We start from the raw sequence: 130833 nt of genomic DNA on the forward strand, positions 1-130833 counted from the left end.
GTTAAAACAGACTCGGGTTCACTGACCTGTGACTTGACAGAGCTCTAAATGTGAAGTCGTCGTTTTTTCCCTCCCGCATAAGCATGCTGCAGGCTTCCTCAAAGAATTAAAAAAAAACTAGTAAAGATGACACCTTGGCGTTAGGTAATCATCATCATCAACGGTCGCACACTCTCTCAGAACGTTTTCGTCTTCGACGACCAATTATTCATTCTACGCCCTGCTCGAGGAGCGCGAGCATCGCGCGAGCATCGCGAGAGCACCAGCGCTGTCCACGCGCAGCAGTCTGCCAGCGCTGCGCGAACGAACGGCTTTGTTCTTTCGTGGCGGCGACTCGACGCAAGAAGGTGAGCCCGTCGTTTCCGTTCTTTGTCTTTCGCAGAGCTTCGCTGCCTATTCCGAGGGCGAACAACTTTGACTGTAGAGGTTGAGGCTACGCACTCACCGCGGGCGATGCTCTCTTGGCGAAGTAGGCAGGACAGTGCTATCCGTCTGTTCAGCGCGACGAAGCGCAGTTGAGGGGAGCTTGCTCTCGTAACGCCCGAGAAAGGAACGGTTTACTCGGCACTGGCTTCGAATGAAGGTGCAAGTTCGCGTCAGCCTCTAATTAGCAATCGAAGGCGGTTCGAAGCTGCCGAGACTGCTTGAGCCTCATAGCTGCATGGAACGCGTGCTCAGCTAGAAATCGTCTTTTTGCACCAGCGTTATGGCACCCCTCTAGTTCAGGCTTACCTCAGAATTCAGTGAGGCTTCTCGATCGCAGCAGCCATGCGGTTCAAACTGAGTCTATCTCTGCCAGCGCAAATTATCTCTGCCAGCGCAAAACTAGAGATTTTGTTTTAGAACCTGATGCCCATTGGCGTAAGCGAAAGTTCCATCTTTTGGAGGAAAAATTTCCGTTTGGGGACTTTATTCGCTGCACCAGCTTGAAAACTCCGTCAGTTTGAAAAATTGAGACGATTTAAGTTCTTACATTTGCTGACCTTGCGCAAAAATCCCCAAATGGAACATGACTGTTCAGAACGAGCGTTGCTGGTCGCGCCTCTCCTACAGCGCCTATTGTGTTAGAGCCATTGGTAATTTCATGACGTTCCGCCTCCCCAAGCGCACAGACCTATCACCCACACTGCACAACAGGATATATTAACATTTAGGCTTCCCCCAAAGCCACTGATGCAGGGCTTTGGCAGCCCCTCTGTAATACCCCTGGATCTGCTGTGGCTTGTCACTCAATCGCACAGGAGCGTGATTTATAGTCACGACCACACACGTTATATACCCCAGTTCTACCACGTTACATCCCAAGTCTGCTAAGGCAGATGCTCAACTGCCTCATATGCCAGTAAAGTGACTAACTCGTGCGGGAACTCTCAGCATCTTTGGTGGTCGCCCGGAATTATTTTGCGTTTGGCTCTACTATAGATTGAGTTCAGTGTAATCGATATTTAATGTAGGGCAGTCATTTTGTGAGCTCTAGAACGCGTCACCGAATAGGTTTCCACCGCGACTGATTACACTAGTCGGCATGGACGCTAATCATTTTCGGTATTTTATTAACTGGGGATGACGCCCTGACTTTATACCCCTGCGGGTGTTGGGAGACGGTGTGGTTATTAGCAAAGGTTTTTGGGCCAGAACTAATAACTCCTTTTTACCGGACGCTGCAGTTGTCAAGCCACAGAGAACGCCTGGTCCTCGAGGCACGCTAGTACCTAGCAGATTCACCATCGCCGCCGAGAACCACTCGCAGGTACCCGAGCACCCGCCCGGTAGCCACCGTGCAATGAGCCGGACTCCGAAAGCCGCTGCCGGCCCCAACCAGCTGAGGGAGGAGCTGAGGCAGCAGTTGCTGACCACGTTTGCAGCGAACAAGAGGGAACCAGCAATGGGAGATGGCCCCCAGGCCACGGAGGATTCCTCTCCCGCGGCGTCCGGAGAGCCGCCGAAAAAGCAGCCCGTGTCAGTAGTGTCCGCAACTAGCTGCGGCTGCCACAAGTACGATGACATGCACGTGCACGTCACTGTGCTGTGTCCGTGCTCTCGGCCGACCACTACCGACAGAGCGACGCAGGTATTTAAAGCGTGCCACTGCGATATCCATAACATGTCACTGAAATTTTATGCATTTTTAAAACTGTTGCACACGTGTCACATACGCAACTAAATTTTTTACTTGGTTCGCAGTCGTGTTTAGGAAGGCCCCCAGCCAGTTTTTCAAAAATATTCTTTCTCAGTTATAAACCTCAGTTTCGCGGCATAGTAATATCTCTTTTGGTGGACATCAGAAAAGAGGCAAGGTATGTTACTATTAAGCTGCTAAGTAATTCCTCATAGTGAACTTTCTAACTTTTAAACATTTCGCAGATTGCTCGTACTGGCGATATCAGTTTTATAATTGCTATAACGCTGTTACCCTCGCCACTGTGGCTCATTTGGCCCCCGAAAGAAGCGTGCTTTTCAAATGCACTTGTCTTTGGCAAGCACAAAGCAACGCCCCCCCCCCCCCCCCCCCCCCCGAGCACGTCACTCGAGGCGCAGCACCTGGACCTCCTTTCTCCCGTGTGGGTGTCGAGGGCGGGGTAGAGAAGGTCACATGACACGTGTGACCCGTGTACGAGGAGTCGGAGAATCGGAAAGTAATCATCGAGGGTAATTGCAAATGCTTTCGCAAAATTCTTGCATAAGATGTCTGATCGTCCTGTGAAGTTTTTCTTAGTAGCTCTTTGCGCCTCATGTGCCTTTCCGTCTCTGCGCAGACTGACATGGCGCGCACAGACGAACAGCAGATGAGCACACCGCGAGGAGTTGGGATCAGCGTCGACCACCTCCAGACGTCGAACGAAAGGGTGTTTTCCCAGACATGTTCACACGAGCTTGGAGCCAGCGTTCCTAGCGGAACTCCCGTCACTCTCAGCCTCCAAGGGACTCCGAACAGCGCTGACATTTCTGGTGAGTAGCAGAATAAGCTTCATGGTATTAGACGTGGCCTAGCTTGCGATATCGTGTGCGCACATTAAATTTATGTTCCCAATAGGGACAGTCCATATTGGTGTATCGGAGTGCATAGATAGCCGGAACACTGACATGTGTTAAAGGAGTATAGGCACCTAATTTTGGTGACACGTTTTTTTCTCTACAATGATGGGCAAGACATTACTACGCATGAATCACCATGTGGTATTTACCTACGGTCACTACAAAATTTATTATCATATTTTCCCGGTCATGCTGTTTCGGTATCGGTTTCAACAGCCGAATGATGGCTGTGACGTCAATGAGTGGTTTTATAATCACTGCTTCATCGTTTTAATTCAACACAGTGCTTCCAAGGCAGCCTTCCTCAAGAGCAGGAATGACAACTAATGTGGAAGCAGCGATTATATTGCAGTTTTTTCATGCCTCACATGACAAAACCACTCTTTGACGTCACAGTCCTCATTCGGCTGTTGAAACCGAAACAGCACGGGAAAGAAATGCGATTATAAATTATTTAGCGTTGGTAGGAGAGTACCGGATGTGGATCCATGTATATCAATGCCTTGCCCATCATTACAAGCAAGAAAACGCGCACCCAAAAGTTACGTGCCTATACACTTTTAATGAGGACACGTTGAATTTTGCTCAGCATCTGCCTTCTCCGAGCCAGAACTATGTCTTAATGCGAAAGTGCTGCCACCATGTTTCGCGGCCTCTGTCAGGATTCCTTGCCTTGGCGAACAGAAATGTTGTTGATGCAATGAATTCTTCCCACTACATGAAACCTTGCGGCTTCAACGAGGTCGTTTGAGTAGCGATAGTAATAGTGTTTGTGTTACTCTGTATGAAAGCAGCACGAGAAGCTGTCCGAAAAGTCGTTCAAGAATGTCGGCCCAATTGAGAAAGGGTGCCGCGGAAATCGTGTGCCAAGCTGGTGTTTTTGGAATGGCAATTGCACTTTAGAACTGCCTGGTTGTAGCCAGGGGTGGAACTCAAGGCAGTTCCTGTGTTCCTGGCAGCAGCAGGTGATCTCTGCCTCCAGCCACAGCTTCATCATTCCGTGGAATTACCACCTGCAAACAGTTCAGACGAACTCGAGAAGCTCATAAAACGCAATTATTGAGGTAATGCAATTCCTTTGAGGACATCTTTGAGAACTTTCGTGTTACAAAGACATTGCAGAAAGGTACCACCCGTATGTTAACGCTTGCTACAGTATAAGTGCAATCAAAGCATGCAGGAGAATGATTCCAGTAAAGGAAGGAAAACGGTTAATCAACTTTAGTGATATTTAAGTGTTTTGTTACGTTGCACTTATGAGTACTTTGCAAGAATGCAACAACGACATAGAGGGAGAGAATCTATATATTGTGGTAGGCACTCGGAATGCCTGTATCACCGGAGACACGCCGCTGTTCTTTTTTTTTACAATCGTTGCCTGTTTACGTGGCTACTAACCGCCTCGGGCACTATCAGTGGCTTCAACGTGGCCAGCGGCCAGCAGCAGGTTGAGAGCGACCGTGTGTGTCGAGCTCATCGCGAGCAGCTTTGGTCTATTGCTACTGGGGTGCCCATGATGCTGGTTAATGGCTTAGTACGATTCCTAGGCAGGCAATTTTCCTGTTACGACACACGTTGTCTCATGCGTCATCAACGAAGTTTTCGCACCAATGTCTAATTGCAGTATTATCAGGTTTCGTGGCATCGTTTTTTCTAGTTTTTGCTGTAGTGGTGCATAGTAACGCAAACGCAGCGAACTGCAAAGATTGCAGCTGTGCATACTTGATATTGTTGATAAATACAGTGCGGCAAGGTGCTCGTCTTTTTCTGAGGTGAAACTCTGGAAGAACAGGCACCTTTGTATGAATTTGCACCCCTTGAACCAGCAAGACGCAAGTAGAGAATGGTTTTTTTTTTTGGAAGCAGGTTCACAGCACTGAGATAAAGAGCTTTAAATAGGAAAAAATATATTCCCGAACCTTTAACTACGGCTTCTTCCGATGGCCATCTGTTGTTTTATGACATTAAACACTATAAGTCATGCCTCTATGCGCCTTGAAGCCTTAAAAAGAACGATGTATCAAACAGGTGCAAGCCGCATTTTTAGACCGAGAGGACCCTGCTTCATTCAACTCTGTTAGAAGTTTCGCGTTCCGGATGTAACGAGTGAAATCGAATAACGCCGCTAGCAGGCCTCAAAATCGTGCTCATCTATAGTAGGATACAAATTAAAAAAAAAACAGCAGTTGCTAACACTGGGCCATGGTGCGCGGCGTACTGTATTACTCCGCTGGCTCATTGTAATAGTAAACGAAATAAGCTTTTTAACGTTTGACTACATTAAACAAGCGATGTATCAACATTCTAGCTCCTCTAATTTTTTTCTTGTGATCAGTTTTTGTTTAGGAAACAAGAAGAGTTTTAACAACGGGCAATACTTTATTGTCGTGGAGGAAATCTATGAAGCGGTCGTGAGCTTCACTGCAGACTTAAATTGTATCCGACTATACTAACATTGCCTCTTCTGGTGCCGCTTAATGCTCGCGCCGACTTAACTTTTCGATAGCCTAATATAATTAAAAGCATCGATTCTAATTATAATAACCCGCCGCGGTGGCTCAGTGGTTATGGCGCTTGGCTGCTGACCCGAAAGACGCGGGTTCGATCGCGGCCGCGGCGGTCGAATTTCGATGGAGGCGAAATTCGAGAGCCCCGTGTACTGTGCGATGTCAGTGCACGTTAAAGAACCCTCGGTGGTCGAAATTTTCAGCAGACCTTCACTACGGCGGCCCTCATAACCTGAGTCGCTTTGGGACATTAAGCTCCCATAACCCAACTCTCTAATTATAATGGTTTAGTGGTTACATTGCCCGCTGAAAATTGGAACGATGCTGCGAGCAATGTGAGGAACCTGTTCTTTCGTTCGGAGATGAGCAATGAAGTGCAGAGTATTATATTGTATATATGCTGCTCATCCCTGATACTATTTTTGTGAAGTGATTAACAACTTTTAACTTTCCTTTCCGCTATACCACGGGGCGAAAAAGAGACTACTGTTATAACGGTGCAAGGTGACAGCTACTAACATTTTACCTGGACACGCGTCCTTATACATCCGTCGTTTTAAGATGTGCTTTTGGAGCTCGACCCATGCAGAAATTTGAGTGAATTGAGTGACCGACTCCTTCTATCGCATTTTCATTGCTTCAATGATTCATAATACTTTACTCATTCATTGTCCGCAGTGCAAGCTTTCGAAGATGAAGGAAACGTCAGCATAGAGGACGGCAGCAAGTAAGTTTCCAAAGGCTTAATTTTTTAAAAGCATGCCAGTCATTCCAATGCAAGGCGTAAAATTTTATTTTATTCAAAACCAGTGTTAACTGTTATTGCTTTTGAATGCGTTTTTAAAACTTGCGCGACTTCGAACTGTGCATTCATATTAATTGCGAAAACAGAATTGTGCAGTCAGGGATCGCTTTGACTACACGCTGTTCTAAGGTAAAAGAAAACGCCGAAAGCACCTCTGCACATTGTAGTCACTTGACGTTGTTTCCGCTCTCTTTCTTTCCACCGTAGCCATGCTCACAGTAACGCAGCGGGAACTGTACGCTGGCACCATTAACTGCAGACTGCATGTAATACACGGTACTCCTGAGCAGACAAAGGAATGGAAATGAGGGGATTGTTATGACACATTTGAAGGAAGCCAACAGTCTACAGCACCAAGAAGCATAGGGGAATGTACATAATTGTTTTAATAGCGGTGTTGATCAGAAAGGGAATAACAGTGTGCATATTTTATCTCTGAAAGATAATGATAATTGGTTCGAAAGCCGAAGAATAAACATGCTGCCGGCTGAATCTGAACCCACAATCTCCTAGTTTGGCGACCGCTGGCTTCTTTCACGCGGTACCGTTTTTAATTACATCGAAACCATGCTCTGGTCTTTATTCTGCATTCAGAAATTGAGTAAATGGTTCGCTTTTGAAGCCTGTGTAACTTACTCCTGGCTCAAAACTGGCGTACAGAAGTGGCGGCTACAACTGGCACCCGCCGATTCCGTGCCGAATTTTTAAAACGTCATTGTATATGACGGTATATGACGTCACTCGAGCAATCACGCCAGACAGAGCGGGATGCTTTCATAGTTGGCCTCTGATTGGCTGGCTGAAGTTGTGGCTTCTGGAATTTTCTTAGCCGGTTCGTGCGTATTTGGTGGCTACAGACGTGACGAGGTAGATACAGCGCACTGTACTGACTGGAACTGACGCAGAATGGACTGCAGGAAAAGCGAAAGAAGAGAAGTCTGATTAAAATCTCCGGCCACGCGCTGGACTGGACATCACGACAAAAGCTCCCACAGAGGCGCCAGTTGAACTGAACGTTCACGCCCTGCGCTTACAATATGGACGGTCGATAAGAAAAAATGAGTTGAAGCCGCACGTACCCGCAACTGAACACTGATTTCGTGGCGTATGTGTTGTTATAGCGTTACGATAACTAAGTATGTGCTAGTGTCGCTCAGTGCATAACCACCATGATCATCATCAACCTGACTACCCCCCCCCTCCCTGCAGGGCAAAGGCCTCTCCCATGTCTCTCCAATTAACCCTGTCCTCTGCCAGCTGCGCCCACCCTATGCCTGCAAACTCACTAATCTCATCCGCCCACCTAACCTTCTGCCGCCTCATGCTACGCTTGCCTTCTCTTGGAATCCACTCCGTTACCCTTAAGGACCAGCGGTTACCTTACCTTCGCAGTACATGTCCTGTCCAAGCCCATTTCTTCCTTTTGATTTCGACTGGGATGTCATTAGGCTACCTTTGTTCTCTCACCCACTCTGCCCGCTTCCGGTATTTTAACGTTACACCTATCATTGTTCTTTCCATGGCTTGCTGCGTTGTCCTTAACTTAAGCTGAAGTCTTTCTCGTTAGCTTGCACGTTTCTGCCCCATAGGCGAGTACCGGTAAGATACAGCTATTGTATCTCGACCAAACTGTCCCGCTTCTAGTTCTTTATGCCAGAGCTACCGCTGTAGCCGAAAACGCAAGTTCGCCATCACACCGCGGTATCGGAAGAGCGCTTATGTACTTCACGTTATGTCAAATCAGTGCGGCCTCTCCAGTTTGGTATTCCCGCCATCAGCAAGAAATTTTTAATGAGCAATTTATTGAAGTATTATTTTTCGTGAAAAATGTAATTCATTGTACAAATGGAATCGTCCACTCGAAGCTCCTTGGATAGATTTTTTCGCATACAGCCGACTCTGGCTCTTTTGTCACTGTTCCTTTCACATGTCCGCTTAATTATATCTCTTAATGTGTATAACTTAAATCTAATCATGTGGTCATAATAGTGTTTTGTTTGTTTTTCTTTTAATGACACAGTTTCTGCACTCCTCTCTTTTCACCTGTTTCCTCCTCCTCCTGCGGTAGCACGACGGCATGTTAAGGTTGCACGACGGCAGGGTATAAGCATGCATCAATCGCTGCACTCTAATTAATGGGGTCTGCATCATCGCATAACAGATCTTTGGCACTGTACCACGCAGGGAAGAGGGGTACCCAGCACACCAAGTTTTCAGCGGCGCTGACACCTCGCGGATCTCGCCCGCCGACAGGAGGCGCAGCGTTCACGAGGCGCTGGCCCGCGTGCGGGACACGCTGTTCGAGGCGCTCCGGGACACGCCTCGCGCCATGGCTGCCACTTCCCAAGCCGCCATATTCGAGGGCGTCTTTCCCGCCATGCCAACCTCGCCGACTCCGTCACCACCCACAGCGCAGCCGCTCTCCTCGCTGCTTCGGGTACGTGCACATTAACTTAGCTGGCACAGTGAAGCTGCCGCGTCGGACGAGTTTGATGCATCATTTGTGATGGCACGCTTGTCGACGAACTTCTCTAGAGAGTTCGAGCGACATCTGCCGTTGGCCTCTCGGTTCGAGCGGAGTGTGGTCCGTTACCTTTTGTCGCCTTCCGTGGCCGGCTGTTGCTGCGCGCCTATTTCGCTGCCGGACGCACTATTTGTGAGTGGCTGCGCGCATCGTACATGACGCAGTGCTTTTTCGGCTGTTAGAAACTGAGGCCCCGGCAGCCGTAGTTTCTAAATACTACCTAGAGGGAAAGCTGGCGCCACCACCTATGCGTGTTTCTTAAACAGCACTTATTCCACCGCGGGAATGCCGGGAAGACGAGGTTTCGTTCTTGGCTTGGCTAGTGTCAGGCCGAAAGCGTGGATTCTACCTCAAAATTAGTAGTTGTAACGCCATTCTCACCTCTTTGCGCAAATTAAATTCATTCAATACTGCGTTTTTCGCTTCTTCAATAGATTTAACACAAGTGAAAGTTGTGTATTAGGGTAATAAGGAAGCTTTTACAGCATTTCTTCGAGGACTACTTCGAGAAGAGTCGTATTGTTACGGCTAAATCCACTTTTTATGCCCAAGATTAGCTAAGGCAAGTAAGAAACGTCATCTTCCCGGCATTCCTGCGCCTGTGCACATAGGATGAATTGTAGCGCCACCAGTTCTCCCTCTAGTTATAAAGCAACGCTATGCCGGCAACGAACAATGCGCAAAGCGAAAGGCGGCCTCTGATATCCGAGGCGTTAAATACCTTAATAAACACCGCATTTTCGCTTGCGTGTTTTCTTCTTTCCAAAGATACCTTAGAGATTTTTATTCATTGAGCACCCCGTAGTGTTCGCCTACGACCATTAAACACATTTTAATTGAAATTATCTTCACAATGGTTCGGTTTCATCAACCGAACTATGGCTGTGACGTGTAGTAGAACTTTACGTCACGTGCGGCACGGAAAAACGGCAATATAACAGCGAACTCGGCGTTCGTTGTATAGATCTTGAAGAGTTTTGCTTTAAATGCTTTAGGGTCTGAAAACTGCGGATCAGCATTAATATTGTAGTTTTTCCGCGCATCACTGATGCAGAATTGAACTACACGTCACAGCCATCGTTCGGCGGAAGAAACTGAAACCGAAAAACATGAGCCAAGAAATTGAATTATAAATTACCGCAGTGTCTAAAAAGGAATTACTCTGCCGCTCCACGCGTGCTTGAATTCCACCGCGTGGATTCAATCTTCCCTGCGGTTTAGCTCGCCGTGAGGACGTGGCGTTGAGGAGTATCCGGGTTTATGCTGATCTAACGCCTGTGGTCGGGTCCTCCTGGTCATGACAGACCCTGCTTCTGAACTGCCACTTCTGTTCTTTAACCCTCTCATGAGAAAGCAATATTTGCGCGATAAAAATATATATTTTGCGGTCGTAGCCGAATACCCCGTGGTGATCTTTGTGTTCTAATATCTAACGCATTATGTGAAAGCAGAAAACACGCGTTAAATTAGGTGCCTATGGCAGCACGCTCAGACAGGCTAATCGCGAACCCAGAGGCAAACTGTAGATATCGCTCAAGCACTGAAGAGCACGCTCCTCAAACATTCTAAACATGTGTGTACATCGGCTCAAAGGGAACAGAACATTGATCTTCAATACAAACACGTGCGCACTTTTTTGTGCACATTCTTGCGTCTATCAGTTCTGCAACAGTTTGAGTAAAGTTTTTCTGCGGAAGTTACGCACATGTTTTTTAACAGGAAAAGTTGACGCTTCGTTTCTTTATACTGTTTATAACTCCGGTAGACGAATGCCGTCTATGTTTTTGCCCAGAAGGCTATGAATTTCGGATACGAGGAGCTTTCATTAAAACAGGCCTCTTCGACTGCAAACCCAGTCGAAAAAAAACTATAGAATCGTGCCCGAAATTCGAAAAAAAAATATTTTCTTCTTTTCTCGCAGTGACTGACTTTCACTAGTATTGTAGATTTTGTAGTGGTTCTGTTGCTACTCTAAGGAACAACACAATACTACAGAAAATCTGCTCGTAAGTTCATGCACAGAAATTCTACAGAAATATGTTTTCACGGGCGGAAGTTTTCTCTTGTGTTCTTCGATAGGCAGCTTTTCTACTAAGTGATAGAATTAAAGCTGGTAACCTTCTTACTAAACTTAGAACTGCACTCAATACCTAGAGTATGCCACTTACACAGAACCTTCAGCAGTAGCGATGTACGCGTGCCGTCGGTTTGCTGGTGGTATTTTCACAGAATAAGATTGAACTATTTTCCTTCAATTTACCGCACGGACCCAACATTTTGAAGGCGTTATAGTGACGCTAAAACATGAATTTTCAACGGAAAACAAGACGTACAATAAACGTGCAGTTGTCGTATGACAACCTCGGTTGCTTACGCGCCAATGAACCCTGTAAAAAACAGCAGCCGCTTAAATCACCTCCAGCATAGGGTAATTAGTACTGTCCCCGCAGTTGACGCCGTAGACTGCCAGTCTCATTTTTTTGTGTCATGCAATGACTACTGGTCCTTTTGGTGAAAGTGAAACAATGTTGATGGTGCTTACTAAGCTTCTCTTCGAAAAGGAGGCGTTTCAAGGGAAAGTTTGAATCTTTTCAGGAGGACACAGGGGCGCAACAAAAACACACGGACATGGAAGTAGACAGGGACGAGCGCTCGTCCCTGTCTACTTCCATGTCCGTGTGTTTTTGTTGCGCCCCTGTGTCCTCCTGAAAAGGTATGAACCAACACGCCCAAATACAAGTACTTCTTTGAAAGTTTGAATGTTTCAAATCTAGCACCCAGCTTAGCGGTAACTACCTGCCATGACGTCTACATATGGCAAGCAGTCATCGCTGATCAGCATCATGAGAAGAATAAGAATGGGGCGGAACGCATATGGCACGTATGCTCACATCATGAAGAGCAGCTCGCCTATATCCCTCAAGAGAAAAATTAACATAACAGCTGCATCTTACCGGTATTCACCTATGGGGTAGAAGCATGCATGGAGGTTAACGAAAAGGGTTAAGAGACCGGAAGCTAGCAGAGTCTTGAGTAGGTGAGGGAACAAAAGCGGGTTAATGACACCCTAGTCGAAATCAAGAGGAAGAAATGGGCTTTGGCAGGGAAAGTAATGCGAAGGCAAGGTAACCGCTTGTCCTTAACGGTAACGGGGTGGATTCCAAGAGATGGCAAGCGTAACAGGGGGCAGCGGAAAGTTAGGTGGGCAGATGAAATTAAAGAACTTTGCGGGGATACGGTGGCAACAGACCGCTGGTCGTTAACGGTAATGGAGTGGATTCCAAGAGAAGGCAAACGTAGCAGGAGGTGGCAGAAAGTAAGATGGTTGGCTGAGATAATAAGTTTGCGGGAATAGTGGCCACAGATGGCAAAGGGCAGGTTTATTTGGAGAGACATGGAAGACGCTTTGCACTGCGGTGGGCGTAGTCATGCTGATAATGACGTTGATATCTTACCAAAAGAGCGTCATTATAAGCAGGTTTTACTTGGGTAAATTTGAATCAATAGATATTTAGATACGGAGTACAAGAGCAAAATCGCAGTATTACCAGGTGTTGAAATTGATTGTTATACGCGGTGTTCAGCGAACTTTACAGCCATATCGAAATATAAATCGGCTGCGTTTTTATGGAGGAAAAACGACAAGGCGCCCGTGTGCTGTGCGATGTCAGTGCACGTTAAAGATCACCAGGTGGTCGAAATTATTCCGGAGCCCTCCACTACGGCACCTCTTCTTCCTTTCTTCTTTCACTCCCTCCTTCATCCCTTCTATTACGGCGTGGTTCAGGCGTCCAACGATATATGAGGCAGATACTGCGCCATTTCCTTTACCCAAAAACCAATTATTATTATTAAATATAAATCGACTTCTAGCGACTTTGAAATCGGAAGGAAATATTTTCAAGAACAACCTTCAGCGGATGTAGTTTTGGAAAAACCATTGTAATTAGGTGGCTATTTAACCAAATTTTCTGTTGACTTTTAATTAACTGTCTGGTGGTTTGTGCCGAGGTCACTTCGAACCCATGAATAATAATTATAATAATTGGTTTTTTTGGGAAAGGAAATGGCGCAGTATCTGTCTCATATATCGTTGGACAACAAAAGGATAGTAATCGGCCACTATGTGTTCGCTACTTTTGAAAGTGACTAACCATGAGACTTTCTGACCGAACTAACCAGCTGATTGCTCTAATTAATTAGCTCTTTAGTGAGCTTCACTTGCTAAGATTAATTAGGTTATATGTAGAGGAAATAACGCCGGCCTCAGCGGACACTTTCGTCCTGAAAAGATTTTCTTTCCGTATCGAAACCCTTACTTTTAGGATTTCGTTATTCTTCGTTGAGACAGCTGGTGGCGTGTTACATAATCTGTCCATTTTCGATTTGTTCATTTCGTCCATTGTCATTGATCACTAAGATATACCCGCGGATTTCAAACTTCGGCTGCATGGAAGCGACGCGACCATTGAAAGTGGTTGGCGACCGGATCTCATCAATGGCTGCCATTGGCTGCGATATGCAACTACGTAGTGGTGAAGTCCGGTCACCAACCGCACAATGGTAGGTTCGCTTCCCCCAGACGCTTGAAAGAAGCGTATATAGTTCAGTAACCAATGACAGAGAACGAAATGGGGAACAAACAGTTATAGAATACAGTCCCGTGGTATATATATGCAGAAGCGGACAAGCAAGTTAAACCACTTCTACGTTGTGAACATAGAAGCGGAACTCTGCGAATGAACTGCTTACTTGGTGTAGTTTTGTTGAAGAAAAGCCGGAGCGAGGAAACACTGCGAGGAATTAACGTGTAGGTAGCACCATGCACAAATATTTTACTTTCGGCCTTACAGAATTTTACTGGCAGGTCAGCATGGCTTAAGAGCCAGGCAAGACTGTGCGTGCAGGTATTCGTCTTCGCAAAATCTGTTGTTGTCAGGAATGAAAAATTGTACAGTCAGCTCGTGAATATGCTTGGTTTTAGTTGGATTTATGGGCTTTTATGACGCCGCAGTGAAGGGCTCAGATTATTTCGGCTACCTGGGGTTCTTTAGCATGCACTGTCTTCGCACAGTACACGAGCATCTAGAATTTCGACTCGATCGAAATTCGACCACTTTGGCCGGGATCAAACCCGCGTCTTTCGGGTCAGCAGCCGAGTGCCATAACCACTGAGCCACCCCGCCGGATATGGTGGAGCCGCTTCCGCGAAGCGTCCAACGTTTCCATCATTTCTTTTCCTTAGTCTTCAAACGTTAAATGTACGTTCACCGAATGCTTCTTGTTCCATATATATTTCGCGTATTCAGATAATTCAAGAATTTTCCACAAGGCCAAGAGGATGAATATTCCAAGCTTTATGATGACGCTTATCTACACGACTCGGCAACGCAGTATATGTTCTCCCAACCGGCCTTAACTATATATAGCTGGCACCATTTGCATCTGGAGTTGGCATTACGAGAGCAATTACAGAAAATGACGCCGGAATGGAAAGCCGAGTGGCATTCCACTAACCGCTGTATATGGGAATTGACCTGGCATTGACCCCAGAGTAGGAAGCCTTAACGAAATCTTGCAGTTTTTTTGCAAATGTTTTTAAATGCACTGCAGGCACATGCTGGTGGCGATTCCCATGTCATCGTGAACAGCATCCTGGATCCTGTCGCCGAGGAGGAAGAGGGCATAGATGCACGCTCAGAGGCTCGTCGCATGATCATCAGCGAGGAGATGACTACCATCTTCGAGCACATCGAGTCGCGGTGGACAAAGGTGTGCGATCAGCTCCGTGTGGACCTGAACGGCAGGTGAGTACGCTCTATGAAGTACGTCTTTCGATAGAGTAAACGTTTGCTCCGTATTTCACCCCCCTTTTTTTACAGAATCGCCGCATTAACTTTGAAGTATGCCTTCGTTTTCTGGAATCCGCAATTTGAAAAATTTGACTGCTAAACTTCAACGTGTGCAGAATCTCGCTGGTATAGTCAGTGAGCAAAAGGTATAAATAAAAGGGGAGCATCACAGCCATTAACGCTTGAAGGGCCGGCGGCTTCCCATGAATAAAAAAAGTTGGTTTCTGTGACCATATTTTGTGTATTTTGTGGCTGGATTCAGTGTTGGATTCTGGTGGCTTCAGGGGCCAGGGCTACGGCGCTTCTATAGTTGAGGCAGCGGTTGGGCGGCCCTGGCATACCTGGTCAGCAGGCGAGGGCCCAGTGTTGCTGTAGTAATGGGGCCACGGCAGGTGTGCAGCTCCGATGCGGTGTGGCAGGTACCAGGGCGGCCTGGTTACAGCAGGGTGGCGACTGTAGGTCGCGGGAGAGGCGTAGCGTCGGGCCCTGGGCGCGGCGCGTTGCCGAAGCGTGATGGTGCCTTGTAGTTGCTAGTGATGAATGTTGTCGTTCTGATGTGCCCTTCTTTTCCATCTGTGCCGAAAAAGGTCAACACATGTATCCAACTCCCGCAGCGCGTGCTACGTCGCTGTTCGACCTTCACGAGAGTCATGAGGGTTAACGCAAGTCAGTCTTGCGTGACAGTGATTGGCATGAGCGGCCCTTACGTTCATGCACCTGACGAGACTGCCTGCCGGCTCGCGCCCTCGCTCTGGGCTGCGCAGGCAGATCTGCTTCTGCCTATAAGGCGCAACTTATACCGGGACGCGTGGTTCGCCGGCTGATCGCAGCGCTCATTATCCGACTGCGGCGCGGGTCGGGCTGTGTCCTGTAACCACTCATCTCGCTGCACGTAGCGTTTCAGGTCGCATACGTGCACCGGTCCACCTGTCGGTTTCGACCTCAAGTCCTCGAGCCTGTAAACGATCGAGGAAAGTTTCTCTCGCACGCGGAACGGCCCGATAAATATCGGCGCCAAGGAGGCCGCAAACTGTTTGCTAGCGTCGCTGAGAACGAGCTGGCGTCGAAGCACCAGGTCGCCCACTTCGTAGTGAACACCCCGGTGCGAGCGGTCGTACTGGGCTTTCTGCTGTGCCCTAGCGGTGCTCAGGTTGCGGCGAGCCTTGCGTAAGGGTTCCGTCATCTTAGCGCGCAGCTGCGTCGCGTATTCAGCTCGTGCGGATGAAGCGACTGGCGTCTTCCTGCTGTCCGATAGCATCCGGTCCATCGGATTTAGCAGCTCGTTTCCCAGATTGAGAGAAGACGGCGCATACCTAGTCGAGCTGTTAACTGTATATAACGCAAAGCAAACGTGATCTCCGGCAGATAGAAGTTCCAATCTTAGTGCCTCTCAGAGTACGCGACAAGCATGTGCTTAACGTTGCGATTGAATCGTTCCGTGGGGACCGACTGAGCATGATAGGTGGTCATTTTCTTGTGCTTAATGCCGAGTGCAGCGCACGAATCAACGAACACCTTGGCAGTGAAGTAGGACGCGTTGTCCGTTATCAACTGCTCTGGGAAACCGAACCTGGTGAATACGTCCATCAGCTTCTCCATGAACCCTCGTGCCGTCAGCTTTCTGAGGGGGAAAAGTTCCACACACTTGCTGAAGTGATCTGCGACCACTAGCAATAACTCGTTCCTATTCGGTGATACGCTCCCAGACACACATGGCACGAGCGGGCGTAGCGTATTACGTCCCTTTTCATACCTAGCCAGATAGCGAAGCGACACAACTTACTGTAAAGGGCGCTTCACATGCAAGCGATTGAGCGAACTGAGCGACCAGCGGCTCCGCGCGGCGATACTTTTCGCAAGGTTCCGTTTCACATGCGTCGCTTCAGAGCGTTTACTGCCACGGCGAATCCCAGTGTTGCTGGCAAAGAATACGAGCTCGCGGTTGGTTCCGGTGGTTTGTAACCATCAACATGAACAATGTTCATGCAATTTTTTTTCCATGATTGCGGAAATTTTGCTAAGAAATAAAGAATTCTTGTTTGTTAAATATTAACAACTTCTTATTTTCATGCCAATATCTTTTTTTTAAGTTCGTACTTGCGTGTCGGAAGTACGTGTAGTAAACAAACATTGTCTTTCCCGCACGAATCCTCTTCTTGTCACATGCCTTTTCCGCCGTGCAGTCATTGGTCAGAGGGCGGAGCTATCGCGCTGTCACTGCAAAAATTTACAACTTTTAGGAAACCCTACGCTCTGGCCGGCCGAGCCGCCGCGACGGGTCGAAACAGGTTTTTACTGCGCGGCGACAGGATTCGCTGGCATTTTCGCTTGCACGTGAAACACGCTTAACAGTGCTGCTCTCAACGCTCGCGGTATCACCACCTTGAACGCGTCATTTGTGTCGTTCTCGGAGGGGGTATACTTCAGCAGGACGCCGTCGGTATCCAGCAGATACGAATCCATCGCGCTCACAGCACTGCCAGCTGTTTCCAAGTGCTCCGCATCGACAGCAAAACCAGCTTTCACTGTGTGCGCGGCGGTCCTGCCGGCCGGCACCCGGAGCCCGTCGATCACCTTTCGACAAAACGGATCCTTCTGCTGAGCTTAGAGCAGCTCTTTTCTGCTGAATACGAACCCCACGGAACTCGCGTAGTCCACGTGGTTCACGCTCTCGCCCTGGATCAACGGTTGGTCCGCGCTCCTTACTTGCGCTACGGCTCGAGTCTGTCCCTCACTCTCTCCTGCTGTCGGGCGGTCGGTCGCGTGACCTTCCTTGCACTGGACAGGAGCTCGCGAGAGTGCGTCAGCCACAGCGTTGTTTTTCCCTTTGCGGTAGCGCATGGAGAAGTCGTAACGCTACAGCAACAGGGACCAATGCGTTAAGCGGCCGCTCGGCTCGCTGAGTCGTATCATCCAGGTGAGCGCATTGCCATCCGTCTCGATCACAAATGCCATCCCATCGACGTAGTAGTCAACTTTCGCAGAGCGAAAACTATCGCGAGACATTCCTTCCCTGTCACTGAGTAGTTTTCTCTCTGCCGGCGTCAACGAACGGCTCGCGAATGCTACCGGACGGAGAACGCCTTCATGCTCCTGAAGCAACACTGCTCCTAAGCCCAGGTCGCTTGCTTCGGTTTGAAACACAAACTTCTTGTTTAGGTCGGGTAGCTGCAACTCAGCCTTGTCAGCGAGCACTTTGGTGAGGCTGCGCAGTGCATCCTCTTGCTCGTGACCCCAGCTCCAGCGCTCGCCACTCTTCAAAAGCTTTGTCAAAGGCGCCTGCAGAGCTGCCCAATCTGGAATGAACTGGCGATAAAAGTTCGCCATTACCAGGAAGCGTTTGAGACCGACTAGATCTGTGGGCGGCGGAAACTTACCAGAGCCTCAAGCTTATCATCGCACGGCAGAATGCGGCCTGTGTCAATCGTGATCGAACCCCAACAGCGTTATTCGGGTAGCGGCGATCTGTGGCTTCTTCGGGTTCAAAATGATTCCCGCAGATCTCAGCCTCTCTACGACGTCCCTGAAGTGACGCAGGTGTTCTTCGAATGTTTTCGAGTACTCCGCGATGTCGTCCAGGTACGCGAGCGCATGTTGCCACTTCGCATCTCCTAGAACACGGTCCATTAGGCACTGATATGTAGCCGGTGCTCCTACCAAGCCAAAAGACATTCTCTTGAATTGGAAAAGGCCTCTGTGACAAGTGAAAGCCGTTTTCTCCTTATCACACCCATTCATTTCGACCTGACAGAATCGGCGGCTAGCAACGAGCGTTGTAAAGTACTTCGCGCCACCTAGGTTGCACACTAGGGAAGGAATGGTTGGTAGAGGGCACGCGTCTTTTATCGTAAACTCATTCAGTCTGCGGTTGTCCACGCAAAGCCGATAAGCATCGTCTTTCTTGGAGCTAAGACTACCGTGAAGCCCCAAGGGCTGTTAGACCTCTTAAGAGCACCATTGTCGATAAGTTCGTCTAAGACGCTGTCCAGTGCTTTTCTCTTAGCCAGGTTAATTGTTCTAGGATTTCCCTTCCAAGGCAGTGAGTCACCCGTGTCTATTCTGTGCCTGACTAGTGTAGTGAGGTCAAGGCGGTCAGTGAATGTCGCGTTGTATTCGTAGAGGAGGGATGACGACCATGCCTTCTCTCTTTCCGACATGCTGTTCACTTCCAACAGCAAGGCATGCGCTGACCTTCCCTGCACGGCAGAGCAGTTTTCTACCGCGGCAACCTTCTCTCTGGCCTCTCAGCGGCGATGGTCAGCTCGCCTCCTGGTTCTCGGGCTGGCGGGGTGAATTTTTCACGGTCTCACCCACCTCGCGCCACGTTCGGAATCTGAGTTGTCTGCGACGCCGCGGGCGCTTTCGCGAAAAGCTTCAAGCCCCGCCGCGGTGGCTCAGTGGTTAGGGGGCTCGACTACTGATCCGGAGTTCCCGGGTTCGAACCCGACCGCGGCGGCTGCGTTTTTATGGAGGAAAAACGCTAAGGCGCCCGTGTGCTGTGCGATGTCAGTGCACGTTAAAGATCCCCAGGTGGTCGAAATTATTGCGGAGCTCTCCACTACGGCACCTCTCCTTACTTTCTTCTTTCACTCCCTCCTTTATCCCTTTCCTTACGGCGCGGTTCAGGTGTCCAACTATATATGAGACAGATACTGCGCCATTTTCTTTCCCCAAAAAGCCAATTATTATTATTAAAAGCTTCAAGGCGCCTGACGTGCGCTCCCTGTAGCGTCCGCATCTTATGTCTTTCGCAATACCTGTCTAGGCGAGGAAGTCTCGCCCAAGTATTACAGGAACGGATAAACAGGGAAGATGAACGAGGCGTTGTCGCCGCACGCGTCTTTCCAAGCGAACCACTATTCCAACTGCACCTCCTGACTGCGTTGTGCCGCTCGCGAGGTGAAAAGTGGTATCGCACTCTCTCAACCGGATTTTGTTCTCCCGGAAATGGTTTAACTCCTCTTCACCGAACAAAGTCGCGCTTCCTCCTGTATCGAGTAACGCGGTGAATTATTTCGAGCTATCGTTAGCTCAATGAACGGCGCGGACAAGTCAACAGAACTTCCTACGCGACATGCTAAAGGCGCTAGCAAACTAGGGTTCTCTGTGTACGCCGCGCGGGATCGAAGGTCGATCACTGGCGGCTTTGGCCGTTTCCCGACAATGTTTGGTCACGAGCGGGTGGAGGGCCACATCCGCGGGTGCAGTGCCCCCGCTGGTTGCATGGGCAGCAACGGTTGCCCGGGCCCCGACTAGCTAGGCGCTGGTCGCCCCGTTCCGGTCGGTCGTCTCGAACTCGCTCTGCGGACGGTAGGGGCCACTCGCGCGGCCGCGTGTCGGCCTCGCTATCTCGCCTAGGTTCCTTCAGCTCTGCGGCAGTGTGTGCTGTTCGCAACGCGTGGCTGAATGGGTCGAAAGCGAGGTCAGACAACTCCCAACCTTTTGGGACACGCTCGTCAGCAAACTGTGCTGACGCTTCAGCTCTGGGTGGACTGCGCGCTGAGCTGCCATCACACGCGCAGCGCGGCTCAGGTGACAGCTGCTCGGGCGGTGGCGGCCGATACGCACGCGCAGAGAGGATGTCTCCCTGAATGCGCTTCGCCTAGGCAGCCAGCTCATCCAAATCTTCGAATCTGACTCCTCTCAGATAGGCCGTGAAAGTCGGGTGCGCTTGTCTCGTGACACGGTCCACATTCTCCGTGTTTCTGGCGCGAGGGTCAGCGAGGCGATAAAGTTCGTCCATCGCTCGGACGTACTCTAACAGAGACTCGTCGGTGTGCTGGGTGCGGAGCTCCAGCTCTCTCCTCAAACATCACTCGTAAAGGAATTCGTCGCGGAAGATTGTGCAGAACTCCTCCATTGTCCTCGCTCGGTTGCTGGATAGTCGGTACCAGCGAGCCGCTTGCTCCGTGAAAGAAACAGGCACAACACGCGCGAGCGTTTCTGCGTCTGCGATTCCTGTCTCTTGGTGATAATGCAGCATGCGGTCGAGGTACTCATTTGCTCCCGTACTGTCATGGTCCCCCGCGTAGGTAGGCAAGTCTATCCTAACACGTGGTGCCTGGGCCGGGGCTTGCAAACTGTTTTGCAACATACCCGCTAGACTCTGCATAACCTGCATTACGTTCTGCAAGAGCACCTCGGAAGACTGCAGACTAACGCCCTCGGAGTTGGGCGCAGCCGCTGATGGCGTCCAATGACGAGGCCTCTGTGCTTCATTGTCCGCGGAGCGGCGAGGGGCCCGATGTGGAGCCCCCCATACCAGGCCTCAGTCCTGCCAACGCGTCAGGGGATGTCCCTCGGCTATTCCGCGTGCAACGCCCAAGATTTGCAACACCAAAACCTTCCAAAGGCGCGTGAAGTAGGGAGCCCTGGTTCTGTGCCACTAGGTCAGACAGCATGAAGTAAGACTTAAAGTCGGGCCTATCAGCTGTCATTCTTTGTTAGGGCGACGGTAGTCGCTCGCTCAAACAAAGTTCACTGCTCAATTGCCTACTTCACCCCACGAGCCGCCACAGTGGCTAAGTGGTTATGGCGCTCGGCTGCTGGCCCGAAAGACGCGGGTTCGATCCCGGCCCCAGGCGGTCGAAATTTCCGGAGACCTTCACTACGGCGTCTCTCATAGCCTGTGTCGCTTTGTGACGTTGAACTACCGCAAACCAAGCCAAACCATCTTGTTTTCAGAACGCCTCTTTTCCGATGCCACAAGGCACACGGCTACTCTCCTACTTGTGTGAAAGGAGCATAAGTTTCCTTTTGGGAGTATGTGTGGATAGAGAGCTGACCTCAGATTGATTGCAGGAGATTTACTCTAGAGCGGCCACGAAAGAATGTGCAATGTTCAATGCGCATACTGTAGCATCGTTTATCACACCACGTCTATACACTGCTCGCCCTCTCCTCCGCTGCGTGACAGGTACAACCAGTTCCTCGAGGATTGCCGCACCTGCCTGAAGACCGAACAGGGCGGCTGCGAGCGCGACCAGCTGCGCCACGAAATGGCCGAAGCTCGGCGAGAGTTGATCGCCGACATGAAGGAGAACTTCCGCACCGCCTGCGAGGCGTTCGAAGACTGGCGCGAGCGGTACCTGCAGCGCGAGCTGCAGGCGTCCTGCACGCAGCTGCACCAGGGAGACCGGTTCCGGGTTCTGTCCGCGGTGCTCCGCCTGGAGATCCTGGACAGCCTGCCGGAGCTCGCCACGCGCACCCGGGAGCGCGCCGCCGCGCTGTGGAAGGAGCTGCTCGAGCTCTGGGGGCCCGACGTTGACGCGCTCTTCAACGAAGAGCTGTAGAGTTCGTCCGAAAAGAACGCTCTCCTCTCTGCAAACTCGTCTCGGCTGTTCCTTCTATTACCCGCCGCGGTGGCTCAGTGGTTACGGCGCTCGACTACTGATCCGAAGCTCCCGGGTTCGAACCCGACCGCGGCGGCTGCGTTTTTATGGAGGAAAAACGCTAAGGCGCCCGTGTGCTGTGCGATGTCAGTGCACGTTAAAGATCCTCAGGTGGTCGAAATTATTCCGGAGCCCTCCACTACGGCTCCTCTTTCTTCCTTTCCTCTTTCACGCTCTCCTTTATCCCTTCCCTTACGGCGTGGTTCAGGTGTCCAACGATATATGAGACAGATACTGCGCCATTTCCTCACCCCCTCAAAAAAAACCAATTATTATTCATTCTATGCCGCTGTGGTTACGTACAGCCCCAGCAAGAGTAGATAGCAGTGATGAAGAGTGACGCTCCCGTGCTCCCTACAGCAGCAGTTGTACTGGGTATACTTATGTGGTGCCTGTCGTTGATAAAGCAGTGTGACGTAGGCAGGCTACGGTTTGTAACTCACGACCAGTTGATCTAACCCAGAATAGCGGCTCGTTCAACAAGAATTCTGGCTAGTATTCCGTTCACCGTTCCTGCTTATGTGGGCATTAACCCAATAAGCATAACACGTCATGCCCTTATGGCTGAGCTTAACGTGTCTGCTCGAGTTGCAGTATGAGCACCTGCTTTCGCACGTCTACGGCAGCGCTAAACCCCTGCCAATATTTGTTAATATTTGTTACGATGCTGCTGTGAAGGTGGACTTGAGCATTGCAGCCTGAGCAGTAGGCCTCCTCTGGAAATGAAGGCGAGGAGCGGCGCGAACTTCATTCTCAATCTTTATATTATGGCCAGAACTTCGTGAGCCGGCCGGCCATGAAAAGTTTAAATTGTGAATATTTAAAAAGGAAATAGCAAGAACTGTATACGAAAACACAAGAGGATCACTAGGGTCGCAAGCAAAGCGGCGCTGAGGCTAGTACGAAGAACCGCTTACTATCCCAAAGGCGTGCAGACCCCCTTGTATTTACGGGAAATCCGTTCGCTGCACCTGGAACTTTCGATACCTAGCCGTCTATAGACCCATTGAAACTGTAGGGGCGGGGGGTCATCATTATTATCATGACTGCACCCAGTGCAGGGCGAAGGCTTCTCCCATGTCTCTCCAATTAACCCTGTCCTTTGCCTGCAAACTTCTTAATCTCATCCGCCCACCTAACCTAATGCCACCCCCTGCTACGGTTGCCTTACCTTCGAATCGACTCCGTTACCCTTATGGACCAGCGGTCATCTTTCCTTCGCATTACGTGCCCTGCCCAGGCCCACTTCTTCCTTTTGATTTCGACTAGAATGCAATTAACCCCTGTTTGTTTCCTCACCGACACTGCCCGCTTCCGGTCTCTTAACGTTACACCTATCATTTTTATTTACACACCTCTCTGCATTGTCCTTAACTTGAGCTGATCCCTTTTCGTTAGCCTCCACGTTTCTGCCCCGTAGGTGAGTGCCGGTAAGATACAGCTGTTGTATACTTTTCTCTTGAGGCATGTTGGTAAAGGCCATTCATTCATTTATTCATTTATTTACCCACAGCGCCACAGTGGCATTATGGTAAAGGGGGTAGGTTGTACAAAGCAGAAAAGAATTATTACAAGGGCAGTCACAATGTAAATGCAAACATTTCATTGTCAGTAATATTAACAAGAAATGAACACATTCATGACGTGAGAGAACCTGCCATATGCGCTCTACCCCATTCTTATTCTTCTAGTTATTTCCCTCACATGATTCGTATCAGCTGTCACTACCTGCTCTGAGTAGATGTACTCCTTTACCACTTCCAACACCTCGCTTCCAATTGTGAACCGTTGTTCCCTTGTTAGACTGTTTAACATTGCTTTCATGTTCTGCGTGCTAATTTTTAGATCCACCGTTCTGATCTGCCTGTCTAACTCATTGATCATGATTTGCAGTTCATCTCCTGAGTGACTCAGCAAGGCAATGTCATTAGCGAATCACAGATTATTTAGGTATTCTCCATTAACTCTTATTCCCGACTGTTCCCAATTCAGGCCTCGGAACATCTCCTGTTGACAGACGGTGAATAGCATTGGCGAGATGGTGTCTCCTTGCCTGACGCCCTTCCTTATTCGAACTTTATTGCTGACTTTATCGACGACTATGGTAGCTGTACGGCTGCTATATATATCTTCCAGTATTTTGGCTTGAGGCTTTTCTACACCTTGATTTCAGGGACATAAGTCGCGCTGAAAAGCCCGTCAGGCATGTCGAACACGTTGTGACGCTCATATTCCTCGACGTAGGCGCTGGTCCGCCAGTGCGAGAATAGCGCTAGGCGCGTCTATGCAAGTGTCACCATGGGCGCATCTACTGCCACCAGCTGGACGTCATCCCCCGCGGCTGTCGTTGCCAGAAGCAGCGACCAATGGCAGAGGTCCAAACGAAATGGAAAGGCAGCGAAACGTTAGAGTACGCGGCCTCTGCTTGGTTAAAGGGGGCCGGGAACGGCACTTAGTGGCAATCCATTCATTCTCAGTTTAATTTGGCCGTGACGTCAGTCGTAACGAAAGCAAACGAGGAAGCAAACGGCCGTCAGGGATGCGGCCGGCCTAGTTGCGTCAGAGCCGCTGGCCAGCCTACTGGTGTACTGCACAGACTTAAGCCGGGCCGGGCCGGGAAATGAGCTGTTTCGCCGGGCCTGAGTCGAGCCTGGGCCGGGCTCGGGCTTAAAGTTGCGGGCCTAAGTCTGGCTGGGGCCCTGCAAAAACAGCCGACTTTTCATTCACTATTGAAGAGTGAAGTACACAACTGCGGCGTTGAAGCAGCAACACGGATGAACAATGAGTAAAGGTACGCGCTTAGAAAAAAAGTTAAGCTTGATTGATTAACTTATTTATTGATTTCTCCGCCCCGGTGGCTTAGTAGTGAAGGCGCTTGATTACTAAACTGGGGAACCCGGGTTTTATCCTAAACTCGGCGGCCGCATTCCTGTTCAGGCGGAAAGTATGGCAGCCACGTGCTTTGAGGTGCCAGTGCTCGTTGAAGAGACTCAGGTGGTCGAAATGATCCGGAGATTTTTGCTTCGGCGTCCCGCATAACCTGACTACCTTTGGGCCTTTAAGCCCAAAAAACATAGCCTTTATTTTATAGCGGTATTTTTCTTACGTGAGAAAATTTACGAACAAACCTCTACATCACCAGTAAGAGTAAAATTCAACCGGTCTTATTTGGCCATTGATCGTTCGTCTTCCCGAAACATAAATGTACGCTATTAGAAATTAATTGGGGAAGAACGCATCCCTTTAGAACGCTTATAGTCTTCAAGCACACACCGCGAAATACTGTAAGTATAAGTACTAAGTATAATCATGAGCAATAAGTTTAAGCACTTACTTGCACAATGAAATAGTTTACTAGTTCTTTCTAAGAAACTCCAGATGTACCACAGTTTTGTGGGGCTGCTCTATTTAAATAAAATTAAATACTCTTTAATTTTTCTTCATGAATGTGCAGTTTTGGTAAAATATCTTCGTCCCTCAACGTCTATTTGAGCCGTATAATGGAGCAATCACTATTCAAGACCAAAGGCAAGGACAACCGTTATTTGCGCCTCAACTAAATATACAGCTTCACAGCTCCTCTGAATGATCCCCTAGAGGGCTAAAAGCACACGCTACGCCCTAAAGACTTTTGACGGGTGTGTAGGTTACAGGATTTTCTGGCCTAAACTTGCCACGGTGCCTGTACTTCCGCGACTTCGCGAGCTCATAGCGCCAACAAGCGGCATGCGGTTGAAGCGATTGACGTCGAGCGTGCTGAAAACTCATGGACACGTGGTGCAACCTTTCGGTCGACCTCCTAACTACTGCCCTTTGTTGGCGGGAGAAGCGTTTTGGACCGGTACACTCGCATTTCGGGAACTGTCTTGCTCGGAGCAGAATAACGTTTCATTCGTAAAAGCGCTCATGTAAGAAGCCGTAACTACAACCGAGCAAAGCCCTCGGCGTCGACATGACAAATAAACATGTTTCTGATTCTGTCTTCACACGTCACTGGAGTAGTCACGGATGAGCGGCTTATAGTGAACACGTTTTTTATATTCAGGCCTAGTGCAAGGCATAATAGAAACAGTTCAGTGCGCTGAGAAATTCTCTGTGTCTGTTGATATTTCACATGGAATCATGCGCAATTTCAGTCAAGGTTGTTTGCTAGTTAGAATTGTGGCTGAGCCTGAGCACTTCATGATAACTTCTGCAGCTTTAAGCTGCCATAGCACGGTGGTTATGTTAGTCGCGCGCTATATCTTCGCGCACATAATACATCCAAAAAGCTGCCTCTCTAAAAACTTTAGCTCCGCGACTTAACTTGCGATGGCATGAAACAAATGTCATGGGGCCGGTCATTACCGCGGTTCTACCACGCAATTCATCCACTTATAATCATTGAGAGCTTTATATAAGGGTGCAATATTCTTTCCTTGCATCAATACTTGCTCGTAGCGTGTTGCACGCTTAGATATACAGTGCTAATTTTTCTTTTTATTCAGTGCAGCCTTGAGAAACACCAAGGCAATATGTAACAGATTATTTCTACTGCAACAGCGTTTTCCTCAGGCTCCATCACAGCTGAAGAGTGATTGTTATTATTTGTAGAGCTTGCAATATGCCCCGCGGGGTTGGACATTTGGGGCTGCCAACCTCCATGCAAGGGAAAAGCACGGTGTCAGCATCCGACTAGCAATCAAGGGAGTAAATGTTTTGAATGACATAGGTTGGTCCCGAAAACTGTAACCCAATGCCCACAACGATGCCAGCGCAAAACTACTACTTTGTAACCGACATTACTTTCTGATTAATTATTGCTCACAGGTTTCTTCTCTTTTGAACATAATTTGGCGACTGGCACCTTAACTGCAGAATCACAGCTACTAGAGCCGGGCCAAACATTTTTTTTATTCAAGAAATGTGCCATGAGGCCTAAGTTGAGATAGGGTGAATGGAAGGCAGGAGATAGAAAGTTAGAAGATGGACATGATGGTGAATGAACTATCGACTTACGTCATTGTGAAAGGAAAAAAACTCTTTCAAATAGTAATTCACATTTCATCAAACCGCCATATAAGAGAGGTATACTATATTAAGCAAAGCTTTTTTTTCATTATCAGGACTTAAGGGCGCATTCCAGGCAACTTATTGGACAATGTGAAATTTGGGTTTCCTATTGTAGCATAGCTACAGTACGGTAGCATTTCGAGCCTTCAGCGTGGCGACGCCATGGCGGTGCCGGCGCTGCCATCCGGTGGCTGCGCCGCCATGCAGTCATGCGGTTGGTCACGTGGTGCGGAGCAGCTGCCGGCGGCATGGCGCCTTGGCTGATCACGTAGTTCGTCACGCGGTTGTTCACGTGACCAAGTTCCACCCGGCCAGCTGCAGCTATCGCGTCACTCCAGGTTTAACCAAAACTAAACCACTGCCATTTTTTTTGTACAAGAGATAGCACAGACACTGCAGGACGCACATCGCTTTAACCACTCATAAGCATACAACGATGCATGCCTCTAAAGACGATAACTGGCGTGTTAGCTGTGGGATGTTTGAGATTTATAAGTCTCCTGCCACCGCTCCGTTTATTGATCTGATCCTTGGAGATTAGAAATTATAGCTTTTGCTAAAACTAGCCATGTGCATATCACTGCAATCACTTTGTCAGTGAACAGGCTTAATATTGTCATAAATAGGTTGCAGAACCAAAGGGGGCAGGCACAGGCCTCAAGTAGCAGTGTTCCAGCTGCAAAAGCACGCGCGTCTCACTTCCTTGTCCTCAAGGCACCGCCCGGGGACACCTGGCAGCATAATTCCCCCTCCCCCCAACCCCCAAAAGAAAAAGAAGCAAAAACAGGGGCGCACATGGTGAGAACGGGATACTAAAATTCCTGATCCCTCCACACATCACATCAATTCGATTTCTTTGGGTTCCTGGGCACAGGGGTCTTCTATTAAATGAATCATCTGATGCTTTAGCGAAGGCAGCCCTGAGTGGACCGATTGTTGACCTGCTTCCAAAAACTGCTTACATAATAATAATAATAATAATAATTGGTTTTTGGGGAAAGGAAATGGCGCAGTATCTGTCTCATATATCTTTGGACACCTGAACCGCGCCGTAATGGAAGGGATAAAGGCGGCACGCTTTCGACGGTACACTGTAATGAACGAATTGGGCGCATCAGCGCTTACTTCCTTGGACGACTTCCAGCACCTACTGTTCCCTTGGAGAAGCTCAAGTCTGGCGATCGCGCAATCTTGAAGTTTCCTTCACGAGGCTTCGTTGCCGGGTGCCGCAACTAAATTTTTACCTCTACAGGCCTGGTCTGGCGATCTCCCCATTGTGTCCGTATTGTGCGGAGCCGGAAACAATAGAGCACTTTTTTTTTGCCGTCGCTACTCATCGATTAGGAGGCGACTATTAGAAGTTCCAATACAGAATATCAGTTTGCGCCTGTCTTCGGCGGTTTTTCTGTCTCTTGGCGCTTCTATGCTTGGCCATACCAATGGGAATGTTTGCTCTGCCGTTCAAAATTATCTCCTAGAATCAAAACGTCTACCATCATGAGCTTTCGTCCAGCCCATCCCATTATCAGCTTCTGTATTTCGGTTTTTACAACCACTTATAGTAATCCCTACCCCTTCTTTGCCTAAATTTTAGTTTGTATGACCCCCCTAACCTCCTGCAACCACCTCGGCTACGGAAACTGTGCGATAAAAATTTTGGTAGGTCATCTCATGCTTGCTACATGCAACTGGTCATTTAAATAGTCACCGCCTGGTTATGGCCAATCCCCCTTGTGGGTATGTGCCATTGTGTGAGATCAACAGCAACAACAACAACAAGAACGGGAGGAAGGAAAACAAGCGTTCACGGGCCGCCGAACGGCTGCGGGCAAAAATGAAACAAAAGAAAACGCAAAAGAGGCGCCCGTTAGTGCGTAAAGTAAGGCGTAATACACAGTACGTGCACGACCTCAGGCTGAGGTCGACAGCGCGAACTCTGCAGAGTGCCATCGGGGAGGACTCCATACGTCACATCCGTGATGCGGCGCAGCACTGTGTATGGTCCAAAGTAGCGGCTCAGGAGCTTCTCCGGCAGGCCGGGGCGACGTACTGGAGTTCATGCCCACACTTTGTCGTCGGGGTTGCACTCGACGTGGTGATGTCGTTGGTTGTAGCGTTGCGTATCTGTTGCCTGCTGCCGGCGAATGTGCATACGGGCCAGTTGGCGGGCTTCCTCTGCGTGCCGGGTAAATTCTTCGCCGTCTGGCGTGAGCGCCTGGTCGTCAGGGGGACACGGAAGCATGGCGTCTAGCATCGTTTGTACATCAGGCCCATATATGAGGCGAAACGGCGCAAAGCGAGTCGTTTCCTGAATCGCCGTGTTATAGGCAAACGTCACATATAGGGGGATGTCGTCCCAAGTCTTGTGCTGTACGTCGACGTACATTGCGAGCATGTCCGCTAAGGTTTTGTTGAGGCGCTCTGTGAGCCCGTTTGACTGCCGCTGGTATGCAGTAGTCTTGTGGTGGTTGCTGTGACTCTGCTGGAACACTTGTGCATGAGCTGCGCTGTAAACGCGGTGCCCCTATCGGTGTTGACGGAGGACGGGGCGCCATGGCGTTAAACAATGTGGTGTATGAAGAAGCGCGCTATTTCAGAGGATGTAGTGCGCGGCACCGCCGGGGATTCAGCATAGCGCGTCATATAATCAGTCGCAACTATAATCCACTTATTGCCAGGAGACGACACAGGAAATGGGTCCAGAAGATCAAAGCCGACATGGTCAAAAGGTGTGCGAAGTGGCGCAATGGGTTGGAGCAAACCTGCGGCCTTGAGCGGTGGTGACTTTCGACGCTGGTACTCACGGTAACCTTTGACGTAGGGGTGGATGGATGGAGCCAAAAAGCTGCGCCACCTAATGCGCGGTGTTAAAGAGCAGCTTTTCGTCGGCCTCGGGCGCAGCCTCCGAAGCACTGTTGCCAAGTTTCTAGCGGAGGCAGTCACGATGGAGCATGTCCTCCGGCAGCGTTCCACCCCGTACGACCGACCAGTCTTTGCTGCTTCTGTTACGGAGTCCCTCCCGGATTTCAACTGCAGTACCGACTTTTTCCGCGACATGATCCGCGCTGTTGTTTGTGACGAGCTAGAGAAGATTTGTGGTATATCGCAGCCAGCGGCTGGCTCCCTTATGAGCGTTATCCGCGAACAGGTGCAGCAAGCTATCAGGCCTCCGTTACTATACGCGCCGAACCACAGCCTACCCAGACAGACTACTGCCGTCCGACATACGCTGAAGCTCTGCGACGCCCTGCCCCAAATCCAGCGGCAGTTTCTCCCAGCCATCACGACGTCCTGCTACCCTCCGTGCAGCCAGGGCAGCACCGCATCCCGAGTGATCGACAATCTCTGAGCAGAGCGGACGTCTTGCGTGGCCCTGACCGCCGGCGTTTGTACTTCTGCTGTGGGGAGCCCGGTCACCTTTTCCGCCGGTGCCCATATCAAGAGCTTGGCCCGCAGGGTGTTTCCTCCGATGCGACAAGGCCACGGTTCGGCCAGCGGCCCCGTGAGATTGAAGAGTACGTAACCCAGCAACCTCTGCGGTCCATGGCGCGCCGTTAGTCCCGATCGCCGTCACCTCGCCGATCATTGTTTTCACCGAATGCGCAGAACGCCTCGCGAGCGACGGCGGACCGCTCGGCCAGTTCTCGCCGGGAAAACTGAGGACAGCGACCTCCGGGGGCGTGGTCGCTGGATATCGAAGCTGTAAAGACCCCCTGACGACGCAGACGACGCAGACAACCGATTGGACAGCTTTGACGACGTAGACAACAGCAACTGTACTAAAGGACCGTTTCTCCTTCAACATACCCGTGCTTCTTGATGGTCACAGCTTTACCGCGTTGGTGGACACAGGAGCGGAGTTTTCAATTATCAGCAGCAAATTGTCAGCGCTTCTGAAGAAAGTTACAACTCCTTGCTGTGGCTTGCAGATCCGGACGGCGGGGGGCCATATTATTACTCCGCTTGGACAGTGCACGGCTAGGGTCCAGATCAGTGACTCGACGTTCATAGTTAGCTGCCTGGTGCTCCGCGACTGTTCACGTGACCTGATTTTGGGCGTAGATTTTCTCCTTGAGAATGGTGCGGTTATTGACCTGAGTCACAGGACCGTTACGTTTTCGACAGCGGAAGCCGACGACACCTCCGACGTTCGGCAACGCAGCTCCGACCTTCGTATTTCCACTGAAAGTGTCTTGATCCCGCCGCGCTCCAGTGTTTTTTTTTTGCAAGAGTCGAATGCGATGCTGGGCTACGTGATGAACCTGCAGTCGCCGAGGGCAACCTTTTCTTGCTGCTGACAAATGGCATTTGCGCGGCCCGAAGTGTTGTCCACCTCCGTAACGGTCGGTCGGAAATTCTTATTACTCATTTTACGAACGAACCTCGTCACTTTTTCCGAGCTACTGCCGTCGCGTGGGCCGATCAATTGGCTGATGTTACTGAGTGCTTTGAGTCCGAGGCCATGGTATGTCCGGACACGTCCCTGCATCGCATCGATATCAGGTCCGGCCTCTCAGCGACTCAAGAGCACGACCTCCGTGCCCTACTGCTCCAGTACAAAACCTGCTTCGCATCCTCCTCGAAAGTGCGGCAAACGTCGGTCACGAAGCATCGGATCATCACTTACGATGACACTCGCCCCATGCGACAGCAGCCGTATCGCATTTCCCCGAAGGAACGCGACGCCATCCAAACGCAGGTGAAGGAGATGCTTACAGATGAAATTATTCAGCCCTATAAGAGCTCGTGGTCGTCGCCCGTCGTGCTTGTTAAGAAGAAGGATGGGGCACTGCGCTTTTGCGTTGATTACCGTAAGCTGAACTCCATAACGAAAAAGGACGTCTACACCCTGCAACGCATCGACGACTCGCTCGACAGACTTCTCCGCGCCAAGCATTTTTCGTCGATCGACCTAAAGAGCGGACATTGGCAGATTGAGGTTGATGAATGTGACCGCCAAAAAACTGCCTTCATTACACCGGACGGCCTATAAGAATTTAAGGTGTCCCTTCGGCCTTTGCTCTGTGCCGGCGACGTTTCAGCGCATGATAGATAGTGTCCTGGCTGGCTTCAAATGGCAAACTTGTTTAGTTTACCTAGATGACGTGGTGGTGTTTTCAGAAACCTTCGACCAACACCTTGAACGCCTGCGGACCATGTTGGATGCCCTGCGGTTGGGCGACTTGACACTTAAACCCGAGAAATGCCACTTTGGCTACAAAGAGCTCAAGTTTCTCGGCCATGTTGTGAGCGCCGATGGCATACGACCCGATCCCGAGAAAACTGCCGCCGCAGCCCAGTTTCCCCGTCCTACTACAAAGAAAAGGCTCCAGCGTTTCTTGGGTTTGTGCGCCTACTACCACAGTTTTATCGCCGACTTCTGCAAGGTCGCTGAACGCTCACCCGTTTAACACGTGACGATGCGCCGTTCGTCTGGACTGCCGAGCAACAAGTTGCTTTCACAGAGCTCCGCCAACGGCAGCACACTACCCCGGTGCAATACCGCCAGGTGTCCCCGGGCGGCGCCTTGAGGACACGGAAGTGAGACGCGCGTGCTCTTTCAGCTGGGACACTGCTGGACCGCTTGCGGCCTGTGCAATGCCCTTTTTGGTTCTGCAACCTATTTTTTTTAATTGGTTTTTGGGGAAAGGAAATCACGCAGTATCTGTCTCATATATCGTTGGACACCTGAACCGCGGGTAAAGGACGGAGTGAAAGAAGAAAGGAAGAAGAGGTGCCGTAGTGGAGGGCTCCGGGTTCTAGTGCATTGGGTTCTATTTGTGGTTTTCTCCACGATTACATAATTGCAACTGGTAGGTTGATGTGCTAATTCTTTTAAAGTTCTACGAGCTCTTCTTTTTCACCAAAATGCTGTCTGTTATTTAATTGTCAAAATTGTTCTCTTGTTTTTACTCATTGATTTTTCAAAATTCACGATTGGTGCTACATTTTTGTCATCATCTTCCATGCAAACTTCTTTGTTTATTCAACTACACCTTGGCCAATCCCCCCGCGTGGGTATGTGCCATATACCTGGGGTGAAGAAGAAGAAGAGGGCTCCGGCCTCTGGCGACACCATATTAAGAATAATGTTAATAAAGGGGAACGTGCACTGGGCCGTTTGACCCGAGTTGGCAATAAAAAGTTTGGCATGCGTCGTGACGCGCTACTGTTGCTCTATAAGGCTTATATGAGACCGATTCTGGAATTTGGTTGCCCCTTGTTCTCTGGTAGCGCGAACTACAAGCTGCAGCCATTAGCCTTACTGGAAAGACGTGCCCTGCGGCTATGCCTCGGGCTCCCAAAATCAGCTTCCAACGCTGTCCTTTATCTGGAAGCGGGTATCCCCAACCTCTATTCCCGCTTCCAACTTCTAACAGTGCGTACTTTCCTCAAGTCTTTTGACCCGGCCCCAGGCGTTAGTATTCCAATTTTTGTATCCCAACCACACCTTTTTTTGACTAATCACTGGCCACGTTATCAGCTTCCGCAAGTTAGGTTCACGCAGAATCTGTTAGCTCCGCTTCAGGTTGATCTGATCTCCTTGCAACGAGTTGCTGACACGCAGGCTGATCCCGTCTTCTATTACGACTTTATTTTCCCGTCCCATGCGAAGCATATGCCCGCACATACCCTAAATGGTCTTCTTTCTGAACACCTACAGAATTTTCCACATCATACTGTTCTCTCCACTGATGCCTCCGGCAGCTGTGAGAAGGCGGCGATTGGCATATATTCGCAGGATCTAGATTGGAGCTACTCCGTTCGTATCCCTGATTATACTCCTATATTCTTCGCAGAGTTTTTGGCCATTGGTTTGGCTCTTCTCAAAATTTCCAGACATGTCGCACGGGTTCTTATTCTCACAGACTGCCTTTCAGTTATTGTCTCTCTCCAAAATTCGGAAAAATCTTTCTTGACTCGTTCACTTAGGTTTTTTGTTCCGAGCACAGTGCGAGAGATCTGTTTGGTCTGGGTACCTGGGCATTCAGGCGTCTATTTTAACGAGGTGGCTGATTTATTGGCAAGGTTAGCTCTCAGCGCACCTGTAATATATCCCGTCCCTCACCTCATTCTGTTAGCAGATTCACGTTTCCAGCGGTTCCAACATATTTCAGCCACTTTGAGTGATCCGTTGCTGAATACCGTGGACTTTCAACACCTAAAGTACCCATGGAATATCCGGTGGTGTAAGTCAAGGCTTTGTGAAGTGTCCATGACGCTCCTGCGATGTAGAATCCCTCACTTAAACTTGTACTTATGCAGGTGCGGGTTCGCTGCGACAAACCTTTGTGTATCATGTGGGCAAGTTGAATCAATCGATCATTTTCTCCTCTCTTGCCGGCGGTTCGCGGTTCAGAGAAAGCAATATCTGGAGGTTCCTCTTTCGAGACTAGGACTGCCTCTGTCTCTTACAGTTCTTCTATCGTTCGGTGCGAGTGCCAAGGGATTCCCGTTAAGCAGTGTATGCGGCTACCTTCACGATTACATAAGTGCAACTAATCGATTATCTTGTTAGCTATACACAAAATTCTTTCGCATGTCCAAAAAAGGCTAGATTGATTCTATTCCGGATGACTCATACCTCTTGAATTCATTTTATTTTTCCCATTTTTTTTTATCTTGATTCAGTCTTCTGACGTTTCCTTCTCCGCGCAAATGCTTCATTGGCATTCTACCCTATACCTTGGCCAATCCCCCCCACGTGGGTATGTGCCATATTACTTGAGGAGAAGAAGAAGAAGAAGACACAGCAGCGGCCTCTGTCTTTGGAAGTGTTGGAAGTGTTGGACGGTGCTGACGTGTTCTTGCTGGTGCTTGGCTTCGAGCTCAACTGTGGTGTCCTGGTGGTGCCTACGTGGTCATCTCTGGTGAGGCCGTTCTGTGTGGGGGATTTGGCCAGGTCTCAGGTTAGGTCTGTAGGCCAGGTTAATGTGCATTTGAGGGTGCGTTTGGCTCAGGTATGTCGCTGACCTCCCCTGGTGGAGGGACGGCAACCTGGTTTGCCAGCTTGCCCACCCAAAGCTTGCCGCTAGAAAATTTTCGTAAAAATGGAATTGACATCATCCCTGTGGCTCTCGTGCCGATCGGTGAGGGAACGATCAAGATGAAAAGCCCCAAGGTCCTTCAGCAGGAGCTAAGATCTCTCACTACCCACTACCTCCAGATCTCTGAGGTGCGACCGTTCGGCCGGAGAGGCATTGTTTGCAGGTCCGCTGACATTGATTGTGTCACAGACCTGCTCCAGTGCAAAATATTTCAGTCCTTAGCGGTTAAAGCCTTCATCCCGGAACAGCTCGCATGTGCCAAAGGTATTGTTCGTGGCGTGGACCCAGCATCTTCCCCGCAGGATATACTGAAGGAGTTTCAGGATGCAGGTGTGGGGGTTCTTTCTGTCTACCGGTGCAGTAGAGAATTCAATGGTGTGTGTGTTGCGACAGAGTCAGTTATCACTACGTTTGCTGGTTCCTCCTGTCCTTCTGAACTCAAAGTTTGGCCGACAGTGTATCGTGTGGACCCTCTGCAGCCCCGTCCTCTTCAGTGCAACAACTGTTGGCGTTTCGGTCACAGTGGTAAAGCGTGTAAGTCGGCGACCCGCTGCCGGGTTTGTGGAGAAGGGCATTCAGATGACAGCTGCGCCTCTGATCAGCCCCAGTGTTGCCTATGCAAGGGCACCCACTCAGCTGATGATGTCAACTGCTCGAAACGAGCCGACGAACAAAGCCTGCTCGATATCATTCAAGCGAAACGATGTTCGAGAGCAGATGCTTATGCACTTCTGGATCGGAGGGATAATACATATGCCAGCCGTGCGCGAAGCTCTGTTGCTGATATACCGTCAAGTTTGACTACTTCAATAGTGTCCTCAGTAGAACAGGCTCTTTCTGTGGTGGTCGAGCGAATGCTGGGCAGTTTCACCGAGGCTCTATCTCAACTTGTTGCTGGCCAATCTCTGCCTACTGAATCACATGTTTCGGCGGCTACGCCGGCATCACTCCCGAGTGCTGCTAGTAAGAGTCATTCCATGTCGCCTCCTACCGTGCCCTAAGTACCGCCTGCCAACAGCGCTCCTGACAGTGTCGCTCATGTAGACACTTGTAGCCTGGACGTTGAAATGCTCACCACTTCCCAGAAGCATCGAGCTTCTTCCTCACCCTCGAAGTCAGCTGTTCCGCAAGTCAAAGCAAAGAAAGGACCCCCCAAATTAATTCCCCAGACTGATGTGCTGAAGGAGGCTGTTGATGCCTCTTTAACCAGTCGATAATCATGGCGGGTCTAAAAGTTATGCAGTGGAATTGTCGCTCCGTACTTTCTTCTTTACCGGATCTTGAATTACTTCTTCATAAACATAATCCAGATATTGTGATTTTACAAGAAACGTGGCTCTCTCCACTTAAATCATTCACATTTAAAACATTTCGTGTTTTCAGGGTAGATCTCGTTAATGGCAGGGGTGGTGGGTTAATAACTATGATCTCTACGAAAATATGTCACCGGGCATCAATCTCGCAGACAGTTATGCGCCCTGACTGTGAGTTGTTGGCGGTTGAAATCTCCCTTCCACAGTGCGCCAAAGTCACTATTGCTAACGTCTACTTCCCAATCGGTGTTCACAGGACAGACTGTTTGGACACCTTACTGAGCGGCGCAAACAGCACAGTCATCGCAGGAGATTTTAATTCGCACAACAGTGCCTGGGATAGTCGCTCTGACTCCTGCGGCCAGCTTCTGTGGTCCTGGATGTCAATGAATGCAGTGCGCTGCTGTAATTTCGGAGCAGTAACCTTGATGCGTGGAGGATCCCGTTCAATCATAGATTTAACATTAGCATCTCGTGGGGTTGGCGTATCTGCATGGTCAACTGAAGAATCAGGTACATCTAGTGACCACTTTCCAATAACCTTTTCTATTATATCCTCGCCTATCAGAAAAGGTGGTGCAACCATGAAATTTCTAAACCACATTATGTACAAAAAATTGATATCTGCCTCACTCCCCTCCATAGTTAGCTCAGGTCGAGCACAAAGAGCTCAGCGGACAATTACCTTTCTGCAAGATGCTGCTGAGAGTTCTGTATTCTCGGTGTGCACTACTGCTCCTGCCAGACAGCCGTCTCCTTGGTGGACGGAGGAGTGTGAGAAAGCTTATCGTCATAGAAAAGCAGCCTGGAAAAGCCTTTCCTATAATCAGAGCCCAGCTAATTGGATAAATTATAAGTTCTTCTCTGCATGTTTCAAAAGAACTGTTAAAAAGGCAAAGGAGGATTATAATCAAAATTTAAACACGTATCTCTCAAAACCCCAGAATAAGAAGGCTCTCTATAGATTCATGGCGCAGAATAACAGCTCTCCGGCCTCCAATTGCATAAGGTCAATGGTAATGTCTCCGCAGGAGGCTAAGCAAAACCTTGAATGCATCGCGCAGGGGCTGGCCTTACGTTTCCAGGTACAGAAAGCAGAACCTTTGCACACTCTCACCCCCAGCTCGGACTATCCTGAGGTGGACGTGTCGGAGCTCCTGCAAATTGTTTCCTCGATGCACTCTGCTGCTCCGGGATCTGACGGGATTACTGTGGGCATGTTAAAGATTTTAGCGCACGACTTTCCAACTCACCTTCTAGATATTGTAAATGCGTCATTGGAAACCTCTTGGATTCCTCACAGTTGGAAAATTGCGAAAATAATTTTACTTTTAAAAAATGGAGACAATGGATTTCAATTAGACAATATTCGGCCGATTGCTTTAACCTCAAATTTAGTAAAGCTAATAGAAAGAGTTGTACACAGTCGCCTCACAAAGCATGTTCATCATATTAACGGCCTCAGCCCCGCACAGATTGGCTTTCGTCGCGGTTGTTCCATATGGTCCACGCATGTGGATCTCGAGAGCCGAATACGACTCTCAATGCGCCAGAGAGAAGTTTCGGCCTTGGTGACGCTTGACGTTGCGAAGGCCTATGACAGCGTGGAGCACACAGTCCTCATTAACAAGCTTGCTCAACTACAACCACCGCATTACCTCTACGCCTGGATTTGTGAATTTCAAAAAGATATATATTTCTTCTGTACAGACGGATCTTTTTGTTCTAATACCTATGGTCAATCAAGAGGTGTGCCGCAAGGCTCTGTTCTTTCTCCGCTGCTTTTCAACATATTAGTTCGGGACATCCCCATTCATCCTAACGTTACAGTTTATGTATACGCAGATGATATCGCTTTTTTCGCATCAGCAAATGATATTCATGTGCTCTACGGGTATTTGCAGGCATATCTGAATGCTCTTGAAGTCTGGTTGGACCAAATCAATTTATCACTTAATGTCAGCAAATGCGGCGTGCTGGTATTTCCACCCGACGCTCCTATGTACATCTCGCTAGCCTACCGCTCCACTCCAATTCCGCAGGTGGAGTCGGTTAAATACCTAGGTGTTACTTATGACCAAAATTTGGACTGGCGACACCATATTAAGAATAATGTTATTAAAGGGGAACGTGCACTGGGCCGTTTGACCCGAGTTGGCAATAAAAAGTTTGGCATGCGTCGTGACACGCTACTGTTGCTCTATAAGGCTTATATGAGACCGATTCTGGAATTTGGTTGCCCCTTGTTCTCTGGTAGCGCGAACTACAAGCTGCAGCCATTAGCCTTACTGGAAAGACGTGCCCTACGGCTATGCCTCGGGCTCCCAAAATCAGCTTCCAACGCTGTCCTTTATCTGGAAGCGCGTATCCCCAACCTCTATTCCCGCTTCCAACTTCTAACAGTGCGTACTTTCCTCAAGTCTTTTGACCCGGCCCCAGGCGTTAGTATTCCAATTTTTGTATCCCAACCACACCTTTTTTTGACTAATCACTGGCCACGTTATCAGCTTCCGCAAGTTAGGTTCACGAAGAATCTGTTAGCTCCGCTTCAGGTTGATCTGATCTCCTTGCAACGAGTTGCTGACACGCAGGCTGATCCCGTCTTCTATTACGACTTTATTTTCCCGTCCCATGCGAAGCATATGCCCGCACATACCCTAAATGGTCTTCTTTCTGAACACCTACAGAATTTTCCACATCATACTGTTCTCTCAACTGATGCCTCCGGCAGCTGTGAGAAGGCGGCGATTGGCATATATTCGCAGGATCTAGATTGGAGCTACTCCGTTCGTATCCCTGATTATACACCTATATTCTTCGCAGAGTTTTTGGCCATTGGTTTGGCTCTTCTCAAAATTCCCAGACATGTCGCACGGGTTCTTATTCTCACAGACTGCCTTTCAGTTATTGTCTCTCTCCAAAATTCGGAAAAATCTTTCTTGACTCGTTCACTTAGGTTTTTTGTTCCGAGCACAGTGCGCGAGATCCGTTTGGTCTGGGTACCTAGGCATTCAGGCGTCTATTTTAACGAGGTGGCTGATTTATTGGCAAGGTCAGCTCTCAGCGCACCTGTAATATATCCCGTCCCTCACCTCATTCTGTTAGCAGCTTCACGTTTCCAGCGGTTCCAACATATTTCAGCCACTTTGAGTGATCCGTTGCTGAATACCGTGGACTTTCAACACCTAAAGTACCCATGGAATATCCGGTGGTGTAAGTCAAGGCTTTGTGAAGTGTCCATGACGCTCCTGCGATGTAGAATCCCTCACTTAAACTTGTACTTATGCAGGTGCGGGTTCGCTGCGACAAACCTTTGTGTATCATGTGGGCAAGTTGAATCAATCGATCATTTTCTCCTCTCTTGCCGGCGGTTCGCGGTTCAGAGAAAGCAATATCTGGAGGTTCCTCTTTCGAGACTAGGACTGCCTCTGTCTCTTACAGTTCTTCTATCGTTCGGTGCGAGTGCGAAGGGATTCCCGTTAAGCAGTGTATGCGGCTACCTTCACGATTACATAAGTGCTACTAATCGATTATCTTGTTAGCTATACACAAAATTCTTTCGCATGTCCAAAAAAGGCTAGATTGATTCTATTCCGGATGACTCATACCTCTTGAATTCATTTTATTTTTCCCAATTTTTTTTATCTTGATTCAGTCTTCTGACGTTTCCTTCCCCGCGCAAATGCTTCATTGGCATTGTACCCTATACCTTGGCCAATCCCCCCCACGTGGGTATGTGCCATATTACTTGGGGAGAAGAAGAAGAAGAAGAATAATAATTTCGACCACCTGGGGATCTTTAACGTGCACTGACATCGCACAGCACACGGGCGCCTTAGCGTTTTTCCTCCATAAAAACGCAGCCGCCGCGGTCGGGTTCGAACCCGGGAACTCCGGATCATAGGCGAGCGCCCTAACCACTGAGCCACCGCCAGTACGTTCAGCACACACATGTTTTTATTGGACACACCCCGCGCAGGGTTACAGAAAAGAGCTCTGTGCACACTCATATCCCAGCAGAAACGCGTATGCAATGGCGACGTACCCGCCGTGGTGGCTCAGTAGTTAGAGCGCTCGGCTTCAGATCCGGAGGTCCCGGGTTTCGAACACGACTGCAGCGGCGGCGTTTTGATGGAGGCGAAACGCGAAGGCGCCCCTGTGCTGTGCGATATCAGTGCACGATAAATATACCCAGGTGGCCGAAAATGTTGAGGTGAAAAGCTTCTCTTCGTTAGGTAAAGTAGTCGTCGCGTAGGCCGCAGAATGACCTTGAACGACCTTCAGCCCAACCACGTTGGCCGTGTATGACCATATGTGGTACAGTTATGGTGTGGAACCCATGACCTCTGACATTGACGCATGAGCTTTAGTTGATCTTTGACCTCCGACCTTGATTTGACCATTGACCTTTGATACTGGACGATTTCATTGACATTTGATACTGGATGATCCTTGGGTTAAATTGGAAGCTATTCTCGCCAGCCCGGACCCAGACGTTCAGTACCGGGCCACAGCAAGAGCGTAGCAGGTCGCCGACCGACAAACTGCCGGCCACCTAATTCGGCTGAAGAAACCCAAGAGCACCATCTTCTTACTGACAATAAAGTTTTCTCTGTTTCTCCCCTTACGGAGCGATTCACGTGTCCGCCGATATGTGAAACGTATACTGCGCAATTTGCTTTCCCCAACAACAAATTTTCCACCAGCGAACTCGAATGCTCCTACACAATATTCCGCGCTCAACCATGCAAATAGTCTGCTAATTTCGCAATGTTATATGTGTCGACATCATCAGACCTTACAATTCACATATTCGACACTGACCACAAGGCTCAGCGGTCGTATGAAACATCTGCGTCACGAACTGCTGTGGCATCTAATAATGAACATATAGCGATAACCACGTTATGTTCCGAAACAACTCAAGTTGTGCTGGTATTACAGCAAAGCCGCCGAAAGTGTACTCGTAAATCTTGAAATATGGCGCCTAAAACTTCCTCAACACTGTGCGCTGCTTGAGGAGATGAAAAGCTTAATACCACCGCTGAATAGACGAGTAGATTTTAAAGCAATACAAGATTTGTTCACAGTCGTGGGAATCACTTGTGCCACAAATTCCGCAAGATTCTGGAAATTTAGAAAATTGGTTTTTACGGAGAGCAAACGGCACAGTATCTCTCTCACATATCGGCGACACCTGAAGCGCGCCGAAAGGAAGGAAGAGGTGCCGTAGTGGAGGGCTCCGGAAAAATTTCGGCCACCTGGTGATCTTTAACGTGTACTGACATCGCCCAGCACACGGGCGATTTTGCGTTTCGCCTCCATCGAAACGCAGCTGCTGCGGTCGGGTTCGAACCCGGCAACTCCAGGTGTGACTGGCTCACGGTGTCAGTGGACACCTCAGTCGCGATTTGAGTAGGCGGTACCGTCCGCCTACACATTGAGGCAGTTATGCATCTCTTCTTTTCGCAAAACCAACGGAAGGCTTAGACTCCGTTGATTTTGAGGAAATCAAGGCTCATAACTGGCTCTTTGGGTGAGTGGACACCACAGTCGAGCTTAGGAGTAGTGACGGTGGTGCCCCCCCCTCCCTTCCCCCCCCCCTGCAAAGAGCCGTGCTAATGCACAATATATTGTGCCTAGTAATGCTAAACCGCCAGGCATTTCTTGTTTCGTGTAAACTGAAGTGAAATTCAAATAAAATGTGGCAAAGACGATGACAGTGAACCACTCATTCTTGACCCACCAAGCGGTTTTGTGAAGAGTGAAACAGAAGTTATGAATGGCGGCGTTTCCTCCAGATGACCTACCTTCAGATAGCAGATTAGCTGTTGTAGACGGCTTACAATGTGTCTCAGAATGATGGTGATACATCTGACAAAAAGAACTGAATGTCGCCTTTAGTTCAGTTTGTTTAATAAGTCTTTCTTGTCTTGTTAAGGGTTCATTGTTAAAACAGACTCGGGTTCACTGACCTGGGACTTGACAGAGCTCTAAATGTGAAGTCGTTGTTTTTTCCCTCCCGCATAAGCATGCTGCAGGCTTCCTCAAAGAATTAAAAAAAAACTAGTAAAGATGACACCTTGGCGTTAGGTAATCATCATCATCAACGGTCGCACACTCTCTCAGAACGTTTTCGTCTTCGCCGTCCAATTATTCGTTCTACGCCCTGCTCGAGGAGCGCGAGCAGCGCGCGAGCATCGCGAGAGCACCAGCGCTGTCCACGCGCAGCAGTCTGCCAGCGCTGTGCGACCGACCGGCTTTGTTCTTTCGTGGCGGCGACTCGACGCAATAAGGTGAGCCCGTCGTTTCCTTTCTTTGTCTTTCGCAGAGCTTCGCTGCCTATTCCGAGGGCGAACTAGTTTGACTGTTTGTGGAGGATGACGCTACGCACTCACCGCGGGCGATGCTCTCTAGGCGAAGTAGACAGGACAGTGCTATCCGTTTGTTCAGCGCGACGAAGTGCAGTTGCGGGGAGCTTGCTCTCGTAACCCCCGACAAAGGAACGGTTTACTCGGCACTGGCTTCGAATGAGGGTGCAAGTTCGCGTCAGCTCTAATTAGCAAGCGGAGGCGGTTCGAAGCTGCCGAGACTGCTTGAGCCTCATAGCTTATCAATGGAACGCGTGCTCAGCTAGAAATCGTCTTTTTGCACCAGCGTTATGGCACCACTCTAGTTCAGGCTTACCTCAGAATTCAGTGAGGCTTCTCGATCGCAGCAGCGATGCGGTTCAAACTGAGTCTATCACTGCCAGCGCAAATTATCTCTGCCAGCGCAAAACTAGAGATTTTGTTTTAGAACCTGATGCCCATTGGCGTAAGCGAAAGTTCCATCTTTTGGAGGAAAAATTTCCGTTTGGGGACTTTATTCGCTGCAACAGCTTGAAAACTCCGTCAGTTTGAAGAATTGAGACGATTTAAGTTCTTACATTTGCTGACCTTGCGCAAAAATCCCCAAATAGAACATGACTGTTCAGAACGAGCGTTGCTGGTCGCGCCTCTCCTACAGCGCCTATTGTGTTAGAGCCATTGGTAATTTCATGACGTTCCGCCTCCCCAAGCGCACAGACCTATCACCCACACTGCACAACAGGATATATTAACATTTAAGCCTCCCCCAAAGCCACTGATGCAGGGCTTTGGCAGCCCCTCTGTAATACCCCTGGATCTGCTGTGGCTTGTCACTCAATCGCACAGCAGCGTGATTTATAGTCACGACCACACACGTTATATAGCCCAGTTCTACCCTGTTACATCCCAAGTCTGCTAAGGCAGATGCTCAACTGCCTCATATGCCAGTAAAGTGACTAACTCGTGCGGGAACTCTCAGCATCTTTGGTGGTCCCCTGGAATTTTTTTTGGAACCAGGCTGACAGCACAGAGATAAAGAGCTTTAAATGGTAAAAAATATATTCTGGAACCCTTCACTACGCTTTATTCCGTTGCCCACCCGTTGTTTTATGACGTTCAACGCCATAAGTCATGCCTCTACGCACCTTAAGGCCTGTATCCATCAGGTGCAAGCCGCATTTTTGGACCGAGAGGACCCTGCTTCATTCAACTCTGTTACAAGTTTCGAATTCCGGATGTAGCGAGCGAAACCGAATAACGCCGATAGCAGGCCTCAAAATCCTGCTCATCTATAGTAGGATACAACTTAAAAAAAAAAACAGCAGTTGCTAACACTGGGCCACGGTCCGCGGCGTACTGTATTACTCCGCTGGCCCATTGTAATAGTAAACGAAATCAGCTTTTTAACGTTTGAATATATTAAAGAAGCGATGTATCAACATTCTAGCTTCAATAATTTTATTTTCCTTGTGATTAGTTTTTTGTTTAGGTTACAAGAAAAGTTTTAACAACGGGCTATACTTTTTTGTCGTGAAGGAAATCTGTGAGTCAGTCGTGAGCTTCACTGCAGACTTAAATTGTATCCGACTATACTAACATTGCCTCTTCTGGTGCCGCTTAATGCTCGCCCCGACTTACCTTTTCGATAGCCTAATATAATTCAAAGCATCGATTCTAATTATAATAACCCGCCGCGGTGGCTCAGTGGTTATGGCGCTTGGCTGCTGACCCGAAAGACGCGGGTTCGATCGCGGCCGCGGCGGTCGAATTTCGATGGAGGCGAAATTCGAGAGCCCCGTGTACTGTGCGATGTCAGTGCACGTTAAAAAACCCTCGGTGGTCGAAATTTTCAGCAGCCCTTCACTACGGCCTTCCTCATAGCCTGAGTCGCTTTGGGACGTTAAGCTCCCATAACCCAACCCTCTAATTATAATGGTTTAGTGGTTACGTTGCCCGTTGCAAATTGGAACGATGCTGCGAGCAATGTGAGGAACCTGTTCTTTCGTTCGGAGATGAGCAAGGAAGTGCAGAGTATTATATTGTATATATGCTGCTCATCCCTGATACTATTTTTGTGAAGTGATAAACAACTTTTAACTTTCCTTTCCGCTATACCACGGGGCGAAAAAGAGACTGCTGTTATAACGGTGCAAGGTGACAGCTACTAACATTTTACCTGGACACGGATCCTTATACATCCGTCGTTTTAAGATGTGCTTTTGGAGCTCGACCCATGCAGAAATTTGAGTGAATTGGGTGACCGACTCCTTCTATCGCATTTTCATTGCTTCAATGATTCATAATACTTTGCTCATTCATTGTCCGCAGTGCAGGCTTTCGAAGATGAAGGAAACGTCAGCATAGAGGACGGCAGCAAGTAAGTTTCCAAAGGCTTAATTTTTTAAAAGCATGCCAGGCATTCCAATGCAAGGCGTAAAATTTTATTTCATTCAAAACCAGTGTTAACTGTTATGTTTTTAAAACTTGCGCGACTTCGAACTGTGCATTCATATTAATTGCGTAAACAGAATTGTGCAGTCAGGGATCGCTTTGACTACACGCTGTTCTAAGGTAAAAGAAAACGCCGAAAGCACCTCTGCACATTGTAGTTACTTGACGTTGTTTCCGCGCTCTTTCTTTCCACCGTAGCCATGCTCACAGTTACGCAGCGGGAACTGCACGCTGGCACCATTAACTGCAGACTGCATGTAATACACGGTACTGCTGAGCAGACAAAGGAATGGAAATGAGGGAATTGTTATGACACATATGAAGGAAGCCAACAGTCTACAGCACCAAGAAGCATAGGGGAATGTACATAATTGTTTTAATAGCGGTGTTGATCAGTAAGGGAATAATAGTGTACATATTTTATCGCTGAAAGATAATTGGTTCGAAAGCAGAAGAATAAACATGCTGCCGGCTGAATCTGAACCCACAATCTCCTAGTTTGGCGACCGCTGGCTTCCTTCACGCGGTACCGTTTTTAATTACATCGAAACCATGCTCTGGTCTTTATTCTGCATTCAGAAATTGAGTAAATGGTTCGCTTTTGAAGCCTGTGTAACTTACTCCTGGCTCAAAACTGGCGTAAAGAAGTGGCGGCTTCAACTGGCACCCGCCGATTCCGTGCCGAATTTTTAAAACGTCATTGTATATGACGGTATATGACGGCACTCGAGCAATCACGCCAGACAGTGCGGGATGCTTTAATAGTTAGCCACTGATTGGCTGGCTGAAGCTGTGGCTTCTGGAATTTTCTTAGCCGGTTCGTGCGTATTTGGTGGCTACAGACGTGACGAGGTAGATACAGCGCACTGTACTGACTGGAACTGACGCAGAATGGACTGCAGGAAAAGCGAAAGAAGAGAAGTCTGATTAAAATTTCCGGCCATGCGCTGGACTGGACATCACGACAAAAGCTCCCACAGAGGCGCCAGTTGAACTGAACGTTCACGCCCTGCGCTTACAATATGGATGGTCGATAAGAAAAAATGAGTTGAAGCCGCACATACCCGCAACTGAACACTGATTTTGTGGCGTATGTGTTGTCATGGCGTCACGATAACTAAGTGTGTGCTAAAGTGTCGTTCAGTGCATAACCACCATGATCATCATCAACCTGACTACCCCCCTCCCCCCCCCCCCCCCCCTGCAGGGCAAAGGCCTCTCCCATGTCTCTCCAATTAACCCTGTCCTCTGCCAGCTGCGCCCACCCTATGCCTGCAAACTCACTAATCTCATCCGCCCACCTAACCTTCTGCCGCCTCATGCTACGCTTGCCTTCTCTTGGAATCCACTCCGTTACCCTTAAGGACCAGCGGTTACCTTACCTTCGCAGTATATGTCCTGTCCAAGCCCATTTCTTCCTTTTGATTTCGACTGGGATGTCATTAAGCTACCTTTGTTCTCTCACCCACTCTGCCCGCTTCCGGTATTTTAACGTTACACCTATCATTGTTCTTTCCATGGCTTGCTGCGTTGTCCTTAACTTAAGCTGAAGTCTTTCTCGTTAGCTTGCACGTTTCTGCCCCATACGCGAGTACCGGTAAGATACAGCTATTGTATCTCCACCAAACTGTTCCGCTTCTAGTTCTTTATGCCAGAGCTACCGCTGTAGCCGAAAACGCAAGTTCGCCATCACACAGCGGTATCGGAAGAGCGCTTATGTACTTCACGTTATGTCAAATGAGTGCGGCCTCTCCAGTTTGGTATTCCCGCCATCAGCAAGAAATTTTTAATGAGCAATTTATTGAAGTATTATTTTTCGTGAAAAATGTAATTCATTGTACAAATGGAACCGTCCACTCGAACCTCCTTGGATAGATTTTTCCGCATACAGCCGACTCTGGCTCTTTTGTCACTGTTCCTTTCACATGTCCGCTTAATTATATCTCTTAATGTGTATAACTTAAATCCAATCATGTGGTCATAATAGTGTTTTGTTTGTTTTCCTTTTAATGACAGAGTTTCTGCACTCCTCTCTTTTCACCTGTTTCCTCCTCCTCCTGCGGTAGCACGACGGCATGTTAAGGTTGCACGACGCAGGGTATAAGCATGCATCAATCGCTGTTCTCTAATTAATGGGGTCTGCATCATCGCATAACATATCTTTGGCACTGTACCACGCAGGGAAGAGGGGTACCCAGCACAGCAAGTTTTCAACGGCGCTGACACCTCGCGGATCTCGCCCGCCGACAGGAGGCGCAGCGTTCACGAGGCGCTGGCCCGCGTGCGGGACACGCTGTTCGAGGCGCTCCGGGACACGCCTCGCGCCATGGCTGCCACTTCCCGAGCCGCCATATTCGAGAGCGTCTTTCCCGCTATGCCAATCTCGCCGACTCCGTCACCACCCGCAGCGCAGCCGCTCTCCTCGCTGCTTCGTGTACGTGCACATTAACTTTGCTGGCACAGTGAAGCTGCCGCGTCGGACGAGTTTGATGCATCATTTGTGATGGCACGCTTGTCGACGAACTTCTCTAGAAAGTTCGAGCGACATCTGCCGTTGGCCTCTCGGTTCGAGCGGAGTGTGGTCCGTTACCTTTTGTCGCCTTCCGTGGCCGGCTGTTGCTGCGCGCCTATTTCGCTGCCGGACGCACTATTTGTGAGTGGCTGCGCGCATCGTATTTGACGCAGTGCTATTTCGGCTGTTAGAAGCTGAGGCCCCGGCAGCCGTAGTTTCTAAATACTACCTAGAGGGAAAGCTGGCGCCACCACCTATGCGTGTTTCTTAAACAGCACTTATTCCACCGCGGGAATGCCGGGAAGACGAGGTTTCGTTCTTGGCTTGGCTAGTGTCAGGCCGAAAGCGTGGATTCTACCTCAAAATTAGTAGTTGGAACGCGATTCTCACCTCTTTGCGCAAATTAAATTCATTCAATACTGCGTTTTTCGCTTCTTCAATAGATTTAACCCAAGTGAAAGTTGTGTATTAGGGTAATAAGGAAGCTTTTACACCATTTCTTCGAGGACTACTTCGAGAAGAGTCGTATTGTTACGGCTAAATCCACTTTTTATGCCCAAGATTAGCTAAGTCAAGTAGGAAACGTCATCTTCCCGGCATTCCTGCGCCTATGCACATAGGCTGAATTGTAGCGCCGCCAGCTCTCCCTCTAGTTATAAAGCAACGCTATGCCGGCAGCGAACAATGCGCAAAGCGAAAGGCGGCCTCTGAAATCCGAGGCGTTAAATAACTTTATAAACACCGCATTTTCGCTTGCGTGTTTTCTTCTTTCCAAAGATACCTTAGAGATTTTTATTCATTGAGCGCCCCGTAGTGTTCGCCTACGACCATTAAACACATTTCAATTGAAATTTTCTTCACAATGGTTCGGTTTCATCAACCGAACTATGGCTGTGACGTGTAGTAGAACTTTACGTCACGTGCGGCAGGGAAAAACGGCAATATAACAGCGAACTCGGCGTTCGTTGTATAGATCTTGAAGAGTTTTGCTTTAAAGGCTTTAGGGTCTGAAAACTACGGATCAGCATTAATATTGTAGTTTTTCCGCGCATCACTGATGTAGAATTGAACTACACGTCACAGCCATCGTTCGGCGGAAGAAACTGAAACCGAAAAACATGAGCAAAGAAATTGAATTATAAATTACCGCAGTGTCTAAAAAGGAATTACTCTGCCGCTCCACGCGTGCTTGAATTCCACCGCGTGGATTCAATCTTCCCTGCGGTTTAGCTCGCCGTGAGGACGTGGCGTTGAGGAGTATCCGGGTTTATGCTGCTCTAACGCCTGTGGTCGGGTCCTCCTGGACATGACAGACCCTGCTTCTGAACTGCCCCTTCTGTTCTTTAACCCTCTCATGCAGAAAGCAATATTTGCGCGATAAAAATATATATTTTGCGGTCGTAGGCGAATACCCCATGGTGATCTTTGTGTTCTAATATCTAACGCATTATGTGAAAGCAGAAAACACGCGTTAAATTAGGTGCCTATGGCAGCACGCTCAGCCAGGCTAATCGCGAACCCAGAGGCAAACTCCAGATATCGCTCAAGCACTGAAGAGCACGCTCCTCAAACATTCTAAACATGTGTGTACATCGGCTCAAAGGGAACAGAACATTGATCGTCACTACAAACACGTGCGCACTTTTTTGTGCACATCCTTGCGTCTATCAGTTCTTCAACAGTTTGAGTAAAGTTTTTCTGCGGAAGTTACGCACATGTTTTTTAACAGGAAAAGTTGACGCTTCGTTTCTTTATACTGTTTATAACTCCGGTAGACGAATGCCGTCCATGTTTTTGCCCAGAAGGCTATGAATTTCGGATACGAAGAGCTTTCATTAAAACAGGCCTCTTCGACTGCAAACCCAGTCGAAAAAAAAACTATAGAATCGTGCCCGAAATTCGAAAAAAAAAATATTTTCTTCTTTTCTCGCAGTGACTGACTTTCACTAGTATTGTAGATTTTGTAGTGGTTCTTTTGCTACTCTAAGGAACAACACAATACTGCAGAAAATCTGCTCTAAGTCCTTGCACAGAAATTCTACAGAAATATGTTTTCACGGGCGGAAGTTTTCTCTTGTGTTCTTCGATAGGCAGCTTTTTTAATAAGTGATAGAATTAAAGCTGGTAACCTTCTTACTAAACTTAGAACTGCACTCAATACCTAGAGTATGCCACTTACACAGAACCTTCAGCAGTGGCGATGTACGCGTGCCGTCGGTTTGCTGGTGGTATTTTCACAGAATAAGATTGAACTATTTTCCTTCAATTTACAGCACGGACCCAACATTTTGAAGGCGTTATAGTGACGCTGAAACATGAATTTTCAACGGAAAACAACACGTACAATAAACGTGCAGTTGTCTTAAGACAACCTCGGTTGCTTACGCGCCAATGAACCCTGTAAAAAACAGCAGCCGCTTAAATCACCTCCAGCATAGGGTAATTAGTACTGTCCCCGCAGTTGACGCCGTAGAGTGCCAGTCTCATTTTTTTGTGTCATGCAATGACTACTGGTCCTTTTGGTGAAAGTGAAACAATGTTGATGGTGCTTACAAAGCTTCTCTTCGAAAAGGAGGCGTTTCAAGGGAAAGTTTGAAACTTTCAAATCTGGCACCCAGCGTAGCGGTAACTACCTGCCATGACGTCTACATAAGGCAAGCAGTCATCGCTGATCCGCATCATGAGAAGAATAAGAATGGGGCGGAACGCATATGGCACGTATGCTCACATCATGAAGAGCAGCTCGCCTGTATTCCTCAAGAGAAAAATTAACATAACAGCTGCATCTTACCGGTATTCACCTATGGGGTAGAAGCATGCATGGAGGTTAACGAAAAGGGTTAAGAGACCGGAAGCTAGCAGAGTCTTGAGTAGGTGAGGGAACAAAAGCGGGTTAATGACACCCTAGTCGAAATCAAGAGGAAGAAATGGGCTTTGGCAGGGAAAGTAATGCGAAGGCAAGGTAACCGCTTCTCCTTAACGGTAACGGGGTGGATTCCAAGAGATGGCAAGCGTAACAGGGGGCAGCGGAAAGTTAGGTGGGCAGATGAAATTAAAAAACTTTGCGGGGATACGGTGGCAACAGACCGCTGGTCGTTAACGGTAATGGAGTGGATTCCAAGAGAAGGCAAACGTAGCAGGGGGTGGCAGAAAGTAAGATGGTTGGCTGAGATAATAAGTTGGCGGGAATACAGTGGCCACAGATGGCAAAGGGCAGGTTTATTTGGAGAGACATGGAAGACGCTTTGCACTGCGGTGGGCGTAGTCATGCTGATAATGACGTTGATATCTTACCAAAAGAGCGTCATTATAAGCAGGTTTTACTTGGCTAAATTTGAATGAATAGATATTTAGATACGGAGTACAAGAGCAAAATCGCAGTATTACCAGGTGTTGAAATTGATTGTTATACGCGGTGTTCAGCGAACTTTACCGCCATATCGAAATATAAATCGGCTGCGTTTTTATGGAGGAAAAACGACAAGGCGCCCGTGTGCTGTGCGATGTCAGTGCACGTTAAAGATCACCAGGTGGTCGAAATTATTCCGGAGACCTCCACTACGGCACCTCTTCTTCCTTTCTTCTTTCACTCCCTCCTTTATCCCTTCCATTACGGCGTGGTTCAGGCGTCCAACGATATATGAGGCAGATACTGCGCCATTTCCTTTACCCAAAAACCAATTATTATTATTAAAGATAAATCGACTTCCAGCGACTTTGAAATCGGAAGGAAATATTTTCAAGAACAACCTTCAGCAGATGTAGTTTTGGAAAAACCATTGTAATTAGGTGGCTATTTAACCAAATTTTCTGTTGACTTTTAATTAACTGTCTGGTGGTTTGTGCCTAGGTCACTTCGAATCCATGAATAATAATTATAATAATTGGTTTTTTTGGGAAAGGAAATGGCGCAGTATCTGTCTCATATATCGTTGGACACCTGAACCGCGCCGTAAGGGAAGGGATAAAGGAGTGAGTGAAAGAAGAAAGGAAGAAAGAGGTGCCGTAGTGGAGGGCTCCGGGATAATTTCGACCACCTGGGGATCTTTAACGTGCACTGACATCGCACAGCACACGGGCGCCTGAGCGTTTTTCCTCCATAAAAACGCAGCCCATGAACAAAATGATGCCAGATAAAATTTTGATAGGTAGTAAAACTAATTGGCTTCCGCTTTGCAGCGCAATGAAGCAGAGCCCTTTTTTTCCGCGCAGAGCCGTCATTAACTGCGCGCAGGAGCGAGCAGGAAGCTCGATGCAAACGCAACGTCCACTGATGACATGTTGCAGCGCTTACACTCTACACACAACGCCTATATGGGAGTAATGAAAGTCTAATGCACTCCCTTTTAATAAAGGGAGTCCACTAGAGGACAGCTTACTCCCGTTTAAAAACTCTCTGTTCAAGGTGTACGGCGCCCAATTAAAACACCCTGGCCCGTTGGAGCACATTGCGCGCATTCTTTTACTTCGTCACTTGGTGCAAGGAAAAGGATAGTAATCGGCCACTATGTGTTCGCTACTTTTGAAAGTGACTAACCATGAGACTTTCTGACCGAACTAACGAGCTGATTGCTCTAATTAATTAGCTCTTTAGTGAGCTTCACTTTCTAAGATAAATAATTAGGTTATATGTAGAGGAAATAACGCCGGCCGCAGCGGACACTTTCGTCCTGAAAAGATTTTCTTTCCGTATCGAAATCCTTACGTTTAGGAATTCGTTATTCTTCGTTGAGACAGCTGGTGGCGTGTTACATAATCTGTCCATTTTCGATTTGCTCATTTCGTCCTCTGTCATTGATCACTAAGATATACCCGCGGCTTTTAAACTTCGGTTGCATGGAAGCGACGCGACCATTGAAAGTGGTTGGCGACCGGATCTCATCAATGGCTGCCATTGGCTGCGATATGCAACTACGTAGTGGTGAAGTCCGGTCACCAACCGCCCAATGGTAGGTTCGCTTCCCCCAGACGCTTGAAAGAAGCGTATATAGTTCAGTAACCAATTACAGAGAACGAAATGGGGAACGAACAGTTATAGAATACAGTCCCGTGGTATATATATGCAGAAGCGAACAAGCAAGTTAAACCACTTCTACATTGTGAACATAGAAGCGGAACTCTGCGAATGAACTGCTTACTTGGTGTAGTTTTGTTGAAGAAAAGCCGGAGCGAGGAAACACTGCGAGGAATTAACGTGGAGGTAGCACCATGCACAAATATTTTACTTTCGGCCTTACAGGCTTTTATTGGCAGGTGAGCATGGCTTAAGAGCCAGGCAAGACCTTTATAGTTCAAGCTGTGCGTGCAGGTATTCGTTTTCGCAAAATCTGTTGTTGTCAGGAATCAACAATTGTACAGTCAGCTCGTGAATATGCTTGGTTTTAGTTGGATTTATGGGCTTTTATGACGCCGCAGTGAAGGGCTCAGATTATTTCGGCTACCTGGGGTTATTTAGCATGCACTGTCTTCGCACAGTACACGAGCATCTAGAATTTCGACTCGATCGAAATTCGACCACTTTGGCCGAGATCAAACCCGCGTCTTTCGGGTCAGCAACCGAGTGCCATAACCACTGAGCCACCCCGCCGGATATGGTGGAGCCGCTTCCGCGAAGCGTCCAACGTTTCCATCAATTCTTTTCCTTAGTCTTCAAAAGTTAAATGTACGTTCACCGAAAGCTTCTTTTTCCATATATATTTCGCGTATTCAGATAATTCACGCATTTTCCACAAGCCCAAGAGGATGAATATTCCAAGCTTTATGATGACGCTTATCTACACGACTCGGCAACGCAGTATATGTTCTCCCAACCGGCCTTAACTATATATAGCTGGCACCATTTGCATCTGGAGTTGGCATTACGAGAGCAATTACAGAAAATGACGCCGGAATGGAAAGCCGAGTGCAATTTCACTAACCGCTGTATTGGGGAATAGACCTGGCATTGACCCCGGAGTAGGAAGCCTTAACGAAATCTTGCAGTTTTTTTGCAAATGTTTTTAAATGCACTGCAGGCACATGCCGGTGGCGATTCCCATGCCATCCTGAACAGCATCCTGGATCCTATCGCCGAGGAGGAAGAGGGCACAGATGCACGCTCAGAGGCTCGTCGCATGATCATCAGCGAGGAGATGACTACCATCTTCGAGCACATCGAGTCGCGGTGGACAAAGGTGTGCGATCAGCTCCGTGTGGACCTGAACGGCAGGTGAGTACGCTCTATGAAGTACGTCTTTCGATAGAGTAAACGTTTGCTCCGTATTTCACCCCCCTTTTTTTACAGAATCGCCGCATTAACTTTGAAGTATGCCTTCGTTTTCTGGAATCCGCAATTTGAAAATTTTGATTGCTAAACTTAAACGTGTGCAGAATCTGGCTGGTATAGTCAGTGAGCAAAAGGTATAAATAAAAGGGGAGCATCACAGCCATTAACGCTTGAAGGGCCGGTGGCTTCTTATGAATAAAAAAAAGTTGGTTTCTGTGGCCATATTCTGTGGATTCTGTGGTTGGATTCAGTGTTGGATTCTGGTGGCTTCAGGGGCCAGGGCTGCGGCGCTTCTATAGTTGAGGCAGCGGTTGGGCGGCCCTGGCATACCTGGTCAGCAGGCGAGTGCCCAGGGTTGCGGTGGTGATGGGGCCACGGCAGGTGGGCAGCTCCGATGCGGTGTGGCAGGTAGCAGGGCGGCCTGGTTACAGCAGGGTGGCGACTGTAGGTCGCGGGAGGGGCGTAGCGTCGGGCCCTGTGCGCGGCGCGTTGCCGAAGCGTGATGGTGCCTTGTAGTTGCTAGTGATGAACGTTGTCGCTCTGATGTGCCCTTCTTTTCCATCTGTGCCGAAAAGGTCAACACATGTATCCAACTCCCGCAGCGCGTGCTACGTCGCTGTTCGACCTTCACGAGAGTCATGAGGGTTAACGCAAGTCAGTCTTGCGTGACAGTGATTGGCATGAGCGGCCCTTACGTTCATGCACCTGACGAGACTGCCTGCCGGCTCGCGCCCTCGCTCTGGGCTGCGCAGGCAGATCTGCTTCTGCCTATAAGGCGCAACTTATACCGGGACGCGTGGTTCGCCGGCTGATCGCAGCGCTCGTTATCCGACTGCGGCGCGGGTCGGGCTGTGTCCTGTAACCACTCATCTAGCTGCACGTAGCGTTTCAGGTCGCATACGTGCACCGGTCCGCCTGTCGGTTTCGACCACTAGTCCTCGAGCCTGTAAATGATCGAGGAAAGTTTCTCTCGCACGCGGAACGGCCCGATCAATGTCGGCGACCAGAAGGCCGCAAACTGTTCGCTAGCGTCGCTGAGAACGAACTGGCGTCCAAGCACCAGGTCGCCCACTTCGTAGTGAACACCCCGGTGCGAGCGGCCGTACTGTGCTTTCTGCTGTGCCCTAGCAGTGCCCAGGTTGCGGCGAGCCTTGCGTAAGGCTTCCGTCATCTTAGCGCGCAGCTGCGTCGCGTATTCAGCTCGTGCGGACGAAGCGACTGGCGTCTTCCTGCTGTCCGATAGCATCCGGTACATCGGATTTAGCAGCTCTTTTCCCAGATTGAGAGAAGACGGCGCATACCTAGTCGAGCTGTTAACTGTATATAACGCAAAGCAAACGTGATCTCCGGCAGACAGGAGTTCCAATCTTAGTGCCTCTCAGAGTACGCGACAAGCATGTGCTTAACGTTGCGATTGAATCGTTCCGTGGGGACCGACTGAGCATGATAGGTGGTCATTTTCTTGTGCTTAATGCCGAATGCAGCGCACGAATCAACGAACACCTTGGCAGTGAAGTAGGACGCGTTGTCCGTTATCAACTGCTCTGGGAAACCGAACCTGGTAAATACGTCCATCAGCTTCTCCATGAACCCTCGTGCCGTCAGCTTTCTGAGGGGGAAAATTTCCGCACACTTGCTGAAGTGATCTGCGACCACTAGCAAGAACTCGTTCCTACTCGGTGATACACTCTCAGACACACATGGCACGAGCGGGCGTAGCGTATTACGTCCCTTTTCATACCTGGCCAGATAGCGAAGCGACACAACTTATTGTAAAGGGCGCTTCACATGCAAGCGATTGAGCGAACTGAGCGACCAGCGGCTCCGCGCGGCGATCCTTTTCGCAAGGTTCCGTTTCACATGCGTCGCTTCAGAGCGTTTACTGCCACGGCGAATCCCAGTGTTGCTGGCAAAGAATACGAGCTCGCGGTTGGTTCCGGTGGTTTGTAACCATCAACATGAACAATGTTGATGCAATTTTTTTTCCAAGATTGCGGAAATTTTGCTAAGAAATAAAGAATTCTTGTTTGTTAAATATTAACAACTACTTATTTTCATGCCAATATCTTTTTTTAAGTTCGTACGTGCGTGTCGGAAGTACGTGTAGTAAACAAACATTGTCTTTCCCGCACGAATCCTCTTCTTGTCACATGCCTTTTCCGCCGTGCAGTCATTGGTCAGAGGGCGGAGCTATTGCGCTGTCACTGCAAAAATTTACAACTTTTAGGAAACCCTACGCTCTGGCCGGCCGAGCCGCCGCGACGGGTCGAAACAGGTTTTTACTGCGCGGCGACAGGATTCGCTGACATTTTCGCTTGCACGTGAAACACGCTTAACAGTGCTGCTCTCAACGCTCGCGGTATCACCACCTTGAACGCCTCGTTTGTGTCGTCCTCGGAGGGGATATACCTCAGCAGGACGCCGTCGGAATCCAGCAGATACGAATCCATCGCGCTCACAGCACTGCCAGCTGTTTCCAAGTGTTCCGCATCGACAGCAAAACCAGCTGTCACTGTGTGCGCGGCGATCCTGTCGGCCGGCACCCGGAGCCCGTCGATCACCTTTCGACAAAACGGATCCTTCTGCTGAGCTTAGAGCAGCTCTTTTCTGCTGAACACGATCCCCACGGAACTCGCGTAGTCCACGTGGTTCACGCTCTCGCCCTGGATCAACGGTTGGTCCGCGCTCCTTACTTGCGCTACGGCTCGAGTCTGCCCCTCACTCTCTCCTGCTGTCGGGCGGTCGGTCGCGTGACCTTCCTTGCACTGGACAGGAGCTCGCGAGAGTGCGTCAGCCACAGCGTTGTTTTTCCCTTTGCGGTAGCGCATGGTGAAGTCGTAACGCTACAGCAACAGGGACCAATGCGTTAAGCGGCCGCTCGGCTCGCTGAGTCGTATCATCCAGGTGAGCGCATTGTCATCCGTCTCGATCACAAATGCCATCCCATCGACGTAGTAGTCGAACTTTCGCAGAGCAAAAACTATCGCGAGACATTCCTTCTCTGTCACCGAGTAGTTTCTCTCTGCCGGCATCAACGAACGGCTCGCGAATGCTACCGGGCGGAGAACGCCTTCATGCTCCTGAAGCAACACTGCTCCTAAGACCAGGTCGCTTGCTTCGGTTTGAAACACAAACTTCTTGTTTAGGTCGGGTAGCTGCAACTCAGCCTTGTCAGCGAGCACTTTGGTGAGGCTGCGCAGTGCATCCTCTTGATCGTGACCCCAGCTCCAGCGCTCGCCTCTCTTCAAAAGCTTTGTCAAAGGCGCCTGCAGAGCTGCGCAATCTGGAATGAACTGGCGATAAAAGCTCGCCATTACCAGGAAGCGTTTGAGACCGGCTAGATCTCTGGGCGGCGGAAACTTACCAGAGCCTCAAGCTTATCATCGCACGGCAGAATGCGGCCTCTGTCAATCGTGATCGAACCCCAACAGCGTTATTCGGGTAGCGGCGATCTGTGGCTTCCTCAGGTTCAAAATGATTCCCGCAGATCTCAGCCTCTCTACGACGTCCCTGAAGTGGCGCAGGTGTTCTTCGAATGTGTTTTCGAGTACTCCGCGATGTCGTCCAGGTACGCGAGCGCATGTTGCCACTTCGCATCTCCTAGAACACGGTCCATTAGGCACTGATATGTAGCCGGTGCTCCTACCAAGCTAAAAGACGTTCTCTTGAATTGGAAAAGGCCTCTGTGACAAGTGAAAGCCGTTTTCTCCTTATCACACCCATTCATTTCGACCTGACAGAATCGGCGGCTAGCAACGAGCGTTGTAAAGTACTTCGCCCCACCTAGGTTGGACACTAGGGAAGGAATGGTTGGTAGAGGGCACGCATCTTTTATCGTAAACTCATTCAGTCTGCGGTTGTCCACGCAAAGCCGATAAGCATCGTCTTTCTTGGAGCTAAGACTACCGTGAAGCCCCAAGGGCTGTTAGACCTCTTAAGAGCACCATTGTCGATAAGTTCGTCTAAGACGCTGTCCAGTGCTTTTCTCTTAGCCAAGTTAATTGTTCTAGGATTTCCCTTCCAAGGCAGTGAGTCATCTGTGTCTATTCTGTGCCTGACTAGTGTAGTGAGGTCAAGGCGGTCAGTGAATGTCGCGTTGTATTCGTAGAGGAGCGATGACAACGGTGCCTTCTCTCTTTCCGACATGCTGTTCACTTCCGACAACAAGGCGTGCGCTGACCTTCCCTGCACGGCAGAGCAGTTTTCTACCGCGGAAACCTTCTCTCTGCCCTCTCAGCGGCGATGGTCCGCTCGCCTCCTGGTTCTCGGGCGGGCGCGGTGAATTTTTCACGGTCTCACCCCGCTCGCGCCACGTTTTAAATCTGAGTTGTCTGCGACGCCGCAGGCGCTTTCGCGAAAAGCTTCAAGCCCTGCCGCGGTGGCTCAGTGGTTAGGGCGCTCGAGTACTGATCCGGAGTTCCCGGGTTCGAACCCGACCGCGGCGGCTGCGTTTTTATGGAGGAAAAACGCTAAAGCCCCAACTCGATGGGCACATCCTACGCGTACGCGCAGAGCGCCTGTGCGCCCAGCGTCGCGTCGCGACGGGCGTCGCAAGTGCTGTGCACCTCCATAGCCTGGCGGTGACTCGCGCTCGTGCGCGCGCTAGCACGTTGTTGCTAGACCTCATAGATTGGAACTGGCCAAACCAGTTAGACTGCCAGTTGAAATCTTTAGATTTTGAAAGTAGCAAGGCAAGTTATGTAATACATAAACTGAACTGTAGTTTTAATAGTAGCTTTTCATTCAAACTGGCACGTATTTCAGTGCAGTTTTCTCAGGTCTTTATTTTAACCAACAGCAACATCGAGCTTATTTTTGTGGTGTTTGTGGCTGGCAAGCCACAGCGAGCGGCGCCTCTCAACAGCAGCGATTAATTTTTCATTGCTTATTAGGTACGACATGTTTGCGCAGGGGGCGGTCGCAGCTCGTTGACAAAAAAAAAATCGGGCTCATTCCGGATATTGCGGGAACTGTGCCCTCTCATTGGCCACAAACCAGCGAGCCACATCCGGCGCGTGCGCCAGCGCGCCGCCAGGGCCGAAAATATCTGACATCAACAGATATCTATCAACGCGCGCGCCTGCGCGCGCGTCTCGCTTTGCGCATGCGCAGACAAGATCCAGCGTACGCCCGTGCGCGTAGACGCTCAGCCGGTACGCGTAGGATGCGTCCATCGAGTTGGGGCTTAAGGCGCCCGTGTGCTGTGCGATGTCAGTGCACGTTAAAGATCCCCAGGTGGTCGAAATTATTGCGGAGCCCTCCACTACGGCACCTCTCCTTACTTTCTTCTTTCACTCCCTCCTTTATCCCTTTCCTTACGGCGCGGTTCAGGTGTCCAACGATATATGAGACAGATATGCGCCATTTTCTTCCCCCAAAAGCCAATTATTATATTAAAAGCTTCAAGGCGCCTGACGTGCGCTCCCTGTAGCGTCCGCATCTTATGGTCTTTCGCAATACTGTGTAGGCTAGGAAGTCTCGCCCAAGTATTACAGGAACGGATAAACAGGGAAGATGAACGAGGCGTTGTCGCCGCACGCGTCTTTCCAAGCTAACCACTATTCCAACTGCACCTCCTGGCTGCGTTGTGCCGCTCGCCAGGTGAAAAGTGGTATCGCACTCTCTCAACCGGGATTTTGTTCTCCCGGAAATGGTTTAACTCCTCGTCACCGAACAAAGTAGCGCTTGATCCCTATCGAGTAACGCGGTGAATTTATTTCGAGCTATCGTTAGCTCAATGAACGGCGCGGGACAAGTCAACAGAACTTCCTACGCGACATGCCAAAGGCGCTAGCAAACTGGGGTTCTCTGTGTACGCCGCGCGGGATCGAAGGTCGATCACTGGCGGCTTTGGCCGTTTCCCGACCATGTTTGGTCACGAGCGGGTGGAGGGCCACATCCGCGGGGTGCAGTGCCCCCGCTGGCTGCATGGGCAGCAACGGTTGCCCGGGCCCCGACTAGCTAGGCGCTGGTCGCCCCGTTCCGGTCGGTCGTCTCGAACTCGCTCTGCGGACGGTAGGGGCCACTCGCGCGGCCGCGTGTCGGCCTCGCTATCTCGCCTAGGTTCCTTCAGCTCTGCGGCAGTGTGTGCTGTTCGCAACGCGTTGGCTGAATGGGTCGAAAGCGAGGCCAGACAACTTCCAACCTCTTGGGACACGCTCGTCAGCAAACTGTGCTGACGCTTCAGCTCTGGGTGGACTGCGCGCTGAGCTGCCATCACACGCGCAGCGCGGCTCAGGTGACAGCTGTGCGGGCGGTGGCGGCCGATACGCACGCGCAGAGAGAATGTCTCCCTGAATGCGCTTCGCCTAGGCAGCCAGCTCATCCAAATCTCCGAATCTGACTCCTCTCAGATAGGCCGTGAAAGTCGGGTGCGCTTGTCTCGTGACACGGTCCACATTCTCTGTGTTTCTGGCGCGAGGGTCAGCGAGGCGATAAAGGTCGTCCATCGCTCGGACGTACTCTAACAGAGACTCGTCGGTGTGCTGGGTGCGGAGCTCCAGCTCTCTCCTCAAACACCACTCGTAAAGGAATTCGTCGCGGAAGATTGTGCAGAACTCCACCATTGTCCTCGCTCGGTTGCTGGATAGTCGGTACCAGCGAGCCGCTTGCTCCGTGAAAGAAACAGGCACAACGCGCGCGAGCATTTCGGCGTCTGCGATTCCTGTCTCTTGGTGATAATGCAGCACGCGGTCGAGGTACTCATTTGCTCCCGTACTGTCATGGTCCCCCGCGTAGGTAGGCAAGTCTATCCTAACACGTGGTGCCTGGGCCGGGCTTGCAAACTGTTTTGCAACATACCCGCTAGACACTGCATAACCTGCATTACGTTCTGCAAGAGCAACCTCGGAAGACTGCAGACTAACGCCCTCGGAGTTGGGCGCAAGCCGCTGATGGCGTCCAATGATGAGGCCTCAGTGCTTCATTGTCCGCGGAGCGGCGAGGGGCCCGATGTGGAGCCCCCCATACCAGGCCTCAGTCCTGCCAACGCGTCAGGGGATGTCCCTCGGCTATTCCGCGTGCAACGCCCAAGATTTGCAACACCAAACCCTTCCAAAGGCGCGTGAAGTAGGGAGCACTGGTTCTGTGCCACTAGGTCAGACAGCATGAAGTAAGACTTAAAGTCGGGCCTATCAGCTGTCATTCTTTGTTAGGGCGACGGTAGTCGCTCGCTCGTACAAAGTTCACTGCTCAATTGCCTACTTCACCCCACGTTGGGCGCCAAGATATTGTCACTCTGCGTCCAGCCGGCCTTCCGTGCCAGCTACACGCAGGCGTTACTATTACGCAGCACGTTTCCCCAACCCGGGGTGCAGAGTCGCAGCCACGACAGGTCCGGACGAAATAGGCAACGACAGAGCACGCTAGGATATAGTTTATTACACTAACGCGAGGCAAAGTACACTGCGGAAGAATGTTCTATCAGAAAACTAGACTTTCAGTAGCTCACCAAATCGTTGATGTCGACCGGCGTTGGTTCGGCGGCCGGCGGGCAATGAAGGGGTTCCTCGGGGACAGTGCAAGTGCGGGCCAGCAGCGAGAGAGAGAGCGTTCCCCGCACCAGTTCCTCCTTTTATCTCCTCAGTCGATGCCATCCTAAGAGCAAATCGTTGCCGACATGCTCAGCGTGGAACCCTCTCCGCAGTAGGCAGCGCGCTGCCGTATGTCACAGCAGTGCTGGGGCTGAAATGAGCTGAGTCGCAGGGGTGCCTTCTCTCCACATTTCCGGAAGAGCGCGCGCGTGGAAGGAGGGATACCAGTGTATCCCACATTTCGTACTAGCCGCCTCGGTGCCTCAGTCGTTATGGCACTCGGCTGCTGACCCGAAAGACGCGGGTTCGATCCCGGCCGCGACGGTCGAATTTTGGTGAAGGCGAAATTCTAGAGGCCCGTGTACTCTGGGATGTCGGTGCACGTTAAAGAACCCCAGGTGGTCGAATTTTCCGGAACCCTTTACTACGGCATCCTGTTGCAGCAGCAGCGGCCTACACCACCGGAGCAGCACCAGCCGCCGAAGATGAAGACGCCGAAGTGCAGCCGAATTTCGAGTCATGTACCTTCGCAAGAACCCTCGTTCGCTGGTTTTCCGTGAAATTCTCCTCCCTTCGTGGCCCGTCCCCATATCTGCGGGACGTCGGCCGGAACTCCGCGCCCTTTGGTCCCCTCTGCCTTTCGGCGTCTTGTCTTCGATGCCCTCCACGGCCTGTCCCATCCCGGAATTCGCTCCACGCAGCATCTTCTCACAAAACGTTACGTCTAGCCCGGCATCAACAAGGACGTGCACGTCTGGGTCCGTGCCTGCCTGGCTTGCCAGCAGTCTAAAACACTGCGGTATACGACCTCTCCCTTCGGCTCGTTCCCTCCGCCGTCAGCCCGTTTTGACAACATGCACATCAATATCTTGGGTCCCTGTCCACCTTCCGCTGGACAGTCATATCTTCTTACTTGCATCGATCGGTTTACTCGCTGGCCCGAAGCGTTCCCTCTGCCTGACGCGACCAGTGACACAATCGCCAGAACCTTCATCGCCGGCTGGGTCTCCCGGTACGGGGCTCTCTCGACCATCACCACTGACCGTGGCGCCGAGTTTGAATCTTCACTTTTCAATAACCTTATGACTTTACTTAGAACTTCACGAATTAGGACCACTGCTTACCATCCCATCGCCAATGGTATGATCGAACGCTTCCATCGTTAGCTAAAAACATCCCTCAAAGGCCAACTCGACACCATCCATTGGACTGCCCCCCTACCACTGGTTCTGCTCAGCCTCCATGCTACACAGAACAAGATCTTCGTTGCACTCCGGCAGAGCTTGTCTTCGGCTCACCCCTGCGTCTTCCTGGCGAATTTTCCGAATCTACCGTTTCGTCTACAAGTCCCAACCCTACCGATTACGTGACGCATCTCCGCTATTTTTGCCGCCATCTCAGGCCGCCACATCTCCGACCGTCTTCACATGTTCCATCCAAACTAGCGACTTGCACGCACGTCTTTGTTCGCCGAGACTGTCCGCAAGCCACTTCAGCACCCCTACAACGGCCCTTTCCGTGTACTCGAAAGAACATCGAAGTTCTTCGTCGTCGACATTCATGGGCGCACTGACAACGTTTCAATCGACCGCTTGAAGCCAGCCTTCACAGAGGATGCCCCGCCCACTAGACCTTCATGTGTGCTTTCTCTGCCATAACCAGCCGGCTGCCCTCCTCCGCCGTCTTTCCCTGTCACTCCTCAGAAGCGGAAAGTATCGTTCCGGCTCCTAGCTTCACCGGACTCCTTCACTAGCGGGGAGGGGGGGGGGGGGTCAACTGTAGCAGCAGCAGGGGCCTTACGCCGCAGGAGCAGAACCAACAGCCGAAGATGCTGACGCCGAAGTGCAGCTGAATTGAGCTCCCTCCTCGTGCCGGCGTCTGCACGTCATCCATACGTTCTCATACTTCAGCCAGTAAATCAATCATTTCCTTCATCGTGCCGGCCTCATGCTGATTGGCGCGACAGTCCCTCATAGCCTAAGTCGGTTTGAGACGTAAAACCCCCATAAACGATAAACCAAACCATTTTGTATTAGAAAATACAAGTACAACTCTAGGCTTTGCTGGTCCATCTGTAATCTGCGCGCAGTCTTTTCTTTTTCCTTCCTGCACTTTCTGTTTATTTTGTAGTTTTGGTCCTTTTATTCGTCTAACCTGTCTATTTTGTCCATGGTCTCTGCAGACTCCTTTTCTGTTTTCTTTCTGGCGTATTTCGCCATGTGCATGTTGCGTAGACTGTATATTTATTTATTTTAACAGCCCATTTCACGAATGTAGGCCTACTTACTGCGAGTGCTTCTCAGTGTGTACACGGTCGAGTACATATTTTTGCATGCATTTTTCTTTCTACTGTTTCCGTACCGGCCGACTTGCGTCATATACGCGCTGTATATATACCCCTATTAAAATATCCTCTGAACGTTGCAAGTAATTAGAAACTTTCTTCCCTGCAGTGAAGGTTCGCAAGCATTTCTTCAGTCAGCCGTACTCTGCCGAAGGAGGCATTTCACTGTTTAGGTTATTTAGATTAATAGCAAACAGCCTATAAAGACAGTTCACCAGCAGGTTTCCTATTTTTGCGAGAGTACCACTTTTTCGTGTGTATGGCCCTGGAATTTTACGCCCTAAAGCTGCATGAAAGCAATCAGAAACGACGCAGCGGAGGCCTCCGTATTAGTTTTTACCACCTGAGGTTATTTTGTCGTACACTGGCATTGCACACTACACAGGCGTTGTTACACTTTTCCTCGCACTAAAAAGCGGACGCTGATGTGGTAGCAGCAGTACGATTGCTTTTGGAAATGGACACATCAGTTATGTTTATTCGATACTGCCACCTTGAGTCGCTGGCACCATTCAATGTTATTGTGCGAAATCACAGAATGAAATACCGTTAACTATAAGATGATTTATAGTTACTATTCACCCGAGTGTCTTCGCATGTTTTGTCATCGCGTTTTCAATCAAGGTCAGCCTCTATCGAGACATGTTTTCAAAAGGAAAGTTATGCTCCTTTTGCACAAGTTTGAGAGTACCCGTGTGCCTTGCGGCATCGGAAGAGAGGCGTTCTGAAAGCAAGATGGTTCGGGGGGGGGGGGGGGGGGGGGATTAAAGTCCCAAAGCGACTCAGACTATGAGGGATACCGTTAGGAAGGGCTCCGAAAATTTCGACCTCCTGGGGTTCTTTAACGCTGGTGGTCCAAATTATCCCGAACCCTTCACTACGGACTGCGACATATTACTAGCGTTAAAATACAAAGGACAAAGAGCAGAAACACACAGGACAGAGCCTAGCGTCTGTCTAGCGTCTGTCCTGTGTGTTTCTGCTCTTTGCCCTTTGTATTTTAACGCTAGTAATATGTCGCAGTCTGTGGATCAAAAGTACCAACTAGCCCAACTTAATTCTTTAACCCTTCACTATGGCGTCCCTCATAGCCTGTGTCGCTTTGTGACGTTGAACTACCGCAAACCAAGCCAAACCATCTTGTTTTCAGAACGCCTCTTTTCCGATGCCACAAGGCACACGGCTACTCTCCTACTTGTGTGAAAGGAGCATAAGTTTTCTTTTGGGAATATGTGTGGATAGAGAGCTGACCTCAGATTGATTGATTGCAGGAGCTTTACTCTAGAGCGGCGACGAAAGGATGTGCAATGTTCAATGCACATACTGTAGCATCGTTTATCACACCCACGTCTATACACTGCTCGCCCTCTCCTCCGCTGCGTGACAGGTACAACCAGTTCCTCGAGGATTGCCGCACCTGCCTGAAGACCGAACAGGGCGGCTGCGAGCGCGACCAGCTGCGCCACGAAATGGCCGAAGCTCGGCGAGAGTTGATCGCCGACATGAAGGAGAACTTCCGCACCGCCTGCGAGGCGTTCGAAGACTGGCTGCAGGCGTCCTGCACGCAGCTGCACCAGGGAGACCGGTTCCGGGTTCTGTCCGCGGTGCTCCGCCTGGAGATCCTGGACAGCCTGCCGGAGCTCGCCACGCGCACCCGGGAGCGCGCCGCCGCGCTGTGGAAGGAGCTGCTCGAGCTGTGGGGGCCCGACGTTGACACGCTCTTCAACGAAGAGCTGTAGAGTTCGTCCGAAAAGAACGCTCTCCTCTCTGCAAACTCGTCTCGGCTGTTCCTTCTATTCCCGCCGCGGTGGCTCAGTGGTTACGGCGCTCGACTACTGATCCGGAGCTCCCGGGTTCGAACCCGACCGCGGCGGCTGCGTTTTTATGGAGGAAAAACGCTAAGGGCGCCCGTGTGCTGTGGGATGTCAGTGCACGTTAAAGATCCCCAGGTGGTCGAAATTATTCTGGAGCACTCCACTACGGCACCTCTTTCTTCCTTTCCTCTTTCACTCTCTCCTTTATCCCTTCCCTTACGGCGTGGTTCAGGTGTCCAACGATATATGAGACAGATACTGCGCCATTTCCTCACCCCCTCAAAAAAAAAACAATTATTATTCATTCTATGCCGCTGTGGTTACGCAAAGCCCCAGCAAGAGTAGATAGCAGTGATGAAGAGTGACGCTCCCGTGCTCCCTACAGCAGCAGTCGTACTGGGTATACTTAGTGTGGTGCCTGTCGTTGATAAAGCAGTGTGACGTAGGCAGGCTACGGTTTGTAACTCACGACCAGTTGATCTAACCCAGAATAGCGGCTCGTCCAACAAGAATTCTGGCTAGTATTCCGTTCTCCGTACGTACATAAGATTTAGTGCCGTTGCCTAGGAATCTAAGCTTCTACCCTAGTAATACTGGGGTCACCTCTGGTAGGGGACAAGTTAGGGAAAGTTCGGAGGAGCGTCGCGCCAGCTGCGCGAGAGACTGCTCGGGAAGAGAAACATGGGTCGCACAATCCCATACCGGTGGCTATGATAAGAACAGACGTTAGTAAAAATTGCTTCACTTTACACAAGGACTGTAGCCGCGTATATGAACAGACAAAACTAAAGAATAAGGGCCACACAAGTTGAGTCAAGAAATTGCGGGGCAGTTCAGACTACTAGGAATACTACTACTTTTCAATACCACTAGCGCAACGCAGACGTGGAAAATGTTGTAAAACGCGTCTACCTGTGCAGTAGGCATAAAATATCAATTCAATAATGAAACACGCACACCAGGAGGCCGAATCCGCGCAGAACACCATACACATGCGGAAGGTGTCTATCACAGCTTTGATATCATGCTCGACGATTTGCAAGAAAATGATATATCTAGGTATGAATTCACAGCTGCTATACACAAAATTTTGTATAATATACACAAGTACAGGCACTCTGCTGATAAAAATTGTTCACACTAAGATATAAACATAAATTTAAACCGACACGAGAGGCCATGCAGTTGCTACTACAAAAAACCTAAAACACCACAAATATGCAAATTCGCAACCTCATTCCGAACAGTGGCATCTGCCTCGGTTTTTTGCTATTACATTCGACGACTTTAAGGACGAAATTGATCAAACACTTCAGTTATTGTTAGTTTATCTCAGGCGTCTGGCAGTGCCGGGTATTGAATGATTATGTTCAACTGGCCGTAAAACATTTATTCCTAGGAAAGAGCATGGTGCTAAGAGATCGCTCTAAGTGGTCGAGAGTACAGGTGCAGTCAAAAGTAAATGGAAGCCGCGAGAGCGTGGAAAACTGTGCCGCAGCGCTTTCTACCGCCGGCTCTGGTAACTGATTAGCTCGGCCGCCATCAAGCAGCGAGCGCTGTAAGCCGACCCTTATCTGGAGCGTACGGCCATCCCTTTTGGCGTCTCGAACGGATGCTTCTTGCTTTTCAGATACGACACCACGGATTTCTCTGGCGCTACCGGCGATGTGTTTGAAGAGCGATTCGCGCCGTTTGGTAATACCCAGCACCTGGCACGTGCGACATCGGGCATACCTGGCAGCGAGCACTGCCACGATTGTTTAGTTATGTTTTTGCCACGAGCAGCGTGCTGGTGAGCACTTGTTTCATTTCTTATGCTCAGGTTGGAGGGATGGATTGCACCGGTTTTTTGAAGCGCGATGCCGTCCAGAGTACCTGAATATGAACGGCGCAACATAATTCCCCTCTACGTTGAAGGTGTTCCTCAGCACACTATAAGTCGTCGAGTTGGACGATCGATCGGTGCTGTGAATAGGATTTTCCAGGAATATCGAGATGAGGATGGCCGCATTGAAGACGCCCCTCGTTAAGGGAGACCATGATTCACATCGACAGAAGTCGACGAACTCATCATGGCAGCGGTGGTGGCTGATCCATTACAGAATACGGCCGATATTCGAGAGGCCCTATCTCTGAACATTAGTGAGGCTACAATCCGCCGACGCTTGCATGAAGAAGGACTCAGCAGATGCGTGGCCGCTCAGACAACCTATAGTTAACAGATCAGCAGAAGCGCGCTCGACTGGACTTCGCGCGAGCCCATGAAGAATGGCGAGTAGGCGATTGGGTTGAGGTCATCTTTACTGATAAGTCGACTATAACCTCAAGATGTGATCAACAGAGCCGAGTATGGCGCCTGTACCACTGCAGGTAAGAATTAACTATATTCACTTAATGATATCGCGCTTTGCAATTGTCATGCAATGTTTTCGGCATGGATGAATAATCCTGTGTGGAATGCTCAAGTGGGCGTTTCGGAATTTGTTCCAGAGGCCTTTAACTTTGTCTGGAAGCTAGAGATCATGCCTGCACGTAAACAAACCGAATTTTAAAACGGGGTCGAAACCGACCGCGGCGGCTGCGTTTTTATGGAGAAAAAACGCTAAGGCGCCCGTGTGCTGTGCGATGTCAGTGCACGTTAAAGATCCCCATGTGTCTAAATTATTCCGGAGCCCTCCGCTACGGCCACCTCTTTCTTCCTTTCTTCTTTCACTCCCTCCCTTATCCCTCCCTTGCGGCGCGTTCAGGGGTCCAACGATATAAGAGACAGATACTGCGCCATTTCCTTTCCCCCCAAAAAAGCAATTATAAAACGGTGATTTCCCACATGTCTAACGATAACGTTTTTTTTTGCACATAGGTATCAGCTGGGGTACTTGCACTATGTGCTCAGCAGTGGTCGCACGGCTGTGAATGTTTGGGGAGCCATCTGCAGAGATGGACTGGGCCCACTTGCGCAGCTTCCAGCGAAGTTTAACTCGGCGTCCTACTGTGATGTCCTTGACAGTTACCTCGTCCCGTTCGCCCTGGACGAGCCCTTTAAGGATGAATTTTACTGGCTTCAGCAGGACCACAGCCCCTTCCACAAAGCTAAAGTCGTCCAAGACCTAATAGAAGAGCGAGGAGTTCGACAGCTGCAATGAGTGTCAAAGGCGAGGGCTTCAACATTATAGAAAATGTGTGTGAGATCTTAAATCTAGCTTGGCGCACATGAGCTTGGGTGCAACAAGCAAATAAGAATTGTCGCTTGCTTTTGCAGTGGAATGAGACCGCATTAAGCAAGACGGCGAGTTTGTGCAATCTCTGTACGATTCTCTGACCCGGCGCATGTGAGCAGCCATTCGCGTCAACGGCAGTTTCATGCCCTCCTGAACCGCGTTTACTTTTGCTGCTTGTATTTTTCGTTGTTGTGAAACGAATTCGTTGACTCTGCCTAATAAGAAAAATAAAGAATCCCCTTGTTACGTTCGACTTCCTGAGCACGCGTTACTACCTGGCCAATGCGCAATGCGTGCATTTCGCGTATTTTACTTCGTAATCTGTTACATAGAACACACAGACTAAACCAGCATCGTGTCCTTTTGAATATTTTGTGGGTATTCGTTCTTACATATGCGAGGGTATATGCACAACTTAAAATAAAACAAAGGAGGCAGCAAAAAAATAGAGGGCTGTTCATTGCTGGTCATCGTTTCATGCGCGGACACTGCAAAAGCCACGATATACCATGTAAACCTAAGAACAAGAAAAAAAAAACGCCCGCGACACGCCGCTCAGGGCAAAAACATAGCTAAACAGCCGTGGCAGTGCTCGCTGCCAGGTATGCCCGCGGCCGCACTTGCCAGCTGCTGAGTATTACCAAACGGCGCGAATTGCTCTTCAAACACATCTAAGGTAGCGCCAGAAAAATCCGTGGTGTCGTATTTGAAAAGCAACAAGCATCCGTTTGAACCGCCAAGAGGAATGACCGTACGCTCCAGATAAGGGTCGGCTGATAGCACGCGCTGCTAATCAGTTACCAGAGCCGGGGTTAGAAAGCGCTGCGACACAGTTTCCCACGCTCTCGCACCTTCCATTTACTTTTGACTGCACCTGTACTACATAGCCCTCGACGACTTTGTCAGTCCACACCACCATCAGAAGTTTGATTGTGGGGCCAGACCTAGCCAACACAGTCTCTCACCGCTCGAGCGAGGGTTGGTAACTAGGTCACCCGGGAATGGAACTTTTTTTGCAGTCCAATAGAATGTAACTGTAGCTGGCTTGTTGGCCGCAGTGTTTGCAATTCGGGCTGTATTGATCAGGATAAATGTGCGCGAGCAATGATGAGTGCGTATAGACCTCGTCTGTAGAGGACACCGCCTAGCCTCTTGTTCTTTAGTCAGGCTTTTGAGCGGAGGGAGGAAAGTTCTCCTCTCTTGTTTAAAATGATTGGTTAGATCATGATACGTGACCATGGAGTTCTTCGGGAAATTCAGGGAACCAGACAAATCCGTTGCCCGGTCGACGACACCTCGGAGTTTATTGTGGATTGCTCAGCGCGCTGCTCTATGCCGCTGCCAGACAGCCCGCCACAGGCTTCTTATGGGTGTCAATACGCGGGGCCATCATCTTGCTGCACGCTTCTCCTGCTTGCACCCTGGCCCTGGTTCTTTAAAGCCCGGGCGGTCGTCATATTCGCGGTACTTCCTTTCGTCTAGAAGTTGTGGTTTCTTCCACCACAAGTCAGCTTTAAACGATGTGTGCCTCTTAGTACATGCCCTTATGCCGCTTTTCAACAGGGCACCCCGTTCTGTCTAAAAAAAAGAATAGTTACGAATAAAGGGGGTGTATTCAGAAAAAAACAGCGGTGGGTGCACACACAATCTAGGGGATGTTTTGGGAAGTCGCAGAACTCCACGACGTCGGTAGCATCGGAGTCCGAAAACAAGCAGCTTTCGCATTTGTAATATAGGTGGCGCCGTCGGGTGGCTAACCGAGTAACGATTGTTTCACTAGAAGCTGCGATGAGGGGGGGGGAGATGAGCGGTTCATTTTGAGACGCTTTACTGACTGCTTTACCCGTATTTAGCATAAGCGTACCAGAAATCGACTTCAAACTATTCACTCATCTCTCCCCCCCCCCCCCACCTGATCGCTGCTTCAATAGTAAAGCAATTGATGGCGCTTAATTCTAATCGAATTAGGCAGGTACATCATCAAAACGTATTCTCCCCACAGCCACAGAGCAGGCGCGAATACTAGCCAATGAGGGAGAGTAGAAACGGAGGATAGAAAAGTGCCTTGATCGGTCGGATTTCTGTATAAGGCTAGAATTGCAAAGAGGTGCTGGTACTGGAATCAGTAATTGGCATTATAGAATTTTTATAGCTAAAAGCAGGTTACACGCTGTAGCTGCGCCATATATCGATGCACCGCGAGGAACAAACATCTGAATTATAGAGTCGGTATGTGGTCTCTTAAACAGTGTGCGCATACGTACCTAAACGCTTAGTGGAACGTCAAGGCACTTGGGTGGCACGCATTTCAATGAAACGCCACCGTACTGAGCTAGTGTAAAACCCCACATTTGAAAGCAAACAGTGAGACACTAAAGGGATCACCTGAGCAGCCGAAGATAAGTCCTTCCGTGCAGTCAAGTCAAAGACTTCATTCTTTGTAGGCTTGCCGCGTTATCCGGCTCGTTATCCAGGACTCTTTAGGCAGCATTTACTTTGTACTATACTAGAATACATATCGGCTCTGCATAACAAGCAAGCAGAACAACGCCAAGGTTTATAAATTAAGCTTATAGAAGAAACTCTTCGTGCATTCTGATAATTCTGCGCCCCCTGGAAGTACATCATACTCTAGCAAGCAAAGTTCATGCGCCGTTAATGGGCGAAGTGCCTGGCCCTCCTCGTATAAGCTGCGAGACTAGATAGCCCTTGTGCGCTAGGCTCACTATAAACGTCGAGACATAAGCTCAAGCTTCGATATAAAGTGTATTATCAGCCATAAGCGCGGATAAAATACACGTTCTTGGGCTATAGGAGAAAATAAACATGCGTTGTGAAAGGTAACCACCTGCAGTCAAGCTGGTAGAGCAGTAACTATAGCAAAGGCATACTGTTTTTTCCTCTATGACTTATTTCGACCAATTTCCACCGCTTCCAGAAGGAAGACGGTGTCAAATCGCAGTTCCTATTTTTACTGCGATATAAGTACCAGTGGAATTTGGCTAACATGCTAACTTTTTGTGTGTGAAGCCTCGCAGAGTGACGCCTTCACCTTCCACCTCCACACGAAGACAAACAAGGGCTTATTGGTCTTCGTGTCTTTCTGTGATCTCTCATCGCCCCTGCTGAAAACGACATAGCGATGCTACATTTGTCGGATTGTGGGGGGCATGTGCTCATCCATGACCACGTGACCGCGCCAAGCACGCATGCAGACCTTCGCATTTCGTTGGACATGCACAAATTTTCCGTGTTCGGTGAGGATGCGCGCCGCAAGACGCCGTCAGCCAGCTTGAAACCCCTCTCAGATGGTGCGCATGACCGGTAGGTGAGCGCCCGCAAACATGTGGTGGTCTCGCACGCAGAGAGAACATGCTACGCACCAATAATTTTCCTTGAATAACTGTTATTCTTTTTTAATCACGGCGGAGAATCATTGTCATCTTTGTCATGAGTGCCGGAGTCGTAAATATCGCTAGTCCTATATCGCACATCGATTTCACACACACAAAAAAATTAAGGCTTCCACTTGTCTACCTTTAGCAGCCCTCCAGAAATTTGATTACCCCCTAATTTCATTTCTTGGGGAAACCTCTGGAGGGAACTCCGGCCGCAGACATGCAAGCCGAATACAAAAGGAAAGCTTAACTAACAAAAATGTTAATTATAGTGTCGCGAATATTTGAGCGTTAGCTATTGCGTGAAATCGAAGAATTTTTGTAAGGCATGTTTGTTTCTGTCGGTTTTTGTAATGAGGTTCGAAATCATTCGACAATGCATGCTAAATATTCCTACGAGAAGCATGGTTCACGACCTCCAAGAAGAAAAGAGTCGCCGTGCTCGATGTAGTGCTTTCGTGGCGCCTTTTACACGCAGCGCCGGAAACTAGCTCTGCCCGTATTTTTCATGCCTGGACATCTGCTCAAAAGCGGTCGCTCAAGCAAAATTAAGGCTACCAGTTCTGCATGCGGACAAAGTGTGAGAAGGTGAGGAGAGCGTTTCGCTACGCGCCATCAGGCGCGTGCTGCTGGTTCTCGCGAACTTCAATTTCTCGGCCGCGAGCGGGTTGTCTGCGATTCGAACGCTTCATCAAGGCCACCGGATAGGATAGGATAACTTTAATAAGCTCTAGCGTAAGTGCTTTTATGCGGTTCAGATGAGCCCATATCAGCAACAGTTGGTTGGCCCTATTCCAGGGATTCGCTTGATGCTGTCGTCAGCTGAGCTCGCCGTAACAGACCGATCTGGTCATCGCGGCAGTCGCTGGAGAGCATACATCCCTCCCATTGCTCCGAACTTGGGTTTGGTATAAATCGAACGACGTCGACTTTTTGGCACGCCCATGTTACCCACCGCGGTGGCTCAGTGGTTAGGGCGCTCGGCTACTGATCCGGAGTTCCCGGGCTCGAACCCGACCGCGGCGGCTGCGTTTTTATGGAGGAAAAACGCTAAGGCGCCCGTGTGCTGTGCGATGTCAGTGCACGTTAAAGACCCCCCGATGGTCGAAATTATTCCGGAGCCCTCCACTACGGCACCTCTCTCTTCCTTTGTTCTTCCGCTCCCTCCTTTATCCCTTCCCTTACGGCGCGGTTCAGGTGTCCAACGATATATGAGACAGATACTGCGCCATTTCCTTTCCCCAAAAATCAATTAAAAAAAAATGCCCATGTTGTGTGATATCGTGCAGGTTTTTCATGGCGCCACGAACACTTGTGTTCGTAAAGTGTGGGGTGGATTTTACTTAGTGTGTTTAGGTTTTGGATATGACCCCGTTTGTAGTTGTCTCCATGTGACAGCCTCTTCTTTGTTTAAGGATTTGTGCGGTGGTGGATACCGCATCCTGCTGCCTTTGTAGTTGTTTAGTATGGCCGAGTATTCCAGAGGTACTGGCAGGGATTTCTCAAGGTCGTTGACGTTGGATTCCCGGTAGTTAGTATATGCTAAATGCGCCGCGATGAACCAGAAATGAACAAGGTTTCAGGTATTTTCCGATGCGAGCGCATCTTTGCGGCGAGCGTCTCATTCATTGTCCATGCGTACTTTTGCCGATCGCCCACAAGCGGCGCTCGCAGCCATGAAGAATGCGAAGGTCGGCATGTCGGCATCCTTTGATCTTTGCGCCGATGAATAGGCATGGAAAATATAGGAGGCTCTGGCCCGGCTCTGATGCGGGAGACACGGTTTTGTGGCGCCCTCTGGGCGCAGCGACACAAACTTGCACTGGAACCGTGCGTCGCGGCAAGGCGCAGTTTCGTGGCGCGCTTTTTGCAAAGGCTAATTTGCGGACGTCGATGACGACGCCTTAAGATTGGGTATGAGCTTCGCGCCGTTTGCCACATTCGATAACGTCGAGCACTACTCGTGGATACGCTTTGATCCCAAGAAGTGACTTTCTTGGCATTATGCGGGACTTTAAAGCCCAAGCGAAAACGTGGGATCGCTAAGCCTCGCAAGCACTTCGGCACCGGGCCCGGCGTCCGTTGCCGCGTTCGGCCTGACCAGCGAGCAGCTACTCCGCTACGGCTTCGACGATGGATGTGGACCACACCCATGGCTACGACCCCGAGTCTGGAGGATTCGGAAGTGTTCCGAGCAGCAGCAAACAAGGCGAGGGGAACTTTGATAATTCACAGCCAGAACCTGGATGGAAGACGATATACCTCAGGGCAGGACAGCGTGCACAAGGGCACTGGGCTCCGAAGACATACGATGACGACCCGAAGTCACCAGCAGCGGATCCCACGAGCCGCAAAAGGCCCCCGAGACTGCCTGACCTTGACAAGTATGAATTTAAAGTGATTATCAAGCCGAAAGACCGTTTGGACCTAAAAATGTGGGGTGGGAGTGTACACCCACTTAACGTCGCATTCGAAAACGCGTTACGTGGCAAGACGCTACGCGCCAAACCTTACATCAGAGTTATCGAAGAGCAAAACATCATCATCGCGGCAACTTCCCATGTCGAAGACGCCACAGTACTTGCGAAGATCGATCACATCAACCTAGACGAGAAAAAGTACCACCTCAATGCCTACGTGAGAACACCGCAAGACTCATGCAAAGGGGTGGTGCACGGGATTGACCCCAACGCATCAGACAGAGACCTAGAGAAAGACTTTTCCTCAGAAACCCACGAAATATTAGGCGTCCGAAGGCTCGGCAGATCCAACTCAGCGGTGATACTGTTCAGTGGATACAAAGTCCCTTTCTTTGTTACGTACGGGTGGATCGAGCGAAAATGTTTTCTTTATAGGAAAACTAGACCGTTGCGTACTGTGCGGCAGGGAATGACATAGACCGGACGTCTGCCCCAGCCCAGCTGAATCGAAATGTGACTCGTGCGGCAAGCTGAATCAGGGGGAAGCTCACGATTGCACCCCAACTTGTGCGGCATGCCAGGGGAATCACCACACCTACTCAAGGGAATGCAAAGCAAAGTTTCTGGATCCCATCAATAAGCCTAGGAAACATCAACATTTCGATGATCAGGAAGAGAAACCGACAACTAGTGGCACCAGCAAGAGCTACGCGGCAGCTGTACGCACCAGCCGAAAAGAGCAGTTCAACAAGAAGGAATCCAGAAGAGCGGCCTCCAATTCTACGTCCAGGTCCAGGTCAAGATCTAAGTCTAGTCAACGTCGCAACTCGTCAGGCCGATCCGGAACGGAAGAGTCAAGACATCATAAAGAGCAGGGGACCACCAGGTCGGTCTCCTTTGCACCTAAGGCGGATCCACCGGCACAGGAGACGCCACGCACCCGAGAACGCGGACCGTCTTCTGAGAAGCAAGAAGACTCAAGACACATCGTAAAGGTGGGCTATGCTGGGTTGCCTCCATCCCTCCCCGGAAACGCGATATCTAAGGAGTTTAACGACCTGAAAGCAGAAATTATTCAGCTAAAAAAACAGAACGAGGCGTTGCGAGCTGAACTTAAATTGGTCAGGCTGCAGTCACAAACAACTCACGACAAAACACCCGAAGCCCGGCCAAACTCACAGTCAGTTTATGAGCGCGTCATTGCAGAGCTGAGGGCTGACAGAGAGGAGCAGAATAAAAAGTTCCGACAAGTTATTCAGATGGTCAAAAACGAGCTCGCAAACGAGTCCGCCAACACTAGGAAATGCATAAACTCTGCCATTGCCACAGTCCGAGACGAATTCAAATCGAAACTCAACGAGTGCAACTTCAGAAATAGGAAATCCAAATATGCCGACAGGCACCCCCTTCCAGAATAGGACGAATAAGGACCATGGCACATAGGGGACAGGAAACAATTATTTGGCAATGGAATTGTCGGGGATTTAAAAAGAAAAAAGCAAGCCTTCAATTTTTCATCGACACGTCGGAGGCGCCACCTGCTGTAATAGTACTTCAAGAAGCAAATACGGTCATCAGCATGAAGGGGTACAAAACTTTCCAAGACGAGCATAGCCTAGGAATACTTGTTCACAAGGAGTTTACCGCAACGCTGCAAGAACCGCTAACCGAAAATATCGAACATGCTTACATTGAAATTCTTCCCAAACACAGGGGAAAACGCAGCTTGCACATACTGAACGTGTACAGTCGCCCCAGGGACTCAAGTCGTCAGATAGCCACGCTATTTAATAATTTTATCAAGAGGGCAGGTAAGGACCCCCTCGTCATAGCCGGTGATTTCAATGCGCCCCACCAAGCATGGGAACATCACTTTAACAGCCCGAAAGGCAGGAGGATCCTTGAGATCGCTAACAGAGAAGGGCTCACAATCTTAACGGATCCCCTGCATCCCACCAGAGCGGGTAATAGCGTCAGCAGAGACACCTGTCCCGATCTCACGCTTGTGAAAAACTGCCTGCAGTCCACCTGGTCTAACACTGGCGAGTCCCTGGGCAGTGATCACTTCATCATATGCTGCACTGTTCAGGGAGTTAAATGTCGGAAACCATTTGGCAAGGCTAAGATTGTGAACTGGGACAAGTGGAGAGAGGAACTCGCACGTCTCCCGGACGAAGATATCACAGATATTGAGGCATGGACAGCGCTGCAGATGAAAACCGTCGCCAGGCATTCTGCGACAGTGAACACCACGGAGGAAACTCCGGCAGTTGACCCGCACCTGTTACACCTGTGGGAAGCCAGGAGATCTCTGACAAGGAGGTGGAAAAGGCAAAAGTTAAATCGCAAGCTGAAGACCAAGATTGCAGAACTCACCAAAGAAGCGGATGACTACGCACATAACCTCGCTAACCAAAACTGGCTCAAGCTGTGTGATGAGCTCAACGGTAAAATGGGCACGGCTAAAGCATGGGGACTCCTCAGATCCCTTATCGAGCCGAACTCAAACCGGAAAGAGCAAACAGACACGCTCTGTAACGCCTTGCACAGCTATAAAGGGGACAACGAAGCCCTCATTGCAGAACTTGCACGGAAATTCCTCGATCTGGGATCCTCGTACCCTCTCCCTGCGTACACCGGTGCACCCAATGAAGAGATGGACCAAGACGTAACGGTTGAGGAACTGAGGGCGGAGCTTGACGTCATGCGCAAGAACACCGCTCCTGGACCGGACCAGATAAACACAAAGATGATCTTTAATATGGATGACATCTCTTTAAGAAAATTAGTGAAATACTTCAACACGCAGTGCTGGCACAAGGGCCAGATCCCCGACTCCTGGAAATTGGCTTTAGTGCGATTTATTCCCAAGCCCAATAAGCCATGCGATATTGATTATTTACGACCGATCTCCCTGACGTCGTGTCTGGGTAAACTGTTCGAGAGGGTCGTGAACGCCCGACTGAAGCGACTCCTGAGGAAGACTGATATCCTTCCTGACACGCTGTACGGGTTTAGAGAAAAGCTGTCTACACAGGATATTCTCCTCCGTATCAGAGAGGATATTCTGGACAACCCCGGTAGATGTCAGGTCAAGGCCATCCTTGCGCTCGATTTAAAAGGGGCATTTGACAATGTCAACCACCAGGGAATACTGGATGAGCTTAACAGCGTCAACTGTGGTGACCGCACATATAATTACGTGAGGGACTTTCTCTCCAATAGAAAAGCGTCAATAAGTATTGGTGATCGGACCTCCTCTCCGTTCAATCTAGGTTCCAAGGGCACTCCTCAGGGAGCGGTCTTGTCTCCGCTTCTCTTCAACCTGGCCATGCGTGGGCTACCAGAGAAGCTAGACCGCATCCAAGGCATTGAGCACGCTATATACGCCGACGACATTACGATCTGGTGTTGCAGCGGTAATGAAGGGGAAATTCAAGGCCGGCTTCAGGAAGCAGCGAATGTCGTGTGCCAGCATGCGGCGAGGTATGGGTTAACGTGCTCTCCCGAGAAATCAGAGTTACTCCTGATCGACGGTGGCAAGAGGCAGAATACGGGGCTTTTGCCGTCCACTCCCTCTGTCGCCAATACGGTCCAGGGTATGAGCATTCCGATCAAGAAAGAGATCAAGATCCTGGGAGCCATCATACCCAGCGGCAACACTAACACCACTACAATCAGACAGCTCCAAGCCTATTCCGAACAAGTCTCTAGAATGCTACGCCGGGTAATCAAGAAAAGAAATGGGCTAAGAGAGAAGGAGGCCCTAAGATTAGTTCAGGCTTTCATTCTCTCTAAACTAACATACGCCACCCCGTACTTACGGCTTAGCAAAAAGGAAAAAGACCAACTAGATGTTATTATTCGAAAGGCAGTTAAGACGGCGCTGGGACTCCCTTTATGCACATCCACTAAGCGCTTACTACAGCTGGGGATTCATAACACCATCGACGAACTAATAGAGGCCCACCGTGTAAATCAAATTGTCAGGCTCTCAACATCTAAGCCTGGCAGGAAAATATTACAGAAGCTGAGAATCAGTCCACCCCGGGAAGTCGCTGACAAGATCGACATGCCCATGCAGATGAGATCACACATTACGACTCACCCCATACCAAAACGCATGGATGAGGAATATAACAGAGGACGGAGACTAGCCAGAGCTAGACACCTCTCTAAGCGCTGGGATGGAAACAAGGACACGATCTACGTCGATGCGGCTGGACCCGCTAACGGAGTCGCGGCAATTGCAGCAGTTTCACCCCGGGGAGATATCATTGCAAGCAGCCTTATCCAAGCGGTGGATACCACATCGGCTGAAGAAGCAGCTATCGCACTAGCGATATCAAAGAACAGCGAGGCAACGGTTATGTCCGACTCACAAGCAGCGGTACGCAATTACCTCAGAGGCCGCGTTGGCGCTCCGTGTTGGGAAATTTTGGAAAGGTCTAATCCTTCCAACATCCAGATCTTCTGGACTCCAGGGCACCTCTCAACGACGGGCAATGAGGCGGCCAACACAGCTGCTCGAGCTCTCCTCCTAGGAGCATCTGGCACGCAGCCTCTCTCTGACATAGTTGACAACCCCTCACCCTTACTAAGCTACGCAGAAATTACGGAGTACTATAAGATCACAAGAAGGGAATATCCTCTTCCTCACAAAACCCTAAGTAAATATGAAGAGCACATAATCAGGCGACTACAAACTAATACTCTGCCCAATCCTTACCTAATGAGTAAATGGTACCCAGAAACCTACAATTCGTCCTGCCCCTTGTGTGGAGCAGTTGGGACACTCTTTCACGCGGTTTGGGAATGTCAAGAAAACCCAGACTTGGACAGCAATCCCGATCCGACTCATGAGCGCTGGGAGGCAACCCTTCATAGCCACAGCCCACTCGACCAGAAATTGCTGGTTGAGAGGGGCCGGATTATGATGGCGACCAATGGGTTCTCGTACTGAACCCACCCAGTTTTTGTGCTCTGAATAAATGTTTTTCCTCCTCCTCCTTGCCACATTCTGCGTAGTACCAAGCGCGAGCGTTCTTGCTCAGAAAAAAAGGGAAAAAACAATATGTGAATTATCTAAGCTAATGCACGGTATACGCAGCGAGAGCAGTCGGCGTTCATTGTTTTCAGTGGCGTTGGCGTTGACAACGTTTTAGACGCCGATGATTTTGAGAAAAGGGCTCCTAACTGGCTCCCTGTACCCGCCGTGGTGGCGCAGTGGTTAGGGCGCTCTGCTGTTGATCCAGAGTACCTGGGTTCGAACCCGACCATTGCGGCCGCGTTTCGATGGAGGCGAAACGCTAAGGCGCCAGTGTGCAGCGCGATGTCAGTGCACGTTAAAGATCCCCAGGTGGTCGAAATTAATCCGGAGCCCTCCACTGCGGCACCTATTTTTTCGTTCCTACTCTTAGTCCCTCCTTTATCACTTCCCTTACGGCACGGTGCGGCTAGGCGGCGCGGCGAAGTCACGTGATGCATTGCTATGGCAGCGGCGCAGCAAGGACGTTCAAGGTCAAACTGCATCCCAAGGCGAAATCGGTGCCGCTAGGCTAGTAAAGCTCTCGCTTTAAATAGCGACCATTCCCGTTCCGTCGAAGATTCAGAGGGCGCTCGTCTGCGCAGAGGTCATAAGCAGTTATGATACTCCCGCGGTGGCTAAGTGGTTAGGGCTCTCGGCTACTGAGACGGAGCACCCGGTTTCGCACCAGACCGCGGTGGAAAATATCAGGAGCCCTTCACTACGTTACCTCTTTCCCTCTTTTGCTCTTTCACTCCCGCCTTCGACTTGGTCTCGCATGACGCACTTCTAGGAGGCCCTCGAGCATAAATGTAGGCGCCAGAACCTACTAGTATGTCAGCTCTTTCCTATCAGGGAAAATGGCGGAACTCTTAATCGGGGGAATCAGGTCGGATAGGATAGCACTGAGAGATAGAGGCACGTCGCAAGTTTCCGTCGTGACACCCTTTCTCTTCAACCTATCATTCGTAGCGCTGCCTAGCAAGCTAAACGCTATAGAGGACTTACGTCATACTCTCTATGGGGACGACGTGACCCTATGGGTGGCGAATGGTTCCGAAGCTCACATAGAAGAAGCTCTTCAGAAAGCGGTACAAGTAGTCCGGGAGAACACGCCTAGCATAGGACTCAAATGTTCTCAACCCAAGTCTGAACTCCTTCTAATAAGGCAGAAAAAACAGAGAAAACGACACAGAGGTGAGCCTTCAACGTCTAGCGATAGAGGAGGTCGAAACCATCCGAATACTAGGTCTCTACATTCAAAATATTCGGAAGAGCAACATTACAATTAGCCGTCTGGAAACAATGGTCAACCAGATAGTCAGGCTCATACAAAGAATCACCGCTAAAAGGGGAGGTATGAAGGAGGCCGACATCTGTCGACTTATGCATGCATTCGTCATTAGCAGATTCATCTGCACTCTACCATACCTCAAATTATTTAAGGTGGACATCGACAGATTAAACAGGTTATTCAGATAAGCTTACAAAGCTGATATGCGGCTTCCTAGAAACGCACCCACGGACAGACTTTTATCTTTGGGTAAAGCCAACACTGCAGAACAACTGATCACTGCGCACAAGGCGATGCAAATCCAAAAAGACTGGCCAACACTACAGCGGGAAGAGAGTTTCTAGATCGAATAGGTTGAACCCGTGTCTAACCTAAGAGAACTTCTGGTTGGGCTGGTTGGTAACTGATCATTGTAATTTAAAGGCGCAACCCCCCCCCCCCCCCACACACACACAATCTGCGCCGCACACATCGACAGGCACAAAATGCTGTATACGTCGACGTAGCCAGGTACCCCGATTCAACAAACGCGGTGGCGGTCGTCTTGGACACCAATTTCAAGGAAATCGCCAGCGCCTCCCTACGAAACTGCTCTTCCACAGTAGCAGAAACTGCTGCAATTGCCTTCGCAATCCAGCACGGCGATGCTACGGGAAATGAGTCAAAAATTATTACCGACACCCAGTCCGCGTGTCGCCTCTTCCTCTCTGGCAGACATCCACACTCCGTCGCTCCCATTCTGACTACCCCACAAGTTCAAAATTCCACATGCAAGCACCAAATCACTTGGACTCCTGGGCACGAGGGGCTCCAGGGAAACGAGGCCGCGGACAGCCTAGCTCGAGGATATACTAACCGAGCGACTAACCTCCCCGACCTCACCCCTCTCCCCTCTACGTACGGCGAGCGCCTCCTCCTTCTCCGAACACAAAGACAAGTCTATCCCCCACCACACCGTAAGCTAACGGCGGCAGAGGCGAGGGAATGGCGACAACTACAGACGAACACCTTTCCTAACTTACGCAAATACCACATCATCTTCCTCGACAGATAGGACAGCATCTGCCCCTGGTGTGGCGGAATTCCAACAAGATATCATGTAACAGGGTGCTAATCTGGTCCCAAGCCCCCCGAACTAGACAAACTTCACTCCGAGGAACAGTGGGAGTCTGCCCTGCTCAGCTCTGACTTGGCGACGCAGCGAAAGCTGATATCCCAAGCAAGAGCAACTGCGGTGGACATTGAGGTCCTGAAATAAGGACTCCACCCAAAATCTGTATTTTCGCCTCTCTATCCTACCTTTTTGGAATAAATGTTTTCTACTCTACCAGAGAAGAGAACGGCGCTCTGCTCTGTTCTCTGCTGTCGTGTGTGTGTGTGTGTGTGTGTGTGTGTGTATGTGTGTGTGTGTGTGTGCGTGTGCGTGTGCGTGTGCGTGTGCGTGTGCGTGCGTGCGTGCGTGCGTGTGCGTGTGCGTGCGTGCGTGTGTGCTTGTGTGCGTGTGTGTGTGTGTGTGTGTGTGTGTGCGTGCGTGCGTGTGTGTGTGTGTGTGTGTGCGCGTGCGTGCGTGCGTGCGCGTGTGCGTGGGTGCGCGTGTGCGTGTGTGCGTGCGTGCGTGTGCGTGCGTGTGTCTGTGTCTGTGTGTGTGTGTGTGTGCGCGTGCGTGCGTGCGTGCGCGTGTGCGTGTGTGCTGTGTGTGTGTGTGTGTGTGTGTGTGTGTGTGTGTGTGTGTGTGTGTGTGTGTGTGTGTGCGTGCGTGCGTGCGTGTGTGTGTGTGTGTGAGTGTGTGTGTGTGTGTGTGTGTGTGTGTGTGTGTGTGTGTGTGTGTGTGTGTGTGTGTGTGTGTGTGTGTGTGTGTGTGTGCGCGCGTGTGTGTGTGTGTGTGTGTGTAACAGACCGGGCCCTAGACTATACGCGGAGTGCGCGACAAACTAGTCACCAAACCGCTCCTCAGAAATATGCTACCGGGCTTGCGCGCTGGCAGAATACAAGCCGGTACGCGGGCCCTGCATATAAAGTACATCAATCCTCCTACAGCAGTATACACCGATGCAGCCGATTTTAATTTCAGACAACGGGCCTTCGAGATCTGCGTAATCAAACTGATAGCAGTAAGCAACGAGTGCATCTCTGCGGCCTCGATCGCGGTCAAGTTCTCGGATCAAGCAGGAGACGCGGCCATAGCCTTTGGCCATAGCCAATACTGACGCTGACATCATTGTCAGTGATTCAAATACTGCCATAAGCAACTTCTAGCGTGGCAGAATATCCCTAAACGCTAGAAACATTTTAAAAAATGTTACACTAGAACTAGAGATTGAACTGTTATGGACTACTGCCCATTCATTAAACCCAGCGAACGAAGCAGCCCACCAACACCTCGAGGTTTTGTCGGCCGAGCGGTGGGATCTCGTCCCGCGGTACCCGAGATGCATGGTGTGATTTCTTACCACGACCTTACCCAGTTCTACAAACTCTCTAGAAGAATCTATCCTCCTCTGCACAAGTCACTCTCCAAACACCAAGAGGTGGTTAGGAGAAGACTTCAAACCCCTTCTTACCCGAACCAGTAAATTTACGCCCGCATCTGCCCGACCTTATAGACCCCACCAGCATCCAATGCGGTGTCACTGCCACCCTGGATCATATGCTACGGGACTGCCCGAAGGATTCTCCTCCGGAAGCTCAAATAGACGCTCCCTCACCAGAAGCCTGGGAAGAAGTGCTGCGCAGCTTGGACCCCGCCGTCCAGTCGGGAGCCATCGAGCGCGCCGAAGAGGTCTCCGACAGTTTTCAGCTAACGGCCACCTGACCCATCTGCTAAGAATCCAAGAACCCTTCTTTTCCGGCTATAAAGTTTTTTTTTAACCGAAAGCTTTACCGGCCGCAGGTTGAACAGTTGCGCGTGATTCCTGGAGAGACGTGCTGCGCATGCGCGAGGAGCAGTGACGACACACGGCTCATTTCTCTCTTTCGCTTCCTAGTCACAAATGCCCATGCGCCACTAGCAGCACCGAGCCACAGGTGTTCCGCCGCTGCGCAGCGCCGCGCTTTTCCTCAAAATCCAACTTTAATAATTAATAATTGGTTTTTTGGGGAAAGGAAATGGCGCAGTATCTGTCTCATATATCGACGGACCCCTGAACCATGCCGCAAGGGAAGGGATAAAGGAGGGAGTGAAAGAAGAAAGGAAGAAGAGCTGCCTTAGTGGAGGGCTCCGGAATAATTTCGACCACCTGGGGATCATTAACGTGCACTGACATCGCACAGCACACGGGCGCCTTAGCGTTTTTCCTCCATAAAAACGCGGCCGCAATGGTCGGGTTCGAACCCAGGTATTCTGGATCAGCAGCAGAACGCTCTAAACACTGAGCCACCGCGGCGGGTACAGGGAGCCACTTAGGCGCCCGCGGTCGGCTGCGTTTTTATGGAGGAAAAACGCTAAGGCGCCCGTGTGCTGTGCGATGTCATAGCACGTTAAAGATCCCCAGGTTGTCGAACTTATTCCGGAGCCCTCCACTACGGCACCTCTTTCTTCTTTCACTCCCTCCTTTATCCCTTCCCTTAAGGCGCGGTTCAGGTGTCCAACGATATATGAGACAGATACTGCGCCATTTCCTTTCCCCAAAAACCAATTAGTATTATTATTAAGTTTCAGTTTTCTCTTTGTTCTTTCCCTCCCTCCTTTATCCCTCCCTTTAGGGTACGGTTCAGGTGTCCACCGAGATAAGTGAGGCGGTTACTGCGCCATTTCCTTTCCTCAAAAACCAAACAAAACATGTGAGCCGACGACGTTCATGCATAGAATTCATTGGCTTTGGCAACTTTGCAAAGACCGTTCATGTTCACGAAAGGAAAGCCGCACAACCGTCTCCGTGGGTCAGTAGAGACCTCAATCTCGCTTTCGCTTTGTATATCCTGCATTAGCTGGCTTAACTTACATTAACTTTTCTCTCTCTCTCTCTCTCCTTCAAGTCACGGTTGAGGGGTCCACCAAGGAATGAGACAAAAAGTACGCTTTCTTTTCGTCAAAAAAACTGGTTATTATTATTATTATTATTATTATTATTATTATTATTATTATTATTATTATTATTATTATTTTAGAAGTTCGCCGGTGAGTGAGCACTCTAATCTTGTTCTTTCTTTTCCTCAAAATCAAATTTTGTTTTTTTCTTGCTGTTACTGGTTTTTTGAGGAAAAGAAATGGCTTGGTAACTGAATTATCAGAGGAGACCTCAATAATCATAATAATAATTGCTTTTGGGGAAAGAAAATGGCGCAGTATCAGTCTCACATATCGTTCGACACCTGAACCGCGCCGTAAGGGAAGGAATAAAGGAGGGATTGATAGAAGAAAGGAAAAAAAGAGGTGCCGTAGTGGAGGGCTCCGGAATAATTTCGACCACCTGGGGATCTTCAACGTGCACTGACATCGCAAAGCACGTACACGGGTGTCTTACCTTTTTGTCGTCATAAAAACAGAGCCGCAAGGTCGGGAACCGCACCGTGATGGCAGAAAGGTAGGAGTGAAAAAACATACAAAATCTTGCCCTAGTTTAGGGTCCGGTAAATTTCTGAGGGCACTTACTCTGCTTACGTGGAGGAATTAAAAATATTCGCAGTGGGTTAGCTCAGCTATGCCTGGATATACGTAACGAGAGTTGTAGCTCTCCGCTGGTTACGCGTGTTGTCGAGTTTGTTGCTGTGACTAAAATGTTAAGCATTGAACAAGTATTCAGTGAGACACATTGTATATTTAATAGTTTTGACAGAGATAAACACTGCCCAATGATCGGTAAAGTAACACGCAGTTGTCTTAATGTTGCCTATACCGTATTTAGACTGCTTGCTTTCTCTCAGATAAGCAAGGTCAATCCTTCCTATGTAGGATCCGCAGTACCCAGGTTCGAACCCGACTGCGGCGGCTGCGTATCGATGCAGGCGAAACGTTAAGGCGCTGTAAAGATTCTGGCGACAGCCCGTCTGGCTTAGCTGCGTACTCGGCCCGGGACACCTGCAGCGGGGGTCCCTGCACGGCAAAAGGCATCTTCGTCCCCACGGCCTGTCCCCGCTAGGGTTATTGGATTCGAGACGGAGGACTCTGCTGCAGTTTGTAAACAACATCGTTCCCGGAAGATCGACCGTGCGGTACAGAGGCAGTTAGCGACCGCCAACCCGAGCAGGGGTGGCTCACCCATTCTACTGTGACGGCTCACCGGCGCCTCGCCCATTCGGACTTCCCGGAAGACGTGCTCGGCTTGACAGCGTGAGAACTGTCGTTCGGTTGCGAATGCAACGCTCTCTCTGGTGGGGGCGATGGTCCAGCGGCACCCTCTCTCTCCGACGAGACATGTGACGGGGGCGTGCCCCTATGTGAAGTGGCGTGTGTGTGCGCGTGTGCGTGTGCGCGCGCGCGTGTGTGTGTGTGTGTGTGTGTGTGTGTGTGTGTGTGTGTGTGTGTGTGTGTGTGTGTGTGTGTGTGTGTGTGTGTGTGTGTGTGTGTGTGTGTGTGTGTGTGTGTGTGTGTGTGTGTGTGTGTGTGTGTGTGTGTTCGCGCGCGACAGCCCAAGTTAGGCCACGCCCAACCTGGCGAAGACCTCCTCGAACCTGGGGAATCCTAGGGACCGGAACCTTTTAAAACCGGACGACGAGTGCCATGAGAAGGAATCCTCGATCATCCTCAGATCTTCTTAGATCCTCCGACTTCCCCCATCACCCTCCAATGGGTTCCTAAACCTTGTAATAATGTAAAATAAACCCCCTGTACAGTTTCCTTGATAACCAAGTCCGACTACGTCATTCGTAGAAGGGACCTGCGGCGCTGAAAGAGTCCGCTCACTGAAGGACCCCTCATCTCTAACAGCGCTCGTGCGCTGTGCAGTGTCAGTGCACGTTAAAGATCCCCAGATGGTCGAAATTATTCCGGAGCCCTCCACTACGGCACCCCTTTCTTCCTTTCTTCTCTCAGTCCCTCCTTTATACCTTCCCTTACGGCGGGGTTCAGGTGTCCGCTGATACAGTGAGACAGATATTGCGCCACTTCTTTCCGCCCAAAACCAAATTTTCATAAAACGCCGGTGGTGGTGGTGGTAGTGGTTTTATTAAACATAATAGTTAAAAGGAAGGAAAAGATCTTTGATAGCCCCGGCATCTGCCATCGATACTGAAGCACTGGAGCTGGGGCAGAGGAAATAAAGGATAGCAGTAAGAATGGAGAAATGAAATGAAAGAGGTGACGGGACAGGAAAAGAGGATAGGGGGAGAAATATGTACAAACTGTTTGCACAAGAAATGTGTCCAGGTTGTGCGCGTGATTAGTTCATTTTAGAGGAATAAATCACACACGGGCACAGCACTGTGTTGGTTACAACTGGAGTGGGGCGTCCAGTTACTAATCGTTCAAGGCAGAACTCGTGGAGCGTTCGGTCACTTTATGTACTACCTGACGGAGAACAGACGGGACATCAAGCCCGTGTGTTCGAGGAATTCACAGAGGCTCACCAAAGTTCGCTCACGAGTGCGCGCACTGCCCTGCGGCCACAATAGCGTCTTAATGGAGTCTGGTAGTATGCCGTGCGCCCTATAAACCGCGAGCATATCGCTACGAGCATCGGCGAACGCGGCACAGTGAAGGAGCAGGTGTTCTAGTGTTTCCACTGCACCGCATCCGTCACACACATCACTCGTCGCGATTCCGTGATGCACCCGTCGTTCCCTGGGCCACATGCAGCCAATGCGCGCGGAGGATCATTGCACGTTTTGACGGTGTAAGCGCGCGACAGCCGGTGACACTGTCGATGCGCTCACCTCCCACGATGCGTGGGTCGGGGTGCTGCTTTCGGAGATGGTCGTGAATGGCCGCACGCACGTCCTCCAGCGCAAGGGGCAGATCGCTCGCTGACGGGTAGTTGGTGTGCAGCGGTCGCGAGGTCGTCAGCTTCTTCGTTGCCGGCGATGCAGCAGTGACCGGGCACCCACTGTGCACGCACGGCACAACCTCTCGGCGCGAGGCGCTCGATGCGCGAGCGAATTTCCCGCCCTAGTGGGGTACCGCGGCCGTTAGATTGCAGGCGGCCGAGGGCGGCGCGGGAGTCGCACAGCAGAGCACTCATGGGCGCAGGAGGGCCGAGGGTGAGCAGCAGGTCCAGCCCGAGCCGGATCCCCATCAACTCCGCCGTTGTGGAGGAGCCCAGGAAGGTTGCGTGTTGCTGGCAGTGCAGTCGCAGGGCAGGAATGGTGGCCGCCGCAGCAAGGGAGCAGCTGTCGCGGGCAACTGAGCCGTCGGTGTACACGAGGAGATGGTCCTGGAGCTCCTCGTATATGACGGCTCTGGCCAGCTGCTGCACAGCACAGAGGGGTGTGCTCCGCTTTCCCGCGATGCCGACGATCTCTCGCTGTACCTCCGAGGCAGCAGGCCGGGGCGCGCAGGAGCCGTAGGGGGGTGGGCCTTGTGTCAATTGCTCATACTCGAGCAGCGCCGCGCCCATTCGTGAGCACGGGTGCGAGCGCATACGCTGCAGCAGCGAGCCGCCGTCCGGTGCGCGGTGAAGCCGGTCGATGTGATTCAATGCCCTGCGCGCTGCTTGGAGCTTAAGTGGCCACGCTCCTGCCTCGGCCAACGTTGCGGCGCACTGCGAGTTTTTGGGCAGGCCTAGGCACACGCGCAGACTTGCGGTGCTGAAGATCGAGTTTCTTCCAGCATGGCTTGCGCACCGTGACGACCGGCAGCGCATAGAGCACCGCCCCTAAAGCTGCGGCATTGTATAGGCGCAGCGCGGCTTGCTGGGAGATGCCCTGGCCTCGAGCGGTGAGCTTGCGCGCGGCGGCGGTGATCCTCTTCATCTGCAAACAGGCCTTGATCGCCGCGGGGCAAAAGGAAAGGCTCCAGTCGATGTCCAGGCCAAGGTACCGCACCGATTTACGCCAAGGAATCGGAGTCCCGTCCAGTGACAGGGGCGCAAGGTGCGCGCCCGAGCGCGAAACGAAGGCCATGGCCACCGATTTGTCCGCGCTCAGCGACACACCAAGGCCACGCAAGCTGGCATCGATTGCGGTCAGGGCTCCCTGAAGGCACCCCCGTACGCGGAACGCCTCGCCCGGTGGTCCCCGGCACCACAGAGCTATATCGTCTGCATATATGGACATGTACACATGGTGTCGGCTGCTCGTGGGGAGGGAGGCCGGCACCACCGACATGGCCACATTAAACAGAAATGGTGATAGGACAGAGCCCTGTGGCACGCCCATGTCCAACGCGCGAGGCTTGGAGAGCTTACCCCTACTCCTACGCGCATGGTGCGCCCGCTCAGAAAGCCATGAACGTATTGCAAAACACCGGTGCACTGATGCGTTCAGCGGAGCGGTAGGTGTGGTCCATGCGACTCCTGCCGTGGAGACCGACGCCGCACACTGCGGCCGTAAGATTAAATTGGCGCAGTACCTGTCTCACATATTGGCGGACACCTGAGCCGCGCCATAAGGGATAAAGGAGGGACTCCGGAAGAAAAAGCGGCGACGGCGGCGACGAAGCGCGCGGCGCACCCACTCCTCCTCCCCGGTTGCCATGGTAACGGCGCACGCGCACAACTTGCCTTTTGCGTGCACCGCGAAATGTTCGACCGGTAGCATAGTGTAGCTCCCGCTACATAAGAGGTGCAGTAGTGGAGGGCTCCGCAATAGTTTCGACCTCCTGGGGATCTTTAAAGTGCACTGACATCGGAGAGCACACAGCCACGTTTGCGCTTCGCGTCCATCAAAATGTGGCCGGCGCAGCAGGGTTCGAACCTGGGTACGCCGAATCAGTAGCCGAGCGCATCGTTTTAAGAAAGGAAAGGTCGCAGTAGCTCTCACATCTCGCTGGGCACCTCAAGCGCGCCTTAAGGCATGCAAATGAAGGTGCATATGTCATCGGCGCGAACCCCTGTCGCAAGATATAGCCTCAAACTTGACTAAAACATTAAATCTATATGGAAAGAGAAGTGCTGTCACAACACCCGGAATGCTGTACGATGAACGGTTGCTCAAAAATTTTTTTCCAAACCTAGTCGGCAATTATGCCCCCTCCCCAATTAGTTGAGCCAGTGACGCTAACACTGGATTTAATCTGTCACCACTATGATACCTGATACCTGATTTAATATTTACTGCGGGTCCTTGGACCTAAGATATTAAACTCACTTTTGGAATATGGCGGTGTGCTCGGCTTGAAGCACTCTGGCGCGGGTTTGTCCCGTATTGCACTGCCTCCCTGAACGGCCCGGGGCATATTAGAGCGCACATTTTCTATTTTTTCTTCCTCTCCTATCCTTTAACTCTCCTACTTTCAGCACGCAGCAGCGAGCGTGGCTCGTCTTGAGCCAGTAGGCAGACGTTCATCATCATAATAATAATAATAATAATAATAATAATAATAATAATAATAATTGGTTTGGGGGGGAAAGGAAATGGCGCAGTATCTGTCTCATATATCGTTGGACACCTGAACCGTGCCGTCAAGGAAGTGATAAAGGAGGGAGTGAAAGAAGAAAGGAAGAAGCGATGCCGTAGTGGAGGGCTCCGGGTTCTAGTGCATTGGGTTCTATTTGTGGTTTTCTCATCGATTACATAATTGCAACTGGTAGGTTGATGTGCTAATTCTTTTAAAGTTCTACGAGCTCTTCTTTTTCACCAAAATGCTGTCTGTTATTTAACTGTCAATATTGTTCTCTTGTTTTTATTCATTGATTTTTCAAAATTCACGATTGGTGCTACATTTTTGTCATCATCTTCCATGGAAACTTCTTTGTTTATTCAACTACACCTTGGCCAATCCCCCGCGTGGGTATGTGCCATATACCTGGGGTGAAGAAGAAGAGGGCTCCGGAATAAGTGCAACTAATCGATTATCTTGTTAGCTATATACAAATTTCTTTCGCATGTCCAAAAAAGCCTAGATTGATTTTATTCCGGATGACTCCTACCTCTTGAATTCATTTTATTTTTCCATTTTTTTATCTTGATTCAGTCTTCTGACGTTTCCTTCCCCGCGCAAATGCTTATTGGCATTCTAGTCTATACCTTGGCCAATCCCCCCCACGTGGGTATGTGCCATATTACTTGAGGAGAAGATGAAGAAGAAGAAGAATTTCGACCACCTGGGCATCTTTAACGTGCACTGACATCGCACAGCACACGGGCGCCTTAGCGTTTTTCCTCCATAAAAACGCAGCCGCCTCGGTCGGGTTTGAACTCGGGAACTCCGGATCAGTAGGCGAGCGCCCTAACCACTGAGCCACCGCCAGTACGTTCAGCACACACATGTTTTTATTGGACACACCCCGCGCAGGGTTGCAGAAAAGAGCTCTGTGCACACTCATATCCTAGCAGAAACGCGTATGCACTGGCGACGTACCCGCCGTGGTGGCTCAGTAGTTAGAGCGCTCGGCTTCTGATCCGGAGGTCCCGGGTTTCGAACGCGACTGCAGCGGCGGCGTTTTGATGGAGACGAAACGCGAAGGCGCCCCTGTGCTGTGCGATATCAGTGCACGATAAATATACCCAGGTGGCCGAAAATGTTGAGGTGAAAAGCTTCTCTTCGTTAGGTAAAGTAGTCGTCGCGTAGGCCGCAGAATGACCTTGAACGACCTTCAGCCCAACCACGTTGGCCGTGTATGACCATATGTGGTACAGTTATGATGTGTAATCCATGACCCCTGACATTGACCCATGAACTTTAGTTGATCTTTGACCTCCGACCTTGAGTTGACCATTGACCTTTGATACTGGATGATCTTTGGGCTAAATTGGAAGCTATTCTCGTCAGCCCGGACCCAGACGTTCAGTATCGGGCAAAGGCAAGAGCGTAGCAGGTCGCCGACAGACAAACTGCCGGCCACCTAAATCGGCTGAAGAAACCCAAGAGCAGCATCTTCTTACTGACAAAATTTTCTCTGTTTCTGCCCTTAAGGAGCTATTCACGTGTCCGTCGATATGTAAAACATGTACTGCGCAATTTGCTTTCCCCAACAGCAAAATTTCCAACGCCAGGGAACAATGCTCCTACACGGTATTCCGCGCTCAACCATGCAAAGTCAGCCAATTTCGCGATGTTATACGTGCCGATATCATCAGACCTTACAATTCACATATTCAACACAGCCCACAAGGCTCAGCGGTCGTATGAAATTCCTGCGTCACGAACTGCTGTGGCATCTAATTATGAACATATAGCGATAACCACGTTATGTTCCGAAACAACCCAAGTTGTGCTGGTATTACAGCAAAGACGCCGAAAGTGTCCTCGTATTTCCTCAAACATGGCGCCTCAAACTTCCTCAACACTGTGCGCTGCTCGAGGAGATGAAAAGCTTAATACCATCTCTGAATAGGCGAGTAGATTTTAAAGCAATACGAGATTTGTTCACAGTTGTTGGAATCACTTGTGTCACAAATTCCGCAAGAATATGGAAATTTAGAAAATTGGTATTTACGGAAAGCAAACGGCACAGTATCTCTCTCACATATAGGCAACACCTGAAGCGCGCCGAAAGGAAGGAAGAGGTGCCGTAGTGGAGGGCTCCGGAAAAATTTCGGCCACCTGGTGATCTTTAACGTGTACTGACATCGCACAGCACCCGGGCGCCTTTGCGTTTCGCCTCCATCGAAATGCAGCCATCGGGTTCGAACCCGGGAACTCCAGGTGTGACTGGCTCACGGGGTCAGTGGACACCTCAGTCGCGATTTGAGTAGGCGGTGCCGTCCGCCTGCACATTGAGGCAGTTATGCATCTCTTCTTTTCGCAAAACCACCGGAAGGCTTAGACTCCGTTGATTTTGAGGAAATCAAGGCTCATAACTGGCTCTTTGGGTCAGTGGACACCACAACCGAGCTTAGAAGTAGTGACGGTGGTGCCCCCCCTGCAAAGAGCCGCGCTAATGCACAATATATTGTGCCTAGTAATGCTAAACCGCCAGCCACTTCTTGTTTCGTGTGGACTGAAGTGAAATTCAAATAAAATGTGGTAATGACGATGACAGTGAACCACTTATTCTTGACCCGCCAAGCGGTTTTTGAAGAGTGAAACAGAAGTTAAGAATGGCGGCGTTTCCTCCAGATGACCTACCTTCAGATAGCAGATCAGCTGTTGTAGACGGCTTACAATGTGTCTCAGAATGATGGTGATACATCTGACAAAATGAACTGAATGTCGCCTTTAATTCAGTTTGTTTACTAAGTATTTCTTCTTTTGTTAAGGGTTCATTGTTAAAACAGACTCGGGTTCACTGATCTGTGACTTGACAGAGCTCTAAATGTGAAGTCGTCGTTTTTTCCCTCCCGCATAAGCATGCTGCAGGCTTCCTCAAAGAATTAAAAAAAACTAGTAAAGATGACACCTTGGCGTTAGGTAATCATCATTATCATCAACGGTCGCACACTCCCTCAGAACGTTTTCGTCTTCGACGACCAATTCTTCGTTCTACGCCCTGCTCGAGCAGCGCGAGCATCGCGCGAGCATCGCGAGAGCACCAGCGCTGTCCACGCGCAGCAGTCTGCCAGTGCTGCGCGATCGAACGGCTTTGTTCTTTTGTGGCGGCGACTCGACGCAAGAAGGTGAGCCCGTCGTTTCCGTTCTTTGTCTTTCGCAGAGCTTCGCTGCCTATTCCGAGGGCGAACAACTTTGACTGTAGAGGTTGAGGCTACGCACTCACCGCGGGCGATGCTCTCTTGGCGAAGTAGGCAGGACAGTGCTATCCGTCTGTTCAGCGCGACGAAGCGCAGTTGAGGGGAGCTTGCTCTCGTAACGCCCGAGAAAGGAACGGTTTACTCGGCACTGGCTTCGAATGAAGGTGCAAGTTCGCGTCAGCCTCTAATTAGCAATCGAAGGCGGTTCGAAGCTGCCGAGACTGCTTGAGCCTCATAGCTGCATGGAACGCGTGCTCATCTAGAAATCGTCTTTTTGCACCAGCGTTATGGCACCACTCTAGTTCAGGCTTACCTTAGAATTCAGTGAGGCTTCTCGATCGCAGCAGCCATGCGGTTCAAACTGAGTCTATCTCTGCCAGCGCAAATTATCTCTGCCAGCGCAAAACTAGAGATTTTGTTTTAGAACCTGATGCCCATTGGCGTAAGCGAAAGTTCCATCTTTTGGAGGAAAAATTTCCGTTTGGGGACTTTATTCGCTGCACCAGCTTGAAAACTCCGTCAGTTTGAAAATTGAGACGATTTAAGTTCTTACATTTGCTGACCTTGCGCAAAAATCCCCAAATGGAACATGACTGTTCAGAACGAGCGTTGCTGGTCGCGCCTCTCCTAGAGCGCCTATTGTGTTAGAGCCATTGGTAATTTCATGACGTTCCGCCTCCCCAAGCGCACAGACCTATCACCCACACTGCACAACAGGATATATTAACATTTAAGCCTCCCCCAAAGCCACTGATGCAGGGCTTTGGCAGCCCCTCTGTAATACCCCTGGATCTGCTGTGGCTTGTCACTCAATCGCACAGCAGCGTGATTTATAGTCACGACCACACACGTTATATACCCCAGTTCTACCACGTTACATCCCAAGTCTGCTAAGGCAGATGCTCAACTGCCTCATATGCCAGTAAAGTGACTAACTCGTGCGGGAACTCTCAGCATCTTTGGTGGTCGCCCGGAATTATTTTGCGTTTGGCTCTACTATAGATTGAGTTCAGTGTAATCGATATTTAATGTAGGGCAGTCATTTTGTGAGCTCTAGAACGCGTCACCGAATAGGTTTCCACCGCGACTGATTACACTAGTCGGCATGGACGCTAATCATTTTCGGTATTTTATTAACTGGGGATGACGCCCTGACTTTATACCCCTGCGTGTGTTGGGAGACGGTGTGGTTATTAGCAAAGGTTTTTGGGCCAGAACTAATAACTCCCTTTTACCGGACGCTGCAGTTGTCAAGCCACAGAGAACGCCTGGTCCTCGAGGCACGCTAGTACCTAGCAGATTCGCCATTGCCGCTGAGGACCACTCGCAGGTACTCGAGCACCCGTCTTGTAGCCACCGTGCAATGAGCCGGACTCCGAAAGCCGCTCCCGGCCCCAACCAGCTGAGGGAGGAGCTGAGGCAGCAGTTGCTGACCACGTTTGCAGCGAACAAAAGGGAACCAGCAATGGGAGATGGCCCCCAGGCCGCGGAGGATTCCTGTCAAGCGGCGTCCGGAGAGCCGCCGAAAAAGCAGCCCGTGTCAGTAGTGTCCGCAACTAGCTGCGGCTGCCACAAGTACGATGACATACACGTGCACGTCACTGTGCTGTGTCCGTGCTCTCGGCCGACCACTACCGACAGAGCGACGCAGGTATTTAAAGCGTGCCACTGCGATATCCATAACATGTCACTTTGAAATTTTATGCATTTTTAAAACTGTTGCACACGTGTCACAAACGCAACTAAATTTTTTACTTGGTTCGCAGTCGTGTTTAGGAAGGCCCCCAGCCAGTTTTCAAAAATAATCTTTCTCAGTTATAAACCTCAGTTTCGCGGCATAGTAATATCTCTTTTGGTGGACATCAGAAAAGAGGCAAGGAATGTTACTATTAAGCTGTTAAGTAATTCCTCATAGTGAACTTTCTAACTTTTAAACATTTCGCAGATTGCTCGTACTGGCGATATCAGTTTTATAATTGCTATAACGCTGTTACCCTCGCCACTGTGGCTCATTTGGCCCCCGAAAGAAGCGTGCTTTTCAAATGCACTTGTCTTTGGCAAGCGCAAAGCAACGCCCCCCCCCCCCCCCCCCCCCCCCCGAGCACGTCACTCCAGGCGCAGCACCTGCACGGGACCTCCTTTCTCCCGTGTGGTTGTGGAGGGCGGGGCAGAGAAGGTCACATGACATGCGTGACCCCTGTGCGAAGAGTCGGAGAATCGGAAAGTATTCGCAAAATTCTTGCATAAGATGTCTGATCGTCCTGTGTAAGTTTTTTCTTAGTAGCTTTTTGCGCCTCATGTGCCTTTCCGTCTCTGTGCAGACTGACATGGCGCGCACAGACGAACAGCAGATGAGCACACCGCGAGGAGTTGGGATCAGCGTCGACCATCTCCAGGCGTCGAACGAAAGGGTGTTTTCCCAGACATGTTCACACGAGCTTGGAGCCAGCGTTCCTAGCGGAACTCCCGTCACTCTCAGCCTCCAAGGGACTCCGAACAGCGCTGACATTTCTGGTGAGTAGCAGAGTAAGCTTCATGGTATTAGACGTGGCCTAGCTTGCGATATCGTGTGCGCACATTAAATTTATGTTCCCAATAGGGACAGTACATATTGGTGTATCGGAGTGCATAGATAGCCGGAACACTGACATGTGTTAAAGGAGTATAGGCACCTAATTTTGGTGACACGTTTTTTTCTCTACAATGATGGGCAAGACATTACTACGCATGAATCACCATGTGGTATTTACCTACGGTCACTACAAAATTTATAATCATATTTTACCGGTCATGCTGTTTCGGTTTCAGTTTCAACAGCCGAATGATGGCTGTGACGTCAATGAGTGGTTTTATAATCACTGCTTCATCGTTTTAATTCAATACAGTGCTTACAAGGCAGCCTTCCTCAAGAGCAGGAATGACAACTAATGTGGAAGCAGCGATTATATTGCAGTTTTTTCATGCCTCACATGACAAAACCACTCTTTGACGTCACAGTCCTCATTCGGCTGTTGAAACCGAAACAGCATGGGAAAGAAATGCGATTATAAATTATTTAGCGTTGGTAGGAGAGTACCGGATGTGGATCCATGTATATCAATGCCTTGCCCATCATTACAAGCAAGAAAACGCGCACCCAAAAGTTACGTGCCTATACACTTTTAATGAGGACACGTTGAATTTTGCTCAGCATCTGCCTTCTCCGAGCCAGAACTATGTCTTAATGCGAAAGTGCTGCCACCATGTTTCGCGGCCTCTGTCAGGATTCCTTGCCTTGGCGAACAGAAATGTTGTTGATGCAATGAATTCTTCCCACTACATGAAACCTTGCGGCTTCAACGAGGTCGTTTGAGTAGCGATAGTAATAGTGTTTGTGTTACTCTGTATGAAAGCAGCACGAGAAGCTGTCCGAAAAGTCGTTCAAGAATGTCGGCCCAATTGAGAAAGGGTGCCGCGGAAATCGTGTGCCAAGCTGGTGTTTTTGGAATGGCAATTGCACTTTAGAACTGCCTGGTTGTAGCCAGGGGTGGAACTCATGGCAGTTCCTGTGTTCCTGGCAGCAGCAGGTGATCTCTGCCTCCAGCCACAGCTTCATCATTCCGTGGAATTACCACCTGCAAACATTTCAGACGAACTCGAGAAGCTCATAAAACGAAATTATTGAGGTAATGCATTTCCTTTGAGGATATCTTTAAGAACTTTCGTATTACAACATTGCAGAAAGGTACCCATCTGTTAACGCTTGCTACAGTATAAGTGCAACCAAAGCATGCAGGAGAATTATTCCAGTAAAGGAAGAAAAACGGTTAATCATAATAATAATAATTGGTTTTGTGGGAAAAGGAAATGGCGCAGTATCTGTCTCATATATCTTTGGACACCTGAACCGCGCCGTAAGGGAAGGCATAAAGGAGGGAGTGAAAGAAGAAAGGAAGAATAGGTGCCGTAGTGGAGGGCTCCGGAATAATTTCGACCACCTCGGGATCTTTAACGTGCACTGACATCGCACAGCACACGGGCGCCTTATCGTTTTTCCTCCATAAAAACGCAGTCGCCGCGGTCGGGTTCGAACCCGGGAACTCCGGATCAGTAGTCGAGCGCCCTAACCACTGAGCCACCGCGGCGGGCGTTAATCAACTTCAGTGATTTTTAAGTGTTTTGTTACGTTGCACTTTTGAGTACTTTGCAAGAATGCAACAACGACATAGAGGGAGAAAATCTATATATTGTGGTAGGCACTCGGAATGCCTGTATCACCGGAGACACGCCGCTGTTCTTTTTTTTACAATCGTTGCCTGTTTACGTGGCTACTAACCGCCTCGGGCACTATCAGTGGCTTCAACGTGGCCAGCGGCCAGCAGCAGGTTGAGAGCGACCGTGTGTGTCGAGATCATCGCGAGCAGCTTTGGTCTATTGCTCTGAGGTGCCCATGATGCACCGCAACTATTACTATGTTACGCAGCGAACTGCAAAGATTGCAGCTGTGCATACTTGATATTGTTGGTAAATACAGTGCGGCAAGGTGCTTGTCTTTTTCTGAGGTGAAACTTTGGAAGAACAGCCACCTTTGTATGAATTTGCACCCCTTGAACCGGCAGGACGAGAGTAGAGAATGGCTTTTTTTTTTGGAACCAGGTTGACAGCACTGAGATAAAGAGCTTTAAATAGGAAAAAATATATTCCCGAACCTTTAACTACGGCTTCTTCCGTTGGCCATCTGTTCTTTTATGACATTAAGCACTATAAGTCATGCCTCTACGCGCCTTGAAGCCTTAAAAAGAACGATGTATCAAACAGGTGCAAGCCGCATTTTTAGACCGAGAGGACCCTGCTTCATTCAACCCTGTTACAAGTTTCGCGTTCCGGATGTAGCGAGCGAAATCAAATAACGCCGCTAGCAGGCCTCAAAATCGTGCTCATCTATAGTAGGATACAACTTAAAAAAAAAACAGCAGTTGCTAACACTGGGCCATGGTGCGCGGCGTACTGTATTACTCCGCTAGCTCATTGTAATAGTAAACGAAATCAGCTTTTTAACGTTTGACTATATTAAACAAGCGATGTATCAACATTCTAGCTCCTCTAATTTTTTTCTTGTGATTAGTTTTTTGTTTAGGCAACAAGTAAAGTTTTAACAACGGGCTATACTTTTTTGTCGTGGAGGAAATCTATGAAGCGGTCGTGAGCTTCACTGCAGACTTAAATTGTATCAGACTATACTAACATTGCCTCTTCTGGTGCCGCTTAATGCTCGCCCCGACTTAACTTTTCGATAGCCTAATATAATTAAAAGCATCGATTCTAATTATAATAACCCGCCGCGGTGGCTCAGTGGTTATGGCGCTTGGCTGCTGACCCGAAAGACGCGGGTTCGATCGCGGCCGCGGCGGTCGAATTTCGATGGAGGCGAAATTCGAGAGCCCCGTGTACTGTGCGATGTCAGTGCACGTTAAAGAACCCTCGGTGGTCGAAATTTTCAGCAGCCCTTCACCACGGCGGCCCTCATAACCTGAGTCGCTTTGGGACATTAAGCTCCCATAACCCAACCCTCTAATTATAATGGTTTAGCGGCTACATTGCCCGCTGAAAATTGGAACGATGCTGCGAGCAATGTGAGGAACCTGTTCTTTCGTTCGGAGATGAGCAATGAAGTGCAGAGTATTATATTGTATATATGCTGCTCATCCCTGATACTATTTTTGTGAAGTGATAAACAACTTTTAACTTTCCTTTCCGCTATACCACGGGGCGAAAAAAGACTACTGTTATAACGGTGCAAGGTGACAGCTACTAACATTTTACCTGGACACGGGTCCTTATACATCCGTTGTTTTAAGATGTGCTTTTGGAGCTCGACCCATGCAGAAATTTGAGTGAATTGGGTGACCGCCTCCTTCTATCGCATTTTAATTGCTTCAATGATTCATAATACTTTACTCATTCATTGTCCGCAGTGCAAACTTTCGAAGATGAAGGAAACGTCAGCATAGAGGACGGCAGCAAGTAAGTTTCCAAAGGCTTAATTTTTTAAAAGCATGCCAGGCATTCCAAATGAAAGGCGTAAAATTCAATTTTATTCAAAACCAGTGTTAACTGTTATTGCTTTTGAATGCGTTTTTAAAACTTGCTCGACTTCGAACTGTGCATTCATATTAATTGCGAAAACAGAATTGTGCAGTCAGGGATCGCTTTGACTACACGCTGTTCTAAGGTAAAAGAAAACGCCGAAAGCACCTCTGCACATTGTAGTTACTTGACGTTGTTTCCGCGCTCTTTCTTTCCACCGTAGCCATGCTCACAGTTACGCAGCGGGAACTGCACGCTGGCACCATTAACTGCAGACTGCATGTAATACACGGTACTGCTGAGCAGACAAAGGAATGGAAATGAGGGGATTGTTATGACACATATGAAGGAAGCCAACAGTCTACAGCACTAAGAAGCATAGGGCAATGTACATAATTGTTTTAATAGCGGTGTTGATCAGTAAGGGAATAATAGTGTACATATTTTATCGCTGAAAGATAATTGGTTCGAAAGCAGAAGAATAAACATGCTGCCGGCTGAATCTGAACCCACAATCTCCTAGTTTGGCGGCCGCTGGCTCCCTTCACGCGGTACCGTTTTTAATTACATCTAAACCATGCTCTGGTCTTTATTCTGCATTCAGAAATTGAGTAAATGGTTCGCTTTTGAAGCCTGTGTAACTTACTCCTGGCTCAAGACTGGCGTACAGAAGTGGCGGCTTCAACTGGCACCCGCCGATTCCGTGCCGAATTTTTAAAACGTCATTGTATATGACGGTATATGACGTCACTCGAGCAATCACGCCAGACAGTGCGGGATGCTTTCATAGTTAGCCTCTGATTGGCTGGCTGAAGCTGTGGCTTCTGGAATTTTCTTAGCCGGTTCGTGCGTATTTGGTGGCTACAGACGTGACGAGGTAGATACAGCGCACTGTACTGACTGGAACTGACGCAGAATGGACTGCAGGGAAAGCGAAAGAAGATAAGTCTGATTAAAATTTCCGGCCATGCGCTGGACTGGACATCACGACAAAAGCTCCCACAGAGGCGCCAGTTGAACTGAACGTTCACGCCCTGCGCTTACAATATGGACGGTCGATAAGAAAAAATGAGTTGAAGCCGCACATACCCGCATTTGAACACTGATTTCGTGGCGTATGTGTTGTTATAGCGTTACGATAACTAAGTATGTGCTAAAGTGTCGCTCAGTGCATAACCACCATGATCATCATCAACCTGACTACCACCCCCCCCCCCCTGCAGGGCAAAGGCCTCTCCCATGTCTCTCCAATTAACCCTGTCCTCTGCCAGCTGCGCCCACCCTATGCCTGCAAACTCACTAATCTCATCCGCCCACCAAACCTTCTGCCGCCTCATGCTACGCTTGCCTTCTCTTGGAATCCACTCCGTTACCCTTAAGGACCAGCGGTTACCTTACCTTCGCAGTACATGTCCTGTCCAAGCCCATTTCTTCCTTTTGATTTCGACTGGGATGTCATTAAGCTACCTTTGTTCTCTCACCCACTCTGCCCGCTTCCGGTATTTTAAAGTTACACCTATCATTGTTCTTTCCATGGCTTGCTGCGTTGTCCTTAACTTAAGCTGAAGTCTTTCTCGTTAGCTTGCACGTTTCTGCCCCATAGGCGAGTACCGGTAAGATACAGCTATTGTATCTCGACCAAACTGTCCCGCTTCTAGTTCTTTATGCCAGAGCTACCGCTGTAGCCGAAAACGCAAGTTCGCCATCACACCGCGGTATCGGAAGAGCGCTTATGTACTTCACGTTATGTCAAATCAGTGCGGCCTCTCCAGTTTGGTATTCCCGCCATTTGCAAGAAATTTTTAATGAGCAATTTATTGAAGTATTATTTTTCGTGAAAAATGTAATTCATTGTACAAATGGAACCGTCCACTCGAAGCTCCTTGGATAGATTTTTCCGCATACAGCCGACTCTGGCTCTTTTGTCCCTGTTCCTTTCACATGTCCGCTTAATTATATCTCTTAATGTGTATAACTTAAATTTAATCATGTGGTCATAATAGTGATTTGTTTGTTTTTCTTTTAATGACACAGTTTCTGCACTCCTCTCTTTTCACCTGTTTCCTCCTCCTCCTGCGGTAGCACGACGGCATGTTAAGGTTGCACGACGGCAGGGTATAAGCATGCATCAATCGCTGCACTCTAATTAATGGGGTCTGCATCATCGCATAACAGATCTTTGGCACTGTACCACGCAGGGAAGAGGGGTACCCAGCACACCCAGTTTTCAACGGCGCTGACACCTCGCGGATCTCGCCCGCCGACAGGAGGCGCAGCGTTCACGAGGCGCTGGCCCGCGTGCGGGACACGCTGTTCGAGGCGCTCCGGGACACGCCTCGCGCCATGGCTGCCACTTCCCGAGCCGCCATATTCGAGGGCGTCTTTCCCGCCATGCCAACCTCACCGACTCCGTCACCACCCACAGCGCAGCCGCTCTCCTCGCTGCTTCGGGTACGTGCACATTAATTTTGCTGGCACAGTGAAGCTGCCGCGTCAGACGAGTTTGATGCATCATTTGTGATGGCACGCTTGTCGACGAACTTCTCTAGAGAGTTCGAGCGACATCTGCCGTTGGCCTCTCGGTTCGAGCGGAGTGTGGTCAGTTACCTTTTGTCGCCTTCCGTGGGCGGCTGTTGCTGCGCGCCTATTTCGCTGCCGGACGCACTATTTGTGAGTGGCTGCGCGCATCGTACATGACGCAGTGCTTTTTCGGCTGTTAGAAACTGAGGCCCCGGCAGCCGTAGTTTCTAAATACTACCTAGAGGGAAAGCTGGCGCCACCACCTATGCGTGTTTCTTAAACAGCACTTATTCCACCGCGGGAATGCCGGGAAGACGAGGTTTCGTTCTTGGCTTGGCTAGTGTCAGGCCGAAAGCGTGGATTCTACCTCAAAATTAGTAGTTGTAACGCCATTCTCACCTCTTTGCGCAAATTAAATTCATTCAATACTGCGTTTTTCGCTTCTTCAATAGATTTAACACAAGTGAAAGTTGTGTATTAGGGTAATAAGGAAGCTTTTACAGCATTTCTTCGAGGACTACTTCGAGAAGAGTCGTATTGTTACGGCTAAATCCACTTTTTATGCCCAAGATTAGCTAAGGCAAGTAAGAAACGTCATCTTCCCGGCATTCCTGCGCCTGTGCACATAGGCTGAATTGTAGCGCCGCCAGTTCTCCCTCTAGTTATAAAGCAACGCTATGCCGGCAGCGAACAATGCGCAAAGTGAAAGGCGGCCTCTGAAATCCGAGGCGTTAAATAACTTTATAAACACCGCATTTTCGCTTGCGTGTTTTCTTCTTTCCAAAAATACCTTAGAGATTTTTATTCATTGAGCACCCCGTAGTGTTCGCCTACGACCATTAAACACATTTTAATTGAAATTTTCTTCACAATGGTTCGGTTTCATCAACAGAACTATGGCTGTGACGTGTAGTAGAACTTTACGTCACGTGCGGCACGGAAAAACGGCAATATAACAGCGAACTCGGCGTTCGTTGTATAGATCTTGAAGAGTTTTGCTTTAAATGCTTTAGGGTCTGAAAACTACGGATCAGCATTAATATTGTAGTTTTTCCGCGCATCACTCATGTAGAATTGAACTACACGTCACAGCCATCGTTCGGCGGAAGAAACTGAAACCGAAAAACATGAGCAAAGAAATTGAATTATAAATTACCGCAGTGTCTAAAAAAGAATTAGTCTGCCGCTCCACGCGTGCTTGAATTCCACCGCGTGGATTTAATCTTCCCTGCGGTTTAGCCCGCCGTGAGGACGTGGCGTTGAGGAGTATCCGGGTTTATGCTGCTCTAACGCCTGTGGTCGGGTCCTCCTGGACATGACAGACCCTGCTTCTTAATTGCCCTTTCTGTTCTTTAACCCTCTCATGCAGAAAGCAATATTTGCGCGATAAAAATATATATTTTGCGGTCGTAGGCGAATACCCCGTTGTGATCTTTGTGTTCTAATATCTAACGCATTATGTGAAAGCAGAAAACACGCGTTAAATTAGGTGCCTATGGCAGCACGCTCAGGCAGGCTAATCGCGAACCCAGAGGCAAACTGTAGATATCGCTCAAGCACTGAAGAGCACGCTCCTCAAACATTCTAAACATGTGTGTACATCGGCTCAAAGGGACCGGAACATTGATCGTCACTACAAACACGTGTGCACGTTTTTGTGCACATTCTTGCGTTTATCAGTTCTGCAACAGTTTGAGTAAAGTTTTTCTGCGGAAGTTACGCACATGCTTTTTAACAGGAAAAGTTGACGCTTCATTTCTTTATACTGTTTATAACTCCGGTAGACGAATGCCGTCTATGTTTTTGCCCAGAAGGCTATGAATTTCGGATACGAGGAGCTTTCATTAAAACAGGCCTCTTCGACTGCAAACCCAGTCGAAAAAAAATATAGAATCGTGCCCGAAATTCGAAAAAAAAATATTTTCTTCTTTTCCCTCAGTGACTGACTTTCACTAGTATTGTAGATTTTGTAGTGGTTCTGTTGCTACTCTAAGGAACAACACAATACTACAGAAAATCTGCTCTAAGTTCATGCACAGAAATTCTACAGAAATATGTTTTCACGGGCGGAAGTTTTCTCTTGTGTTCTTCGATAGGCAGCTTTTTTACTAAGTGATAGAATTAAAGCTGGTAACCTTCTTACTAAACTTAGAACTGCACTCAATACCTAGAGTATGCCACTTACACAGAACCTTCAGCAGTGGCGATGTACGCGTGCCGTCGGTTTGCTGGTGGTATTTTCACAGAATAAGATTGTATTATTTTCCTTCAATTTACAGCACGGACCCAACATTTTGAAGGCGTGATAGTGACGCTAAGACATGAATTTTCAATGGAAAACAAGACGTACAATAAACGTGCAGTTGTCGTATGACAACCTCGGTTGCTTACGCGCCAATGAACCCTGTAAAAAACAGCAGCCGCTTAAATCACCTCCAGCATAGGGTAATTAGTACTGTCCCCGCAGTTGACGCCGTAGAGTGCCAATCTCATTTTTTTTTTGTCATGCAATGACTACTGGTCCTTTTGGTGAAAGTGAAACAATGTTGATGGTGCTTACAATGCTTCTCTTCGAAAAGGAGGCGTTTCAAGGGAAAGTTTGAATCTTTCAAATCTGGCACCCAGCGTAGCGGTAACTACCTGCCATGACGTCTACATAAGGCAAGCAGTCATCGCTGATCCGCATCATGAGAAGAATAAGAATGGGGCGGAACGCATATGGCACGTATGCTCACATCATGAAGAGCAGCTCGCCTATAGCCCTCAAGAGAAAAATTAACATAACAGCTGCATCTTACCGGTATTCACCTATGGGGTAGAAGCATGCATGGAGGTTAACGAAAAGGGTTAAGAGACCGGAAGCTAGCAGAGTGCTGAGTAGGTGAGGGAACAAAAGCGGGTTAATGACACCCTAGTCGAAATCAAGAGGAAGAAATGGGCTTTGGCAGGGAAAGTAATGCGAAGGCAAGGTAACCGCTTCTCCTTAACGGTAACGGGGTGGATTCCAAGAGATGGCAAGCGTAACAGGGGGCAGCGGAAAGTTAGGTGGGCAGATGAAATTAAAGAACTTTGCGGGGATACGGTGGCAACAGACCGCTGGTCGTTAACGGTAATGGAGTGGATTCCAAGAGAAGGCAAACGTAGCAGGGGGTGGCAGAAAGTAAGATGGTTGGCTGAGATAAGTTTGCGGGAATACAGTGGCCACAGATGGCAAAGGGCAGGTTTTTTTGGAGAGACATGGAAGACGCTTTGCACTGCGGTGGACGTAGTCATGCTGATAATGACGTTGATATCTTACCAAAAGAGCGTCATTATAAGCAGGTTTTACTTGGGTAAATTTGAATGAATAGATATTTAGGTACAGAGTACAAGAGCAAAATAGCAGTATTACCAGGTGTTGAAATTGATTGTTATACGCGGTGTTCAGCGAACTTTACAGCAATATCGAAATATAAATCGGCTGCGTTTTTATGGAGGAAAAACGACAAGGCGCCCGTGTGCTGTGCGATGTCAGTGCACGTTAACGATTACCAGGTGGTCGAAATTATTCCGGAGCCCTCCACTACGGCACCTCTTCTTCCTTTCTTCTTTCACTCCCTCCTTTATCCCTTCCATTACGGCGTGGTTCAGGCGTCCAACGATATATGAGGCAGATACTTCGCCATTTCCTTTACCCAAAAACCAATTATTATTATTAAATATAAATCGACTTCCAGCGACTTTGAAATCGGAAGGAAATATTTTCAAGAACAACCTTCAGCGGATGTAGTTTTGGAAAAACCATTGTAATTAGGTGGCTATTTAACCAAATTTTCTGTTGACTTCTAATTAACTGTCTGGTGGTTTGTGCCGAGGTCACTTCGAACCGATGAATAATAATTATAATAATTGGTTTTTTTGGGAATGGAAATGGCGCAGTATCTGTCTCATATATCGTTGGACACCTGAACCGCGCCGTAAGGGAAGGGATAAAGGAGGGAGTGAATGAAAGGAAGAAAGAGGTGCCGTAGTGGAGGGCTCCGGGATAATTTCGACCACCTGGGGATCATTATCATGCACTGACATCGCACAGCACACGGGCGCCTGAGCGTTTTTCCTCCATAAAAACGCAGCCCATGAACAAAATGATGCCAGATAAAATTTTGATAGGTAGTAAAACTAATTGGCTTCCGCTTTGCAGCGCAATGAAGCAGAGCCCTTTTTTTCCGCGCAGAGCCGTCATTAGCTGTGCGCAGGAGCGCGCAGGAAGCTCGATGCAAACGCAACGTCCACTGATGACATGTTGCAGCGCTTACACTCTACACACAACGCCTATATGGGAGTAATGGAAGTCTAATGCACTCCCTTTTATTAAAGGGAGTGCACTAGAGGACAGCTTACTCCCGTTTAAAAACTCTCTGTTCAGGGTGTACGGCGCCCAATTAAAACACCCTGGCCCATTGGAGCACATTGCGCGCATTCTTTTACTTCGTCACTTGGTGCAAGGAAAAGGATAGTAATCGGCCACTATGTGTTCGCTACTTTTGAAAGTGACTAACCATGAGACTTTCTGACCGAACTAACCAGCTGATTGCTCTAATTAATTAGCTCTTTAGTGAGCTTCACTTGCTAAGATAAAGAATTAGGTTATATGTAGAGGAAATAACGCCGGCCGCAGCGGACACTTTCGTCCTTAAAAGATTTTCTTTCCGTATTGAAAGCCTTACTTTCAGGAATTCGTTATTCTTCGTTGAGACAGCTGGTGGCGTGTTACATAATCTCTCCATTTTCGATTTGCTCATTTCGTCCTCTGTCATTGATCACTAAGATATACCCGCGGCTTTCAAACTTCGGTTGCATGGAAGCGACGCGACCATTGAAAGTGGTTGGCGACCGGATCTCATCAATGGCTGCCATTGGCTGCGATATGCAACTACGTAGTGGTGAAGTCCGGTCACCAACCGCCCAATGGTAGGTTCGCTTCCCCCAGACGCTTGAAAGAAGCGTATATAGTTCAGTAACCAATGACAGAGAACGAAATGGGGAACAAACAGTTATAGAATACAGTCCCGTGGTATATATATGCAGAAGCGAACAAGCAAGTTGAACCACTTCCACGTTGTGAACATAGAAGCGGAACTCTGCGAATGAACTGCTTACTTGGTGTAGTTTTGTTGAAGAAAAGCCGGAGCGAGGAAACACTGCGAGGAATTAACGTGTAGGTAGCACCATGCATAAATATTTTACTTTCGGCCTTACAGGCTTTTATTGGCAGGTCAGCATGGCTTAAGAGCCAGGCAAGACCTTTATAGTTCAAGCTGTGCGTGCAGGTATTCGTTTTCGCAAAATCTGTTGTTGTCAGGAACGAAAAATTGTACAGTCAGCTCGTGAATATGCTTGGTTTTAGTTGGATTTATGGGCTTTTATGACGCCGCAGTGAAGGGCTGAGATTATTTCGGCTACCTGGGGTTCTTTAGCATGCACTGTCTTCACACAGTACACGAGCATCTAGAATTTCGACTCGATCGAAATTCGACCACTTTGGCCGGGATCAAACCCGCGTCTTTCGGGTCAGCAGCCGAGTGCCATAACCACTGAGCCACCCCGCCGGATATGGTGGAGCCGCTTCCGCGAAGCGTCCAACGTTTCCATCATTTCTTTTCCTTAGTCTTCAAAAGTTAAATGTACGTTCACCGAATGCTTCTTGTTCCATATATATTTCGCGTATTCAGATAATTCACGCATTTTCCACAAGGCCAAGAAACTGAATATTCCAAGCTTTATGATGACGCTTATCTACACGACTCGGCAACGCAGTATATTCTCTCCCAACCGGCCTTAACTATATATAGCTGGCACCATTTGCATCAGGAGTTGGCATTACGAGAGCAATTACAGAAAATGACGCCGGAATGGAAAGCCGAGTGGCATTCCACTAACCGCTGTATTGGGGAATTGACCTGGCATTGACCCCGGAGTAGGAAGCCTTAACGAAATCTTGCAGTTTTTTGCAAATGTTTTTAAATGCACTGCAGGCACATGCCGGTGGCGATTCCCATGCCATCGTGAACAGCATCCTGCATCCTATCGCCGAGGAGGAAGAGGGCATAGATGCACGCTCAGAGGCTCGTCGCATGATCATCAGCGAGGAGATGACTACCATCTTCGAGCACATCGAGTCGCGGTGGACAAAGGTGTGCGATCAGCTCCGTGTGGACCTGAACGGCAGGTGAGTACGCTCTATGAAGTACGTCTTTCGATAGAGTAAACGTTTGCTCCGTATTTCACCCCCCTTTTTTTACAAAATCGCCGCATTAACTTTGAAGTATGCCTTCGTTTTCTGGAATCCGCAATTTGAAATATTTGACTGCTAAACTTCAACGTGTGCAGAATCTGGCTGGTATAGTCAGTGAGCAAAAGGTATAAATAAAAGGGGAGCATCACAGCCATTAACGCTTGAAGGGCCGGTGGCTTCCCATGAATAAAAAATGTTGGTTTCTGTGGCCTTATTCTGTGGATTCTGTGGTTGGATTCAGTGTTGGATTTTGGTGGCTTCAGGGGCCAGGGCTGCGGCGCTTCTATAGTTGAGGCCGTAGTTGGGCAGCCCTGGCATACCTGGTCAGCAGGCGAGTGCCCAGGGTTGCGGTGGTGATGGGGCCACGGCAGGTGGGCAGCTCCGATGCGGTGTGGCAGGTAGCAGGGCGGCCTGGTTACAGCAGGGTGGCGACTGTAGGTCGCGGGAGGGGCGTAGCGTCGGGCGTTGGGCGCGGCGCGTTGCCGAAGCGTAATGGTGCCTTGTAGTTGGTAGTGATGAACGTTGTCGTTCTGATGTGCCCTTTTCCATCTGTGCCGAAAAAGGTCAACACATGTATCCAACTCCCGCAGCGCGTGCTGTTCGACCTTCACGAGAGTCATGAGGGTTAACGCAAGTCAGTCTTGAGTGACAGTGATTGGCATGAGCGGCCCTTACGTTCATGCACCTGACGAGACTGCCTGCCGGCTCGCGCCCTCGCTCTAGGCTGCGCAGGCAGATCTGCTTCTGCCTATAAGGCGCAAGTTATACCGGAACGCGTGGTTCGCTGGCTGACCGCAGCGCTCGTTATCCGACTGCGGCGCGGGTCGGGCTGTGTCCTCTAACCACTCATCTCGCTGCACGTAACGTTTCAGGTCGCATACGTGCCCCGGTCCGCCTGTCGGTTTCGACCACTAGTCCTCGAGCCTGTAAACGATCGAGGACAGTTTCTCTTGCACGCGGAACGGCCCGATCAATGTCGGCGCCAAGGAGGCCGCAAACTGTTCGCTAGCGTCGCTGAGAACGAGCTGGCGTCCAAGCACCAGGTCGCCCACTTCGTAGTGAACACCCCGGTGCGAGCGGCCGTACTGTGCTTTCTGCTGTGCCCTAGCAGTGCCCAGGTTGCGGCGAGCCTTGCGTAAGGCTTCCGTCATCTTAGCGCGCAGCTGCGTCGCGTATTCAGCTCGTGCGGACGAAGTGACTGGCGTCTTCCTGCTGTCCGATAGCATCCGGTCCATCGGATTTAGCAGCTCTTTTCCCAGATTGAGAGAAGACTGCGCATACCTAGTCGAGCTGTTAACTGTATATAACGCAAAGCAAACGTGATCTCCGGCAGATAGGAGTTCCAATCTTAGTGCCTCTCAGAGTACGCGACAAGCATGTGCTTAACGTTGCGATTGAATCGTTCCGTGGAGACCGACTGAGCATGATAGGTGGTCGTTTTCTTGTGCTTAATGCCGAGTGCAGCGCACGAATCAACGAACACCTTGGCAGTGAAGTAGGACGCGTTGTCCGTTATCAACTGCTCTGGGAAACCGAGCCTGGTGAATACGTCCATCAGCTTCTCCATGAACCCTCGTGCCGTCAGCTTTCTGAGGGGGAAAAGTTCCACACACTTGCTGAAGTGATCTGCGACCACTAGCAAGAACTCGTTCCGACTCAGTGATACGGTCCCATGACACACATGGCACGAGCGGGCGTAGCGTATTACGTCCCTTTTCATACCTGGCCAGATAGCGAAGCGACACAACTTACTGTAAAGGGCGCTTCACATGCAAGCGATTGAGCGAACTGAGCGACCAGCGGCTCCGCGCGGCGATCCTTTTCGCAAGGTTCCGTTTCACATGCGTCGCTTCAGAGCGTTTACTTCCACGGCGAATCCCAGTGTTGCTGGCAAAGAATACGAGCTCGCGGTTGGTTCCGGTGGTTTGTAACCATCAACATGAACAATGTTCATGCAATTTTTTTTCCAAGATTGCGGAAATATTGCTAAGAAATAAAGAATTCTTGTTTGTTAAATATTAACAACTTCTTATTTTCATGCCAATATCTTTTTTTAAGTTCGTACGTGCGTGGCGGAAGTACGTATAGTAAACAAACATTGTCTTTACCGCACGAATCTTCTTGTCACATGCCGTTTCCGCCGTGCAGTCATTGGTCAGAGGGCGGAGCTATCGCGCTGTCACTGCAAAAATTTACAACTTTTAGGAAACCCTACGCTCTGGCCGGCCGAGCCGCCGCGTCGGGTCGAAACAGGTTTTTACTGCGCGGCGACAGGATTCGCTGGCATTTTCGCTTGCACGTGAAACACGCTTAACAGTGTTGCTCTCAACGCTCGCGGTATCACCACCTTGAACGCGTCATTTGTGTCGTTCTCGGAGGGGATATACTTGAGCAGGACGCCGTCGGAATCCAGCAGATACGAATCCATCGTGCTCACAGCACTGCCAGCTGTTTCGAAGTGCTCCGCATCGACAGCAAAACCAGCTTTCACTCTGTGCGCGGCGATCCTGCCGGCCGGAACCCGGAGCCCGTCGATCACCTTTCGACAAAACGGATCCTTCTGCTGAGCTTAGAGCAGCTCTTTTCTGCTGAATACGATCCCCACGGAACTCGCGTAGTCCACGTGGTTCACGCTCTCGCCCTGGATCAACGGTTGGTCCGCGCTCCTTAATTGCGCTACGGCTCGAGTCTGTCCCTCACTCTCTCCTGCTGTCGGGCGGTCGGTGGCGTGACCTTCCTTGCACTGGACAGGAGCTCGCGAGAGTGCGTCAGCCACAGCGTTGTTTTTCCCTTTGCGGTAGCGCATGGTGAAGTCGTAACGCTACAGCAACAGGGACCAATGCGTTAAGCGGCCGCTCGGCTCGCTGAGTCGTATCATCCAGGTGAGCGCATTGTCATCCGTCTCGATCACAAATGCCATCCCTTCGACGTAGTAGTCGAACTTTCGCAGAGCGAAAACTATCGCGAGACATTCCTTCCCTGTCACTGAGTAGTTTCTCTCTGCCGGCGTCAACGAATGGCTCGCGAATGCTACCGGACGGAGAACGCCTTCATGCTCCTGAAGCAACACTGCTCCTAAGCCCAGGTCGCTTGCTTCGGTTTGAAACACAAACTTCTTGTTTAGGTCGGGTAGCTGCAACTCAGCCTTGTCAGCGAGCACTTTGGTGAGGCTGCGCAGTGCATCCTCTTGCTCGTGACCCCAGCTCCAGCGCTCGCCTCTCTTCAAAAGCTTTGTCAAAGGCGCCTGCAGAGCTGCCCAATCTGGAATGAACTGGCGATAAAAGTTCGCCATTACCAGGAAGCGTTTGAGACCGGCTAGATCTGTGGGCGGCGGAAACTTACCAGAGCGTCAAGCTTATCATCGCACGGCAGAATGCGGCCTGTGTCAATCGGGATCGAACCCCAACAGCGTTATTCGGGTAGCGGCGATCTGTGGCTTCTTCGGGTTCAAAATGATTCCCGCAGATCTCAGCCTCTCTACGACGTCCCTGAAGTGGCGCAGGTGTTCTTCGAATGTTTTCGAGTACTCCGCGATGTCGTCCAGGTACGCGAGCGCATGTTGCCACTTCGCATCTCCTAGAACACGGTCCATTAGGCACTGATATGTAGCCGGTGCTCCTACCAAGCCAAAAGACATTCACTTGAATTGGAAAAGGCCTTTGTGACAAGTGAAAGCCGTTTTCTCCTTATCACACCCATTCATTTCGACCTGACAGAATCGGCGGCTAGCAACGAGCGTTGTAAAGTACTTCGCGCCACCTAGGTTGGACACTAGGGAAGGAATGGTTGGTAGAGGGCACGCGTCTTTTATCGTAAACTCATTCAGTCTGCGGCTGTCCACGCAAAGCCGATAAGTATCGTCTTTCTTGGAGCTAAGACTACCGTGAAGCCCCAAGGGCTGTTAGACCTCTTAAGAGCACCATTGTCGATAAGTTCGTCTAAGACGCTGTCCAGTGCTTTTCTCTTTGCCAAGTTAATTGTTCTAGGATTTCCCTTCCAAGGCAGTGCGTCACCCTTGTCTATTCTGTGCCTGACTAGTGTAGTGAGGTCAATGTGGTCAGTGAATGTCGCGTTGTATTCGTAGAGGAGCGATGACAACGGTGCCTTCTCTCTTTCCGACATGCTGTTCACTTCCGACAACAAGGCGTGCGCTGACCTTCCCTGCACGGCAGAGCAGTTTTCTACCGCGGCAACCTTCTCTCTGCCCTCTCAGCGGCGATGGTCCGCTCGCCTCCTGGTTCTCGGGCGGGCGGGGTGAATTTTTCACGGTCTCACCCCGCTCGCGCCACGTTCGGAATCTGAGTTGTCTGCGACGCCGCGGGCGCTTTCGCGAAAAGCTTCAAGCCTCGCCGCGGTGGCTCAGTGGTTATGGCGCTCGACTACTGATCCGGAGTTCCCGGGTTCGATCCCGACCGCGGCGGCTGCGTTTTTATGGAGGAAAAACGCTAAGGCGCCCGTGTGCTGTGCGATGTCAGTGCACGTTAAAGATCCCCAGGTGGTCAAAATTATTGCGGAGCCCTCCACTACGGCACCTCTCCTTACTTTCTTCTTTCACTCCCTCCTTTATCCCTTTCCTTACGGCGCGGTTAAGGTGTCCAACTATATATGAGACAGAGACTGCGCCATTTTCTTTCCCCAAAAAGCCAATTATTATTATTATAAGCTTCAAGGCGCCTGACGTGCGCTCCCTGTAGCGTCCGCATCTTATCTTTCGCAATACCTGTCTAGGCTAGGAAGTCTCGCCCAAGTATTACAGGAACGGATAAACAGGGAAGATGAACGAGGCGTTGTCGCCGCACGCGTCTTTCCAAGCGAACAACTATTCCAACTAAACCTCCCGACTGCGTTGTGCCGCTCGCGAGGTGAAAAGTGGTATCGCACTCTCTCAACCGGATTTTGTTCTCCCGGAAATGGTTTAACTCCTCGTCACCTAACAAAGTCGCGCTTCCTCCTGTATCGAGTAACGCGGTGAATTATTTCGAGCTATCGTTAGCTCAATGAACGGCGCGGACAAGTCAGCAGAACTTCCTACGCGACATGCCAAAGGCGCTAGCAAACTAGGGTTCTCTGTGTACGCCGCGCGGGATCGAAGGTCGATCACTGGCGGCTTTGGCCGTTTCCCGACCATGTTTGGTCACGAGCGGGTGGAGGGCCACATCCGCGGGTGCAGTGCCCCCGCTGGTTGCATGGGCAGCAACGGTTGCCCGGGCCCCGACTAGCTAGGCGCTGGTCGCCCCGTTCCGGTCGGTCGTCTCGAACTCGCTCTGCGGACGGTAGGGGCCACTCGCGCGGCCGCGTGTCGGCCTCGCTATCTCGCCTAGGTTCCTTCAGCTCTGCGGCAGTGTGTGCTGTTCGCAACGCGTGGCTGAATGGGTCGAAAGCGAGGTCAGACAACTCCCAACCTCTTGGGACACGCTCGTCAGCAAACTGTGCTGACGCTTCAGCTCTGGGTGGACTGCGCGCTGAGCTGCCATCAGACGCGCAGCGCGGCTCAGGTGACAGCTGCTCGGGCGGTGGCGGCCGATACGCACGCGCAGAGAGGATGTCTCCCTGAATGCGCTTCGCCTAGGCAGCCAGCTCATCCAAATCTCCGAATCTGACTCCTCTCAGATAGGCCGTGAAAGTCGGGTGCGCTTGTCTCGTGACACGGTCCACATTCTCCGTGTTTCTGGCGCGAGGGTCAGCGAGGCGATAAAGTTCGTCCATCGCTCGGACGTACTCTATCAGAGACTCGTCGGTGTGCTGGGTGCGGAGCTCCACCTCTCTCCTCAAACACCACTCGTAAAGGAATTCGTCGCGGAAGATTGTGCAGAACTCCTCCATTGTCCTCGCTCGGTTGCTGGATAGTCGGTACCAGCGAGCCGCTTGCTCCGTGAAAGAAACAGGCACAACACGCGCGAGCGTTTCGGCGTCTGCGATTCCTGTCTCTTGGTGATAATGCAGCACGCGGTCGAGGTACTCATTTGCTCCCGTACTGTGATGGTCCCCCGCGTAGGTAGGCAAGTCTATCCTAACACGTGGTGCCTGGGCCGTGGCTTGCAAACTGTTTTTCAACATACCCGCTAGACTCTGCATAACCTGCATTACGTTCTGCAAGAGCACCTCGGAAGACTGCAGACTAACGCCCTCGGAGTTGGGCGCAGCCGCTGATGGCGTCCAATGACGAGGCCTCAGTGCTTCATTGTCCGTGGAGCGGCGAGGGGCCCGATGTGGAGCCCCCCATACCAGGCCTCAGTCCTGCCAACGCGTCAGGGGATGTCCCTCGGCTATTCCGCGTGCAACGCCCAAGATTTGCAACACCAAACCCTTCCAAAGGCGCGTGAAGTAGGGAGCCCTGGTTCTGTGCCACTAGGTCAGACAGCCTGAAGTAAGACTTAAAGTCGGGCCTATCAGCTGTCATTCTTTGTTAGGGCGACGGTAGTCGCTCGCTCATACAAAGTTCACTGCTCAATTGCCTACTTCACCCCACGTTGGGCGCCAAGATATTGTCACTCTGCGTCCAGCCGGCATTCCGTGCCAGCTACACGCAGGCGTTACTATTACGCAGCACGTTTCCCCAACCCGGGGTGCAGAGTCGCAGCCACGACAGGACCGGACGAAATAGGCAACGACAGAGCACGCTAGGATATAGTTTATTACACTAACGCGAGGCAAAGTACACTGCGGAAGAATGTTCTATCAGAAAACTAGACTTTCAGTAGCTCACCAAGTCGTTGATGTCGACCGGCGTTGGGTTCGGCGGCCGTCGGGCAATGAAGGGGTTCCTCGGGGACAGTGCAAGTGCGGGCCAGCAGCGAGAGAGAGCGTTCCCCGCCGCCAGTTCCTCCTTTTATCTCCTCAGTCACTGCCTCCCTAAGAGCAAATCGTTGCCGACATGCTCAGGCGTGGAACCCTCTCCGCAGTAGGCAGCGCGCTGCCGCATGTCACAGCAGTGCTGGGGCTGAAATGAGCTTAGTCGCAGGGGTGCCCTCTCTCCACATTTCCGGAAGAGCTCGCGCGTGGAAGTCACGATCGCCGCTGGCGCGGGGACGAGGAGGGATACCAGTGTATCCCACATTTCGTACTAGCCGCCGCGGTGCCTCAGTCGTTATGGCACTCGGCTGCTGACCCGGAAGACGCGGGTTCGATCCCGGCCGTGACGATGGAATTTTGGTGAAGGCGAAATTCTAGAGGCCCGTGTACTCTGGTATGTCGGTGCACGTTAAAGAACCCCAGGTGGTCGAATTTTCCGGAACCCTTTACTACGGCATCCTGTTGCAGCAGCAGCGGCCTACGCCACCGGAGCAGCACCAGCCGCCGAAGATGAAGACGCCGAAGTGCAGCCGAATTTCGAGTCATGTACCTTCGCAAGAACCCTCGTTCGCTGGTTTTCCGTGAAATTCTCCTCCCTTCGTGGCCCGTCCTCATATCTGCGAGACGTCGGCCGGAACTCCGCGCCCTTTGGTCCCCTCTGCCTTTCGGCGTCTTGTCTTCGATGCCCTCCACGGCCTGTCCCATCCCGGAATTCGCGCCACGCAGCATCTCACAAAACGTTACGTCTAGCCTGGCATCAACAAGGACGTGCACGTCTGGGTCCGTGCCTGCCTGGCTTGCCAGCAGTCTAAAACACTGCGGCATACGACCTCTCCCTTCGGCTCGTTCCCTCCGCCGTCAGCCCGTTTTGACAACATGCACATCGATATGTTGGGTCCCTGTCCACCTTCCGCTGGACAGTCATATCTTCTTACTTGCATCGATCGGTTTACTCGCTGGCCTGTAGCGTTCCCTCTGCCTGACGCCACCAGTGACACCATCGCCAGAACCTTCATCGCCGGCTGGGTCTCCCGGTACGGGGCTCTCTCGACCATTACCACTGACCGTGGCGCCGAGTTTGAATCTTCACTTTTCAATAACCTTATGACTTAGAACTTCCCGAATTAGAACCACTGCTTACCATCCCATCGCCAATGGTATGATCGAACGCTTCCATCGTTAGCTAAAAACATCCCTCAAAGGCCAACTCGACACCATCCATTGGAATGCCTCCCTACCACTGGTTCTGCTCAGCCTCCATGCTACACAGAACAAGATCTTCGTTGCACTCCGGCAGAGCTTGCCTTCGGCTCACCCCTGCGTCTTCCTGGCGAATTTTTCGAATCTACCGATTCGTCTACAAGTCCCAACCCTACCGATTACGTGACGCATCTCCGCTATTTTTGCCGCCATCTCAGACCGCCACATCTCCGACCGTCTTCACATGTTCCATCCAAACTAGCGACTTGCACGCACGTCTTTGTTCGCCGAGACTGTCCGCAAGCCACTTCAGCGCCCCTACAACGGCCCTTTCCGTGTACTCGAAAGAACATCGAAGTTCTTCGTCGTCGACATTCATGGGCGCACTGACAACATTTCAATCGACCGCTTGAAGCCAGCCTTCACAGAGGATGCCCCGCCCACTAGACCTTCATATGTGCTTTCTCTGCCATAACCGGCCGGCTGCCCTCCACCGCCGTCTTTCCCTGTCACTCCTCAGAAGCGGAAAGTATCGTTCCGGCTCCTAGCTTCACCGGACTCCTTCACTAGCGGGGAGGGGGGGTCAACTGTAGCAGCAGCAGGGGCCTTACGCCGCAGGAGCAGAACCAACAGCCGAAGATGCTGACGCCGAAGTGCAGCCGAATTGAGCTCCCTCCTCGTGCCGCCGTCTGCACGCCATCCATACGTTCTAATACTTCAGCCAGTAAATCAATCATTTCCTTCATCGTGCCGGCCTCATGCTGATTGGCGCGGCAGTCCCTCATAGCCTAAGTCGGTTTGAGACGTAAAACCCCCATAAACGATAAACCAAACCATTTTGTATTAGAAAAGACAAGTACAACTCTAGGCTTTGCTGGTCCATCTGTAATCTGCGCGCAGTCTTTTCTTTTTCCTTCCTGCACTTTCTGTTTATTTTGTAGTTTTGGTCCTTTTATTCGTCTAACTTGTCTATTTTGTCCATGGTCTCTGCAGACTCCTTTTCTGTTTTCTTTCTGGCGTATTTCGCCATGTGCATGTTGCGTAGAGTGTATATTTATTTTAACAGCCCATTTCACGAATGTAGGCCTACTTACTGCGAGTGCTACTCAGTGTGTACACGGTCGAGTACATATTTTTGCATGCATTTTTCTTTCTACTGTTTCCGTACCGGCCGACTTGCGTCATATACACGCTGTATATATACCCCTATTACAATATCCTCTGAACGTTGCAAGAAATTAGAAACTTTCTTCCCTGCAGTGAAGGTTTGCAAGCATTTCTTCAGTCAGCCGTACTCTGCCAAAGGAGGCATTTCACTGTTTAGGTTATTTGATTAATAGCAAACAGCATATAAAGAGAGTTCACCAGCAGGTTTCCTGTTTTTGCGAGAGTACCACTTTTTCGTGTGTATGGCCCTGGGATTTTACGCCCTAAAGCTGCATGAAAGCAATCAGACGACGCAGCGGAGGCCTCCGTATTAATTTTTACCACCTGAGGTTATTTTGTCGTACACTGGCATTGCACACTACACAGGCGTTGTTACACTTTGCCTCGCACTAAAAAGCGGACGCTGATGTGGTAGCAGCAGTACGAGTGCTTTTGGAAATGGACACATCAGTTATGTTTATTCGATACTGCCACCTTGAGTCGCTGGCACCATTCAATGTTATTGTGCGAAATCACAGAATGAAATACCGTTAACTATAAGAAGATTCGTAGTTACTATTCACCCGAGTGTCTTCGCATGTTTTGTCATCGCGTTTTCAATCAAGGTCAGCCTCTATCCAGACATGTTCCCAAAAGGAAAGTTATGCTCCTTTTGCACAAGTTTGAGAGTACCCGTGTGCCTTGCGGCATCGGAAGAGAGGCGTTCTGAAAGCAAGATGGTTTGGGGGGGGGGGGATTAAAGTCCCAAAGCGACTCAGACTATGAGGGATACCGTTAGGAAGGGCTCCGAAAATTTCGACCTCCTGGGGTTCTTTAACGCTGGTGGTCCAAATTATCCGGAACCCTTCACTACAGACTGCGACATATTACTAGCGTTAAAATACAAAGGACAAAGAGCAGAAACACACAGGACAGAGCCTAGCGTCTGTCTAGCGTCTGTCCTGTGTGTTTCTGCTCTTTGTCCTTTGTATTTTAACGCTAGAATATGTCGCAGTCTGTGGATCAAAAGTACCAACTAGCCCAACTTAATTCTTTTTTAACCCTTCACTATGGCGTCCCTCATAGCCTGTGTCGCTTTGTGACGCTGAACTACCGCAAACCAAGCCAAACCATCTTGTTTTCAGAACGGCTCTCTTCTGATGCCACAAGGCACACGGCTATTCTCCTACTTGTGTGAAAGGAGCATAAGTTTTCTTTTGGAATATGTTGGATAGAGAGCTGACCTCAGGTTGATTGATTGCAGGAGCTTTACTCAAGAGCGGCGGCGAAAGGATGTGCAATGTTCAATGCACATACTGCAGCATCGTTTATCACACCACTTCTATACACTGCTCGCCCTCTCCTCCGCTGCGTGACAGGTACAACCAGTTCCTCGAGGATTGCCGCACCTGCCTGAAGACCGAACAGGGCGGCTGCGAGCGCGACCAGCTGCGCCACGAAATGGCCGAAGCTCGGCGAGAGTTGATCGCCGACATGAAGGAGAACTTCCGCACCGCCTGCGAGGCGTTCGAAGACTGGCGCGAGCGGTACCTGCAGCGCGAGCTGCAGGCGTCCTGCACGCAGCTGCACCAGGGAGGCCGGTTCCGGGTTCTGTCCGCGGTGCTCCGCCTGGAGATCCTGGACAGCCTGCCGGAGCTCGCCACGCGCACCCGGGAGCGCGCCGCCGCGCTGTGGAAGGAGCTGCTCGAGCTCTGGGGGCCCGACGTTGACGCGCTCTTCAACGAAGAGCTGTAGAGTGCGTCCGAAAAGAACGCTTTCCTCTCTGCAAACTCGTCTCGGCTGTTCCTTCTATTACCCGCCGCGGTGGCTCAGTAGTTACGGCGCTTGACTGCTGATCCGGAGCTCCCGGGTTCTAACCCGACCACGGCGGCTGCGTTTTTATGGAGGAAAAACGCTAAGGCGCCCGTGTGCTGTGCGATGTCAGTGCACGTTAAAGATCCCCAGGTGGTCGAAATTATTCCGGAGCCCTCCACTACGGCACCTCTTTCTTCCTTTCCTCTTTCACTCTCTCCTTTATCCCTTCCCTTACGGCGTGGTTCAGGTGTCCAACGATATATGAGACAGATACTGCGCCATTTCCTCACCCCCTCAAAAAAAAACCAATTATTCATTCTATGCCGCTGTGGTTACGTACAGCCCCAGCAAGAGTAGATAGCAGTGATGAAGAGTGACGCTCCCGTGCTCCCTACAGCAGCAGTCGTACTGGGTATACTTAGTGTGGTGCCTGTCGTTGATAAAGCAGTGTGACGTAGGCAGGCTACGGTTTGTAACTCGCGACCAGTTGTTCTAACCCAGAATAGCGGCTCGTCCAACAAGAATTCCGGCTAGTATTCCGTTCACTGTACGTACATAAGATTTAGTGCCGTTGCCTAGGAATCGAAGCTTCTACCCTAGTAATACTGGGGTCACCTCTGGTAGTGGGCAAGTTAGGGAAAGTTCGGAGGAGCTTCGCGCCAGCTGCGTGAGAGACTGCTCGGGAAGAGAAACATGGGTCGCACTATCCCCTACCGGTGGCTATGATAAGAACAGACTTCTACCAGTGCAGTGACCACTACTCTGGTAGGATGAGCACTCTCCGCCATCCATGAATACTAAATACAGAATGACCAGTCCTGCTTATGTGGGCATTAACCCAATAAGCATAACACGTCATGCCCTTATGGCTGAGCTTAACGTGTCTGCTCGAGTTGCAGTATGAGCACCTGCTTTCGCACGTCTACGGCAGCGCTAAACCTCTGCCAATATTTGTTAATATTTGTTACGATGCTGCTGTGAAGGTGGACTTGAGCATTGCAGCCTGAGCAGTAGGCCTCCTCTGGAAATGAAGGCGAGGAGCGGCGCGAACTTCATTCTCAATCCTTATATTATGGCCAGAACTTCGTGAGCCGGCCATGAAAAGTTTAAATTGTGAATATTTGAAAAGGAAATAGCATGAACTCTATACGAAAACACAAGAGGATCACTAGGGTCGCAAGCAAAGCGGCGCTGAGGCTAGTACGAAGAACCGCTTACTATCCCAAAGGCGTGCAAACCCCCTTGTATTTACGGGAAATCCGTTCGCTGCACCTGGAACTTTCGATACTTAGCCGTCTATAGACCTCATTGAAACTGTAGGGGCGGGGGGTCATCATTATTATCATGACTGCACCCACTGCAGGGCAAAGGCTTCTCCCATGTCTCTCCAATTAACCCTGTCCTTTGCCTGCAAACTTCTTAATCTCATCCGCCCACCTAACCTAATGCCACCCCCTGCTACGGTTGCCTTACCTTCGAATCGACTCCGTTACCCTTATGGACCAGCGGTTATCTTTCCCTCGCATTACGTGCCCTGCCCAAGCCCTCTTCTTCCTTTTCATTTCGAATAGAATGCAATTAACCCCTGTTTGTTTCCTCACCGACACTTCCTGGTTCCGGTCTCTTAACGTTACACCTATCATTTTTATTTACACACCTCTCTGCATTGTCCTCAACTTGAGCTGAACCATTTCGTTAGCCTCCACGTTTCTGCCCCGTAGGTGAGTGCCGGTAAGATACAGCTGTTGTATACTTTTCTCTTGAGGCATGTTGGTAAAGGCCATTCATTCATTTATTCATTTATTTACCCACAGCGCCACAGTGGCATTATGGTAAAGGGGGTAGGTTGTACAAAGCAAAAAAGAATTATTACAAGGGCAGTCACAATGAAAATGCAAACAATTCATTGTCAGTAATATTAACAAGAAATGAACACATTCATGACGTGAGAGAACCTGCCATATGCGCTCTACCCCATTCTTATCCTTCTAGTTATTTCCCTCACATGATTCGTATCAGCTGTCACTACCTGCTCTGAGTAGATGTACTCCTTTACCACTTCCAACACCTCGCTTCCAATTGTGAACCGTTGTTCCCTTGTTAGACTGTTTAACATTGCTTTCATGTTCTGCGTGCTAATTTTTAGATCCACCGTTCTGATCTGCCTGCCTAACTCATTGATCATGATTTGCAGTTCATCTCCTGAGTGACTCAGCAAGTGAACCGTTGTTCCCTTGTTAGACTGTTTAACATTGCTTTCATGTTCTTCGTGCTAATTTTTAGATCCACCGTTCTGATCTGCCTGTCTAACTCATTGATCATGATTTGCAGTTCATCTCCTGAGTGACTCAGCAAGGCAATGTCATTAGCGAATCACAGATTTTTTAGGTATTCTCCATTAACTCTTATTCCCGACTGTTCCCAATTCAGGCCTCGGAACACCTCCTGTTGACAGACGGTGAATAGCATTGGCGAGATGGTGTCTCCTTGCCTGACGCCCTTCCTTATTCGAACTTTATTGCTGACTTTATCGACGACTATGGTAGCTGTACGGCTGCTATATATATCTTCCAGTATTTTGGCATGAGGCTTTTCTACACCTTGATTTCAGAGACATAAGCCGCGCTGAAAAGCCCGTCAGGCATGTCGAACACGTTGTGACGCTCATATTCCTCGACGTAGGCGCTGGTCCGCCAGTGCGAGAATAGCGCTAGGGGCGTCTATGCAAGTGTCACCATGGGCGCATCTACTGCCACCAGCTGGACGTCATCCCCCGCGGCTGTCGCTGCCAGAAGCAGCGACCAATGGCAGAGGTCCAAACGAAATGGAAAGGCAGCGAAACGTTAGAGTACGCGGCCTCTGCTTGGTTAAAGGGGGCCGGGAACGGCACTTAGTGGCAATCCATTCATTCTCAGTTTAATTTGGCCGTGACGTCAGTCGTAACGAAAGCAAACGAGGAAGCAAACGGCCGTCAGGGATGCGGCCGGCCTAGTTGCGTCAGAGCCGCTGGCCAGCCTACTGGTGTACTGCACAGACTTAAGCCGGGCCGGGCCGGGAAATGAGCTGTTTCGCCGGGCCTGAGTCGAGCCTGGGCCGGGCTCGGGCTTAAAGTTGCGGGCCTAAGTCTGGCTGGGGCCCTGCAAAAACAGCCGACTTTTCATTCACTATTGAAGAGTGAAGTACACAACTGTGGCGTTGAAGCAGCAACACGGATGAACAATGAGTAAAGGTACGCGCTTAGAAAAAAAGTTAAGCTTGATTGATTAACTTATTTACTGATTTCTCCGCCCCGGTGGCTTTGTAGTGAAGGCGCTTGATTACTGAACTGGGGAACCCGGGTTTCATCCTAAACTCGGCGGCCGCATTCCTGTTGAGGCGGAAAGCATGGCAGCCACGTGCTTTGAGGTGCCAGTGCTCGTTGAAGAGACTCAGGTGGTCGAAATGATCCGGAGATTTTTGCTTCGGCGTCCCGCATAACCTGACTCCCTTTGGGCCTTTAAGCCCGAAAAACATAGCCTTTATTTTATAGCGGTATTTTTCTTACGTGAGAAAATTTACGAACAAACCTCTACATCACCAGTAAGAGTAAAATTCAACCGGTCTTATTTGGCCATTGATCGTTCGTCTTCCCGAAACATAAATGTACGCTATTAGAAATTAATTGGGGAAGAACGCATCCCTTTAGAACGCTTAGAGTCTTCAAACACACACCGCGAAATACTGTAAGTATAAGTACTAAGTATAATCATGAGCAATAAGTTTAAGCACTTACTTGCACAATGAAATAGTTTACTAGTTCTTTCTAAGAAACTTCAGATGTACCACAGTTTTGTGGGGCTGCTCTATTTAAATAAAATTAAATTAAAACTCTTTCATTTTTCTTCACGAATGTGCAGTTTTGGTAAATTATCTTCGTCCCTCAACGTCTATTTGAGCCGTATAATGGAGCAATCACTATTCAAGACCAAAGGCAAGGACAACCGTTAGTTGCGCCTCAACTAAATATAGAGCTTCACAGCTGCTCTGAATGATCGCCTAGAGGGCTAAAAGCACACGCTACGCCCTAAAGACTTTTGACGGGTGTGTAGGTTACAGGATTTTCTGGCCTAAACTTGCCACGGTGCCTGTACTTCCGCGACTTCGCGAGCTCATAGCGCCAACAAGCGGCATGCGGTTGAAGCGATTGACGTCGAGCGTGCTGAAAACTCATGGACACGTGGCGCATCCTTTCGGTCGACCTCCTAACTACTGCCCTTTGTTGGCGGGAGAAGCGTTTTGGACCGGTACCGACACTCGCATTTCGGGAACTGTCTTGCTCGGAGCAGAATAACGTTTCATTCGTAAAAGCGCTCATGTAAGAAGCCGTAACTACAACCGAGCAAAGCCCTCAGCGTCGACATGACAAATAAACATGTTTCTGATTCTGTCTTCACACGTGACTGGAGTAGTCACGGATGAGCGGCTTATAGTGAACACGTTTTTTATATTCAGGCATAGTGCAAGGCCTAATAGAAACAGTTCAGTGCGCTGAGAAATTCTCTGTGTCTGTTGATATTTCACATGAAATCGCGCGCAATTTCAGTCAAGGTTGTTTGCTAGTTAGAATTGTGGCTGAGCCTTAGCACTTCATGATAACTTCTGCAGCTTTAAGCTGCCATAGCACGGTGGTTATGTTAGTAGCGCGCTATATCTTCGCGCACATAATACATCCAAAAAGCTGCCTCTCTAAAAACTTTAGCTCCGCGACTTAACTTGCGATGGCACGAAACAAATGTCATGGGGCCGGTCATTACCGCGGTTCTACCACGCAATTCATCCACTTATAATCATTGAGAGCTTTATATAAGGGTGCAATATTCTTTCCTTGCATCAATACTTGCTCGTAGCGTGTTGCACGCTTAGATATACAGTGCTAATTTTTCTTTTTATTCAGTGCAGCCTTGAGAAACACCAAGGCAATATGTAACAGATTATTTCTACTGCAACAGCGTTTTCCTCAGGCTCCACCACAGCTGAAGAGTCATTGTTATTATTTATAGAGCTTGCAATATGCCCCGCGGGGTTGGACATTTGCGGCTGCCAACCTCCATTCAAGGGAAAAGCACGGTGTCAGCATCCGACTAGCAATCAAGGGAGTAAATGTTTTTAATGACATAGGTTGGTCCCGAAAACTGTAACCCAATGCCCACAACGATGCCAGCGCAAAACTACTACTTTGTAACCGACCTTACTTTCTGATTAAGTATTGCTCACAGGTTTTTTCTCTTTTCAACATAATTTGGCGACTGGCACCTTAACTGCAGAATCACAGCTACTAGAGCCGGACCAAACATTTTTTTTTATTCAAGAAATGTGCCATGAGGCTTAAGTTGAGATAGGGTGAATGGAAGGCAGGAGATAGAAAGTTAGAAGATGGACATGATGGTGAATGAACTATCGACTTACGTCATTGTGAAAGGAAAAAAACTCTTTCAAATCGTAATTCACATTTCATCAAACCGCCATATAAGAGAGGTATACTATATTAAGCAAAGTTTTTTTCCATTATCAGGACTTAAGGGCGCATTCCAGGCAACTTATTGGACAATGTGAAATTTGGGTTTCCTATTGTAGCATAGCTACAGTACGGTAGCATTTCGAGCCTTCAGCGTGGCGACGCCGTGGCGGTGCCGGCGCTGCCATCCGGTGGCTGCGCCGCCATGCAGTCATGCGGTTGGTCACGTGGTGCGGAGCAGCTGCCGGCGGCATGGCGCCTTGGCTGATCACGTAGTTCGTCACGCGGTTGTTCACGTGACTAAGTTCCACCCGGTCAGCTGCAGCTATCGCGTCACTCCAGGTTTAACCAAAACTAAACCACTGCCAATTTTTTTGTACAAGAGATAGCACAGACACTGCAGGACACACATCGCTTTAACCACTCATAAGCATACAACGATGCATGCCTCTAAAGACGATAACTGGCGTGTTAGCTGTGGGATGTTTGAGATTTATAAGTCTCCTGCCACCGCTCCGTTTATTGATCTGATCCTTGGAGATTAGAAATTATAGCTTTTGATAAAAACTAGCCATGTGAATATCACTGCAATCACTTTGTCAGTGAACAGGCTTAATATTGTCATAAATAGGTTGCAGAACCAAAGGGGGCAGGCACAGGCCTCATGTAGCAGTGTTCCAGCTGCAAAAGCACGCGCGTCTCACTTCCTTGTCCTCAAGGCACCGCCCGGGGACACCTGGCAGCATTATTCCCCCTCCCCCCACCCCCAAAAGAAAAAGACGCAAAAACAGGGGCGCACATGGTGAGAACGGGATACTAAAATTCCTGATCCCTCCACACATCACATCAATTCGATTTCTTTGGGTTCCTGGGCACAGGGGTCTTCTATTAAATGAATCACCTGATGCTTTAGCGAAGGCAGCCCTGAGTGGACCGATTGTTGACCTGCTTCCAAAAACTGCTTACATAATAATAATAATAATAATAATAATAATAATAATAATAATAATAATAATAATAATAATAATAATAATAATAATAATAATAATAATAATAATAATAATAATAATAATAATAATAATAATAATAATAATAAAAATAATAATAATAATAATTGGTTTTGGGGGAAAGAAAATGGCGCAGTATCTGTCACATATATCTTTGGACACCTGAACCGCGCCGTAATGGAAGGGATAAAGGCGGCACGCTTTCGACGGTACACTGTATGAACGAATTGGGCGCATCAGCGCTTACTTCCTTGGACGACTTCCAGCACCAACAGTTCCCTTGGAGAAGCTCAGTCTGGCGATCGCGCAATCTTGAAGTTTCCTTCACGAGGCTTCGTTGCCGGGTGCCGCAACTAAATTTTTACCTCTACAGGCCTGGTCTGGCGATCTCCCCATTGTGTCCGTATTGTGCGGAGCCGGAAACAATAGAGCACTTTCTTTTTTTTTTTGCCGTCGCTACTCATCGATTAGAAGGCGACTATTAGAAGTTCCAATACAGAATCTCAGTTTCCGCCTGTCTTCTGCGGTTTTTCGGTCTCTTGGCGCTTCTATGCTTGGCCATACCAATGGGAATGTTTGCTCTGCCGTTCAAAATTATCTCCTAGAATCAAAACGTCTAACATCATGAGCTTTCGTCCTGCCCATCCCATTATCAGCTTCTGTATTTCGGTTTATACAACCACTTATAGTAATCCCTACCCCTTCTTTGCCCAAATTTTAGTTTGTATGACCCCCCTAACCTCCTGCAACCACCTCGGCTACGGAAACTGTGCGATCCAAATTTTGGTAGGTCATCCCATGCTTGCTACATGCAACTGGTCATTTAAATAGTCACCGCCTGGTTATGGCCAATCCCCGTTGTGGGTATGTGCCATTGTGTGAGGTCAACAGCAACAACAACAACAAGAACGGGAGGAAGGAAAACAAGCGATCACGGGCCGCCGAACGGCTGCGGGCAAAAATGAAACAAAAGAAAACGCAAAAGAGGCGCGCGTTAGTGCGTAAAGTAAGGTGTAATACACAGTACGTGCACGACCTCAGGCTGAGGTCGACAGCGCGAACTCGGCAGAGTGCCATCGGGGAGGACTCCATACGTCACATCCGTGATGCGGCGCAGCACTGTGTATGGTCCAAAGTAGCGGCTCAGGAGCTTCTCCGGCAGGCCGGGGCGACGTACTGGAGTTCATGCCCACACTTTGTCGTCGGGGTGGCACTCGACGTGGTGATGTCGTTGGTTGTAGCGTTCCGTATCTGTTGCCTGTTGCCGGCGAATGTGCATACGGGCCAGTTGGCGGGCTTCCTCTGCGTGCCGGGTAAATTCTTCGGCGTCTGGCGTGAGCGCCTGGTCGTCAGGGCGACACGGAAGCATGGCGTCTAGCATCGTTTGTACATCAGGCCCGTATATGAGGCGAAACGGCGCAAAGCGAGTCGTTTCCTGAATCGCCGTGTTATACGTCACATATAGGGGGATGTCGCCCCAAGTCTTGTGCTGTACGTCTACGTACATTGCGAGCATGTCAGCTAAGGTTTTGTTGAGGCGCTCTGTGAGCCCGTTTGACTGCCGCTGGCATGCAGTAGTCTTGTGGTGGTTGCTGTGACTCAGCTGGAACACTTTGTGCATGAGCTGCGCTGTAAACGCGGTGCCCCTATCGGTGTTGACGGAGGACGGGGCGCCATGGCGTTAAACAATGTGGTGTATGAAGAAGCGCGCTATTTCAGAGGATGTACTGCGCGGCACCGCCGGGGATTCAGCATAGCGCGTCATATAATCAGTCGCAACTATAATCCACTTATTGCCAGGAGACGACACAGGAAATGGGTCCAGAAGATCAAAGCCGACTTGGTCAAAAGGTGTGCGAAGTGGCGCAATGGGTTGGAGCAAACCTGCGGGCTTGAGCGGTGGTGACTTTCGACGCTGGTACTCTCGGCAACCTCTGACGTAGTGGTGGATGGATGGAGCCAAAAAGCTGCGCCACCTAATGCGCGGTGTTAAAGAGCAGCTTTTCGTCGGCCTCGGGCGCAGCCTCCCAAGTACTGTTGCCGAGTTTCTAGCGGAGGCAGTCACGATGGAGCATGTCCTCCGGCAGCGTTCCACCCCGTACGACCGGCCAGTCCTTGCTGCTTCTGTTACGGAGTCCTTCCCGGCTTTCAACTGCAGTACCGACTTTTTCCGCGACATGATCCGCGCTGTTGTTTGTGACGAGCTAGAGAAGATTTGTGGTATATCGCAGCCAGCGGCTGGCTCCCTTATGAGCGTTATCCGCGAACAGGTGCAGCAAGCTATCAGGCCTCCGTTACTATACGCGCCGAACCACAGCCTACCCAGACAGACTACTGCCGTCCGACATACGCTGAAGCTCTGCGACGCCCTGCCCCAAATCCAGCGGCAGTTTCTCCCAGCCATCACGACGTCCTGCTACCCTCCGTGCAGCCAGGGCAGCACCGCATCCCGAGTGATCGACAATCTCTGCGCAGAGCGGACGTCTGGCGTGGCCCTGACCATCGGCGTTTGTACTTCTGCTGTGGAGAGCCCGGTCACCTTTTCGGCCGGTGCCCATATCGAGAGCTTGGCCCGCAGGATGTTTCCTCCGATGCGACAAGGCCACGGTTCGGCCAGCGGCCCCATGAGATTGAAGAGTACGTAACCCAGCAACCTCTGCGGTCCATGGCGCGCCGTTAGTCCCGATCGCCGTCACCTCGCCGATCATTGTTTTCACCGAATGCGCAGAACGCCTCGCGAGCGACGGTGGACCGCTCGGCCAGTACTCGCCGGGAAAACTGAGGACAGTGACCTTCGGGGGCGTGGTCGCTGGATATCGAAGCTGTAAAGACCCCCTGACGACGCAGACGACGCAGACAACCGATGAGACAGCTTTGACGACGTAGACAACAGCAACTGTACTAAAGGACCGTTTCTCCCTCAACATACCCGTGCTTCTCGATGGTCACAGCATTAGCGCGTTGGTGGACACAGGAGGGGAGTTTTCAATTATCAGCAGCAAATCGTCAGCGCTTCTGAAGAAAGTTACAACTCCTTGCTGTGGCTTGCAGATCTGGACGGCGGGGGGCCATATGATTACTCCGCTTGGACAGTGCACGGCTAGGGTCCAGATCAGCGACTCGACGTTCATAGTTAGCTGCCTGGTGCTCCGCGACTGTTCACGTGACCTGATTTTGGGCGTAGATTTTCTCCTTGAGAATGGTGCTGTTATTGACCTGAGTCACAGGACCGTTACGTTTTCGACAGCGGAAGCCGACGACACCTCCGACGTTCGGCAACGCAGCTCCGACCTTCGTATTTCCACTGAAAGTGTCTTGATCCCGCCGCGCTCCAGTGTTTTTGCAAGGGTCGAATGCGATGCTGGGCTACGTGATGAACCTGCAGTCGCCGAGGGCAACCTTTTCTTGCTGCTGACACATGGCATTTGCGCGGCCCGAAGTGTTGTCCACCTCCGTAATGGTCGGTCGGAAATTCTTATTACTCATTTTACGAACGAACCTCGTATTTTTTTCCGAGCTACTGACGTCGCGTGGGCCGATCAATTGGCTGATGTTACTGAGTGCTTTGAGTCCGAGGCCATGGTATGTCCGGACACGTCCCTGCATCGCATCGATATCAGGTCCGGCCTCTCAGCGACTCAAGAGCACGACCTCCGTGCCCTACTGCTCCAGTACAAAACCTGCTTCGCATCCTCCTCGAAAGTGCGGCAAACGTCGGTCACGAAGCATCGGATCATCACTTACGATGACACTCGCCCCATGCGACAGCAGCCGTATCGCATTTCCCCGAAGGAACGCGACGCCATCCAAACGCAGGTGAAGGAGATGCTTACAGATGACATTATTCAGCCCTCTAAGAGCTCGTGGTCGTCTCCCGTTGTGCTTGTTAAGAAGGATGGGGCACTGCGCTTTTGCGTTGATTACCGTAAGCTGAACTCCATAACGAAAAAGGACGTCTACACCCTGCAACGCATCGACGACTCGCTCGACAGACTTCTCCGCGCCAAGTATTTTTCGTCGATCGACCAGAGCGGACATTGGCAGATTGAGGTTGATGAATGTGACCGCCAAAAAACTGCCTTCATCACACCGGACGGCCTATAAGAATTTAAGGTGTTGCCCTTCGGCCTTTGCTCTGTGCCGGCGACGTTTCAGCGCATCATAGATAGTGTCCTGGCTGGCTTCAAATAGCAAACTTGTTTAGTTTACCTAGATGACGTGGTGGTGTTTTCAGAAACCTTCGACCAACACCTTGAACGCCTGCGGACCGTGTTGGATGCCCTGCGGTTGGGCGACTTGACACTTAAACCCGAGAAATGCCACTTTGGCTGCAAAGAGCTCAAGTTTCTCGGCCATGTTGTGAGCGCCGATGGCATACGACCCGATCCCGAGAAAACTGCCGCCGCAGCCCAGTTTCCCCGTCCTACTACAAAGAAAAGGCTCCAGCGTTTCTTGGGTTTGTGCGCCTTCTACCACAGTTTTATCGCCGACTTCTGCAAGGTCGCTGAACGCTCACCCGTTTAACACGTGACGATGCGCCGTTCGTCTGGACTGCCGAGCAACAGGCTGCTTTCACAGAGCTCCGCCAACGGCTGCACACTACCCCGGTGCAATACCGCCAGGTGTCCCCGGGCGGCGCCTTGAGGATACGGAAGTGAGACGCGCGTGCTCTTTCAGCTGGGACACTGCTGGACCGCTTGCGGC

General features: G+C 49.9%; 3 protein-coding genes across 5 annotated transcripts; all 3 read left to right on the plus strand.

The window, feature by feature from the left end:
• Positions 1 to 246: 246 nt before the first annotated feature.
• LOC144093900 (uncharacterized) lies at positions 247 to 22051 on the plus strand. Of its 2 annotated transcripts, none has more exons than XM_077627648.1 (7): positions 247 to 347; positions 1668 to 2071; positions 2757 to 2949; positions 6222 to 6270; positions 8533 to 8785; positions 14486 to 14679; positions 21641 to 22051. In XM_077627648.1, the coding sequence occupies exons 2-7, from the start codon at positions 1784 to 1786 to the stop codon at positions 22014 to 22016; spliced, it is 1353 nt and encodes a 450-aa protein (XP_077483774.1). In that variant the 5' UTR covers positions 247 to 347; positions 1668 to 1783; the 3' UTR covers positions 22017 to 22051. The 2 variants fall into 2 exon arrangements, with proteins under 2 accessions (XP_077483774.1, XP_077483775.1); XM_077627649.1 differs by having other exon boundaries at positions 8602 to 8785.
• A 20319-nt stretch (positions 22052 to 42370) lies between these two features.
• LOC144093906 (uncharacterized) lies at positions 42371 to 65756 on the plus strand. Its single transcript, XM_077627658.1, has 5 exons — positions 42371 to 42824; positions 45207 to 45255; positions 47511 to 47763; positions 53856 to 54049; positions 65370 to 65756. The coding sequence occupies exons 3-5, from the start codon at positions 47656 to 47658 to the stop codon at positions 65719 to 65721; spliced, it is 654 nt and encodes a 217-aa protein (XP_077483784.1). The 5' UTR covers positions 42371 to 42824; positions 45207 to 45255; positions 47511 to 47655; the 3' UTR covers positions 65722 to 65756.
• A 27926-nt stretch (positions 65757 to 93682) lies between these two features.
• LOC144093898 (uncharacterized) lies at positions 93683 to 119587 on the plus strand. Of its 2 annotated transcripts, none has more exons than XM_077627646.1 (7): positions 93683 to 93743; positions 95063 to 95466; positions 96137 to 96329; positions 99770 to 99818; positions 102080 to 102332; positions 108416 to 108609; positions 119193 to 119587. In XM_077627646.1, exons 2-7 carry the CDS (start codon positions 95179 to 95181, stop codon positions 119566 to 119568), a joined length of 1353 nt encoding a protein of 450 aa, XP_077483772.1. In that variant the 5' UTR covers positions 93683 to 93743; positions 95063 to 95178; the 3' UTR covers positions 119569 to 119587. The 2 variants fall into 2 exon arrangements, with proteins under 2 accessions (XP_077483772.1, XP_077483773.1); XM_077627647.1 differs by having other exon boundaries at positions 93702 to 93743; positions 95261 to 95466.
• Positions 119588 to 130833: the final 11246 nt, after the last annotated feature.

Source organism: Amblyomma americanum, chromosome 6 (assembly GCF_052857255.1).
Source record: "Amblyomma americanum isolate KBUSLIRL-KWMA chromosome 6, ASM5285725v1, whole genome shotgun sequence".
In the NCBI taxonomy this organism is placed as follows: domain Eukaryota; kingdom Metazoa; phylum Arthropoda; class Arachnida; order Ixodida; family Ixodidae; genus Amblyomma; species Amblyomma americanum.

Excerpts from the sequence above, each read along its gene's own strand:
- LOC144093900 (XM_077627648.1), top strand. The coding sequence starts at position 1,784 with ATGAGCCGGACTCCGAAAGCCGCTGCCGGCCCCAACCAGCTGAGGGAG. Across the intron at positions 2,072-2,756 it reads CTACCGACAGAGCGACGCAG|ACTGACATGGCGCGCACAGA; the intron begins GTATTTAAAGCG and ends GTCTCTGCGCAG. Across the intron at positions 14,680-21,640 it reads CGTGTGGACCTGAACGGCAG|GTACAACCAGTTCCTCGAGG; the intron begins GTGAGTACGCTC and ends GCTGCGTGACAG.
- LOC144093906 (XM_077627658.1), top strand. The coding sequence starts at position 47,656 with ATGGCTGCCACTTCCCGAGCCGCCATATTCGAGAGCGTCTTTCCCGCT. Across the intron at positions 47,764-53,855 it reads CGCTCTCCTCGCTGCTTCGT|GCACATGCCGGTGGCGATTC; the intron begins GTACGTGCACAT and ends AATGCACTGCAG. Across the intron at positions 54,050-65,369 it reads CGTGTGGACCTGAACGGCAG|GTACAACCAGTTCCTCGAGG; the intron begins GTGAGTACGCTC and ends GCTGCGTGACAG.
- LOC144093898 (XM_077627646.1), top strand. The coding sequence starts at position 95,179 with ATGAGCCGGACTCCGAAAGCCGCTCCCGGCCCCAACCAGCTGAGGGAG. Across the intron at positions 95,467-96,136 it reads CTACCGACAGAGCGACGCAG|ACTGACATGGCGCGCACAGA; the intron begins GTATTTAAAGCG and ends GTCTCTGTGCAG. Across the intron at positions 99,819-102,079 it reads AGCATAGAGGACGGCAGCAA|GGAAGAGGGGTACCCAGCAC; the intron begins GTAAGTTTCCAA and ends TGTACCACGCAG.